The sequence below is a fragment of the Dendropsophus ebraccatus genome, chromosome 2 (genome assembly GCF_027789765.1).
Source record: "Dendropsophus ebraccatus isolate aDenEbr1 chromosome 2, aDenEbr1.pat, whole genome shotgun sequence".
In the NCBI taxonomy this organism is placed as follows: Eukaryota; Metazoa; Chordata; class Amphibia; order Anura; family Hylidae; genus Dendropsophus; species Dendropsophus ebraccatus.
This window is the reverse complement of record NC_091455.1, coordinates 118,891,993-119,010,900: the sequence shown is the minus strand read 5'-3', so window position 1 is coordinate 119,010,900 and position 118,908 is coordinate 118,891,993. Positions and strand designations below refer to the sequence as shown.

The window sequence follows — 118,908 nt, the reverse complement described above, 5'->3', positions numbered from 1 at the left end:
CAGACATGTAAAAGTTACTATGTGTCTCCTTGACCTAACAAATATCTAACAGTAAACACCTATCAAACTAGGACCAAAAAGAACTATCTAAAGGACCATATGAACTGTCCCCCCATGTCAAACTAGACCAAACTACACCGAAAACTCACATGGGGAACCCCAATTAATCAAAAATAAAATCAGACATTAATTATCAAAATACATGTTTATTAACCCCTAGACGACCCAGGGCGTATAGTTACGCCATGGAAGTCTGTCCCCAGACGACCCATGACGTAACTCTACGTCCTGGGTGTTTCTCCCGCTATGAAGCGCGCTCCGGAGCGGAGCGCTCTTCATAGGAGGTGGGGGCCGGCTGCAGTGAGCAGCCGGGACCTCACCGGTAATGACACGCTGCAGCAATCGCTCTGCCGCGTGTCATTAACCCCTTAAACGCCGCAATCGCGCGACCGCGGCGTTTAAGTGTAAGTGACAGGGGGAGTCCCCTGTCACTTACCAATCGGGACAGAAATCAAAGTACTGGATGTAAAAGTCCCCCAAAGGGACTTCAAATGTGTAAAAGAAAAAAAGGTCAAAACACTATTACACTACCCCAAAACCCCTCCCCCAATAAAAGTCTAAATCACCCCCCTTTCCCATTATATAAATAAAACATATAAAAATAAATAAATAGATAAACATATAATATACCGTAGCTTGCGTAATTGTCCAATCTATTAAAATATAACAAGCGTCATTGTGATCGGTGAACGGCGTACACGAAAAGAGGGGGAAAAGTGCGCAGATTACCGATTTTATGTTACATTATATATTTTAAAAAATCAATAAAAAGTGATCAAAACGTCCGATCTTCACAAATATGGTATTAATAAAAACTAGAGATCATGGCGGAAAAAATGACACCCCATACAGCCCCCTAGGTGAAAAAATAAAACCGTTATAAGCGTCACAATAGGCCAATTTTATTAATATTTAATTGCCAAAAAAAAAAGGATTTCATAAAAAAAATACATATATAACATTAGAGAATCTGTGTAACCTGCATATGGTTGTGTTCGGACTGACCTATAGAATAATTGTATCATGTCGCTTTTACCATATAGTGTATTACGTAGACACAGGAACCCCCCAAACGTTACCATATTGCATTCTTTTTTACGATTTCACCTATTTATATCTTCATAAATAATATATTTGGAATTCCATCATACATGTTATGGTAAAATGAATGACGCCATTACAAAGTACAACTATTCCTGTAACAAACAAGCACTTACATGGCTTGTAGATAGAAAACTGAGAGTGCTAGAGCTCTTAGAAGGGGAGGAGGGAAAACCGAAAACATTAAGATCAAAATTTGCGTGGTCCACTGGGTCATTTTGGGCCTGGTCCTCAAAGGGTTAAGTCAATTACAGAAAAAAAACAACATAGAAACATAGAAAATAGGACTATGAAAAAACATAGAAACCCGCAAAAAATAAGCCCAAAACCAGCAAACAAGAACGCTATGGATCTTGCAATGTGGCGACAGTTTTTGTTGGTTTTTGCTAGGAAGATAGTTTCTATTGCGCCAAAGTGGTAATAGTAAAAAAAAAAACCTTATACAAATTTGGTATAGTGACCCAGAGAATACATGTATTATGTGATTAGTGACTGCCGATACGGATTTTTACGGCAGTCACTAATGGGCTCTATTCTGCCATCAGCTTTTTACAGCGATGGAACAGAATAGTGCAGTGGTGGTGGTAAGGCTCGCAGCCCCCTCCTCTCAGCTACCGTGGGTAGCTAAGTGGTTGGGGCAGAGTGTGGGGTCAGTCCCGGCTGGTCCCCACACCGGTGATTTGTCGTTATTAACAGTATAACAGCAGCCACTGGTAACTGGCATTGCCGGTGCAGCTGAACGCTTTCATCTCTTCTCGATGTGAATCCATGGTGAGAGGAAATGAAAACATGTCCCCCCCCCCCCCCCCGCCCCCAGGATTAACCCTAGTGGCCCGGTCACTGACCCTCCCCGGGCGGCCATCTAATCCAAGGTGGCCGCCGCCATCACTGTGAACAGATTCTAAAAATGATCAAAGCCCCATTCTCTCCACCACCAGAGGTGGCAGAGAGCATGGGGCAATGATCGGGGACCACCAAAGTGATCAGCGGTATATACAAACTGCAAACGCACCTGGTGCTCGGAAACTTCAGCAAAATCTGAACTGGAAATGCTAATTGGCGCTCCTTCCATTTTGAGCCCTGCTGTGTGCCCATACAGTGGTTTATTCCCACATGTGGAGTACCATTCTACTCAGAAGAACCTGCAAGATGGCAGCCCCCATAATGTGCAAAAAGTGAAATAAAAAATAGAATCAGAAAATTAAATCGATTGATATAAAATAACAATATTTAGTACCTGACTCCAACCAGTAAAAAAAAATTTAGGTGACACATTCCCTTTAACCCCGTATCTAATACGTCATGGCGCTGCGGGGGGTGTTCAGAGCGGGGTCCCGCCGGGACCCCGCTCTGAACGGCGCTGATCCCGGCTGACACGTGCAGCCGGGCAGTGCCTCTGTTAGCCGGCGCGGGTCCCGTTGCCGCGCCGGCTAATTAAGCACTTCAATGCAGCTGTCAAACCTGACAGCTGCATTGAAGGGCTTCAGACATCACATCCCTGGTGTCTAGTGGGTCGGATTTCCCCCCCACGATGCGATCGCGGGGGGGAGATCCGTTCTTCTGGCCGTGCCGGGCCTCAGCGTCGGAATGACGCTGATCCCGGCTCGGCAATAGATTGCTATGGCCTGCAGCAGGCCATAGCAATCTATGACCGATCTCATGGATCTTTGCTGTGTATATACACAGCATTGATCTCTATGAGAGATCATTGCTGTGTATATACAAGCCCCCCAGAGGGGCTACTAGTCCATGTAAAAAAAAAAAGTAAAAAAGTGTTTTTATTAATAAAAAATCCCCTCCCCTAATAAAAGTCCAAATCACCCCCCTTTTCCCATTTTATAAATATAAATTAATAAATAAATAAATAAACATATTTAGTATCGCTGCGCGCGTAATCGCCCGAACTATTAATTAATCACATTCCTGATCTCGCACGGTAAACGGCGTAAGCGCAAAAAAATTCCAAAGTGCAAAATTGCGCATTTTTGGTCGCATCAAATCCAGAAAAAATGTAATAAAAAGCGATCAAAAAGTCGTATATGCGCAATCAAGGTACCGGTAGAAAGAACGCATCATGGCGCAAAAACTGACACCTCACACAGCCCCATAGACCAAAGGATAAAAGCGCTATAAGCCTGGGAATGGAGCGATTTTAAGTGACATATATTTGTTAACAATGGTTTGAATTTTTTACAGGCCATCCGATACAATATAAGTTATACATGTTATATATCATAGTAATCGTAACGACTTGAGGAACATGCATAACAAGTCAGTTTTACCATAGGGCGAACGGCGTAAATGCAAATCTCCCCGAAATCAAAACAAATTCGTTTTTTTTCAATTTGACAGCGCAAATGATTTTTTTCCGGTTTCACAACATATTTTATGGAAAAATTATGCCTGTAATTGCAAAGTACAATTGGTTTCGCAAAAAATAAGCGCTCATATACGTCTCTAGGTGAAAAAATGCAAGCGCTATGGACTTTTAAACATAAAATGGAAAAAGCAAAAGCGCAAAAACGAAAATTGGCTTGGACCTTAAGGGGTTAAAAGACCACTAACTATGAAATCCAAACAAATCTCAAAATGTAACAGATGAGCTTATTTTCTTCCTTCTGTGATGGCAATTTTGTTGGAAAGAATTTTCTAGTTACACTGGACTTCTTCCTTTCATACTGCTAGTAGCCCATTTTATAATACTAGAAAATATCCAACAAATGTGCCACTAGCAGTATAAAAGGAAGAAGTCCAGTGTAAGTAAAAAGTACTACTAAAATCTCCAATCTTTATAAGAACCATGGCCTTATGGTTTAAAGTGTACCTGACATTATAACTTTCAAAATCTAAATCAACAGTAGATGTGAAATAAGCAAGTTTGCATTTTATATTTATTTATTTTTTGTTATCATAGAAAACATAACTTTTCCTGTGTTTAGACTCTTTTAGACCCGTGTTTCCCAGGTCATCTGCGCGCTCACAGAGAAGGCAGACATTATATTTATTTATTTTGAAAAATGTATAGGGTTCCCCCTATTTCCATAACCAGCCAATTTTAAAACAAACAGCAGCAGCCTAGTACTACTAGAGTGGGAAGGGCCAATTTTTGACCCTCCGCAGCCTAATAATACTAGCCTGTTACTGCCCAGTCAAGGAGCACCAAATTTGACGCTTCGGGACTACTGTTACCCAGCTCCTCCCATTAACCCTGGTGTGGCGGATACTGGGGTAATATTGGGGGGGGGGTAGTGTTAGCAAAATTAAACTGGTTAACATTAGTCCTCGACTTAGTAATGGATGCCGTCTATCAGACAGCTTTCACTACTAAGTCTGAAAGTAAATAGAAATCTATACAAGAGAAAAGTATTTTATTTAAAGAGCACCCACACACCCCTCGTTGACCATTTTATTTAAAAATACAAAGCTAGTCATAAACGTACTCCAACCAATCCAATGTAATCCACAGAATACCAATATCTGAAAAACACTGGAGGGTAAGTTAAAGTGTCACTGTCTTCAAAACTTTTAAAATCTAAATCCACAGTAGATATGAAATAAAGCAAGTCTGCAATATATATTCATTATTATTATTTTTTTTGATTATGCTGTAAAACATAGCTGTACTCCAGGTCCAGTCTCCTGAAGGCAGATTTTGTGATTTGTGCTGGTTGCGAAAAACAGACTAAACACATGAATTACGGCCAGTACAGAGTGTCACGGCTCGATGTGTCCGTCAGTCACATGACTGCCTTCTCTGTGAGCGCTCAGATGGCCTGGGAAACATGGGACTTCCTGTTTTCTGACTTTCCTGTTTTTGGAGAAAAAGAGTCAGAAAACAGGAAGTGCTGTGTTTTCCATGATAAAAAAAAACAACTAATGAATGTATACTGAACACTTGCCTTATATCATACCTACTGCTGATTGAGATTTTGAAAGTTATAAAGACAGTGACACTTTAAGCATCACCAAAGCCCCCCCCCCCCCCCCCACGAAACAAAGCAGTCTTTTCCACACAGATTCATTTAACCCTCTGTGGACCAGACTGTGCCGTTCTGCATCCTCCACAGAAAACTGTGTGCTGTGTCAGTGACCCCTTCCTTTCTGGAGCAGGTGTATTTGGGTCGGCATTTTGACCCAAACATGGACTTTAGCTTTGAAGTTCATCTTTGGGGAAAAACGCCAACCTAAAAAACACCCAAAGTCTCAAAGACTTTCACACACACAAGCAAAAACACCAGAAAAATGCCATGCATTGTTTTTGGTGGCTTTTCTTTTATGGGGCGTTAAAAAAGCCACCAAAAACCTATGTGTGAGGGCACCCTGAGCCCTAACTGGTCACACTTTGTGTTTAGTCTCTTTTTTTTTATTTTTTTATTTCAACCAGCACAAGTCTAAAAACCTGCCTTTGGGAGACTGGACCTGGATTTCAGCCAACTATATCTTTGTTTTAAAGCATAACACACTTACACAAATGAAAATAAATTGCAAACTTGCTTTATTTTAAATCTGTATTTCAGAGAGAACCTTGCATTACTCCATAGTCTAGGTCAGCGTAATTTAGAGGGCAAGTCAACAAAGACATCTTTGACCTGTTCCTTAAAGGGGTTGTCCGGCGAAAAAAAATTATTCACAGAATAACACACATTACAAAGTTATACAACTTTGTAATGTATGTTATGTCTGTGAATGGCCCCCTTCCCCGTGTTTCCCCCCACCCACGCTAGACCCGGAAGTGTGGTGCATTATACTCACCGCATGTCGTGTCGTCCACGGTCTCCGATCGTCAGCAGTGACGTCTTCTTCGGGAGCTTGGCGGATCTTCCCGAGTGCCGGCCACCCTCTGCAGCGTCATCCGAAGCTCAGCCGCGATTGGCTGAGCATAACTGTGCTCAGCCAATCGCGGCTGAGCGGCTGATGACGCGGCCACGTCATCAGCTGCTCAGCCGCGATTGGCTGAGCACAGTTATGCTCAGCCAATCGCGGCTGAGCTTCGGATGACGCTGCAGAGGGCGGCCGGCACTCGGGAAGATCCGCCAAGCTCCCGAAGAAGACGTCACTGCTGACGATCGGAGACCGTGGTCGGCACGCGACAGGTAATGTATAGCGCACCACACTTCCGGGTACACGGGTGGGGGTGGTGGGACACGGGGAAGGGGGCCATTCACAGACATAACATACATTACAAAGTTGTATAACTTTGTAATGTGTGTTATTCTGTGAATAATTTTTTTTCGCCGGACAACCCCTTTAAACCATTCCTGAACAATTTTTGCAACATGACAGGGTTCATAATAATGCTGAAAAAGGACATTGCCCTTAGGGAATATTGTTGCTATGAAAATGGTTTTGGTAGGGTACTATGCAACAAAGTAGCATCCACATTAATGCCAGGACTCTAGGCTTCCAAGTTGAATATTTTCTTCCAAGCCTGTCCTCTTCCTATACTGTCTCCTACTGCCATTATTTCCCAAGTTAAAGGGGTACTTCGGCGGGGGGGCACTTTTTTGATGGGACCGGGGAGGGGGTGGCTGAAGAAAATGACGTCCGCTCACCTCCCCGGTTCCAGTGGAGGGTCCCGCATCGCGACACTACGTCTCAGGTCCGCTCAGCCACTCATTGAAGGAGGCGGGATCCGCGTCAAGTCCGCTCAGATCCCGCCTCCTTCACTGAATGGCTGAGCGTGACCCGCCGCTGGAACCGGGGAGGTGAGTGGACGTCTTTTTCCTCAGCCACCCCCTCCCCGGTCCCATCAAAAAAGTGCCACCCCGCCGGAGTACCCCTTTAAACCGACTCTGTACCCACAATCTGTCCCCCCCAAAACCACTTGTACCTTTTGGATAGTTGCTTTTAATCCAAGATCTGTCCTGGGTTCTGTTCGGCAGGTGATGCAGTTATTGTCCTAAAAAACAACTTTTAAACTTGCAGCCCTGTGTCAAACTGCCGTGGCCTAGAGTGTCTGTGCCCTAACCTTTCCCAACCCTCTTCATCATTAGCAATGCCACTGGCAGGATTTTTTCTATTCCTCTGCAGTGAACACTGCACAGGTGCCTTAACTATCGTGCAGTTTTCACACAGCTGATAAATAGGAGAATACCTGCCTGGGGCATTCCTAATGATGAAGAGGGTGGGGAGGAGGGACGGAGGGGTGGTGCAAAGTTAGGGCACAGATACTCCTGTTTGGCACGGGCTGCAAGTTTAAAAGTAGTTTTTTTAGGACAATAACTGCATCATCTGCCGAACGGACCCCAGGACAGATCTTGGATTAAAAGCAGCTATCTGAAGATGCAAGCAGTTTGGGGTGGGCAGATTGTGGGTACAGAGTCACTTTAAGCAATTTACGTGCATCATCTACGCCATCTTCTTCCATTGTTCCATGGTCCAGTTCTGAAGTTCACATGCCCATTGTAGGTGCTTTCAGCAATAGACCTGTAACACCATATGCAGTAAGCAGTTAGGCACGGTATTCTGACAATTTTTGTTTTCATTAAATTTTTCAGCTATTTGTGCTACTGGGCCTAGTATTTAGTAAATAATATGACTCAGTCATATCACAGTTTAGTAAAGTTGCTCTGATTGTTACATTTGCCCTTTTTCTGCATTCAATATATCAACCTCATATGCACATGCTGCCAGTTTCCAGACGCAGATCACAGGAGCATTGCTTACATATCTTTTTGGAGATGCTCTGTGATCCGGGGTGTTCAGTAAAAAGCATCTTTATTCCGGCTGACAGTGTCACAGAGGTATGTCTGTGATACTGTTAATCCCTACTCCACTCTCTGGCTGCTGCTGTATTTTTAAGCTGGCCCTCAAAGTTAATGATTCTGGAGGAGACTCGGTGGCCTGAAGATACTGCACACTGTCAGTACAGTAGTGTAAAGATTTAAACTTGTTTTAAAGCTCTGAATAATGATCCTGTGAGCTCCACGTTCTGCTCTGTAGCACATCTTCTGCACATTAACCATATTCAAAAAAACATGTGAACAGGGCCGATTCTAGCTTTTCTGCTGCCTGAGGTGAAAATAAAAATGGCGCCCCCCCCCCCCCCCGCACTCTTGATTAACACCAGAATTAATTGTGTATCAACTATTCCCTGCTATTAATAAACATATTATTTTGTTATTGTGTATTAAAAGGTTCTGCAACAACTGAGGTGTTTTATGAGGTTCTGCAGTAACTGAGGTGTATTAAGATGAGGTTCTGCAGCAGCTGAGGTGTATTAAGATGAGGTTCTGCAGCAGCTGAGATGTATTAGGAGGTTCATTATACACCTCAGCTGCTGCAGAACCTCATCTTAATACACCTCAGCTGCTGCAGAACCTCATCTTAATACACCTCAGCTGCTGCAGAACCTCCTAATATAAATCAGCTGCTGCAGAACCTCATTCTACACCTCAGCTGCTGCAGAACCTCCTAAGCCTCTTACTTTATAAAGAACTATACAGAGGGGCTGAGAGCTGCATCCAGACAAAATGAATGAGGCTGTGTGCTCTATTAGATAGATAGATAGATGACTTAGATGGATAAGGAGATAGATAAGCGAGATAGACCAACAGACAGAAGAAAGAGGACATAGATAGACACAGACAGACAGAGTAGAGGACATAGGCTTTCTTCAAGAACCAGCAGGGACACAGGTAGGCATGGAGGGAACGAGAGGATGCAGCACAGGGAGGAGGAGGGAGGACACACTCAGGCCGTGCAGGAGTCACAGGTCAGAACACTGACAGGGAAGCACGGCCAGTGTAGAGATGCAGCTGCTACCACATACAGCCGACTGATGACCCCTAAAGGCATAGTTCAGCCCTGTGTGTCAGGGCTGCTGTAGCTTATCTCCCAGGGCCGATTGTGACCACACTGCACTGTCCTGTCTGCTTCCTGTGAGAGGAGCAGACAGTCTCTAACTGCACAGTCCTGACTTAGAGAGAGGAGAGAGAAGAATCAGCAGGGTTACAGCAGGGACAAAAGATTGTGGACGCTGCACAGAATTTCTGAGAAGGAGGGAGGAGGCACCCTGTCGGGCCAGAGGTCACAGGTCACCACACTGATGGGGAAGCACGGTCTGCGGTACAGAGAACTTCGCAGCCGACTGATTTATGTCCCGATGACCTGTCCGGCACACAGCAGAAGTCGCCCCGTGCACCCCCCCCCCCCATAAATTACGATTAACCTCTTAAGGACATAGGACGTACCGGTACGTCCTATGTCCTCACTTGCACTTCAAAGCGGGGCCGCGCGGCGGCCCCGCTTTGAAGTGCCGCGATCCCGGGTGCCGCGAGTAGCCCGGGACCGCCGCTATTAGCGGGCACGGTCTGATCGCCGTGCCCGCTAATTAGCTAATCGGAGGCAGCTGTCAAAGTTGACAGCTGCCTCCGATTACCGGAGGCAACGTTTCCCTGGTGTCTAGTGGGGGAGATCGCTCCTCCGGGACCTTGTCCCGGAGGAGCGATCTCCGTTACTGATGCCGGCCGGGGACGCGTCCAAGATGGCGCCGTCCTCGGCTCGGCACTCGTTCGTTTTCGGCTGCAGCAGCCGAAAGCAAACGAGTGCCGATCTCATGGATCTCTGCAGCATATCTATGCTGCAGAGATCTCAATGAGAGATCCAAGTGTATATACTAGAAGTCCCCCATGGGGGCTTCTAGTATATGTGTAAAAAAAAAAAAAAAAGTGTTGTTAATAGTAAAAAGCCCCCTCCCCTAATAAAAGTCTGAATCACCCCCCTTTTCCCAGGTTTTAAATAAAAGTAAACAAATAAATAAATAAATAAACATGTTTGCTATCGCCGCGTGCGTAATCGCCTGAACTATTAATTAATCACATTCCTGATCTCGTACGGTAAACGGCGTCAGCGCAAAAAAAATCCCAAAGTCCAAAATTGCGCATTTTTGGTCGCATCAAATCCAGAAAAAATGTAATGAAAAGCGATCAAAAAGACGTATATGGGCAATCAAGGTACCGATAGAAAGATCAAATCATGGCGCAAAAAATGACACCTCGCACAGCCCCATAGACCAAAGGATAAAAGCGCTATAAGCCTGGGAATGGAGCGATTTTAAGGAACGTATATTGGTTAACAACGGTTTGAATTTTTTACAGGCCATCAGATACAATATAAGTTATACATGTTATATATCGTTTTAATCGTAACGACTTAAAGGAACATGCATAACAAGTCAGTTTTACCCCAGGGTGAATGGCGTAAAAACACATTTCCCCCAAATAAAAGAAATGCGTTTTTTTTTTCAATTTCACCACACTTTGAATTTTTTTCTGGTTTCGCAGTGTACTTTATGCAAAAATTCAGCCTGTAATTGCAAAGTACAATTAGTGACGCAAAAAATAAGGGGTCATGTGGGTTTCTAGGTGGAAAAATGCAAGTGCTATGACCTTTTAAACACAAGGAGGAAAAACCGAAAACGTAAAAACGAAAATGGGCCATGTCCTTAAAGGGTTAACTAGGCACAGGAGTCTGTGGTAGAGGAAGGACTACAGCGTGGTGCCGCAGTGGCTGGCCACTGCACGCTCTCAGACCCGCACTATACGAGGACTTCCGGGTGACTACACTGATCACTGGCAGAGATGCAGCCCGCTGGTACCTGTGGAGGGCGATGAGGAGCCGACCAGGTCAGGGATGGAATACTGTTAGGAGGGGCGGCCAGGCACTCAGCACTGTTAGGAGGCAGGAGCAGCTGTCATTTTAGTTAAATTAAACTTAACTAAAATGACAGTGACTGGGAAGATTCTGCCGCCCCCTGCAGGACCCCACAATCTGCCGCCTGAGGCGGAAGCCTCATTCCGCCTCATAGCAGGAGCGGGTCTGCATGTGAATGTCCCCAAAGGCCAGTTCATAAATTTCAGTCTCAGCAGTTACATCCTTCTGGTACACTTTGATACCGGTTGGTCTTAAGCAAAAGAATAATAGAAGCTGAGTAAGTGGTCACTTCTACACCTGCAGGAATTCAGCAAAACTGTTTCCTGCAGTCTTCTTGCATTCCTAACCATATGGGAGACTTTGATACTTTTTCCATTTTTGAAGTAATTGAGCCTGTTGTTGTCCAATATGTTCTTGCTGTCTTGCAGAAAGGCCAATTCAGCATAGCTGAAAAAAAAGCGCAAAGCATCTGGTATGACTTCATAACCTTTTTATAAAATAAAAATTGCAAGAAGTTTAAGTAAACACTGTAAGTAAAGACCATGATGCATAAGTTCAGGATAATGTTTTTTTTTTTTTTTTTTTTTTTAATAAGGCACTAAAAAGACTCCAGGTCACTCTTCAGAGATGGACAGAGATCAGTCACCACCCATGTATTTGCATTCTTCAATAATTGCAAATAAGAACAAACTTGTTCCAGCTGTGGAAAAGGCAAAGTCAAAAAGTGCTGATTTGAAACGTCATTCATCTCCAATTGACATGTATGATGACGGTAGTATTACATTTGGAGGGAAAAAGAAAATGCATATTTCAGAAGTGATAGCAGAGGTTGCTAAATTTGCTGATACAAAACCAGTTCTTAAAGGTAAAATAATGTTTATAACTGCAGAGATTTTCATTTTTACATTTTATATAGGTCCAATGAAAACTGAATTTACTAAAAATCGGAAATTATTATTGTAGTTCCTCCCTGTCCATTTTTTTCTCAAAGAGGGCCTGGTGCCATTCCGGATATTATTATAGCCTAAAATGCTAGAAAAATAAAATTGGGAGCGACCCTGTTGAGAACAGCAAGGCTTTGACAGCCAAGTCATTCCTGACACAAACGTTGGTGGCAGCAGAACGGTCCATGTCAGCCCTTACTGCTGCCGCTTAAAGAGGACCTGTCACCCCCCCGTGCCGGGGTGACAGGCTCCCGACCCCCCGTTACAGCCCCCTATACTCACCTGATCCCGCCAGGTCCCGCTTCCTGATCCGGTCGGGTCACGGGGATATGAGCGCCCGGCGAGCGCGCTCACAGGAGAGTCCGATGCCCATAGAGAATGACGGAGCATCGGACTCCCCATTCATTCTCTATGAGCGCCGGACTCCCCTGTGAGCGCACGCGCCGGGCTTCGGGCGCTCATATCTCCGTGACCGGATCAGGAAGCGGGACCCGGCGGGATCAGGTGTATAGGGGGCTGTAACGGGGGGTCGGGAGCCAGTCACCCCGACACGGGGGGTGACAGGTCTCCTTTAAGGGAAATTGAGTGGTAGCTAAAAAATGATACATTTATTTTAATAGTTATATTAGAAAATAATATACCTTTATTAAAGCAATGCTTTACCAAATCTTTATTTTCAAGTCTCCCAAGTACCCCTTAACAACTTATAATGGAAATGTACGCCAATATGCCATTACGAAACCATGTAGTCCAGTACCTTGGGTAAAAAAATCACATTGAATATTTTCATCAGGACGATACAGAGAAACAAACAAAAACACCTGGTTGATACATTTTAGCAACACTTGCCTTGCTCACAACCTCTATTGTTACACCGTGACATAACCCCTATTTATAGGGTGTAAACTTTTACCTGATAGTCACATGACTAATTAACTGAACACAAAACATGCTGTTAAAAATAAACTGGAAGACCCATCCATAAGTACCTGTGCATAAACAATGAACATAGTATATCCACATAGCATAGTAATATGGATACACAACTTGAGTCAGTATTCAGACACATCATTAAAACAAAAAAGGCACAATTAGTAAGCCAGAATGAGATCATGTCTGGAATTCAGGCCAGCTTGTTGTCAAGTACCTAGTCTGGAAGTCCAAAATTGTTCTCTTTTCATAAGTTTCCATTTATGGCAGCCACCTATTCTGTGTAGAAAAACCCTCTGTATACACATAACTAGTATTGTGGATAGCTCTCCTCCATGATAGTCATGAAAATGTTTGGACAACGATAAAACATTAACTGCAATATTTTTAGCATCTAAAATACCTTCCTTAAGGTAGCTTTACACACACCGTACCACAGCGGATTTTTTGCTGCGGATCCGCAGCAGACTTGATGTAAATAACTGAACACAGCATCAAATCTGCACCATCAAATCTGCTGCGGATCCTGTACGTGTAAATGCACCCTTACTGTTGAATCGGATAAAACTCTCATTGATGCTCCAATTCATTCCTGTGTAGACTACGCTGCAGTTCCTTACTAATCGGCCATCCCTCTTCTAAACTCGGCATTGGGAGATAGGCCAACTCCCGAGCCAGCGTGATGAGCTCTACAATGCGGTGCCGGTGGTTGGTGGCAGCAAGGTGCCGGTACAGAGTTGCATTAAACACCTTGGCCCAGATTTATCAAAATATACACTGGTGTAAACTGCCTATAGCAACCCATCACGGCTCCTCTTTCATTTGACCAGAGCTGAAATCTGAGCTGTGATTCGTTAATAAATCCCACTGACCCACCATATTCCTGAACAAAAATGTGTTTCTCTCTGAGCAATTTCTTTTTAAACGTAACCTCTCTGTAACCTCATTTTAAACGTAATTCTCCATAAGGGACGATGTGGTTAACTACATGTGGCGGCTAACATGTTGACATGATGTGGCTACTAAAATGCCATTACCTGCACAGGCCTTTTAAAAAGGGGAAACTTGTATTTTATTCCCTAGCCCTGTTAGGCACACATCTAGAAACATCACACTGGCTCTTCCATAATTAGCAGTAAATTGCAAACCATAACTATTACCGTTTAAATATTTGGCAAATTCCCAAAAGGGGTTTCCTGCCCAAAGATCATATAGTTCTCTTTTAAACATGACATAACTGTATTTGCAAGGGATGGAGAAAATGTGTCCCCCATACTCACTCTGCGAATGTGTAGGAAAAAATTCTATTCCCAATAACTGTGGCTAATAGCCGAGTAGAGTGTAGTCCAAATTTCCTCAAAAAATTGTTTAAACTTCCTCCACCTCCTGAGAAAGGGTATAGGCCAAAGACATTGCATGTTGCCAGACTCTCTCTGCCATTACAGAGGGGCTCGGGACTCTGTACCATGTTGTTCCTGACTGCTATTAGCGCGTGCCAGCTAATTAACCATTTTAATGCTGCTTTTAAAATGGATAGTGGCATTTAATTAGTGCTGGCATACCTTCATTGGTGGTCCACTGGCCACATTTGCTTTCCACAGCAAGATCAAGAGGAGCTGATGTGTTATTCAGACAGCCTAGTGCTTTTGTGACGTCTCCGGGGCTACCTGACCTAAAAAAAAATTCCCAACCCATAATAAAAGTTTAAATCCCCCCTCCCCCTTTTCCTATTTTATAAAAAAATATCCTTATCTTCTATGGTAAACTGCAATTTCTTTTTAAACGTAACCTCTCTGTAACCTCATTTTAAACGTAATTCTCCATAAGGGACGATGTGGTTAACTACATGTGGCGGCTAACATGTTGACATGATGTGGCTACTAAAATGCCATTACCTGCACAGGCCTTTTAAAAAGGGGAAACTTGTATTTTATTCCCTAGCCCTGTTAGGCACACATCTAGAAACATCACACTGGCTCTTCCATAATTAGCAGTAAATTGCAAACCATAACTATTACCGTTTAAATATTTGGCAAATTCCCAAAAGGGGTTTCCTGCCCAAAGATCATATAGTTCTCTTTTAAACATGACATAACTGTATTTGCAAGGGATGGAGAAAATGTGTCCCCCATACTCACTCTGCGAATGTGTAGGAAAAAATTCTATTCCCAATAACTGTGGCTCAAGAGACTGTGGCTAATAGCCGAGTAGAGTGTAGTCCAAATTTCCTCAAAAAATTGTTTAAACTTCCTCCACCTCCTGAGAAAGGGTATAGGCCAAAGACATTGCATGTTGCCAGACTCTCTCTGCCATTACAGAGGGGCTCGGGACTCTGTACCATGTTGTTCCTGACTGCTATTAGCGCGTGCCAGCTAATTAACCATTTTAATGCTGCTTTTAAAATGGATAGTGGCATTTAATTAGTGCTGGCATACCTTCATTGGTGGTCCACTGGCCACATTTGCTTTCCACAGCAAGATCAAGAGGAGCTGATGTGTTATTCAGACAGCCTAGTGCTTTTGTGACGTCTCCGGGGCTACCTGACCTAAAAAAAATTCCCAACCCATAATAAAAGTTTAAATCCCCCCTCCCCCTTTTCCTATTTTATAAAAAAATATCCTTATCTTCTATGGTAAACTGCATAAGCACAAAAAAAAAACACCCAAGTGCAAAGTTGCTAATTTTTGGTCACATCACATCCTGAAAAATATGATTAAAAAGTTGCATAAATGCAAGCAAGCTACCAATTAAAAAGTACAGATCATGGCACAAAAAGCGACGCCTCAAATATCCCCATAGATTTAAAGGGGAACTTCGGATAAGAAAAACTTGTTTTCTATTTAAAGTACATTAAAAGTTATGTAGATGTGTCTATACAATGTATTACTGTACCTGTACGGTTCTGCCACACTGGTAGCTGATAGAAATCCAGGAAGTGAAAACAATGGCCCCTGTGCCAATTCACATTGTCTCCTACTCCTTCTGCTCTCCCCCTGAGGAGACAAATCTTCCATGTCTCTGTCTCACATTGTGTGTGTTTGCTGAGGACAGGCTGATGATACAGACAGGTGGCAGGGTGTGATGTCACAGGAGGCTTGGCTGGATACCCCAATCCCCTGAGTGATTCACCATCTCAGACCAGCCAGAAGAAGGTGCAGCACTAATTTAACTGATTTGGATGGGTGGGGGACTGTGATGGCTAGCTGAGGGAAAGCATTGCATTCTGGGAAATGCCAAACCAAGAAGAACATAAACACAATACAGAGCAAAAAACCCCCAAACAAATAGATTTTTGGTAGTTTCAAAACTGGGATAGACAGGTAAGTAATGTGTTATGCTTCTGCAGAAGTTTCATTTTTTTAACCTCTACCTGGAGTTCCCCTTTAAAAAAGTGTGCGAAGAATCAAACGCTTTTGCTTTCATTTTTTAAAAGCAGTCAAATAATATAAGTTAGGGTGCCTTTACACAGAGAGATTTATCTGACAGATAATTGAAGCCGAAGCCAGGAACAGACTATAAACAGAGAATAGGTCATAAAGAAAAGACTCTCCTCTTTTCAAATCCATTCCTGTCTTTGGGTTCAAAAATCTGTCGGGTAAATCTCTCTGTGTAAAGGCACCCTTATATACATTGCCTATTTTAATTGTACTGACTTGGGGAACATATACTGCCGTTCAAAAGTTTGGGGTCACACTGAAATGTCCTTATTTTTGAAGGAAAAGCACTGTACTTTTCAATGAAGATAATTTTAAACATAGAAGATTGTCGGCAAAAAAAGACCACTGGGTCCATCTAGTCTGCCCTATTAGTATTTTCTTTCTTATTATCTTAGGATAGATATATGTCTATCCCAGGTGTGCTTAAATTCTGTTATTGTAGATTTACCAACCATTTCTGCTGGAAGTTTGTTCCAGGTATCTACTACTCTTTCAGTAAAATAATATTTTCTCACGTTGCTTCTGATCTTTCCCCCAACTAACCTCTCACTGTGTCCTCTTGTTCTTGAGCTCAGTGTTTTACTAAAAACACTTCCCTCCTGAACCTTATTTAGTCCTTTAACATACTTAAAGGTTTCAATCATGTCCCCCCTTTCCCTTCTTTCCTCCAGACTATACAGATTCAAATCTTTAAGTCTTTCCTGATATGGTTTATGCCTTACACCCTCCACCATTTTTGTAGCCAGTCTTTGGACCCGTTCAATTTTATCAATGTCCTTTTTTAGATGAGGTCTCCAGAACTGGACACAGTATTCCAGATGTGGCCTCACTAGTCCTATCTTAAAAGAAATACACTCTATACATTGCTAATGTGGTAAATGACTATTCTAGCTGCAAATGTCTGGTTTTTGGTGCAATATCTACATAGGTGTATAGAGGCCCATTTTCAGCAACTATCTATCCAGTGTTCTAATGGTACAATGTGTTTGCTCATTGGCTCAGAAGGCTAATTGATGATTAGAAAACCCTTGTGCAATCATGTTCACACATCTGAAAACAGTCTAGCTTGTTACAGAAGCTACAAAACTGACCTTTCTTTGAGCAGATTGAGTTTCTGGAGCATTTCCTACAACGGTGTGTACTACTCCCTTCAGAGGACAGCACAAACAGGCTCTAACCAGAGTAGAAAAAGAAGTGGGAGGCCGCGTTGCACAAATAAGCAAGAAGATAAGCACATTAGAGTCTCTAGTTTGAGAAACAGACGCCTCACAGGTCCCCAACTGGCATCTTCATTAAATAGTACCCACAAAACACCAGTGTCAACATCTACAGTGAAGAGGTGGCTGCGGGATTTTGGGCTTCAGGGCAGAGTGGCAAAGAAAAAGCCATATCTGAGACTGGCCAATAAAAGAAAAAGATTAAGATGGGCAAAAGAACACAAACATTGGACAGAGGAAGACTGAAAAAAATTATGAATCCAAGTTTAAGGTGTTTGGATCACAAAGAAGAACGTTTGTGAGACGCAGAACAAATGAAAAGATGCTGGAAGAATGCCTGACGCCATCTGTTAAGCATGGTGGAGGTAATGTGATGGTCTGGGGTTGCTTTGGTGCTGGTAAGGTGGGAGATTTGTACAGGGTAAAAGGGATTCTGAATAAGGAAGGCTATCACTCAATTTTGCAACGCCATGCCATACCCAGTGGACAGCGCTTGATGGGAGCCAATTTCATCCTACTACAGGACAATGAACCTAAACACCTCCAAATTGTGCAAGAACTATTTACAGCAGAAGCAGGCAGCTGGTATTCTATCGGTAATGGAGTGGCCACCACAGTCACCAGATCTGAACCCCATTGAGCTGTTGTGGGAGCAGCTTGACCGTATGGTACGCCAGAAGTGCCCATCCAACCAATCCAACTTGTGGGAGCTGCTTCTAGAAGTGTGGGGTGCAATTTCTCCAGCTTACCTCAACAGATTAATAGCTAGAATGCCAAAGGCGTGCAATGCTGTAATTGCTGCAAAAGGAGGATTCTTTGACGAAAGCAAAGTTTGATGTAAAAACAATGTTATTTCAAATACAAATCATTATTTCTAACCTTGTCAATGTCTTGACTCAATTTTCTATTCATTTCACAACGTATGGTGGTGAAGAAGTGTGACTTTTCATGGAAAACACAAAATTGTTTGGGTGACCCCAAACTTTTGAACGGTAGTGTAGATAACAACATGTCACTTTTACCACAGGGCGAACAAAGTAAAGACGGGGAAAAAAATTATTTAACAAATATATATTTTGTTTTCAATTTCAATGCACATTTTTTGCAGTTTTGCTGCATATTGTATAGGAAAATTAAATGTCATTGCAAAATACAAATGGTGTTACAAAAAATAAAATTTCATGTGGGTCTGTAGGTGAAAAAATGCAAGCGCTATGTCCTTTTAAACACAAGGGGAAAAAAAACTAAAGTAAAAAAACCTAAATTGGCTTTGTCATGAAGAGGTTAAAGGGGTATTCCCCCTCAAGAACAAAAAAAATAAAAGCTTCTAAACCTAGCTGGTCTTACCAAGTCCCCCTGAGTATTTTGAAATGTCTCCTATCTTTCTAGCTGCCACCGTTCCTACATTACAAGTTTTTCTAAAAGATGGTCTATATCCAAGATGGCGCTGGCCAGGAAACTATTTCCCATCATGAAATGCTTTTGCCTAATTGGTCCATGATGTAGCAGAGCTGATAGCCACATGATACAGCAAAGTTGAGTTATTAGAGGTGACATAGTGAGATAGCAAAGGTGAGGTAGCAGAGTTGAGTCAGCGATGTAGCAGAGGTGAGTTAGGGTGAGCCAGTGAACTGGGGGGGGTCATTCGGTGAAGTGCTGATGTCTGGTGGGGGCAGTCGGGGGTGATGAATTGCTGTGGGTGGGGGGACAGTACGGGGATGCTGCGGGGGGATGATTGCTGCGATGGCCGGTGGATTATGATGGGGGGGATGGACAGGATCGGGATGCTGCGGGCGGGCGAGGGATGATGTCTGGGCTGGCAGCAGTTGGGATGCTGCAGGTGGTGAGGGATGGTCTTGGGGGGGACACAGGACTGGGAGTCTGTGGGCGGCGGGGGATGATGTCCGGAGGGAGGAAAACAGTCGGATGGTGCCGTTGGCGGCAAGGGATGATGTCTGGGGGGAATGACAGGATGGGGATGCTGCGGTTGTGATGGATGGGGGATGATATCCGGGGTGGCAGCACATAGGGGAATGCAGCACATAGGGGGATGATGTCTTTGGGGGTGGAGAGGTTGATTCCTGCATTGGCTGGTGACTGAGGAGACTGAGAGGGACTTGAGCTACATGATTCCCCGGGTTACATTACAACCAAGTCCTGCTCTTATGTGTGCAGAGAGAGGGTGCACATTGTAACTGGAAGCAGCACACTGATTGGTCAGGCATCCTTCCTCTCCTCAGTGGGCTAACCAGGCCCATTAAAGAGACTGAGGATACGTGATTCCCGACAGGAAAAAGGAGTGGTGTCGGAGTGGACTCTGTTTAGCTCCTTTTTTGCATGCAAAGAGTGTCAGTCTGCAGAAAAATCACCAAAACCGCTCTAAACAGATAACTTGCTTTGACCAATATGTATAGCTATGGGTAGGCTATTAGCTGTTGTAAAAAAGATCTTTTTTTTTTTTGGGGGGGGGGGGGGGGGGGTTTAAATTCCCTTTGAAGTGACTGTACCACCAGGCCCAGGCAGAACCCTAGCCCCTCTATGATAGGGTTCCATTGATTCTAATGAAGTCACGTCATGGAGGGGCTGGGGTTTCTTCCCACTAAGGGTGGGTCGGCCCGCCTCCAGTGCTTCTGCCTGGGCCTGGTGGTACAGTCACTTTAAATTTTCTTTACAGGCAACAATTTTTAAAATCAGTGATAGGATATATTCATGGCATGGAGGTGATTCCTCCCAGTAGAGATGAGCAAATTTAGAATAAGTTTGATTTCATAAAAACCCTGAACGCTCTGCATTTAACTCCCAGTCGCTGGAGAAGATGGATGCCTAGTGCTGCCTCACATAGGCTGTATCAATGTTTTCCAGGCAGCCCTTCAGGTGCATGCATCTTCTCCAACCACCAGGAGTTACTGAACTTACTGTAAAATAGCACATCTCTACCTCCCAGTATGACGGAGAGTATAATTGTTGTCTTGTGAGCCTCTCTGTAAATGTCACTGTTTACCAATCACAGCTGTTTACCAATCATGGCGCCAATAATAATTTTCATAGCAGCAGAATGAATTAAAAAGTAACAATAGTTTGGTCTGCATTTTCATTTTTATCACATTTTCATGATATAGTATTGTTTTGTAACAATTTACATATTAACAATTTTTTTTTTGTTCATTTAGGAATAGATGTTAATCGGGTGGTACAGCTTCTAATTGAGAATAGAACAGAGAAAACCAGGAAAGGGAGCCACAACAGTACTCCATGAAAGTACTTTAATTAGGCTAGGTTCACACTGAGTTTTCAGCATCCGTTTAACGGATCAGTTTTTTGCAAAAAATGGATTGCAAAAAACGGATGCATTTGTGTGCATCCGTTTTTCCATTGACTTCCATTATGAAAAAAACGGATCCAAAAGGATGCGGTTTTTTTTTTGACGCACAATAAAGTACTGTTGACACTACTTTTTTGACCGTTAAAAAAAAACGGATTTGTTAAACGGATGCTGAAAACGCAGTGTGAATCCAGCCTTACCACAGATGTCAAAATAAAGACCCTGTACATTGTGCTTGTTGTAATGTTTGTTTGGTTTTTATATGTATTTGAAATATATTAAAGTTTTAAAAAAATGACTACTTTTGTGAAACAGGAATTCTTAAGCATAATTAATGCTGATAATACTACCACTGTGGTGGTGAGGTTCTGATACCTCATACAAATGGTTCTTTGACAATTCTAGTTTGATAAGTTTGTGTTTTATTATTGAAATATTAAATACTAAAACGAGGATTAAAACATACCGTGTCTCTCAGAAAATAAGTCGGGGTCTTATTTTTTTTTTTTCTGTGAATAAAGGGATAGGGCTTTTTTTCAAAGAAGGGTGGTATACCGCCTCAATACTATAAGTTCTCCTGTAGCGAGGCCTCCATACTGTCCCTCTCCCCTCTGTAGTAACATATACATCCCCCTCACTGCAGGTAGTCCCCATACTTTATACCATCCTCCCCCCTCTGTAGTTGCTCCATTTACCCCCTCCCCCCCCCCTCCCAAATATTCAATGTATTTTACTGTGCTTCTTCTTAGCACACCTGCCTCACCTACAGCCACCCAGTGTCAGGGATCTGGTTGGCTGACTTTAAGAGTTAGTTTCGCCCGAAGAATGAACCCCCTCATTCTTCGGGAGGATAGTGGAATCTGCCAAACCATAGAATGAAGCCTATGGAACTAGCGGAGATGCGCACAGGGGCGAGCTGCGGTATCCATGGCGGGTGATCCGCCAGGATTCTGTAGTGTGGACATACCTTAAAGCGTAACTGTCATTTCAGGGTCATTTTTCTGAAAACATTAAATATCAACAGTACAAGCGATTTTAAGAAACTTTGTAATAGGTTTTATGTACTAAAAGAGTTTCCTTCTGTTCTGAAAAAGCAATCTCCCAGCCTCCCCCCTCACATCAAATGAAGCAGGATTTCTGTCTCCATCATGTGGCTATAGAGAGGGGAGGGGCTGTTAGAAGTGACTGAGCACAGAGCAGTCCTGCACAGCACAACACCCTGCAATCTTCTCTCAGTAAGTTCATAGATAAGCACTGACCTTTCGGACGCCTGAATTTAGCGTTTTAGGTGCCCAGAGAGTCTACAAACAGCTGACCTTCATGTCACCTCTTCCTGCTCCCTCATCTCCCTCAGCCCCTCCCTCCTTCATAGGCTTACAATGGAGAGAGCAGAGCCCGTCTTCACTGGCTTCTCTGTAATGAAGACGTGTTTGCCTGATAATGCACAGATAAGAAGTCAGGGGGGGAGGCTGGGAGATTGCTTCTTGAGTACAGAAGGAGGCTTTTTTGGCTGATGAAACCTATTACAGAGTTTCTTAAAATCGCTTATACTACTGATTTCTGCAATAAAAAAAAAACATGACAGTTACTGTTTAAGGCTAGTCTCACAAATGGCAGTTTTTTTTTAAATCCGCCACAGCAGTTATCAAATTAAAGCCAGGAGTGGATCCAGTAGGTAGGACTGCTTCCTTTATTTTACCCATTGCTTTGAATCCTCTTTTGGTTTTTGCTCAAAAATGGGAATTTTCCAGGGCTTATTTTTGGAATAGGGGTTATAGTTTAGACGACCATGGACGTAAATGTACGTAAACGGCGTAAGCACAAAAACCCGCCAAAGTACAAAATTGCGTTGCATCAAATCTAGAAAAATTGTAATATGTGATCAAAAACTCGCATAAACGCTGTCAAGGTACCAATAGAAAGTAAAAATGTGCAAGTTGCATATCTTTTTAATCGTACCAACTTGAGGAACATATATATCATGTCAGTTTTTCTGTGGGATGAGAAGAACGGGTAAAAGCTTGCAGGCTTTTTTTTTTTCAATTTCATCACACATTTTTTTTCAGATTTTCACAGCATATTTTATGCAAAAATTAAATCTGCCATTGCAAAGTACAATTAGTGGCACAAAAAATAAGGGTTCATGTGGGGAAAAAATACAAATGCTATGGCCTTTTAAACACGAGAATAAAATTAAAACGCAAAAAATGAAAATTGGCTCCGTCATTAACGGGTTAAAGGAAAACGCCCGAATTTTGTGTTTTTTGCTTAATTAACACACATTACAAAGTTGTATATGTATGTTCATAAGCTATCTGGCTATCACAGCAGTCACTGAAAGCAGGTGCTGAGACCTGATGGAATCCCAAATACAGCTAGGGGACTAAAAAGTAAGCGGCAGTGTGTTCCAACCACCAGAAGGCTGAACATCCAATTCATTCGCTCCAGACTCTTAAGGGCCTGTGCACACTGAGCAAAAGAGGCGGAATTTACGAGCAGAATCCACACAGCGGATTCTACTTGAAATTATGCCTGTCCTATTGCTTCAAAGGGATTTCTTGTGCGCCTCGGCTCATAAAAATGAACAGTTCATTGTTTGAGTGGAGAGCAGAGGTGCACAAGAAATCCCATTGAAACAATAGGACAGGCATAATTTTAAGTAAAATCCACTGTGTGGACTCTGCTCGTAAAGTTTTTTAATAATAATACTGCTTTTATTTGTATAGCACATACAGATTCCGCAGCACTTTACATAGTTTCGCCAATTATTGCTCCCTGTCCCCAATAGGGCTCACAACCTAAATCCACCTATCTGTATGTTTTTGGGTGTGGGAGGAAACCAGAGTACCCGGAGAAAACCCATGCAAACATGCAAAGAACATACAAACTCTTAGCAGAAGTTGCCCCTTGGTGGGATATGAACCCAGGACTCCAGTGCTGCAAGGCCACAGTGCTAACCACTGACCCACCATACTGCATGTAAGTCTGCCTCTTTTGCTCAGTGTGCACAGGCCCATATAAAGTAAACGAGTGTGGTTTGATTGACAGCTGGAAAAAAAAGACTTAATTCTGCTGTGCTCTCCCCCCCGGCTGTATTTTGGGATCAGATTGAGACAATCAGTGTGATCACCACTCACCGTTGCCCTGATGTGTTATTTCATACACACTTGGGATTTACATTCAAATACATTTAGTACCCCTTGGTGCTTTGTTTTTGTCTGTATAGTGTTACAGATTATGTATGTATATATTTTACATTTCTCTCTTTATGTCGGTGAAGTGTTAATTGCTTTGCAGGTTATTTAATTTTGTATTGCCTGATTAAAACTTAATAAGTGTGTTATGGTGTATTTACACAGATTTATCTGACAGATCTTTAAGTCAGGAACAGACTATAAACAGGGAACAGGTCATAGGTCATAAAGGAAAGACTAAGATCTATCCTTTATTCAAATCCATTCCTGGCTTTGGCTTCCAAACTCTGTCTGTGTAAACGCACCATTACTTATGAGAGTCCAGCTATCTTTTGGGTGAGATGTCAGAGCTTGGAAAGAGGGCATAGTTTCATGTATCTGCTTTAAAAGGGTACCCGAGATTTTATTTTATTAATACATTGCTTTAAAAAAAAGTTATATTGCTTTTTGTAATATAACTTTATGAAAATTGTCTGGGGGGGGATTTGCATTAAAGGGAGACGAGGCCCCTCTGCTGCCACCAATGTTCATGTTGGGAATTGTAGAGATAAGGCCCTGCAGATCCCAGACTTCTAATCTGCTCAAGCACTGCCACACAGCGCTATAAAGAGCAGGACCCCACAGCTGACTATATATTACTTGGGGGAGAGGCCGTCCATCACTAAATTTAAGAGCAGCAGCCTCTCCACAGTGAGCGGTGACTGTCATTAGTGCTTGCTCTGCTGTGGAGGGGCTGCTGGCTCTCCCCTAGTGATAGGCAGCCTCTCCCTAGGTACTGTATATCCTGATAAGAATATGCAGTGCACAAGGGTCAGAGCAGGGGTCTAAGAACTATGGCCTTTTAAACACGGGGAGGAAAAATGTAAACGCAAAAATGAAAATCAGCCCGGTCCTGAAGGGGTTAATGGCAAATATCGTTCATTATTTCAAAACAATAGAAATTGTTTTAAAATAACTGCAGTTATTTGCCATTAAATGACAGCCATCCAATTTCAAAAGCCTTTCTGTGTTTCCAGTCCATTCCTTATTTTGGTTAACAAAAACCTGACCAAAAATACTGTGTGACAACATTGCCTCAGGGTGCCTGAGCGACTCGCAGTGCATATGTAATTCTGCCGGCCCCTTAATCCTTTCAGCTTCCGTCCGCATCCCGCTCCGCTCTGTATACATTACCTCTCCTCGCTGCACGGGGTCCCGGCGTACTGCTCTCCCGTCCGGCCAATTAGTGGCTGTGGCTGGGCAACACACTGACTGACCGGGCGGGAGAGCAGTACACCGAGACTCCGTGCAGCGAGGACAGGTAATGTATACAGTGGAGCGGGAGGCGGGCTGCAGCTGAAGGGGTTAAGGGGCTGGCAGAATTACATACACGCAGCGGTCGCTTAGACCGCTCCGTGTATGTAGTGAAAGTGATCTGCCAGGACCTAGATGACTCGCAGCGCAATTTACGCTGCGAGTCGCTAGGTGTGAAGGTACCTTTAAAGTGTACCTGTCATCAAAAGAAGCCTTTGACATGGCATAGAGAGATGCCAAAAGTTTTGATCAGTCCAGATCTGAGTGTTCAGACTCGTACCGGTAATGAGCAGGAGAGGACTGTGCTGCATCTCCTTGTCACATAATATAAGTTGGCCTCTATATACTCTCGTCGTGAGAGGAATGTGCTGAGCATGGTCTTCTCTCGGCATGATCAGTGGGGGTCTGGACACTGAGACACAGACCGATCAAAACTTTTGATGTCTCCATACTGACAGGTACACTTTCTCCATACTGGCAGGTACACTTTCTCCATAATGACAGGTACACTTTCTCCATAATGACAAGTACACTTTCTCCATACTGGCAGGTACACTTTCTCCATACTGGCAGGTACACTTTCTCCATACTGACAGGTACACTTTCTCCATACTGGCAGGTACACTTTCTCCATACTGGCAGGTACACTTTCTCCATACTGGCAGGTACACTTTCTCCATACTGGCAGGTACACTTTCTCCATAATGACAGGTACACTTTCTCCATAATGACAGGTACACTTTCTCCATAATGACAGGTACACTTTCTCCTTAGTGACAGGTACACTTTCTCCACACTGGCAAGTACACTTTCTCCATACTGGCAGGTACACTTTCTCCATACTGACAGGTACACTTTCTCCATACTGGCAGGTACACTTTCTCCATAATGACAGGTACACTTTCTCCATAATGACAGGTACACTTTCTCCATACTGGCAGGTACACTTTCTCCATACTGGCAGGTACACTTTCTCCATAATGACAGGTACACTTTCTCCATAATGACAGGTACACTTTCTCCATAGTGACAGGTACACTTTCTCCTTAGTGACAGGTACACTTTCTCCACACTGGCAAGTACACTTTCTCCATACTGGCAGGTACACTTTCTCCATAATGACAGGTACACTTTCTCCATACTGGCAGGTACACTTTCTCCATAATGACAGGTACACTTTCTCCATAATGACAGGTACACTTTCTCCATAATGACAGGTACACTTTCTCCATAATGACAGGTACACTTTCTCCATAATGACAGGTACACTTTCTCCATGCTGGCAGGTACACTTTCTCCATAATGACAGGTACACTTTCTCCATAATGACAGGTACACTTTCTCCTTAGTGACAGGTACACTTTCTCCATAATGACAGGTACACTTTCTCCACACTGGCAAGTACACTTTCTCCATACTGGCAGGTACACTTTCTCCATAATGACAGGTACACTTTCTCCATACTGGCAGGTACACTTTCTCCATACTGGCAGGTACACTTTCTCCATAATGACAGGTACACTTTCTCCATACTGGCAGGTACACTTTCTCCATACTGGCAGGTACACTTTCTCCATAATGACAGGTACACTTTCTCCATAATGACAGGTACACTTTCTCCTTAGTGACAGGTACACTTTCTCCACACTGGCAAGTACACTTTCTCCATACTGGCAGGTACACTTTCTCCATAATGACAGGTACACTTTCTCCATAATGACAGGTACACTTTCTCCATAATGACAGGTACACTTTCTCCATAATGACAGGTACACTTTCTCCATAATGACAGGTACACTTTCTCCATGCTGGCAGGTACACTTTCTCCATAATGACAGGTACACTTTCTCCACACTGGCAGGTACACTTTCTCCACACTGGCAAGTACACTTTCTCCATACTGGCAGGTACACTTTCTCCATACTGGCAGGTACACTTTCTCCATAATGACAGGTACACTTTCTCCATAATGACAGGCACACTTTCTCCATAATGACAGGTACACTTTCTCCATGCTGGCAGGTACACTTTCTCCATAATGACAGGTACACTTTCAAGCCCCTCAATTTACAGTCCAGTACATTACCTCACTCCCTCTCCTGCAAACAATGGCAAAAACACATAAACTAATCATCACACTGCCTCATTGTGACGCGCCTCCCGTCTCTCTTCCCAGCACAAACACACTACTTCCAGCTTCTAGCAGCACTGCACAACACTATGGGCTTGGGCGGCCACGCCTCTTCCTAAACACGCTCCGCCTCTTGGGATCAAGTCTCAGGAACCTGAGACTCTAGAGCAGCGTCGCTGCGGTCATGTGATTGGTTGCGTTTTTTGTCACCTAGTATGTCGGCCATGTTTCCGGAGACCTAATTTATTTGGACATTAGGACTCGTTTTAAAGGCTTAGCCAAAATGGCAACCAAGTCTGGGGAAGCATTTTTAATGTGACGAACGTTTTTCGCTCTAGTTCTCTAAGGTTCTGTTGGTGTAGGTAAGTCGCTTAGGTTGTGTGTGTTGTAAGAAGCATTAGTGTAACGCGAGGGAAGCGAGGTGTTCGGAGCCCCCAGTGATAGATAGCAGGTGTGTGTGAGGAGTGCTGTGACGCTTCATTATTTGCACTTGTTTCCTTAGAACAACGTGTCACCAGCTATGCCGCATATATTGTATGCTGAGAAGTGTGGGATATGGATTGGTCACACTGCAGGGGGCTGATATGTGCACGGACAGTGAGACTCTGCATGTGCAATGTCTACATTAGGTTGTTGCCATGGATTGCACAGCTGATTTGTTTCCCCCCTATAAAATGTGTCCTGCATGAATCTTTTTCAGTAGAGACTGGTTGAATGTGTTAATAAGGAAGGCCCAGGTCCCATTTAGTGAGTAGTGACAGAATGGAGCATATGCCACAGAAAATTCTTAGGGAAATCCACATATCCTGCTGATTCGCTACAGAATACAGCCAAATCCTTTAACAAACGCTTATTGTTTTTCTGCACTCCTGTGATCACACTTGGTCTCTGTACACCTGTCCTTCACATACTGTTTATAGGACTCATTTTGAGTCTGATCAAATATAGTTTTATTTTGTGTCTGTACGCAGGCGGACACAGACTGCTTAGATCCCCTGTGCAAAAATTGTGCCTGGGCTCCTTGAAAAGCAAACCACTCCACCTCACTCCTCCCCCACCCAGGAGCATGTATAACTATGCACCTCTGTATGTGCCCAAACATTTCCACCTTTATGGGGTTTTGTGCAAACATTTGAGAGTATTGTGCAAAAATGTCAGACTTTTTAAACCCTGGTTATCTGTACTGTACACAGCATGGCTTAGGTATTAGAGATGAGGGAACCGGGTTCGGGTTCAAGTCGATCCGAACCCGAACGTTCGGTATTTGATTAGCGGGGGCTGCTGAACTTGGATAAAGCTCTAAGGTTGTCTGGAAAACATGGATACAGCCAATGACTATATCCATGATTTCCACATAGCCTCAGGGCTTTATCCAACTTCAGCAGACTCTACTAATCAAATGCCGAAAGTTCAGGTTAGGATCGACTCGAGCATGCTCGAGGATCGCTCATCTCTATTAGGTATACTAGTATCACACAATAACACACTGCTGCACATACATACATAAATACACAGTGGTGCCTTGTATTACGAGCATAATCTGTTCCGAGACCGTGCTTGTAACCCAAAGCCACTCTTAAACCAAAGCAAATTTGAAATGCAGACAATTGGCTCCACACCCCAAAATAATTATTTGTTATTCTGAATAACATTTAAAACAAATGAAACAAACATTTAGAAACAGCAGAATATGTGATATTATAAGTTACTGTACAGTAGTGGAGAGGATGGGAAACACAAAGTCTGACGGAGACTGCAGGGAGCATGAAGGAATGAGCAGGACATATGTGGGCACATACATGCAGTGCTCTCTGTCCGAGGAGAGAGAGAGGTTACTGCTATGAAGAGATTCCTTCCACCGACTTGTCCTTTGATGCAAGCCCCAGCCTGAAGTGGATCTGCTATGATTTGGAAGGTGAGGGAGACTTCCTGGGTCAGAATACAATGCTGTAGACCCCCACTATGCAGACCATGCCCCTCCCCCACTCGCGCTCCCACCCAGTACAAGGAGCTCTTACACCAAAGCAATGCTCTTAAACCAAGTCACAATTTTGAGCTCTTAAACTTAGTTACTCATAAACCAAGGTACCACTGTATTACTGTGGGGAGATCAGAGTGACTACAGAGAGGAAGAGGGGGAAGACTAGGATCTGTATGTGATGTGTGTATATGTAAGCACTAGAGATGAGCGAACCTCGAGCATGTTCAAGTCGATCCGAACCCGAACTTTTGGCATTTGATTAGCGGTGGCTGCTGAAGTTGGATAAAGCCCTAAGGCTATGTGGAAATCATGGATATAGTCATTGGCTGTATCCATGTTTTCCAGACAACCTTAGAGCTTTATCCAAGTTCAGCAGCCCCCGCTAATCAAATGCCGAACGTTCAGGTTCGGATCGACCCGAACCCGGTTTGCTCATCTCTAGTATTCACATATCTGTTTGTATGGATGTATATTTCAGTGTGTGCATCAACTGTCTCTTGAGTGTGTGTTTGTCAGTAGTGTCTCAAGATATCGACAGGTTTGCTCCCAAAGATGTTCTGCAGCAGCTTCTATTAAGGCTATGTGGAAAACATGGATATAGTCATTGGCTGTACCCATGTTTTCCAGACAACCTTAGAGCTTCATCCAAGTTCAGCAGCCCCAGCTAATCAAATACCGAACGTTCGGGTTCGGATCGACTCGAACCTGAACCGGGTTCGCTCATCTCTATCTGCATCAGATACAGGTTGTTTCAGGTTCAATGATTCTTATTGTATTGTATTGTGTAGATGTCTGCACTAATGTACTCACAATCCAATGTGTGTGTGTGTATATATATATATATATATATATATATAGTATATATAATTATATAGCCCCTCTATGATAGGGTTCCATTGATTCTAATGGAGTCACGTCATTGAGGGTCTGGAGTTTCTTTCCACTAAGGGTGGGTCGGCCCACCTCCAGTGCTTCAGCCTGGGCCTGGTGGTACAGTCAAATTAAGAGCTCCCTGTACTGGGTGGGAGCGCAAGTGGGGGAGGGGCATGGTCTGCATAACGGGGTCTACAGCACTGTACTCTGACCCAGGAAGTCTCCCTCACCTTCCAAATCATAGCAGACCCACTTCAGGCTGGGGCTTACATCAGGGGACAGGACTGTGAAGGTAATCTCTTCACAGCTGTGACCCCTCTCTCCCCGGAAAGAGAGTGCTGCTATACTGTGCCCACATATGTCCTGCATTTCTTCATGCTCCCTGCAGTCTCTGTCAGTCCTGATTGGTCCATGCTGAACACACCCCTTCCCCATTGCTGTCATGTGACCACACAGTCCTCTGACAGCAGCCCTGCTTCTCTATTCTAGCCTTTTGTACTAGGCTAATGCATTATGGGGATCTGCAGCTCCATCCTGTATCTACAAACTGCTGCTGTGTTATCAGGTTTATGCCCTTACTATACATTATACTCCACATGCTGATTGTTATACTGTACAGTAACTTATAATATTACATATTCAGCTGCTTCTCATCGTTTGTTTCATTTTTTTTACATGTTCTTCAGAATAATAAATCATTATTTTTGGGGTGTGGAACCAATTGTCTGCGTTTAAATGATTTCTTATTGGAAAATGTGCTTTCGTTTAAGAATGGATTTGGATTACAAGCACAGTCCCTGAACAAATTATGCTCATAATCCAAGGCACGTAGACTTTATCCTGAGGGTAATACCCGGTTTTACCTATAGGCTAAAATATAACTTTTATTGTTCAGTTTAAAACAGAAAGAATTCACCTTAATGTGTAAATTTTAAAATATTGCTGCCTCTTATGCCACTGTACAATGGTGTCGGCCGACACTGTCCCTGTTAATGGTTGGTTTCCAGTATTTTCAGACTCGCACACTTCACCAGCCGGGGTATTTGTGTGTAAAGAGTGCAATTCCTGTATGCTCCTATGCTGTTGGAGCTATACCCTGAGCCCAGCCGGACAGGAATGCACTGTAACAGCAGAGTACTGCTGTGCCCTGAGCGATTTGATATATACGCTCTTCCCTTCTAATTCTACTGGTCTACATACATGGAGCCCAGGGGCTGGCTGGCAAATTTTAGCCCGGGGGGCAAGTACACAACACTGGCCCATGAGTAGCAGGCTGGCGGCCCATCCTTAAAGGACCACTCTGGCCTCTTACCTCTTACCTATAACATCTTCGGTCCTTCCAGTCATTTGTGACCAAATATCCTACTGTGCCCTGTGAAAGGGTCAGAACTCACTTTCCTGTATAAGTCTATGGGGCGGCTCAGTGATGACACAGAACGGTCCCATAGACAGATGCTAGGAAAGCTGGGTGACCTCTATCATACTGAGTACAAGATGCTGGAAAGCTGGGTGACCTCCATCATACTGAGTATAAGATGCTGGGAAAGCTGGGTGAACTCCATGATACTAAGTATAAGATGCTGTGAAAGCTGGGTGACCTCCATTATACTGAGTATAGGATGGTGGGAAAGCTGGGTGACCTCTATCATACTGAGTATAAGATGCTGGAAAGCTGGGTGACCTCCATCATACTGAGTACAAGATGCTGGAAAGCTGGGTGTCCTCCATCATACTGAGTATAAGATGCTGTGAAAGCTGGGTGACCTCCATTATACTGAGTATAGGATGGTGGGAAAGCTGGGTGACCTCTATCATACTGAGTATAAGATGCTGGAAAGCTGGGTGACCTCCATCATACTGATTATAAGATGCTGGGAAAGCTGGGTGACCTCCATGATACTAAGTATAAGATGCTGTGAAAGCTGGGTGACCTCCATTATACTGAGTATAGGATGGTGGGAAAGCTGGGTGACCCCCGTCATACTGAGTATAAGATGGTGGGAAAGCTGGGTAACCTCCATCATACTGACTACAAGATACTGGGAAAGCTGTGTGACCTCCATCATATTTAGTATAAGATGCTGGGAAAGCTGGGTGACCTCCATCATACTAAGTATAAGATGGTGGAAAAGCTGGTGACCCCCATAAAACTGTGTACAAGATGCTGGAAGGCTGGGTGACCTCCATTATACTGAGTATAGGATGGTGAGAAAGCTGGATGACCTCCATATACTGAGTATAGGATGGTGAGAAAGCTGGGTGACCTCCATCATACTGAGTATAAGATGGTGGGAAAGCTGGGTGACCTCCATCATACTGAGTATAAGATAGTGGGAAAGCTGGGTGACCTCCATTATACTGAGGATAAGATGGTGGGAAAGCTGGGTGACCTCCATTATACTGACTACAAATACAAGATGCTGGGAAAGCTGCCTGACCCTCATTATACTGACTACTACGCAAGATGCTGGGAAAGCTGGGGTTACTGTATTTTTACAATAGTTTATATCACTCGATGTACTTCTGTATATATGTCTCCTCTATGTACTCCTGTGTAGGTCTCCTCTTGTATATATGTATCATCTATATACTTCTGTATATACGTCTCCTCTATGTACTGCTGTATATATGTATCCTCTATGTCCTCCTGTATATATGCCTCCTCTATGTACTCCTGTATATATATGTATACTCTATGTACTCTTGTATATATATATATATATATATGTATCCTCTATGTACTACTGTATATATGCCTCCCCCTGTATATATGTATCCTCTATGTACTGCTGTATATATGCCTCCCCCTGTATATATGTATCCTCTATGTACTGCTGTATACATGTATCCTCTATTTACTGCTGTATATATGTATCCACTATGTACTCCTGTATATATGTATCCTCTATGCCCTCCTGTATATATGTATCCTCTATGTAGCAGGGACACATGCAGGCAGGGGCATTTCCGGGATAAGCGAGGGGGGGGGGGGGGTAGCGGGACACATGGTGCCTCCATCTAGGTAGAGTGTAGTAGTGGAGGTATAGTGGATAATGGGTGTAGTAGTACAGGTAAAGATGAGGGGTGAGGTAGTACAGGTATAGATATGGGGGGTATTAGTAATACTGATGAGGGGGATTAGTAGTACAGGTATAGATGTGGGCTGTAGTAGTACAGGTAAAGATGAGGGGTGTAGTAGGAATAAAGGTATAGATGAGAGGTGATAGGGGCATACTGGGGGAAACTGGGGCAGCTGGGGATGACTGGGAGAGCTGGGGGTGTACGGGGCAAACTGGGGGGTGAGTGGGGCAGCTGGGGGTGACTGAGGGGGACTGGGGCAAACTGGGGTTGACTTAAGCGGGACTGGGGCAGTTGGAGTTGACTGAATGAGGACTAGGGCAGACTGGGGGTGACTGAGAGGGACTGGGGCAGACTTGGGCGACTGAGGGGGGACTGGGCAGACTGTGGATGACTGAGAGGGACTGGGGAAGACTGGGGTGACTGAGGGGGACTGGGCAGACTGTGGATGACTGAGGGGGACTGGGGGTGACTCTAGGTGGACTGGGGCAGCTGGGGGTGACAGAGGGGGACTGAGGCAGACTGGGGGTGACTCTAGAGGGATTGGGCAGCTGGGGGTGATTGGGGCAGGAGTGCACATATCCCTCCTCCTCTCACCCCGGCACACAGGTTCCCCTCCCGGCCACACGTGCAGGTCCCCGGTCTCTGAAGCAGGCCACAGGGACTGTAGAGGTGATAGCGTCACTGCCATTACTGGAGCTGTACAGCGGGATCGGGGGATGCAGATCCCGCTGTTCAGCTCCAGGACCCGAAGCAACGTTATCACCACTACAGTCCCTGCAGCCTCCTCCAGAGACCGGGGACCTGCACGTGTGGCCGGGAGGGGAGCAGGACGTGATATGTATAGCTGGGGTAGGTCAGTCGCGGCTCTGTTAGGCGGACTGCCGACCGCCCTGCACCTCACCTCCGGCCCGACACTCCACGCACCGCCGCCCGCCATGCACCTCACCTCCGCGCCGACTGCTTGACCTGCACCTCTTGCCCGGCCGCCAACCCGTCACTCTACGCTGCTCCACCTGCAATGATTTTTTGTGAAAATTGAATTTACGGTTTTAATCGAAATTGATTCTAACCTTCTGGGCAAATTAATTTGATTAATCGCCCAGCCCTAACTCCTCTGTATGTATGTATCCTCTATGCACCCCTGTATATATGTCTCCTCCTGTATATATGTATCCTCTGTATGTCTCCTCCTGTATATAAGTCTCCTCCTGTATGTATGTATCCTCTATGTACCCCTGTATATATGTCTCCTCCTGTATATATGTATCCTCTGTATGTCTCCTCCTGTATATAAGTCTCCTCCTGTATATATGTATCCTCTATGTACCCCTGTATATATGTCTCCTCCTGTATATATGTATCCTCTGTATGTCTCCTCCTGTATATAAGTCTCCTCCTGTATATATGTATCCTCTATGTACCCCTGTATATATGTCTCCTCCTGTATATATGTATCCTCTGTATGTCTCCTCCTGTATATATGTATCCTCTATGTACCCCTGTATATATGTCTCCTCCTGTATATATGTATCCTCTGTATGTCTCCTCCTGTATATATGTCTCCTCCTGTATATATGTATCCTCTATGTACCCCTCTGTATGTCTCCTCCTGTATATACATATCCTATATGTACCCCTGTATATATGTCTCCTCCTGTATATATGTATCCTCTGTATGTCTCCTCCTGTATATATGTCTCCTCCTGTATATATGTATCCTCTATGTACCCCTGGTAAAGTCCAAGGTTGGAACAGCGGAACCTCCCAGGGATGCACAGTCTCCGTCAGGTGGGCCCACACCTGATACTCAATAGCGAAAAAGAAATGGTGTGGAGACAGCATCCATCCAGTGAAAAAATATTTTTACTTTATTTTAAGCCATTGCATATAAAAAGATTACCGACGTTTCGGCTCTAACACTCCTGAGCCTTTCTTAAGTGTTAGAGCCGAAACGTCGGTAATCTTTTTATATGCAATGGCTTAAAATAAAGTAAAAATATTTTTTCACTGGATGGATGCTGTCTCCACACCATTTCTTTTTCTCTATGTACCCCTGTATATGTCTCCTCCTGTATATATGTATCCTATATGTACCCCTGTATAGATGTATCCTCCTGTATATATGTATCCTCTATGTACCCCTGTATATATGTCTCCTCCTGTATATATGTATCCTCTATGTACCCCTCTGTATGTCTCCTCCTGTATATATGTATCCTCTATATACTCCTCAGTATGTCTCCTCTTGTATATATGTATCCTCTATGTACCCCTGTATATATGCCTCCTCCTGTATATATGTATCCTCTATGTACCCCTGTATATATGCCTCCTCCTGTATATATGTATCCTATATGTACCCCTGTATAGATGTATCCTCCTGTATATATGTATCCTCTATGTACCCCTGTATATATGTCTCCTCCTGTATATATGTATCCTCTATGTACCCCTCTGTATGTCTCCTCCTGTATATATGTATCCTCTATATACTCCTCAGTATGTCTCCTCTTGTATATATGTATCCTCTATGTACCCCTGTATATATGCCTCCTCCTGTATATATGTATCCTCTATGTACCCCTGTATATATGCCTCCTCCTGTATATATGTATCCTCTGTATGTCTCCTCCTGTATATATGTATCCTCTATGTACCCCTCTGTATGTCTCCTCCTGTATATATGTATCCTCTATATACTCCTCAGTATGTCTCCTCTTGTATATATGTATCCTCTATGTACCCCTGTATATATGCCTCCTCCTGTATATATGTATCCTCTATGTATCCCTGTATGTATGCCTCCTCCTGTATATATGTATCCTCTATGTATCCCTGTATATATGCCTCCTCCTGTATATATGTATCCTCTATGTACCCCTGTATATATGCTTCCTCCTGTATATATGTATCCTCTATGTACCCCTGTATATATGCTTCCTCCTGTATATATGTATGCTCTATGTACCCCTTTGTATGTCTCCTCCTGTATATATGTATCCTCCTGTGTAGGTCTCCTGTATATATGTATCCTCCTGTGTAGGTCTCCTGTATATATGTATCCTCCTGTGTAGGTCTCCTGTATATATGTATCCTCTATGTCAGGGAGGGGGAACCTTGGCTCTTCAGCTGTTGCAAAACTACAACTCCCATCATCCATGGACAGCCTATCACTCTCCAGCTATGATGGGAGTTGTAGTTTTGCAGCAGCTGGAGAGCCTTGGCCCCCTCCCCCTGCCCTATGGCCTGCTGTGTAGATGTCCTGCTGTGTAGGTACCTTGCTTGCTGTAGACACCATCTTCTCCGTCTTCAGGCTCTTCTAGCCCAGTTGCAGGAGAACCAGCTGGGAGGAGAGAGCGGCCTCTGGTGGCCGGAGGAAGATACTGCCTACAGCAGTTTGCTTTTTACCATAAGCCTCTTAGGCTTATAGGAAAGCATAGTGGCCATACAGGGGGCGGGGCTTACCGGCATGGGGGCGGGGCTTCGGCGGCCGCTTCCATCACAGTCCGGATCCACCACAGCCACAGGTAAATATGACTGAAGAGGGCGGGGCTGTAAGCAGGGGAGGCACTGAGGACTCCAGCCAGCTGTCAGCAGCCATGCGGCCCTGACAACTGGGGGAAGAGCGGCCCGGGGGGCATATGCCCCCCTGCCCCCCGGCCCAGCCCGCCCCTGATGGAGCCATTGCCATTATTAGAGGTGCAATAGTTAAAATACTGTCCGTGTAACTGACATGTTTCGCCGGACACTCCAGCTTTCTCAAAGTCACGGCACTGTGGGCGGGGTTAAACTGCCTTATATGCTTTCTAGTTTCCATCCACCTCACAGTGGATCGTCATGTGTGTGGATGTGATAGGTGTAGGGGCTAGGTGGGAGGGGAAAGGGGCGTAACTTGATGATGGTCATGATGTTTTGGCGCAACTTTTCGAAAACCGGTCGGGACGTTTCTAGCGCATGCGCGCGGACTTAGCCACTGGTTCGCGTAGTCAATGTGCGCATGACCAGCGACTTAGCCGCGGGTTCGCGTAGTCAAAGTGCGCATGACATAGTACTTAGTGTCCAGTGGCTCTCGTCCGTGATTGTAGTGCGCATGAATTGGCACTTACACTTCTTTCTCAAGGTATGGTACTGCGCATGGCCCGGCACTTAGTTTCTGAGTCGTTCAAGGCTGTGTTCTTCACTTGGTTCTGAAACCATGGTGTATTGTATTCTTCACTTGGTTTTGAAGAGATAGTGAGGATGTCTCTAGTTGGTACTCTGTTTTGGTTCCAGGATTCATCATTAGTATTGTTATGTCATTGGGTCACTCGTGGGCGGCCTGAGTCAGTGATAGTGAATCTTCACTTATTTCCATTCTTGTATTTAGTTCTTATATGGGAAACTCTGTCCTGAACTAATTGAAGTTCCGTTGGGGTGGGGTATTGGGATCCTTCTAGTGGTCCTTCAGGTTATCAGGTTTATGCACTTGCTATACATTATAATCCAAATGCTGATTGTTATACTGTACAGTAACTTATAATATTACATATTCAGCTGCTTCTCATCGTTTGTTTCATTTGTTTTACATGTTCAGAATAATAAATCATTATTTTTGGGGTGTGGAACCAATTGTCTGCATTTCAATGATTTCTTATTGGAAAATGTGCTTTCGTTTAAGAGTGGATTTGGATTACAAGCACAGTCCCTGAACAGATTATGCTCATAATCCAAGGCACCACTGTATTGAGAACATGCAGGTCATGTGATCCAGGTCCTTCAAGAGTCTTTTTTTTTTTTTTTCCAGCTGGGAGAGAGGCAGAACAGGGGCGGCTATTAGAACCCTGCGCCTGGGTTAAGTAGTCTGGGAAGGATGGTTCATCCTGCTGCGAGTATTTCAAAGTCAGCCCTCTTAAACCCCAACAACGTCAGCAACGTCAGGACTTTGACATTAATCCTCCCAGTCACACTGTATCTACGTGCCATATTGGGGGTCAAATGATTAAGGCGTTCAGAGGCCTATAAAGGACAGACAAACACACATTTACTCTAATATAGATAATTATGTTATATGTCTAATCCAGGGTTTGGGAACCTATGGCTCAAGAGTCAGATGTGGCTCTCTCTATGGCCGCATCTGGCTCGCAGCCCACTGACGCTGCAGTGAAAGTATGCATGCACCACGGCCGGCCCCACGCTCCTGCTCCGCATTTACAATTAGGTCATTCTGCGAGGGGAAATCTCTGTTTATAGATGCTGGGCAGTAGCGTGGCAAACGCATCCAATCAACGCATGCTTGAAGGAGCAAGCTGGGCGCTTTAGGAAGTATGCTGGGGTACCAGCACTGGTACATGAGAAAAGGCCAGGTGGGATTTTGCTGCTGTTGCTTTGCATATAATGTGTAGTAGCCCAACATGGGGTCAGGTGGGGTAGTGAGGAGGGGGGGTGTGTGTTCAGGTGGTGTTGTGTGTGTGTGGGGGGGTGTAAGGTGGGGTGGTGTGTGGGTGAGGGCCAGGTGGGGTGGTGTGTGGGTGAGGGCCAGGTGGGGTGGTGTGTGCGCGGAGGGAGGTCAGGTGGGGTATTGTGTCTGGTGAGGGGTCAGGTGGGGTAGTGTTTGTGTGTGTGTGGGGGGGGGGGTCAGATGGGGTTGTGTGTGGGGGTGAGGGGCAGGTGGGGTTGTGTGTGGGGGGAGGGTTAGGTGCGGTAGTGTGTATGCATGTGTGTGTGGGGGGTAATGTGGGGTAGTGTGTATGTGTCGGGTCAGGTGGGGTAGTGTGTATGTGTGGGGAGTCAGGTAGGGTAGTGTGTGTGTGTGTGTGTGGGGGGGGTCAGGTGGGGTAGTGTGTGTGGGGGGGTCAGGTGGGGTAGTGTGTGTGTGTGTGTGGGGGGCTACAAAGCTATCAGCAAAACCATGCAGCACCAGAACTCACATTAATGGTAAGAAGTACCTTATTCTTCATTGGATCGCAAGAGCATAACGGTATTAAAAAGAATTAGGAGACTTAGGGCCAGTTCATATGGAGTAAAATCGGCAGAACTCTCCGCTACGGAATCCCGCCTGCTTCAGTGTGACGATGTTTCTCTATGGGGCTGAGGTGCCTCCGCGGCTGTCCACTCAAAGAATTGACAGCCTTTCCATAGAGAAATAGTGTCACACTGAAGCAGGTGGGATTCTGCTGATTTTGCTCTGTGTAAACTGGCCCTTATTGGACTTAATAAGTGTTCTTATTATATAAAATACACACATTTAAATTTTGTTATAACACATTTTAATTTAGTTATAAACATATTGTATGGATCTCTCAGAATTACATTTTGAAAAATTTGGTGTTCATGTCTCTCTCAGCCAAAAAGGTTCCCTACCCCTGGTTTAATGTGTAAAGATTCTTCTACGAACATTGGTAGATCTAGAAATGGGGTTGCCTGGTCCTCACATAGATTTGTCCACTTGGCCATAGTCACTCTTTATTATAGTCTGGGGGAAATTAGGTTACAGCAAGGTGCACTGACCAAGGCTGTTTATGTATTTCCTATAGACTTCAGTAGAAAGACACCTCTATCTGAGCACCTTTGTTTTTGGCATCCGTGGTTTTCACCCACTGATCAAACATTTAAAGTATAAATCTGATATACTATTATTTGTTGAAAAACCCTAAAAAAAGAAAGAGTCACTTGCAAATGAAAAGCTTTTAAATTTATTTATTTATTTATTTTTAGATACTGCTTGCTAAAAAGACCATGTATCGACCATACAAATACATTAGAAGAGGAGGCAGGACAAACTCTAGAGGTTTTAAATTTGTAAGTATTAAAGTGATAAACAATATCAGACCCAGTCCAATAAATACTTGTGGACATAATGGAAATGTTAGTGTTAAAGGGGAACTTCACATAAGGAAAACTTGTTTTCTATTAAAAGTTATATAGATGTGTCTATATAATGTATTACCATATCTGTACGGTTCTGCCACACTGGTAGCTGATTAAAATCCAGGAAGCAATGAAAAATGACCTCTGTGCCAATCCACATTGTCTCCTGCTCCCACTGCTCTCCCAACTTAGGAGACAAATATTCCATGCCTCTGTCTCACATTGTTTGTTTGCTGAGATCAGGCTGATGATGCAGACAGAGGGCAGGGTGTGATGTCACAGGAGGCTTGGCTGGATTCCCCAATCCCCTGAGTGATTCACCATCTCTGACCGACCAGAAGCAGCTGCTGCAACTTCACTGATTGTGCAAAAGTCTGCAGTGAAATTAGGGCTGTGTTCACACATGTTGAAGTTTCATTGCAGTACTGCAGCATCCTCACAAAAAACAAGGCATAAACAGTATATCCCATGTAAGATAATATTGGATAAAGTCCTTATTGTGGGGCTCAACCTCAAAGATAAAAGATGGTTGATTATAATATATGCGTGGAGATGAAAAGAAAAAAAATGTAAAATGAAATTTAAAATGTTCTTTACTTTATTCCAATGTCGGTGTTACAGGTAGAGAATACAGCGTGCTGTGTGGTGTTACAGGTAGAGAATACAGCGTGCTGTGTGGTGTTACAGGTAGTAACTGTGTGCTGTGTGTTGTTACAGGTAGAGAATACAGTGTGCTGTGTGGTGTTACAGGTAGAGAATACAGCGTGCTGTGTGGTGTTACAGGTAGAGAATGCAGCGTGCTGTGTGGTGTTACAGGTAGAGAATGCAGCGTGCTGTGTGGTGTTACAGGTAGAGAATGCAGCGTGCTGTGTGGTGTTACAGGTAGAGAATACAGCGTGCTGTGTGGTGTTACAGGTAGAGAATACAGCGTGCTGTGTGGTGTTACAGGTAGAGAATACAGCGTGCTGTGTAGTGTTACAGGTAGAGAATACGGTGTGCTTTGTGGTATTACAGGTAGAGAATACAGTGTGCTGTGTGGTGTTACAGGTAGTAACTGTGTGCTGTGTGGTGTTACAGGTAGAGAATACAGTGTGCTGTGTGGTGTTACAGGTAGAGAATGCAGCGTGCTGTGTGGTGTTACAGGTAGAGAATGCAGCGTGCTGTGGGGTGTTACAGGTAGAGAATGCAGCGTGCTGTGTGGTGTTACAGGTAGAGAATGCAGCGTGCTGTGTGGTGTTACAGGTAGAGAATGCAGTGTGCTGTGTGGTGTTACAGGTAGAGAATGCAGCGTGCTGTGTGGTGTTACAGGTAGAGAATACAGTGTTATGCTGGGTTCACACTACGTATGTTTCAGTCAGTATTGTGGTCCTCATATTGCAACCAAAACCAGGAGTGGATTAAAAACACAGAAAGGATCTGTTCACACAATGTTGAAATTGAGTGGATGGCCGCCATATAACAGTAAATAACGGCCATTATTTCAATATAACAGCCTTTGTTTTAAAATAACAGCAAATATTTGCCATTAAATGGCGGCCAACCACTCAAATTCAACATTGTGTGAACAGATCCTTTCTGTGTTTTTAATCCACTCCTGGTTTTGGTTGCAATATGAGGACCACAATACTGACTGAAATATACGTAGTGTGAACCCAGCCTGCGGGTGCCTTCACACCTACTGGATCCACAGCGGATCTCACTTCTGCGGATTCGAAGCGAGAACCGCTGCGGATCTGATATCAATTAACCCCTATGATAGCACATATTCGAAGCGGGATTGACATCCCGCTGTGAATATGTGCTTTAACTCCCTGGTGCCCGCAGCCCCGCCGTCGCATCCCCCATCCCCGGCGGCGGCACATCCCCCCCCATCAACCCATCTCCGGCCCGCCGCCGCGAGCATACATTACCTTCTCGGCGGCGAGGCTGCAGTGAGGCTCCCGGCGGGCTGGGGGAGGGCTGATGGGGGGATGGGGGGGATGTGCCGAGGATGGGGGCTGCGGGCACCAGGGAGTTAAAGCACATATTCACAGCGGAATGTCAATCCCGCTGTGAATATGTGCTATCATAGGGGTAAATTGATACCGGATCCGCAGCAGTTCTCGCTTCGAATCCGCAGAAGTGAGATCCGCTGTGGATCCGGTAGGTGTGAAGGCACCCTTAAGCACAGAAACTCAATACAGAACAAAAAAAAACAAAACAAATGGATTATTGGTAGTTTCAAAACTAAGATAGGTGAGTAATGCTATTTGCTTCTGCAGAAGGTTCATTTTTTTACCTCTACCTGGAGTTCCCCTTTAAGTACATAAATAGTCAGAAATATAGATATTGTATTTGTTATCGCTACCATTTGAATCTTATGACTGCTCCAGTCATTTTCTATGGACGTCGGACTCATCTCTAATGATTTGCATAATGCGCACTCTGAGCTTCGGGCCGTGATTTCTCCACCCCATGACCAGGTCCAGGAGCGGGACTTCCAGGGAGGGTTAAGTATGCTGGGCTCCATGGCAACCGGGCTGACAGGTCCTCTTTAAAGCGACTCTGCACCCACAATCTAACCCCCTTAAACCACTTGTACCATCGGATAGCTGCTTTTAATCCTACATCTGTCCTGGGGTCCGTTCGGCTGGTGATGCAGTTATTGTCCAAAAAACAACTTTTAAACTTGTAGCCCCGTGCACTATGGGCGTGGCTTAGAGTATCTGTGTCCCTCCTCCCCACCCTCTTCATCATTAGGAATGCGACTGGAACATTTTCTCCTGTCTGAACATTGCCTTAATGATCCAGCCCATACGCTGTGCTGACACAGCTGACGAATAGGAGGCAATCTGCCTGGAGCATTCCTAATGATGAGGAGGGCAGGGAGGAGGGACAGAGAGGTTGTGCCAGCCTAATGCATACACAATTTAGGCCACGCCCGTAGGGCATGGGGCTGCAAGTTTAAAAGTTGTTTTTTAGGACAATAACTGCATCACCAGCTGAACGGACCCCAGGACAGATCTTGGATTAAAAGCAGCTATCTGAAGGTACAAGCAGTTTGGGGGTGGTCAGATTGTGGGTACAGAGTCGCTTTAAAGGAGAAGTCCGGTGAAAATTTTTGTTAAAGTATTGTATTTCTCTCCAAAAGTTATACGAATTACCAATAAACAGTTATTATGGGAAATGCACATAAAGTGCTTTTATCCCTGCACTTACTACTGCATCAAGGCTTCACTTCCTGGATAAAATGGGGATGACTCCCAGAGCTTTGCGGGCTGTGGCTGCTGGAGAGGATGATGGCAGGGGGATGCTCAGTGTCCCTCAGTGTCCCCCTGCCATCATCCTCTCCAGCAGCCACAGCCCGCACCGCTCTGGGAGTCTTGTCGTGACATCACCATTTTATCCAGGAAGTGAAGCCTTGATGCAGGGTAAGTAAGTGCAGGGAAAAAAAACACTTTATAAGCATTTCCCGTAATAAGTCTATATTGGTAATTTGTATAACTTTTTGGGGGGCAATACAATACTTTAATAAAAAATTTTGCCTTTAAGTATTACCTATGTATAGAACAGCAGCGGTGCAGGAAAGCTAGTACCACGGTCCTTTGATTTTGAACCGTGGCCCGGTTCCTATGTACGACACCTGTCTATTCATGGGTATCGGGCAGGGATGCTTCACCTCTGTACCTGTGAATAGAACGGTCCTGTACACAGGAACCGGGCCACGGTTCGAAAAATGGGCCACAGTACATGCTTCCCTGCATCGGCACCAATCTATACATGGGTTATACTTAAAGTGAATGTACCTGATGGTACATTCGCTTTAAGAATACTTTCTACAATATTATCCCACCTTGCATCTATGAGGGCACCCATATATTCCCCCTATTGTTGCTTAAAGTGAATGTACCATCAGGTATATCTCTTTGGGTTTTATATCTTAATGGATCGCTGGTGGCTCTCTGAAATGTGAGCCTGCTGTTGCCATGCAACAGTGCAGACACTTTCCCACAATCCCCCTTGCTTTCAGGTGAAGTTAAAACCAACTGCCAGTACTAATGGGACAGATCATGTGACTATTAAACTTCGCATGTGTGACCTAACATTGTGCATTCCTGACAGGCCTTAAAGGGTTTGTCCAGTGAAATTTTTTTTCCTTTCAAATCAACTAGTGTCAGAAAGTTATATAGATTTGTAATTTACTTCTATTTAAAAATCTCAAGTCTTCCCATACTTCTAAGCCACTAAATATCCTGCAGGAAGTGGTGTTTTATTTACATTCAGACACAGTGCTTTCTGCTGACATCTCTGGCCGAGACAGGAACTGTCCTGAGCAGGAGAGATTTTCTTTTTTTTTTTTTTTTTTTTATAAACTCGTTTATTAAAAGTATCAGGCATCGTAAATACATACAGGACATGTGTTCGCATACAGGAAGACATACATACAAGAAGGTTCCACAAAAGTATAGTCCTTGTTATGCGTCCAATTCTAGTTACGAGGCAAAAAGCATACTACAGAAACATCAACATAAGGCAAGGTCAGTACATACCCAAAACACTTAAAAAATGAGCTAAAGAACACCGCAACTCACTGTTGAAATAAGAAAAGCTCATCAGTACATAGAAGAAGAGAAAAAAGTTAAAGTAAATATCCTAAATATACATAAGGCTAAGAATTAGAGGCAGACAAGGTATCCCTAAGACGTGTAAATCCGTTCGTGGAATAATTAGTAGCCGAGTGTTTACACCACATTCCCCATACCTTTTGGTGTTTGGCAGGGCACCCTCTGTGTTTAAATACTAAATTCTCATAGGACACAACAGTATTTACCAAAGTTACCCATTCGGATAACGTGGGAGATCTAGGATCCATCCACTTGAGTGCAATAGCCTTCCTAGCCATGAACAGTTCTTCTTTTAGACAGATCAGCTGATGATGAGTCCATATTTCATCATCCAGGATACCGAGCAAGCATCCTTTGGGCTCTAACGCAATTGGGCGCTGCATAACACTACTAAGTAGCTTAATCACATCCTCCCAGAAAGACCGTATGAATGGGCAGTCCCAAACCATGTGTCTAAAGTCAGAGTGGGGGTGGTGACATCTATGGCACTCTGGTGAAGGATGTCTTCCCATCCTATATAGCCGAACCGGTGTTAAATAACACTGATGGAAAATAAAAAGTTGCGTCAATTTGTTATTGATCGCAGGCGACACATACAGATGGGAGGACAACGCTTCCTTACAGTCATCATCCGACAAGGATGGGATCCATGCTTTCCACTTATCCAGCACGGGGAGTGGGGCAGCTTTTATTACCGCATCCAACAAGTACGTATAGAGAGTAGAAATTATTCCACGAGGGCCTTGAGACTTAAAGATACCTATTAAAGGGTACTTAGACATGGGGCGTTTAGGGATATCAAACTGTGCAGTAACAGCGTGACGAAGCTGTAGGTACTTATAAAAACACTGTCTAGGAAGGTAATATTTTTCCTGTAGCTGTTGGAAAGTGCGAAACCCGCCATCTGCATAGACATCGGTTAAAAAGCCAACCCCATGCTCTATCCATAATGTCGGGTCTAGATTAGGACCCAAATGGGTCAAAGAAGGGTCATACCAAATTGGCATATTCAACATTACATCTGTGTACTGGTATATCCGTTTTACCAAGGAGCAAACTTGCGAGGCCAGACGGTGGAGGGGGAGTCAGTTGCGAGCAGATTTACCTTCCAGTACCGGCCAGAGGTGCCTAAGGCCTAAGTAATAAGCCAAATGATACTCTCTATTAGGTAGGAGGAGGGGGAGTCAGTTGCGAGCAGATTTACCTTCCAGTACCGGCCAGAGGTGCCTAAGGCCTAAATAATAAGCCAAATGATGCTCTCTATTAGGTAGGATCCCAGCTTGAACCCAAATTCTTAAGTAGGTAAGGTGGGCAGCTAGATAATACACATAAAAGTCAGGGAGAGACATTCCACCAGATGCTTTGGGCCTCTGCAGTACAGAGAGTCTCACTTTAGATCTATTATTTCCCCAAACGAACGAGGGAAGCATGGCACTCAGCTGCTTAAAGAAGGATTTAGGAACTGGAGAAGAGGCATGTTCGAGAACATATAGGCATTTGGGCAAGATCACCATCTTGATTAAGTTTATATGTCCTGGTACTGCTAGTGGGAGGGGGGCCCAAACTCTATATTTATCTCTGACATAGGACAACAGCGGATAAACATTGCGAGCCGGATCCTATGAATAATCACGGCTTATGATTATCCCTAGGTATTTGAATTGGGACACTACTTTCAATCCGGAGGCCTCTCCATCCCACCGGGTTAAGGGGCATAAACGCCGACTTTCCCCAATTAATCCATAGGCTCGAATAGTTACCAAAGGATTCTATGATACTAATAGCTAAAGGGAGTGTGACTGTGGGTTGGGACATAAATAAAATCAGGTCATCAGCATACAGGCCTACCCTATCCTCCCGAATACCATTGACAATTCCCCTGAAGCTCCGATGCTGACGAATGCATAGAGCCAAGGGTTCAATTGCCACGATGAATAATAAGGGAGAGATAGGGCAGCCCTGTCGCGTTCCCCGTGCTAAGTGAAAATAAGGGGATAAAATACCGTTAATCAGTATACAGGCCCTGGGGCTACAGTAGAGCAGGGAGATCCACTTTCTAAAGACAGGGCCAGACCCAAATCGTAGGACAGCAAACAAGAATGGCCATTCGATAGAATCGAAAGCTTTAGCCGTATCTTAGGACGCCAATGCCCAGTCCTTCTCTGCTGCTACCCCCACCTGAGTAATCACCTGAACTCTTTGTATATTATCAGAAGTCGACCTCCCAGGCATAAAGCCAGCTTGGTCAGAGTGGATAATTTCAACGATAACTTTGTTCAGGCGATTGGCCAGGATTTTAGTGAGTATTTTATAATCTATATTTAACAAAGATATCGGTCTGTAAGAACCGCACTCCAAGGGGTCTTTATCGGGTTAACAACTAAGGATAACAACTATAGTGGCATCATAAAATGTATCCGGAAGTTTACCTTTCTCCAAAGCTTCATGCAGAGTTGCCAGAAGGCAGGGCGCCAGAACATCAATGTATTTCGCGTACACTTCTAACGGAAAGCCGTCAGGGCCAGGCGCCTTGCCCTTTGCCAAGTCCCCAATAGCATCAGTTACCTCCTCCAAAGTAATTGGGCCCTCTAAAGAATCTCTACTATCCACTGATAACTTGGGGAAGTCTATCCCATCAAGGTAAACCTCGAGATCAGAAAGCAAGGAATCATTTTGGGCAGCATACAAGGACGTATAAAATTGCACAAAATGATTCGCAATGTCCTGATTCGTATTAAGGATAGTCCCGTGTTCACTGTTTATTTTAAATATAGCAGGGGAACGATTATTCTGGTGAATCAGATAGGCTAGCAATTTACTGGACTGGTTGCCCAGTTCAAACGCAGACTGTTTATTAAAGAATATTCTCCTGTTAGCCTTCTCCTGTAGTACGTGCAAATATTGTCTACCAGCCGCTAGCCATGCCTCCCTCGCAACATCAGAGGGATTCGCTATATATGACCTCTCGAGCATTGCACATTTCACCTCAAGAACCCGCTCCTCTGCATCCCCCACCTTTTTTACATAAGAGATCGAGGACTGTAAGCAACCCCTAAGGTAGGCCTTAAGGGTTTCCCATAAGACCAGCTTATCCTCATGTTCCCCATTTAATTGGATAAATATTTGTAGCTGATCAGGTATGCGATCATTATCTGTAAATAAAGTCAGCCAGAAAGGATTTAGTTTCCAGGTCCGCACACTTCGATCAGGAGGACACAAGGTGAAAGCCAGAGGAGAGTGATCCGAGACAGATCAGGTGAGATAGGCAATGTCAGTTATGTTAGAAATAAGAGATGGGTTACCCAAAACATAGTCAATGCGAGATAAAGTCATCCTCCCTGCAGTAAAGCAGGAGAACACAGAGGAGGTCGGATAAAAATGGCGGTACGCATCCAGCCATCCTAACTCAGATAGCAATTGTGCCAAAGGAGATAAGGAGGCGAGTAAAGAAGGGTCAGCTCCCTGTTTATCATAGTAAGGGTGCAGGAGCATATTAAGGTCCCCCATACACATGATTTGGGCACCGGGATATGCCGCAGCAAAAGCCGCAGCCCGATGCAGCACATCAGGGTCCCAGGAGGAGGGTTGTATATTCCCAATATAACATAAGGGCTGTTGTCAATAAGGGCATGAATAAACAAAAAACGTCCTTCAGAGTTGGATTTACAGGTTTGCACTTCCCATTTCAGGGACTTATGTACTAACATAGATACACCCCTAGAATAGGAAGTATGACAGGAATGCGCAGCCCACTGTACCCAAGGTTTGCGTAACCACCCATGGTGCTCAGGAGTGAGGTGCGTTTCCTGCAGACATACTATGTGAGGGTTGTGCTTACGAATAAGAGCATGTATCGTAGCCCTTTTCCGAGGATGTCCCATCCCTCTGACATTCCAAGAAAAGACTAATGGACATCATACCAGATTAAAACATGGAAGGTACCGATAAGTATTAAGTGTAAGGTCATAAAGAGTGAATGCGGAAAATAGAAAGACTGTAATCTGCCTTGCCAACAAAAACAATGAACAAAAAGCAACAAACAGCCCCGAAGGGTCGGATGACCGTAGTCAACAGAACAAGTGAAAGATATGTAGTAATGTGGCATTCGTTACGGGGGAGGTCCCGCGTGTCTGGAAGAACAAAGGAGGACCGCCACCCCAGCGAAAAACCACAGCCCCCCGCCCCGCCAACACCACCGGTGGCCACAGTATAATAAGCAAGGCATGTAAAAGTAAAGTAAAACATAACATGTAAGAGTATCAACATGAGAAGAGAGCTGGCTGCTCCAAACCTAAGATGTATGTAATCATGGCACCATCTAGTGGAAAACATTTTAACTGCAATATGGAACATCATATACAGTACATTCAAGAACAAAAAGAATGCAAGATGACTCAAAAGAATATATGCAGAGGAAGATCAGGAGTGTAGGGGTGAGTATAGAAGGCACAGTGCACAGGGTAGAACCATCTCACCCATGATGATCAATTGCGACAAGAAACGTCCCGAGTCCTCAGTCCTGCGGCATCGGTCTTTTACAGCGCACCCAATCATCCGCCTCCCGAGGAGACGGGAAAAAGACGGTTCTGTCACCATCCACAACTCTCAGGGTACGTCATGGAGTATGGGATTTCCAGCTCACGGAGACGTCGCTTCACAGCCGTGAAGGAGGCACGTTTCTTCTGAAGATCGGCAGAAAAATCCGGGAAAATGGATACACGGGCTCCATTATAGGTGATGTCTTGCAGCTTTCTTGCCAGTCGCAGAACCAGATCCCGATCATTACAATTAAGCATTCTAGCAAGTAGAGGTCGCGGCGGAGATCCCGGTGGTAGCGGTCTAGTCGGGACTCTATGAGCCCGCTCAATAGCAAAAGCAGCAGAAAACAGAGCATTAGGGAAGTCTTTGAGCCAGTTTTCCACAAATTTGCCAGGATCTGCTCCCTCAGAACATTCAGGCAGACCAATAAATCTCAGATTATTTCGCCTAAGGCGATTTTCTAGATCATCAGCCTTCTCCTTCCATGCCTCAGAAGATTTCTCAAGAGCTGTTATAGCAGCAGGCATAGGAGCTGTTCTATCCTCTAAATCAGAGATACGGTCCTCGGCATGAAGGACCCTCTCTCTCAAGTTCTGGAAGTCCTGTCTCAATGAACTTATATCAATCTTCACCTCCTCTAACATACCTGTTAAGGAGGCTTTGCACGGGGTTATAGCAGTCAGCAGCTCCCTCAATGTGGGCTCCGCAGGTTCTTCCTGCTCATCTCCTGCAGCGTGCTGGTGTCCAGAGGAGTGCTGCTGCTGAATAGGGACCTGTAGCTGGCGGGAGCCCTGCTGTGCAGAGGAGCCAGCGCCATCTTGGCCGAGCGCGCGGGCATAAGTTTGCAGCCGTTCCGGCCCGGCGGGTGTCTTGTTGGGGCACATGTCGGCCGTCCGGGTGGCGGAGCGGGATCTGAGGCGCTGCGGCAAGCCGGGGGAAGCCAGGATGAGGTCAGGATAGCAGGAGACACGAGACTCTGCACGGAGCTACCGCTACATGCGACCTTCCGCTCCGTCGCTCAAGCCACGCCCCAGGAGAGATTTTCTATGGGATTTGCTACTGCTCTGGACAGTTCCTGACATGGGCAGAGGTGTCAGCAGAGAGCACTGTTTCTGAATATAAATAAAGCACTTCCTGCAGGAGACTTGAGATTTTTAAATAGAAGTAAATTAGAAATCTATAAAACTTTCTGACACCAGTTGATTTGAAAGAATTTTTTTTTCCGCTGGACAACCCCTTTGACTAATGGCATCAGGTTATAGAGCAAACTGGGCCCATGGGGGAATAGTAAATCAATATCTTTCAAACAATACATTTTAGATAATGCATGTAAATTGGAAATAAATTTCATTTTATATAATGTATCAGTATACACTAGTTTCCCTTCCGACACCACCACATAACGCTTCAGCACCTGGTTTGTAAATATACTATGCGGTTTCACCAGAGATCTTATTCCGGGGCTGAATAATTCAGAGATTGCATTGTGTGTGTGTAGAGGGGGGGGGGGGAGGGACTTTTTCCACACCATTTCTCAAGCTTGCATGTTCTCCTTTATGCCAGTTTTACTTTCATTATCAAATTGTCATGTGATGAATCATAAAGGCCTTGAAATCCCCCCTGTATGCTGTGCACACAGTTAGAGCTGGACTTTATGGTATTAAATCTCCACAAGATTGGGGCTAACCTAGATTTCACATATTTATCATTTATTATATTAATTTGAATAATTTCCCAGCTTTATTTTCTGTTCACCTGTGAGAGACTGTACCGTACATAAGAACACAAAGGTTTGCCAAGGAACAAAACCTCCTTACTTTTGTCTCTGGATTTTTTCAGTCATTAATATGTTAAATCTTCTTTGTTTTTAGGCACAGCCACGCTATGCATGTAAGGTGAGTGGAATCACATTTAGACATAAAGGGGCTGTATGGTTTAGATCAGTGCTTCACAAACTGTGAGGTGAGGCCCAGCTGAGGAGCCCATTTTCACAAAGTAACTATGATCTGTACAGTCCTTTTACTGTTTGCAAAAATTTCTATTTTAGCAACATTATTAAATTATTTTGTACTTGCTTTATTAGTGTATAGAGCTTGGTAGATGGGTGAAAGGTAGCCCTAGCATTATTTTCAGCTTTTTAAATGGACTTTTACTAGAGATGGTGAGGCCCAGGCACCCTCTTGGTCAGTCTGGTGAGGCCCAGGCATTTCCTTGGTCTGTTGGGTGAGGCTCCAGTAGAAAAAGTTTGAGAACAACTGGTTTAGATAACCTATTACTGCTTAGCCAGTACATATGCTGCAGCTTGAAAGACTGTTTGCACTAAGCGATCTGCGAATTTTTAGCGAACGACGAACAATGATTTAAGAACATGTTAAAAGATCAAAATGAACGATTTTTCGCTCGTCGCTTGATCGTTTGCTGTGTTTAGACAGAACGATTATCGCTCAAATGCGATCGTTATTGCGAAAATTCGAACGATAATCAATCCATGTAAACGCAGCATTATGGGCACTCATTCAAAGCAATTACCATCCCAAATAAATATGCTCAGCTCAGTGCAGCATGCAAGTCTTATCTATAGGGAGAGGGGAATAAGCCACTCCATTTAGAACTTAAAGGGGTTATCCGGGTAACAAAAACAATATTCTAAATGATCCGCTTTCCAATACCACCCTATGGCCAATATACACATAACGTATAACCTATCTTGCACCCTTTCCCTGTCTTGCACCCTTTCCCTGTTTTTTTGTGTTTTTATTTTTTTTTATTTTTAAAGGCTTTGGGCATGTAAAATTCTCTACTCTGGGTCCATTCTTCCTCTTCCCCCTCTTTTTGTAGTCACAGAACATGGGCTCTCCACTTTAGGGCCTGGGTTTGCTGTCTATTGACTTGGTAACCCGATCACGAGGAGACATTATCTGCATCATCTCCATGCACCTGTGCTGCTTCCATAGACTTATCGTTCTGTGTAAACACTGTGAATGATCAAGCGACAAGCGAGAAATTGTTCATTTTGATCTTTGAACATGTTCTCAAATCGTCGTTGGTCGATCGCTAAAAATTTGCAGATCGTTTCGTGTGAACAGTCTTTCACCAATTTAACCTATGTGTGAGATAGGCTTAAGCGATCTTAAAAGGATCGCAAAACGATTTTTCCATACGCTATATCGTTCCATCTAAACACTGATCGTTATAAAAAACACATTGTTACTTCGAAATCATTAATCGCTTTAACGGGCGAATTATCGCTCCAAGTAAAAGGACCATTAGATCTCTATTACACCAACAAATTATCTGATAGATTTTTTTTTTTTTTTTTTTTAACCAAAGCCAGGAACAGAATATACAGAGAACAGGTAATAAAAGACTGAGATTTCTCCTCTTTTCAAATACATTCCTAGCTTTGGCTTAAAGAAATCTGTCAGATAATCTGTTGGTGTAATATACCCCTTAGGGTCCATTTACACAGAAAGATTATCTGCCAAAGATTTAAAGCCAAAGCCAGGAATGGATTTGAAAAGAGGAGAAATCTCAGGCTTTTCTTTATGACCTGATCTCTGTTTATAGTCTCTTTCTGGCTTTGGTTTCAAATCTTTCGCAGATAATCTGTCAGATAATCTTTCTGTGTGAATGGACCCTTACATGTGTCCCTGAGCTTAGGTTTCTGTAATATGTAAAGTTATAGTTCTATCTCTCCTTGTCAGTGGATGCAGACATATGTACCTGTCTTTGTGTCACAGCTCTGTATATTTTAAAGGGGTTATCCAGCACTACAAAAACATGGCCACTTTCCCCCTACTGTTGTCTCCAGTTTGGGTGGGGTTGTAAAACTCAGTTCCATTGAAGTAAATGGAGCTTAATTGCAAACCACACCTGAACTGGAGACAACAGTAGGGGGAAAAGTGGCCATGTTTTTGTAGAGCTGGATAACCCCTTTAAGTGTTATAGACGTTCTTAGAGTGTGGATGGAACTAGAATGTTTCATTTGTAGTCAGCAAACAGTTATCTAAACCTACATAACACCCCACACCCCCGGTACACAGATGCTTGTTATGCAGCACATAGCTACACCATGCGTGAGTCAGCTCTGCTACATCATCAGCTAGTATGGAATACATATTGGTGTGATGTGATGTAAAATTAGTGAAAAAAAGTCCTGTGTTTACGGTGCAATAGTGATGACAGCAGTGGGCAGGAAGAAAGCTAAGGGGGCAAGTACACAAACAGACCAATAAGGGAGATGCAAGATGGGAAATGTAGTTTCCAATCTTGGTTATAGATCGGCTTTTAGACAAACGTGTACCTCATGAGTGGCAGCAGCTAGAAAGACAGGAGATGGCTCAAAATACTTAGGGGGACTTTGTGATGCATTCTGGGTTCTTCACATGATAAGTTTGTCCATTATCACAGCTCCACACAGGTTATTACCCAGTCATCAAATCTGCCTAGGTCTCCAGTTCTCATATTATACAATAACTAGTCTAGTAATAATAATCTAGTAATAAGAAAGAACTGTGTGAGAATAACTGGAAAGCTGTAATTGATAAATCTACTATGTAATGCGAAAACTGCAAAATTCGAAATCTACTTGGTTAGGCAGATTTACCTTTAAGGGTCCCGGGAAAGCTGGGTAACAAACCGCATGGAGGTGTAATGGAGACAGGCTAAACATTAATTCTACTACCTTGTTAATTTCTATTTGCTCCAGGCAGATTAGCCTTTCAGGAATCCAGGAAGGCTAAGTAACTTGCCCACTGGCTAACACTATATAGAGAGTGTGTAAGCTCCACAAGACCTGGAGTCCGTCATATATGTCCCATTTGCCTACACCAGGGCTTCTCAAACTTTTTGTACCCGGGCCTCACTAAGAAATCCATGTTGATGCTAGAGCCATAAAAACAAACATCCACTACTGCACAGCTCCAAATACTGCCACAATGTGTGCTTAACCCCTTCGTGCTGCAGCTAGTTTTGGCCTTAATGACCAGGCTAATTTTTCAAAATCTGACCTGTCTCACTTTATGCTCTTATAGCTCAGTGATGCTTTAACGTATGCTAGCGATTCTGAGATTGTTTTTTCGTGACATATGGCACTTTATGTTAGTGGCAAAATTTGGTCACTACTTTGTGTGTTTTTTGTGAAAAACATCAAAATATCATGAAAAATTAAAAAAATTTGCATTTTATGAACTTTGAAATTCTCTGCTTCTAAAAAAAGAAAGTCGTAGCACATAAATTAGTTACTAAGTCACATTACCAATATGTCTTCTTTATTCTGGCATAATTTGGTAAACATATTTTACTTTTTTAGGGTGTTATGGGGCTTAGAAATTTATCAGCAAATTATCACATTTTCGTGAAACTGATTTTTTTAGGGACAAGTTCTTTTTTTAAATGGATTTAGAAGTCTGGTATCCTGAAAACCCCCATAAGTGACCCCATTTTGGAAACTACACACCTTAAAGAATTAATTTAGGGGTATAATGAGCATTTTAACCCTACAGGGGCTGGAGGAAAGTATTCACAATTAGGCAGTAAAAAAATTGAAAATTTAAATTTTCCAATAATATATACGTTTAGATTAAAGTTTCTCATTTTCAAAAGAAATATGAGACAAAAAGCACCACAAAATTTGTAATGCAGGTTCTCTTGAGTACAACGGTACCCCATATGTGGGCGTAAACCACTGTATGGGCACACAGCGGGGCTCAGAAGGAAGGGAGCGCCAATTAGCTTTTCCAATGCAAATTTTGCTGAAGAAGTTTCTGAGTGCCAGGTGCGTTTGCAGAGCCCCTGTAGTGTCAGCAGAGAGAAAAACCCCCATAAGTCACCCCATTTTGGAAAGTACACCCCTCAAAGAATTCATCTTGGTGTGTGGTGACCATTTTGACCCCACAGGTATTACAGGAAAGTATTCAAAAGAAGACAGTAAAAATGAAAAACTCGAATTCTTCCAATAATATGTTCGTTTAGTTTGAAATTTCTCAATTTCACGAGGAACAAGAGGAAAAAAGTACCCCAAAATTTGTAACGCAGGTTCTCCTGAGTACAATGGTACCCCATATGTGGGCATAAACCACTGTATGGGCACACAGGAGGGCTCAGAAGGGAAGGAGCGCCAATTAGCTTTTTCAATGCAGATTTTGCTGCAGAAGTTTCCGAGCGCCAGGTGCTTTTGCAGAGCCCCTGTAGTGTCCGCAGAGTAAAATCTCCCAATAAGTCACCCCATTTTGGAAAGTACACCCCTCATAGAATTTATTTTGGGGTGTGGTGAGCATTTTGACCCCACAGGTATTTGAGGAAAGTATTCAAAAGTAGACAGTAAAAATGAAAAACTCGAATTTTTCCAATAATATGTTCCTTTAGTTTGAAATTTCTCAATTTCACGAGGAACAGGAGAGAAATGTCACCCCAATATATGTAAAGCAGGTTCTCCTGAGTAGAACAGTACCCCATATGTGGGCATAAACCACTGCATGGGCACACAGCCGGGCTCAGAAGGGAAGGAGCGCCAATTAGCATTTTCAGTGCAGATTTTTCTGAAGAAGTTTCTGAGCGCCAGTTGCGTTTGCTGAGCCCCTGTAGTGTCAGCAGAATAGATTCCCCCCAAAAGTCACCACATTTTGGAAAGAGCACCCCTCAAAGAATTCATCTTGGGGTGTGGTGACCATTTTTACCCCACAGGTATTAGAGGAAAGTATTCAAAATTGGCCAGTAAAAATGAAAAACTCGAATTTTTCCAATAATATGTTGGTTTAGTTTGAAATTTCTCAATTTGACGAGGAACAGGAGAGAAAACGTACCCCAAAATCTGTAACGCAGGTTCTCCTGAGTAAAACGGTACATCATATGTGGGTATAAACCACTGTATGGGCACACAGCAGGGCTCAGAAGGGAAGGAGCGCCAATTTACAGGAGCAAAACCGCAGCTAGTAATGGTTATTAGAATAGTGCAGTTACTAAAATAAAATAAAAAAAATGAGATTACAGGTAATGTGGGGTGGTTACGGGCAACCAGGGGTGGTTATGGGCAACCTGAGGTAATTACAGGTAATCTGGGGTGGTTACGGACAACATGGGGTGGTCACGGGCAACCTGCTGTGGTTACAGGCAACGTGGGGTGGTTACAGCCAACGCGGGGTGGTTACGGGCAACGTGTGGTGGTTACGGGCAACGTGTGGTGGTTACGGGCAACGTGTGGTGGTTATGGGCAACGTGTGGTGGTCACGGGCAACCTGCTGTGGTTACGGCAACGTGGGCTGGTTACAGGCAACGTGGGCTGGTTACAGGCAACGTGGGCTGGTTACAGGCAACGTGGGCTGGTTACGGGCAACGTGGGCTGGTAACGGGCAACGTGGGCTGGTTACGGGCAACCTGCTGTGCTTACAGACAATCTGGGATGGTTACGGGAAACGTGGGGTGGTTACGGGCAACCTGCAGTGCTTACAGACAATCTGGGGTGGATACGGGCAACGTGGGGTGGTTACGGGCAACCTGCAATGCTTACAGACAATCTGGGGTGGTTACAGGCAACGTGGGCTGGTTACGGGCAACCTGCAGTGCTTACAGACAATCTGGGGTGGATACGGGCAACGTGGGGTGGTTACGGATAAACTGAAGTTCTTATAGGCAATCTGGGGTGGGTACCTGTAATCTGACATGGGCACCGCAATCTGGAGGGGGTCATTGGCAATTTGGGGTGGTCAGAGGCGACGTGTGGTGGTCAGAGGCGACGTGTGGTGGTCAGAGGCGACGTGCGGTGGTCAGAGGCATCATGGCGTGGTCAGAGGCATCGTGGCGTGGTCAGAGGCATCGTGGCGTGGTCAGAGGCATCGTGGCGTGGGCAGAGGCATCGTGGCGTGGTCAGAGGCAACGCGCGGTGGTTACGTGCAATCTGGGGGGGTTACATGTAATTTGCCGTGATTACGGGGAACCTGGGGGGGTTATGTGCAACCTGGAAGGGTTACAGACAATCTGGGATTGTTACTGATAAACTGAAGTGCTTATAGGTAATCTGGGGTGGGTACATGTAATTTGGGGTGGTTACGGGCAATTTGGAGGGGGTCACTGGCAATTTGCGGTGGTTACGGGCAACGTGCGGTGGTTACGGGCAACGTGCGGTGGTTACGGGCAACGTGCGGTGGTTACGGGTAATCTGGGGAGGGGTTAGGGGTAATTTGGGAGTAAACTGCAATTATTACTATAATAAAAAGTGTGTGTTTTATTTTTTTGTATGTTTGTCACTTTTTGTACTTTACATATTCATTTTCACTGTATTACTATGATTACTGTGATATTTTCTATCTCAGTAATCATAGTTCAGTGACAGAGACCAAATTGGTCTCTGTCACTTTAAATTTTCAGAGCTTGGCTGGTTGTGAAGCGCATGCGCACTTCATAACCAGCCAGGATGTCGAGGAGGAAGGAGCTCCGTGGGTTCCGGTGAGTATATGGGGAAGGGGGGGTGACTGGGGGACGGGGGTGACAGGGGGGGTGGGGGGCGACTTAAGGGGTGGGGGGACATCACTTTTTATCCCCTGTCACCAATCATTCATGGTGACAGGGGATAAAAAGTGCCGGGAGCACATGGTACAAGCGATCAGCGGTATATAGTATATACCGCTGATCGCTTGTACCGGGACCCCACAGGGGGGTCCCCGATGACTGCCCCATGCTCTCCGCTACCTCCGGTGGCGGAGAGCATGGGGCTTTCATTCATTTTAACTCTTTCATCGCTGTGAACCGACGTTAGTCGGTTCACAGCGATGGCGGCGGCCATCTTGGAAATGATGGCCGCCGGGGGAGGGGGGTTAGTTATCGGGGCACTAGGGGGGTCTGATCTGGGGTCTGATATACACTTATTTCATCTCCCCCCGCCGTAGATTCACGGCGGGGGGAGATGAAAGGCGGCGGCAGCATCGGTAATCCTCTTTACCGACGGCCGCCGCTATAACGTTAATAGCGGCGATCGTCGGTAAGGGGGGGGGCTGGGACGGACCCCACACACTGCCCCAACCCCTCAGCTACCTCCGGTAGCCGGGGGGATGGGGTGGGGGCCGTCCCGGCCCCGCAATCTTATTCTCTGCCATCGCCGTAAAAAGCTGATGGCAGCAGAATAAGGCCCATTAGTGACCGCCGTAGAAAGCCGTATCGGCGGTCACTAAGGGGTTAATATGCCCTAGTAATGTCAATCGAGCCCCACAGTGCAGAAGTAAAACCTGCTCCACCTGGAGCAAACCAACACTGCAGTGCAGTAATGCAAGCTGCTTCACCTGTAGTAGCCCACTGCCACAGTGAAGGAAACCAACTTGTAGGAAAAAAAAAACTGCAGTGAGGCAATAAATCGGTGCTTCCTATTTTTTTCCACCTCAAGGCACCAAATAATGTTCTGCAAAATACAAAAAACACCATTCAGGTGAAGTCATCTTTGATCTGAAGCATTGCTTTCCTTTGCCTCTCCTTCTGGTCCAGACCACCATGATGATTTCTTCCAGCTACAATTCATCTCTTCAGAATCTGCCAGACAAACATCTTAGAGTCCTATTCCACAGAGCGATAATCGCTCCGATTCGGGCGATTATGGCTCCGTGGAATAAAGACAACGATCAGCTGATGATCGTGTCGTCAGCTCACTGTTTATTTAGGTTCAAACCTAAAATCATCGGGCACTGACCGCGCATCGCTGGTGACTGGTGATTTCACAAGCTCCATGCTTTACCAAAGCTTATTGCAGGTCTCCTGAGCTCCTTCTTCCTCCTGGTCCCGCGCGCAGCAGCAGCTTTGGTGTGGCCTTTCTTGGCTGACAGACCACTCAGCCAATCACTGGCCAGGACTGCAGCGGTCAGTGATTGACTGAGCGGTCGGTCAGCTCAGACAGGCAGTACCGAAGCTGCTGCTGTGTGCGGAAGGAGGAGTGCAGGAGAATACCTGCAGCATGGTTAGGTAAAGTATCATGTTTAAACAAGGGCTGCAAGGACATAGCTAACGATGTCCCTGCAGCCCTCGCTAAACGATTATCGGGCAGTATGATAGGCCCAGTAAACGAGTGGCGCTCATTTACTTTATTGATCTGGCCCCCATCGGCCTGTGGAATAGGACCCTTAGGGTCCATTTACACAGAAAGACTATATGCCAAAAATTTGAAGCCAAAGCCAGGAATGGATTTGAAAAGAGGAGGAATTTCAGGCCTTCCTTTATGACCTGATCTCTGTTTATATAGTCTGTTCCTGGCTTTGGCTTTAAATCTTTGGCAGATAATCTGTTAGATAATCTTTCGGTATAAAGGGACCCTTAGGTTCTGCACATTTCTAGCAACTTTATTTCCCATATAGCAATAACGCCCCCTGCTGTGCTCTCCATATAGTAGTAATGCCCCAAGCTGTGCTCTCATTTAGTAATAATGCCCCCATACTGTGCTCTCCATATATTAGTAATGTCCCCTGCTGTGCCCCATATAGTAGCAAATGCCCCCTGCTGTCCTCTCCATATAGTAATAATGCCCCTTGCTGTGCCCTCCATATAGTAATAATGTCCCCGCTGTACCCCATATAGTAATAATGCTCCTTGCTGTGCCCTACATATAGTAATAATGCTCCTGTTGTGCCCCTTATAATAAAAATGCCCACTGTTGTGCCCTTCATAGTAATAATTTCGTCCGTGCTGTTCCCCTCAGTAATAATGCCCCCCTGCTGTGACCTCCATTGTAATAATGCTTACCATACTGTACCCCTCATACTACTGAGCCCCCCACCCGCTGTGCACCAATAAAAAAAAAACAAAAAAAAAAAAAACATCATACTCACCGGGCTGTGTGGATGCAGGGACCTCTTCTTCATCTTCTGGCTCCAGCCTGTGTGCCGCACGGATGGATCCACCAGCAGGCATCATGACATCACATCATCACACCTGCTAGAGGGATCACGTTTCAGCGCCCCATAGGCTGCAGGCATGAAGTGCCAGCGGCCTGTGGGGTTGAATGTAGGAGCAGGACACTGACAGTTCCTGCACCTACATTCTGTTCACTTCAAAGTTTAGCCTGCTCACCCTGCATTACAGTGAGCGGACAGAACATAAAAGTGGACAGTGCATCCCTAAAAGCTGCGCGGGTGCATCTTCTAGGGATGCTTAAAGTAACTAAGTCACAATTCTCGCCGGGATCCCACGGCACCCCAGTTGGGAACCGCTGCAATAAATACTGCTCCACCTGAAGGGAACAAACATAACAGTCCAGCAGCCTTGTTCCCTTCCTACCCCCTTTTTACAAATAGCAGAATGGATACCCCTCATCATCCAGTGTTAGCTCTTCTCTTCTCACTTTATTTCTCCTCCACACCACTATTCAGAGACCCAGGACATGTTGTCTCCCTGGTAATGTTACCCTGACAGAGGGAGTTTCTTTCATTGTTTGGCAGCTCCCCTGAGCTTTCCATGTTCCCCACATTTGGGCCTTAATGACCAGGCTCATTTTTCAAAATCTGACCTGTCTCACTTTATGTGCTTATAGCTCAGTGATTCTTTAACGTATGCTAGCGATTCTGGGATTGTTTTTTCCTAACATATGGTACTGTATGTTAGTGGCAAAATTTGGTCACTGTGTTGTGTGTTTTTTTGTGAAAAACATCAAAATATAATGAAAAATTTGCACTTTACAAACTTTGAAATTCTTTGCTTCTAAAAAAAGAAAGTCACATGACAAAAATTAGTTAGTCACATTATCAATATGTCCTCTTTTATTCTGGCTTCATTTCGTAAACATATTTTGCTTTTTAGGGTGTTATGGGGCTTAGAAATGTATCAGCAAATTATCAAATTTTCATGAAATTTCCAAAACTGATTTTTTTAGGGACCAGTTCTTTTTTTTAAGTTGATTTAGGAGGCTTGTATACTGGAAACCCCCATAACTGACCCCATTTTGGAAACTAGACACCTTAAAGAATTAATCTAGGGGTATAATGAGCATTTTAACCCTACAGGGGCTGGAGGAAAGTATTCACAATTAGGCCGGAAAAAAATGGAAAATATACATTTTCCAATAATATGTTTATTAGGATTAAAGTATCTCATTTTCTTAATAAACATGAGAGAAAATGCATCCCAAATTTTGTAACGCAGGTTCTCCTGAGTACAATGGTACCCCATATGTGGGCATAAACCACTGTATGGGCAAACAGCGGGGCTCAGAAGGGAAGGAGTGTCAATTAGCATTTCCAGTTCAGATTTTGCTGAAGAAGTTTCTGAGCGCCAGGTGCGTTTGCAGCGCCCCTGTAGTGTCAGCAGAATAGAACCCCCCCCCCAAAAGTCACCCCATTTTGGAAAGTACACCCCTCAAAGAATGCATCTTGGGGTTTGGTGACCATTTTGACCCCACAGGTATTAGAGGAAAGTATTCAAAAGAAGACAGTAAAAATGAAAAAAAATTATTTTTCCAATAACATGTTTGTTTAGTTTGAAATTTCTCAATTTCACTAGGAACAGGGGAGAAAAAGCACCCCAAAATTTGTAACGGAGGTTCTCCTGAGTACAATGGTACCCCATATGTGCGCATAAACCACTGTATGGGCACACAGCAGGGCTCAGAAGAGAAGGAGTGTCATTTTAGTGACAGGCAATATGTGGGTGTTTACTGGTTATCTGGGGTGGTAATGGACAATCTTGGGGTGTTTACTGGCTATCAGAGGTGGCAACAGGCAATCTAGTGTGGTTATGGGCAATCTAGGGGGGTTACGAGCAGTCTGTGCCAACCTGGGGTGGTTACGGTCAACCTGGGGTGGTTACGGTCAACCTGGGGTGGTTACGGTCAACCTGGGGTGGTTACGGTCAACCTGGGGTGGTTACGGTCAACCTGGGGTGGTTACGGGCAATCTGGGGGTGTTTACTGGCTGTATGGGGTGGTTATGGGCAATCCTGGGGTGTTTATGGGCAATCTGGGGGTGTTTACTGGCTGTATGGGGTGGTTATGGGCAATCCTGGGGTGTTTTCTGGCTATCTGGGGTGGTGACGAGCAATCTGGTGGTGTTCACTGACTATCTGGGGTTGCGACGCAATCTGGGGTTGCGACGCAATCTGGGGTGGTGACGGGCAATCTGGGGTGGTGACGGGCAATCTGGGGCGGTGACGGGCAATCTGGGGTGGTTACAGGCAGTCTGTGGCAATCTGGGGAGATTACAGGCAATCTGGGGTATTGACGGGCAATCTGGGGTGGTTACGGGCAGTCTGGGATGGTTACGGACTATCTGGGGTGATTACGGGCAATCTGGGGTGATTACGGGCAATCTGGGGTGATTACGGGCAATCTGGGGTGATTACGGGCAATCTGGGGTGATTACGGGCAATCTGGGAAGATTACGGGCAATCTGGGAAGATTAGGGGCAATCTGGGGAGGTTACGGGCAATCTGGGGAGGTTACAGGTAATGATGGGGGATATACTTCTGCAACCTAGATGGCCACAGGCTGCAGAAGTACAACTCCCATCATGTCCTGTCAGCAGGACATGGTGGGAGTTTGACTTCTTCGGGGGGGAGAGCAGTGATCTCACCTGTCCTGGTCCTCTGCTGGGCGAGCGGGCGCCCGGGGGGGTTGAGTTGCTGCTGGTTGGGGGCCGTACACCTGAGGTCCGTCGGGTGCCGCTGAGCGAGGGGGCCGCCAACCTGAGGCCAGGGCAGGTGCAGCAGGACCTGGTGCACACCAGGATGCACGGCACCAGGGAGCAGGAGGACGGGGGAGCCGGGTGCAGGGTGAGTTGTGGGGGGTGCGTAGGCAGTCCGGAATCCTGGCCACTTTCCTGATGTACATAAGGAAAGTGCCCGTGATTCCGGCACTCCCATAGACTTCTATGGGGGCGCCCGGGCCAGAATTCCGGACAAAAGTAGGACATGTCCTATTTTTTCCGGATCATTTTTCCCGAACTGACACCGGAAGGGTGTCCGTGCCTAATTAAAGTGTATGGGTCTGGGGGGCGTGGCTAGCAGCGCATGGTGGCGGACGCTTAGACAAGGAGCTCCGCTCTCACAAATGGCCAACAGCGGCTCACAGCGATAATCAGCCCTAATAAAATCCCGCAGGAGGTCCCTCTCATACCCGAGCGGTATCGCCCGACATTAATGAGGACCAGGAGGAAGCAGAAGAAGAGCCCCATGAAGCTCACACACTTCTTCCCGGCCTCGGCTGGATCCCAAGATGGCGCGGCGGGACTCTCCTCATCCCAGATGAGTACAAATAAGACTGCTGCCTACTCCTCACCAGCCTCCGCCTGCTCCTCTTCGGCATCTGCCTTGTCACCGGCGGATAGCAGAGCATCTCCTCGACTGCATACAACCGAGACTGACACCCGCCATACCCCTCCATCACAGGGTAAGCACAGGCATGCTGCCTCTCCAGAGTTGGCGCCATATCATGTAACAGCAGCAGACATGCTGTCCCCACACCATGCTCAAGCACTCCCTGTGACAGAACCAGCAATGAGAGCCATGATTGCAGAGTTGAAAGCTGCCCTGCACACAGAAATACACTCTATCACTGCCTTGCAGAAGGAAATCACTTCCCTGGGGGGCCGTACTGCTCATATAGAGGAGAAAATGACAGAATTCACCACATCGCATAATATGGTGGTGGATACTACGAATGTAATGGAGGATGAGATAGCCGCGCTGAAGCTCAAAATTGCTGACATAGAAGACCGGTCGTGGCGCAATAACCTGCGATTTCGCAGTATCCCCGAATCGGTAAAGCCGGAAGACCTGCAAGAATTTCTCACCCACTACTTTGTTGCACTTCTCCCCCAGGCCGAAACCATTCATTTGCTCATAGACCGGGCGCATAGGCTCCCCAAGCCCAGGAGCTTAGCTGTGAGTACACCACGGGACACTATAGCAAGGATCCATTTCTTCCGCACAAACGAGATGCTAATTGAGGCGGCTAGACGCAACCCTGAGCTGCCTGACCGCTTTAAAGATATCCTAATATCCACGGATCTCTCTGCAGCGACACTGGCTAGGTGTCGGGAGTTTGCCATAGGAACAAAGATCCTTAGGGATAACGCCATTGCTTACAAATGGGGCTTTCCTGTGAAACTCATCATTACCCACAAAGGGACCAAACATGTCGCACAAACACCGGCTGCACTTTGTCGCCTATGCACTGACTGGGATCTGATTGCAGCAGAAGATGCTGATGTTCCGCGTCCCACCCGACGGTCCCCTAAAATTCAGGAAAAGTGGGGCGTGTCTAGCCATGGAGGAGTAGAGACGCAGGGAACCAGAGCTCCGGACCAAACCTGCCCTAAACCAGTGTTTCCAGCCAGCTGTCATGGGGAAAACCTCCAAGAGGAACAAGGGGAAGCCCTCTACCAGACCCTCCACGCCACAGATGGACCTGGAGAGCTACTTTACCCGCTCCCAGCCGCCCCGAACCCAGCCCGCTCCGGTGAGTTCCGACGCCATGACAGCCGCGGCCGCACCACCTCCCCTCATGAGCGCCGGATCTCCTGTCTGCTCCTCGGTGACCGGACATGCCGCACACACGGCGGGTGGCAAAGACCGGTCTCCCCCGCAGCAGCAATCCTCCGCCGATGAGGCGGATGCCAGAGTCGGATCCTGTGCGCTCCAAGATGGCGCCGCGCACGTGGGCTTCTCTCCTCCGCAGATCTCCATGCCGGCGGTGAGTGAGGCGCCCCTCCCCCACCTCACACTGAGGGCGGCTGACAGCGCTGCTACCCAGTCCACCGAGGCCCCGAACCCTCAACCAGCACCCCTGCTGGTGGATTTCTGGTCAGATGACCCTGCCCAGGTAACAGCAGCATCTTCCCCAGCCCGCCCAGACCCACGACAACAGCTCCCCAATAAGGCACATGCCCCTGAGTGTGGGACGCATGGCTCTCCTCACCATATGACTGTCCTTGAGCTGCCACCATCCCCAGCCATTGGGCCTGATCCTGCCCGGCACTCCTCTCCCTCCTGGTCCACGGGCTCCTCCTGGGGGATCTCCCCAACACGTAGCCTGGGTCCCCCTCCTGCCGAACCCCATATACTTGGCACATCCCTGCAACCGGCCCAGGGGAGCTCCCCTTTCATACAGCCTGCTTCACAGTCCAGAATGGCGTCCCCAGGCAACCTGGATGTTACCCATAGCTTAGAGGGGACCCCGCCAATATTGCGCACACAGCCCGCTACTGGCTACTCAGGCACTCCCATTCGTACTGCGCCATCAACACCGATCCATCTGTCACACGTCTCAGCCTCTGTAATGGACAGACCTGTCACGCTTGCAGACCTACACTCCATTATGCATTCGCTGCCCACAAAGGAGGACATTTCCTCACTGGCCAAACAGATGGTAGAAGAATGCAAGCAAGAATTTGCCAAATTCAATGCTGAACTTTCATCACTCACTACCAGAGTATCAGCTCTGGAAACAACACAGGATTCCGCCTCGTCTACAATGCAAGCTCTACAGTCGTTGGTCCACCAACACACCAATCAACTTTTCACTCTCCAACAACACCTGGATGATGTGGAAAACAGGACCCGGAGGAACAATATCCGCATAAGAGGACTCCCTGAGTCAGTACAGCCCAACGAACTTTGGCCCGCTGTAACTTCTATCTTTAATGACCTTCTGGGCAGACCCTCCACGGCGCCAATCGAGCTGGATAGAGTACATAGAGCACTCCGCCCTCCGAGCCAAGACGAGCAACACCCACGGGACGTCATTTGCAGAGTCCATTTTTATGCCATTAAAGAGGATATTCTTCAAAGCGCAAGGAAACGCCAAAGTTTCATTTATAAAGGGGCATCAATCCTTTTCTTTCCTGATTTGTCCAGGCACACTCTGGCACAAAGGGCAGCTCTCAAACCGATCCTAGGCGAGCTCAGAGATAAGAATATCCCCTACCGTTGGGGATTCCCGTTTTCCCTGTCTGTACGCAGGAATGGACATACCCACACACTCCGCACTCCAGATGACCTGCCAAGCTTCCTACAGGATCTGGACTTGCAAAATATCTCTTTACCGGATTGGCCGACGATGACTACCTTCACCTCCAAGAGGCCCCCGCAACGCTCGCCCCACAGGCCTGCTGGGTTTCCGGGACTGCGCTGGAGAAGCCCGCGTCGACGCGGCCCCCGTACCCTAAGCGGGTCCTCTGCTGCTCGCGAGGCGGCACCATCCGCCTCTGGAGAGGCCCCTTGATTCTTTCACGCTGGTAATCAGTACAACGAGCCCCAGTGATCTCTCCCCTTGTTCTGATAGTACCTTTGCCAGTAATGGCAATTGATATACCAGCGACCTGACCAGGACTGCAACATTCATGTGTTACATATGCTGGACTGAAAGTATCCTTTACATTATATGTTTTCTCTTTTTGGTTCCGGTAGCGATTTGATGCCATTAACACCGTATTTTCTTCCCCCCAATAGGTGAAGGGCCTGTTGTTGGTCCCTTGTTATAGTCTTTCTATAAAATAGTCTACGCTGCAGTTTACATTACTGCTTGTGCTCTTTTTCTCTCTGTCCTTCTTCTCTTTTCCTCTCTCTTCCTTCTCTCTTTCACGCCTTCTTCCGATACGTAACGTGGACATTCCTATTCTATTTCTCTTCTTCTCTCCCTTTCTCCTTCTTCCTCCCACCGCAGGGACTCCCTTCCCCCCTTCCCCTGACTACACTATCCCTCACTCCCCCCCTCGGACGCCATGGCAGACCTTAAAATTGCTTCCTTTAATGCCAAAGGCCTCAACACCCCTGAATAACGAGCACAAATTCTTCGCCATTTCCACAAACAAAAGGTTCACATAATATGTTTCCAAGAGACGCATTTTAAAGAGGGTCATGCACCTAACATTAAAAACCGCCATTACTCCACATGGTTTTATGCCAACAATCCGCAATCTAGGTCTCGCGGTGTAGCTATAGCTGTTCATAACTCCCTACCCCACCAATTCCTGAACTGCACCATAGACCCTGCTGCCCGCTACATTGTACTCTCCCTGTCCATAGGGGGCCATGTCTTCACAGTGTTAAATGTATACGCTCCAAACTCTAACCAAATCTCCTATCTCCTTGGTTTTGTAGATGTGGTATTACCGCTGCTTAGGGGCACCACAGTGCTGTGTGGAGACCTCAATCTCACCTTAGACCCCACCCTTGATAACTCCACTGGTCGCTCTTCCCATTCGTATTCCGCTATCAAAAAGCTCAAACGATCGTTTGCTCTCCTCCAAGTGTATGATGTCTGGCGTTTATTACACCCGACGGACAGGAATTATAGCTTCTACTCCCCCCCGCATAACTCGTACAGTCGGCTGGACTACATATTGGTTCAACATAATGCCCTTCCCTGGCTTATCTCCTCAACCATTGGCAACATCCTGTGGTCCGACCACGCCCCAGTAGTATGTTCACTGCGCCTGCCTTTTCTCACTAGGGGGGAATGGACCTGGAGACTAAACGAGTCTCTTCTGCTGGATGAAATCTGTGTTGCAGATGTACGCCAGACAATCGCCAACTTCATGGCTGACCATTCTCGGGACCCCACATCCCCTATGATGAAATGGGAGGCGGCCAAATGTGTGCTCAGGGGGATCTTCATAAAACATGGGACCCGTCTCAAAAAAGACCGTGCGCAATCACTGAAACTAGCACTACAGAAAGTGGCGGACCTTGAACTGGCCCACAAACGCGCCCTCTCCACTCCCGTTCTCAGAGATCTTCAAAACGCTCGACAGGAAGCCAAGCGTTTGCTGGACTCCTCTCATAAGCGTATCCTGCAACTATGTCGTAGTAGGTTCTACGAATTTGGGAATAAGAGTGGGCGCATGTTGGCCAGGGCACTTAGAGATTGCATAGATCAGACACACATTCCTAGCATTAAATCCCCAGAGGGACGAGTGGCACATACCACTCCGGAGATAGCTGAGATATTAGGGCCTACTACACAGACCTCTACCACCTGCCCACCCCCGCCGCCGTCACCGACTAGATGCCTTCCCTGACCCTGGATCCCCCACACTAGACCCCTCTGTTGCGGAAGAGATGGACTCCCCATTCTCTCAAACTGAGCTGTTGGGGGTCATATCCTCCCTTCCCGGCGGGAAGAGCCCTGGGCCTGACTGCCTAACGGCCAAATTCTATAAATTACTAGGTAGTGATCTAGCCCCATTACTGTTGTCGGCCTTCAATACTGTCTCTCCATCCTCCCCCTTCCCCTCCCACTCTACTTTGGCACATGTCGCGGTCCTCCCTAAACCGGGCAAGGACCCCCAGGTTTGTCCTAGCTACAGGCCCATATCTTTTTTAAACGTGGACCTCAAGGTCTTTGCCAAACTAGTAGCTAACAGATTGGGTCCTCACCTTCCAAACCAATCCATCCGGACCAGGTGGGCTTTGTCCCGGGGCGGGAGGCCCGCGACAATACACTGAAAACCTTAGATATCATGCACTACGCCCAAACGAACAATATCCAACTTATGATTTTATCGCTAGACGCGGAAAAAGCGTTCGATAGAATATCCTGGCCCTCTCTCATGAGCACGCTCCAACACATAGGCCTAGGCCCCACACTTACTTCCAAAATCCTTTCTCTGTACCATAATCCTACTGCTCGTCTAAAAATTAATGGCTCCCTGTCGGCCCCATTCTCTATATACAATGGGACGAGACAGGGATGCCCGTTATCCCCCCTTCTCTATGTGCTCATTATGGAGCACCTTTTGGCATCTATTCGATGCAACCCTGACATTTCAGGCATCAAGATTGGAGACGTTGAATATAAATGCTCTGCCTTTGCAGACGACCTTTTGGTCTATATCACTAATCCCCACACGTCTCTACCACCTTTGATGCGGGAACTGTCAACCTTTGGCACGTGGTCAAATTTCAAAATTAATGCAACTAAATCTGAGGCCCTTAATGTCTCCTTGCCGACGCATACTGTAGCCTCCTTTAAAACATAGTTTCCCCTTTAAATGGCCCTCAGCGGGCATTAAATACCTAGGGGTACACATCCCACCGGACCTATTGTCACTATTCCGTTGCAACTTTCAAACCTTGCTCTCTCATTTTAAAGCCCAATTAACTCTGTGGAACCGTAGGGAGTTCTCATGGTTCGGTAGAGTTAATATTCTCAAGATGACCCTGCTACCAAAATTATTATACCTCCTACAAACAATACCCATTCACATTCCCACGTCCTACTGGCGCTCACTACAACATCAGTTTGGGCTGTTTGTGTGGCCAACGGGGAGACCACGAATCAATCGAAAAACCCTTTTTCGTTCCAAAGACACAGGCGGAGTGGGTTTACCTAACTGCCATCTCTATTATTTGGCCACCATGCATGCCCGTCTCTTGGACTTACTGCATAGCCGGGAGTCTAAATTATGGGTGCGCATAGCACAGAGTGTCTATTTTCATTCACTCGCTGCCCTTCCTTGGTCCGGACTCCCATCCCCCTCTGCACTCTCCTCCCTCTCGTTCACTACGGCCCATCTGCTCTCGGCCCTCCACCCTTCCTCCACTAAAATTCCTTGGTGGACCCTAAGGGCCCACTATTGTCCGTGACTGATCATCCCGCCTTCCTACCTGGCCACTCCCCCAACCCTTTCCTGGGAGCTACCAAACTCCTACCTCTCCGGTTCTCCGTAATCCTTTCACCGAGTGGCCTTTTACCCCTCTCTTCTATTGTCCCAGACCCGATCCTCCAAGGCCGCAATTTCCTTGCATACTCCCAGCTCCTCCACTTTTACACTTCCATTAAAAACCACCACAATCTGCACAGGCCTCTCTCAGACTTTGAGAGCCTGTGCCTGTCCCCTCCTTGCCCCCCACATGCCATTTCCCTCCTTTACCGGCTGTTGCTGTCTGCTTGGTCCTCTTCGCTGCCTCCATACTGCTCAGCCTGGGAACGGGAGTTGAACAAGCAATTCACTGAACCCCAGTGGTCTAAATGCTTTACTCTGTCACATAAAGCGGTGGTTGCGAACAGGGCTCAGGAGACTAGCTACAAAATCGTCTCCCGTTGGTATAGGGTCCCAGAACAGCTCCATAAATGGTACCCAACGGTACCCGATGTTTGCTGGCGCTGTGGCGCGGACGTGGGCACTATGACTCACATATGGTGGGCTTGCCCTTCCATCAGATACTTTTGGTCTACGGTTCTCACTGTCATTACCTCAATAACTGGGGTCACTATTCCAGACTCACCCGAGGCCATCCTACTCTACATGTTTGACATGTCTGTCACTAAGTATAAGAAATCCCTAACCCGCCACCTGCTACAGGCGGCTAAAACAGTCATCCCACGTAGATGGAAATCCCCCGATCCACCTACTATGTCGGAGTGGCTGGCCGAAGTCTCCCTCACTCAGCGCATGGAAGACTTAATTGCCCTAACTCCCAAAGACACCAAGCGCTACAACAAAACCTGGTTCTATTGGTCGGAGTTACTACACCCCGACACTTACCGCAACCTTACCGATGAACCCCCCCCTGCGGTGGGATGAGGGCTTACCCCCTTACTCCCCCCCTCCCTGCTATATTCCACTCTCCCCCGTTTCCTTTTCTCTCTCTTTTCTTCCTTTCTATCTACATGCTTTAATTATGGTTCACTTCCTACACTCACTTGCTATGCAGGGCCTATTGAGGCCCCTTTGTTTAGAACACTATTGCGCCAGATTGTCGTTAATGCTTTCTGACTTTATTTTGAATGATCTGGTTATGGTTATTGTCTATGTCTTATTGTTATATGGATATTGGTCACTGTCATGATGACCCTCGTGTATCTGCCCCAACATTACCTCATATGATACCGAAGTTACTATATCACAGTTTCTGATGTTTTTTCAGCATATTTGCGGCGCTGACCGCGCCCTGTTCTCACATACTGCCTTAACGTCATTCTATTGTAATACTTTGCTTTTGAAAGTAATAAAAACTTTAAATCTTAAAAATTCAGGAAAAGTGGACCACTGTACATAGGAAGAAGCGCACAGCCTGATGGTTTCCCGACATGGGTACACTATAGTGCCTTCTCCACTGGTATTTTAGCCCGTTTCAGGACCCTGACGCACGTTACTTGGTTGCCTATTTTGTTTTTTCTCGCCTCAGGCTGCCAGGGCTGACTACTGAACATTATTGGCTGTCTCACATGGTTTGTTGATGGTTTGTGAGTTGCCTTTTTCTACCCCCCTGTACGTTTACGTACACTGCTTCATACACTACTTACTGTTGGACGTTCTGGGTACATACCTAAACATTTTGTTTGTATTTTTGTTCTGTTTGTTCATGTCCTATCTGTCCTTCGCTTATGTCCGTCCCTTGCTACGTGTTTTTCTTTATGCCTCCGTATCTGAGCCATGTCTAAGATTAATATACTGTATAGACCGGCCTCCAGCGTCCAAATTTCAACTTTGCAATGGGGATTAAAATTCTCTCTATTAACGCCAAGGGATTGAATTCCCCCTTTAAAAGGTCAATGCTTTGGAATGAAGCGCATATCTCTAAAGCTGACATTGTCTGTGTTCAGGAAACACATCTGTTAGAGACAGATATACATAGACTTAAGAACAAACGCTTTCCTAATGTATTTACTGCCCCTGCTCCTAATAAAAAAGGAGGGGTGGCGATCGCGATACTGTTGCCTTTGCCCTAAAGCGGGTTGAGTTGGATGCTGGAGGTAGGTTTCTTGTCCTAGTGTGCTCCCTAAACAATGTGAATTATACATTATCCTTTTTATATGCCCCGAAAAGGAAGCAATGTGCTTTCTTACGTTCTACACTTCGGAAAGCGGCTGATTGGGTACAAGGTGCACATATTGTCATAGGAGACCTTAACAGTGCGCTATGGCCCTCCATGGACTCAACCTCTAAGACACCGGTGTCTGAACTGTCACCAGTGTATTCTGTTCTCAATAAGGCTGGGTTGTATGATGCGTGGAGGGTGTGTCATCCGACAGAGAGGGATTTTACGTACTATTCAGCCCCGCATAAAATCTATACGCGTATTGATTACATTTTAGTGGAAAAAAATACCCTGCCCCTGGTTGACCATACGGAGATCAGAACCATTACATGGTCGGACCACGCCCCGATTTCCCTAACGCTGAGGGCGTCCTATCCCCATCCCAACTCTGTATGGAGGTTAAATAATTATGTTCTCCAGCATCCCGATTATCAGAAAATTACAGCATCCCGGGTGCGGGATTTCTTTCTGTCGAATGACACAGGAGACACGTCCAACAGCACGCTCTGGTGCGCTTTTAAAGCCACTATTAGGGGGCACTTCATTAGTCAGACTACTTACGACAGAAAACATAGAACACAGCAACAACTGACCCTGCAGAGTGAGCTCGCTGATCTACACAGGCTTAACAAACTGTCCTTTTCCATGGAAAGGGCAGCGAATATCTCCAAAATTCAAGATCAATTGCATACCCTAAACTTGTACAAACATGACTTAGCGCTGAGACGTCTGAAGATGTCCCATTACTGGCAGGGTAATAAGGCGGGGGCACTACTCGCCAAACAACTTAAACACAGAGCTGCGAAAATGCGTATCCCCTATATGAAAAAGCATGATGGGACCACTGTGTTTGACCCTCAGGGCATGGCGAACTGTTTTGCTGCTTATTATACATCACTTTATAACCTTAAGTCTGATAGACAGACCCCGCAACCTACTGCGGAAGCTATAAATTCCTTTTTAAAGGATGCTTGTCTTCCATCCCTGCCTCAGGCCACACTTGAGGACATGTCATCCGACTTCACCGCTGAAGAAATATGTAAACTTTTCAAAACTTTAAAAAACAACAAGTCGCCAGGTCCTGACGGGATGACTAATGAATTTTATAAGATACATGGACCAGCACTAGCTCTCTACCTTGCCCATACCTTCAATGATTTTGCCTCGGGCCACTGCCCTCCTGGGGAGATGTTGGAAGCTATAATTGTTACATTGCCCAAACCTGGCAAGGCAGCGGACACTTCTGCCAACTTCAGGCCCATCTCGTTATTAAATAGGGACCTGAAGCTATATGCTAAATTGCTTGCCTCAAGATTAGTCGAGGCCCTTCCTTCTGTCATCAGTGGTGACCAGGTGGGGTTTGTGGCGGGTCGTCAGACAATAGACGGCACTTGTCACTTTATCAATATTATTTCTAGGGCATGCTCCGGTCAAACGCCTTCTCTGCTCCTTTCTTTGGACGCGGAGAAGGCGTTTGATCGAGTGCATTGGGGTTACCTACGGGCTGTCTTGGAACACTTTGGCCTGCCCCCTAGACTGATTATGGCCATTATGGCCCTATACTCCTCTCCTACGGCACGAGTCCTTAATGCTGGATCCCTATCTAACCCCTTTCACATTACCAACGGCACCCGTCAGGGGTGCCCACTGTCGCCCCTGATTTTTGCCCTGGTGATGGAGCCATTTGTTCAACACATACGCAAATCTACAGCTTTAGCGGGTGTATCATTGGATGGACAGGACCATCGCATCGACTTATTTGCCGATGATGTGATCATCTCCATCACTGATCCCCATAACTCCCTCCCCTCGGTTATGGCCATTATAAATAGATTTAGTTCAGTGAGCTATTATAAACTAAACATTACTAAAACTGTCATCCTAGATATAAACATCCCTCCCGCATCTAAACAGAGTCTAAAGAGTCAATTCCCATTTCAATGGTCCGAAGGTGAAATTACCTACTTAGGGATCCTGCTAACCAAATCCCCTAATAAACTAATCTCTCTCAACTGCACTGCCCTTATGTCAGAACTTAATGCCGATATTGCTTCTTATTCTTCCATACCAATCTCATGGATAGGGCGCATCACTGTGGCTAAAATGATGCTCTTGCCAAAAATTTTATACCTGTTTCGCAATATGCCAGTAGTGATCCCCCCTGCCAATCATCCGTAAACTACAGAACATACTGATGAAGTTTATTTGGCTGAATACTAGACCTAGAGTTGCAGCTAAGGTGCTTTATGCACCTACCCGATTGGGAGGATTGGGATGTCCCTGCCTCCTCTCATACTACAGGGCAGCAATGCTCGACCAGGTCAAGACCTGGTGGAACAATAATCCCTCGTCAGCTAAATGGGTGGACATGGAGGCACGCTCCCTTGGGGTGTCCTCCATGTCGGATTGGCTGTGGGCAGCTCGTATACCTGCCTCCCCCACTCTGTCACCCACACCTACTATTAAAGCAGGGATAAAAATGTGGACCATGGAGTTGCCTACGAGGAGTTTATGCCTGGCTAGAATTAAGGACCTCCCTCTTGCGGCCATCCAGCTCTTTCTGGGGAGTATTGACCTCAGGCCCTGGATTGTTGCAGGAATTAAGACTGTAAATGATATGGCAAAAGGGAAGGAGCTGATGCTATTTAAGGATATTGTAGATAAGTTTCACCTCAGCAACAGGGACTTTTACAAGTATCTCCAAGTACGGCACCTCATCTCCTCCCTCAATTGGCCATGGGATGCACCCCTAACACCTTATGAAAAATTCTTCCTTAACCCCTCCAGGGTGACTAAAGGTATCTCTACTGCTTATACGAATATTGTGTCTAAGACTTGCCCCACTACCTTTTCATTTCAAGTCAAATGGGAGCTGGACCTTGGCCATTCCTTCACTGCTGAGCAATGGGCCTTTGTGTTTCAATTACCCCATAGAGTGTCTAAATGTGTAAATCATTTGGAGGCGTGTAGAAAACTCCTTTATCGCTGGTACTATACACCTTACAGACTTTCTAGAATTTACCCCTCAGTGTCTCCGATGTGCTGGAGATGCGGGGCTCTAATTGGTACCTTAATTCATATCTGGTGGCAGTGCAAGGCCGTGAAGGAACTATGGTCACGGGTTCATGCAAAGGTGGAGGCTATTGTGCACCTCAGCCTTCCATGGGGTCCCGAAGTAGCACTTTTGTCCCTGGGACTAGAAGACCTCTCCGTTCACCACCTAACTATAATTTTCCACTTTCTCATGGCCACACGTACGGCCATAGCTAAGAATTGGAAATCTACAACCCTCCCCTCCATTGAAAGTATTGCTGCTGTGGTGAACCATAACTGTCATGGAAGGTTTAGTGGCCAGACGTCAACATAGTTACTCCTCTTTCCGTGCTAGATGGGAATTGTGAAGCGACCATTATCTAGAAACTTAGTTGTAAAACGTGTGCATTCAGATTGTTATTCTTTATTTTCCCCTCGAAATTTGAAGGACTAGATAGGACTGTTTGAAGTTTGTTATTATATTCTTGTTGCACCACTGCGGTCGGTGATGCCTCCTTCTGTTTCCCTCCCATCTGTATGTGCCCCCCAATCCCCATTCCCCTCCCCCCTTCCCTGCTCCTCACCAGGGCAGGTTACTACGGCCTCTGCTTCCTGACTGTAACCTTCCTCCCCCTTCCCTCCCCTACCCTAATTGCACAATACTTGTACTTCATCTTTGCGTGTACTGAATAACTGAGCCATTCCTCTGTATTGTGTACCTTTTATGTTTTGAAAAAATAAAACAAAGTGTTATAAAAAAAAAAAAGTGTATGGGTCCGGAAAACTGTCCGGATTTCCTGATAGGAAATCCGGGTGGTTTTTCCGGACGTGTGAAGGGGGCCTCACTGAGGAGTACAGGCAGTCTCTTACAGATAAGTGAAAATGAAAGTACCTAGAGACTGCAGGAGGAGGTAAAGATGATGTTTTGGAGCCTAACTCTGGTGATTTCATACCATAAACCTATCTGTGTGTACCTAATGCATACATAGAGCTGTCCCCATGACTGAATGCAGAGGTTGTTGGGGAAGGGAAGGAGCTTACAGGCTTGTTTGCTTGAGGGGGAGGGGAAATCAGAGGGGGCTGGACCAGGGAGCAAAGCTGAGCAAGCCTAGCTAAATAGGAAGTGCAGAGGAGCACCATAGTTGTAAAAACAGTCTCTGAGGGTGATAATAAATGGCCATTTCAGGCTATATAGCTACACAGGGGTGTAATAAGTGGTGTCCCTGAAGAACAAGCAAATTTTTATTTTTTTTTGTCATACAAAACTTTGTATTGTATGTTATGTTAGTGAATGGCCCCCTTCCCCGTGTTCCCCCCACCCATGCTAGACCCGGAAGTGTAGTGTTCTATACTCACATGATCCGTGTCGACCCCCGTCCGCCATCTTCCGACCGTCCCTCGTGCCGGCTGCCCTCTGCTGCATCATCAGCCGCTCAGCCGCGATTGGGACGTTTAGAGCTGTTTGGCCAGCCGCTCGCTCAAAGATTACATCATTGTCACAAGATGGCGGACGGGGGTCGACACGGATCAGGTGAGTATAGAGAACTACACTTCTGGGTTTAGCGTGGGCGAGGGGAAACGGGGAAGGGGGCCATTCACTAACATAACATACATTACAAAGTTGTATAACTTTGTAATGTATGTTATTTAGTGAATAATTGTTTAGCGCCGCACTACCCCTTTAAGGACTGTGTTCTCTCCTAGTTTTCTTCCTACCTCTCTGACTGCTCCTTCAGTGTATCCTTATCGGGCTCTAATTCTTCTCCCTTACCTCTCTCTGTTGGGGTTCCCAATGGATCAGTCCTGGGTCCCCTCTTCTTCTCCCTCTATACAGCCCCCATTTGACATACCATCAGCAGGTTTGGCCTTCAATACCATCTCTACGCCGATGACACCCAGCTATATACCTCTTCCCGTGACATCACCCCTGCATTTCTACAAAATACCAGTGACTTTCTGTCCGCTGTCTCTAACACTATGACCTCTCTCTTTCTCAAACTTAATCTCTCTAAAACTGAACTTCTTGTATTCCCTCCCTCTAACCAACCCAAACCCGACATCTCAATCAGTCTGTGGTACTAGCATCACATGGAAAGAGATCAGTTGAGGGAAAACGACTGATTCTGAGTTAATCACATCTTTCGGGGAGGTTTTAAAATTTATAGTTGTTAGCCGCACATCTTCCTTTGTAAACAGGGGATGTGTGGCCAATAGCAAAGAGAAACTGACTATTTTAATTTCAGTTTCCAGATCACGCAAGCAGTGCATACATAACTTGTGTGATCTGGCATCCTGGCCATTTTCTCTAATTCTGCTCTCTGGCAGCCACTGTATGTTCAGGCCACTGTCTCCTCCTACTACACCCAGGGCAAAATACCCATACGCATGTGGCAGAAATTCTTAGTTGAATCATATCAATTATCCTTAATGCTATCATTAGGAGAAATGTTACAGGTACAATAACTTTTTTGTGAGGCTTTCTGAATCATCATCATAATTTTATACATTTAGGATGTTTGTTATAAACCAGTATCTAGGAATCCTTATTGACAGTATTCTTTAGAATTAAAGTGTCACTGTTGTTTTATATATTTTTTTTTCCCCAGAAATCAATAGTCCAGGCGATTTTAAGAAACTTTGTAATTGGGTTTATTAGGCAAATATGCCATTATCTGCATTTAAAAAGACTTTTTCCAGGTCCCCCCCTTCTCTCCTTTCTGTCATCCACTGCTCAGAATCAGGAAATCTCGACTATTTTACATCAGTCGGATCCTGTCTGTTCTATGGAGAGGGGAGGAGGAAGGAAGGAGATTAGTTGGCAGCAGAGAACAAAGGATGACCTAGCAGGGAGCCCTGAAATCTCCTATCCAGAGGTCAGTGACATCAGAGGAGATGGCCTGGTGATGTAGCTGTATTTAACTCTTTGTTGTCCTGTTTTGGTGCCTCATCTCCTTCTACCCCTCCCCTCTCCATAGAGAACAATGAAGACAGGGGGTGTGTGTGTGGGGGGGGGGGGGGGCTTCAAACTGCTTTTTCATGATAAAAATGCATTTTTCGGCTAATAAACCCACAAACTTTCTCCTGTACTATTGATTTCTGCAAAAAAAAAAATTAACGACCGTGACACTTTAAGGTTGCCTATAAATTGGAAAACTTGCACTCAGTATAGCCAGTGTTCAGTTTGACAGTAAATCAATGTATTTGACAGTAAATCAATGTATTTGCAGACCACTACGCAACATAACTTTACAAGTGCATGATGGTGATCATCACATTTTCAAATGTGTTTTTTCTCCTCTCTGAATGTCTGTCAATCTTGCGTATGTTACATTCTTTTCATTTCTCTGGCTGCTTAGTTTTAACCCCTAAGCGACCCATGACGTATCTGGTACGTCATGTTGCCGCGAGGGGGAATTCAGAGGGGGGTCCCACCGGGACCGCGCTCTGAACGGCACCGCTCCGGCTGCTATCTGCAGCCGGGCAGTGCCTCTATTAGCCGGCGCGGGTCCTGTTGCCGCAGCGGCTAATTAAGCACTTCAATGCAGCTGTCAAACCTGACAGCTGCATTGAAGTGCTTTATACACAACATCCCTGGTGTCTAGTGGGTCGGATCTCCCCCCCGCGATGCGATCGCAGGGGGGAGATCCGGTCTTTAGCCTGTGCCGGGCCTCAGCGTCGCAATGACGCTGATCCCGGCTCGGCAATAGATTGCTGTGGTCTGCAGCAGGCCATAGCAATCTATCACTGATTTAATGGATCTTTGCTGTGTATATACACAGCATTGATCTCTATGAGAGATCAGTGCTGTGTATATACAAGTCCCCCAGGGGGACTTCTAGTTGATGTAAAAATAAAAGTAAAAAAGTGTTTTTATTAAAAAATCCCCTAATAAAAAAACCCCTAATAAAAGTCTAAATCACCCCAGATAATATAAAAGTTATACATGTTACATATCGTTGTAATCGTAACAACTTGAGGAACATGCATAACAAGTCAGTTTTACCATAGGGCGAACAGCGTAAATGCAAAACTCCCTGAATTCAAAACAAATTCCTTTTTTTTTTTTAAATTTGACAGCGCAAATTATTTTTTTTCCGGTTTCGCAGCATATTTTATGGAAAAATAATGCCTGTCATTGCAAAGTGAAAAAAGCAAAATTGCTAAAACGTAAATTTGCTTTGACCTTAAGGGGTTAAAAGGGAACTACATACCTATATGATAAACTGCGACATGGAAAAAAAGGAGCGGCTACACATAACACCTATGGCTGATACTAATGCTGCTAGGCTATGTTTAAAAACCAATGCCAGGATGTTGGTAATTATGATAAACTAAGTCATGAAAGGAGTCCAGAAGGTGGTCTCCACAGCTTTTTTTTTTTTTTAAACTGTAATTTTTATTGGTTTTTCAATTTGTTTGTTTTTTCCACAACAAAAGACAGACAATACATATTTGCATATATAGCATACATGAAATGAAAATCCACCAAATGAACAAAGCCACTTTAAGAAAGAAGTCGTACTATATAATGTCCTTTAAAGTCCAAGACATCGCCCATATATGGACAAAAAGAGAATATCAGTTATACCAGTGGCATATAAACAGTATTAACCAGAGTAGTCAGAATGGCAAACTTTCATGTAAACCAGCCAAACAGAACCAGGAAAAACAAAAAAGAAAAAATAAACTAAAATAAAGACACACAGGACCAGACCAGACGAAGACAATGGACCCAATAGGGAAAGACAGGAAGGGGAGGGGGATCCTAGGTTTAGGTATGCGTAGATACATCATGAGTGTCATACGAGTCCCATGGGGCCCAGGTAGACTCAAAACTCTCCATAGTGTTATTAAGCGACGCAGTCATTTTTTCTAGCCCACGTAACTCTCTTATCTTCAGCCTGAGACAGTTAAGGGTCGGGGGAGAGGTTTTCTTCCACGCTCTGGCAATCAGGGATTTGGCTGCTGTAAACACCACCAGTAAGAATTTAGCTTGTTTTTTCCTAAGAGTTTTGGGAAACAGGTTAAGGAGGCATATAGCCGGATCTCTGGAGATGGTAACCTGTAAGACAGCTGATGCCAAACCACATACATCTACCCAAAACTGACGGATGAGAGAGCACTCCCAGAAGATGTGATACAATGATCCCACTGTTGCCATACACCTCCAGCACAGCACGGAGATAGAGTTATTAAGCTTGTCTCCACAGCTTTTACCCTACCTACTTGGTACCTACCCTACCTACCTGATAATCTCCCTTCGGGCCCTATTCCACTGGAAGATTATCGTTGATGATCGTTAACAATAAACAATCTGAACTGGCCACTATTGCGAACGACCTGAAATCGTTCACCCATTTACAGTGAATGATGATCGTTACTTATGATCGTTCTTGCGGTCGTCTTGTCGTCGCTATTGCGAATGACCGAACGATGTCTTATTCCATGCGAACGATTTGTGAACGAGCAACGATAAAAATAGGTCCAGGTCTCATTAAGCAATCAGCTATTTTTCGTTCGTCCTTTAATCATTAACTGCTATTCAAACGAACGATTATCGCTTCTTTCCGAAAGATTCAACGATTATCCGAACGATATTCTTCCCGTGGAAAAGGGCCCTTACTTTAAGTAAAGGGAGAGCCCTAGCATTCAAGCTGAGCCTGGCAGGGGAGGCTACAGGAAGACCACCGTCTGGGCACTTCCCCCTGTGCTGTGGCTTGGTTTACACTTTTTTTTTTTTACTATGACACAGCAGTGTTTTAGAATAAAACATTACGGTCAGAGATAAAAGGAGCCGGTTTATTGAAGTATGTGTTGATCCTGCAGTTATTTCTTATATCTATGCCATACTATTTGCTAACGTACATTTAGTATGTTATCACATTGTAGTGTACAGATGAAAAGAAATAGAACAGCAGGATTAGACTGCACAGGTTTTTGTTTAAATGTATTGTCGTTTTTCTGTATAGAGCTCTAGTGAGACTAAACTACACCAATATGGATTCCAGTTCTGGAGACCTCACCTACAAAAAAAAAAAAAGATATTGATAAAATAGATAAAGATTGGCTACAAAAACGGTGGACTGTCAGAAGCATAAAACCTGTCAGGAAAGACTTAAAAAAGGGATTGTCACCCCAAAAAGACACTCAGACCCAGACCGACAAAAACTTATGACATGTCAAAGGTGTTTTTTTTTTTTTTTTCCTGATGGGTACACTTTAAAGTGTCACTGTCATTATAACTTTCAAAATCTAAATCAACCGTAGATGTGATATAAAGCAAGTTTGCAATTTACATTAACTTTTTATTTTTTAGTTATCATGGAAAACACGGCACTTCCTGTTTTCTGACTCTTTTGTTTCTCAAAGAGTCAGAAAACAGGAAGTCCAATATTTCCCAGGCCACCTGAGCGCTTACTGTGAGTCTCTGTACTTGCTGGAATTCCTGTGATTAGTCTGTTTTGTTTTTGTTTTTTTCAACCAGCACAAGACTAAAAATTTCAGGAGACTGGACCTGGATTTCTGGAAAGTTCAGCTTTGTTTTACAGCATCATAACAACAACAACATTGCAAACTTGCTTTATTTCACATCTACTGTTGATTTTGATTTTGAACGTTATAACCATAGGTACACTTCAAGAAACTAATTCTCGATTTGTCTGGAAGAACGAAAGGGAGGATATAATTGAAACCTTTTAATATGTTAAAGGTCTAAGGTTTATGAGGGAATTCTTTTACTGCAATACAAAATTGAGCAGGGGTAACCAAGGGGTTACAATGAGGTTAATTGGGGGCAAACTTAGGAACCCTTTTTAAAATCCGCCACACCATACGCCAAGCGCCTCTAGTGCACTGCTTTCACTTTCCACCGAAGACGCGCCTACCAATTACCGTTTTTTGTTTTTTTTTGTTACATTATATATTACAAAAATTTATTAAAAGTGATCAAAACTTTGGGTCTTCACAAATATGGTATTAATAAAAACTAGAGATCATGGCAGAAAAAATTTGACCCCATACAGCCCCATAGGTGAAAAAATAAAACAGTTATAAGCGTCACGATAGGCCCATTTTATTATTTAATTGCAAAAGAAAAAGGATTTCATAAAAAAAAAATATATGACATTGGAAAATAGAATAATGGTATCATGTCGCTTTTACCATATAGTGCATTGCATAGACACAGATCCCCCAAAAAATTCCATATTGCATTTTTTTTTAATGATTACACCAATTTATATTTTTATAAATAATATTTTGGGGGTTCTGTCATACATTTTATGGTAGAATGAAAGACGCCATTACAAAGCACAACTATTCCTGTAAAAACATGCCGCCACATGGCCCTATAGATAGAAAAATGAAAGTGCTAGAGCTCTTAGAAGGGGAGGAGGGAAAAACGAAAACACAAAAATGCGCAGTCCACTGGGTCATTTTGTTCTTTATTATTCCATACTGTTCTTTTTTTATGAATCCTATGAAATCCAAACCAAAATTCTGCCGCATATCTGCATTGTCTAAAATGTTTGTTGCCTAAAAGTCCTATTAGAAATTATCTGCGCAATCCGGATCCAGGTTTTCCCAGCTCCTGGGCACTGGGCTCAAAATGGATGTTTTAACACTACTTTTGTGTCCCTTAAAGGACAACTCCCATGAAAAACTTTTTCCCAGTAATTGAAGCACATTACAAAGTTATATAACACTGTAATATACTTCAATCACCTGTCGTCCTCCTTCCCTGTCTTTTCCCCCCTCCACCCCCACCAGGAAGTGTAAGAAACTCCTTCATACCTAATTACTGTCGTCACCAGGCTCCTCTATCAGCTCCTTCTAGTGACGATGTGTCATCAGCAGGAGGGCTGCTCTAGCTCCTGTCACACCAGCCTCCCCCTCCCCTGCCTGGTCAGGTGACTAGGCTTGCTCAGCTCCCATTGGCTGAGCAACTGTAAGCCATCTGACATTCTGAAACTCAATAATGACTCGTGACTTACTCCCGGCACATAACCAGCTACAGGACCCCCTCCCCCATACTCCCTCCTGCTGCCGAGTGGACTCAGTGAGTGAGTGATGTCACTTGCTTATCTTTCTCCTCACTCCCGGCATGTCAGCTACACAGACGTCTTATCTCTCCCCTGCTGCCCTGACCTAATTAGGGACGGCCATCCTGCAGAATGTACACTACAGTGAGGTGAAAGTACGTGTGTGCAGCTTCAGTGTGTGTATATAGCAGCCTGACTGAAGAGAGCCAGAGAGGGGGTCATGTGTAGTGTATGATGGGAGTTGTAGTGAATGGAGGGGCAGGCACTTGCAGTGTCACAGCAGGGGGCTGGCTTGTCACAGCAGCCAAAGTGCATCATGGGAAGCTGAAACCAGGAAGCAAGGAAGAAATGAAGAACAAGACTAGAAATCAGAAGGTACACAGACGGAGGGAAATTCAAACAGTGACAGCTCAGGAGGGATGATAAGTATAAAAGCTAGGTTTCTGATTGGTTTTTGGTTTTTTTCCTTAGCGCGGGAGTTGTCCTTTAAAAAAATCCTTTTTTTTTTTTAATGGAAAAACGGATAAAAACGGATCAAAACGGATGCACACAAATGCTTCTATTTTTTCCATCAGTTTTTCATCCGTTTTTTGCAAAAAAAGGATGAAAATAACAAGATTGCAAAAACGCAGTGTGAACCCAGCCTTAAATGGAAGCAGGCTTATGAGCAGATTGCAGAGATAAGTGTTATTGCTTTCGCATTATTACTGTAAATTCACTCATCTCTAATTACTGAGCTGTGTAATAGGCTTTTAGATCGAGCACTGATCTAGCAGATCTACTTCACTATATTTATATGTGTGTAGCCACCTTTAAGGCCCTATTCCACCAACAGATCTGACGACAGATTATCTGCCAAAGATTTGAAGCCAAACCCAGGAGTGGATTTGAAAAGAGGAGAAATCCAGTCTTTCCTTTATGACCTGTTCTCTCATTATAGTCTGTTCCTGGGTTTGGCTTCAAATCTTTGGCAGATAATCTGTCGTCAGATCTGTTGGTGGAATAGGGCCTTTAGGCAACCAATACTACAATGTTTGCAGACTGTCTTGTGAGGCACATATTCAATCTTCATGGATAGTGATGTCCTTTTCCTTCTTTGTAGGATTGCAGAATTGCATGTTCTTCCTCTAAACAGCTAGAACAACATCTAAATGGCACAAAACATGTAAGTTTCTTTCAAGTTCTACTAATAACAAGGATAGTAGTATTAATAATTGGAATAATAAGGCTAATTTAAACTAGTTCCTGTTACTTATAAGCAGAACATGTTCTGTTAATGTTTGGGTATGTGCTTATGGTACATGTGCAGCATATGTAGGTAGTGACAGAGATCAATATCACGAGAGGACGCACCTTCATATCTGGCGGACATGTAAACTAATAGTCCCTTTTTCGTCCACCCTGAATGACCTTAAAACCCAAGTAAGCAGGTATACAACTTGATGGACTCCACAAATTACTCTCCTCTCCATCCTCCCAGGAATTTTTTTTTTCCACGGGAAAAAAAATGTGTACTGCAGTTTTTCCTGCAGGTGGCTAGACCCTTGTCATTGGAAGTTGACTGATCCCCCTTCCCTCATGGGATGGCTGTCCAAATTTACCTTCATTTAGAGTACGGAAGAAATACTCTCCACAGACATGCTTAGGGAACAGAAATACAAAAAAATTTGGCGTCCTTGGTTATTATTTTAAGATTCGGCGGCCTTTCCAGCTTGGTTGTCCGCACTCCCCCTTTCTCTAATTTGCGAGAGCTTTCAATAGAACTCCTCTGCCCCCCCCCCCCTCAAAAAAATACCCCATTCTATTATATGTCCATGCTATCTTTATATTTTCACTGTTTTGTATTCGTGCAACTAACAGGTATTTCAATGCTACTTGGTTTATACCTTGGTTTTGTATAAATCACTTTGGTGAACCTGCTCATTTATGCTTGCTTAGGCCCCGTTCCCACTGAGGAAAGTTCATTCTTCAGCGCGGACAGGGCAGGAGCGCGCGCCTCCCATAGACTCCCATTATGAGCGGGAGGCTAACGGCATTCCGCGGCGGACAATTCCGTCGCGGAATTCCGCTACCTTTCCTCAGTGGGAACGGGGCCTAACCTAGATGCATATGTTTTTACAGATTTATGTTTCACAATATGCTTTATATAACTTAGCTTATGTTATATTTTCAATAAAAACTGATTGAACCATAGATAGATCTTACAGGGCCTCATAGCAGAAGTCTTTTTTTTTTCTTGTGCTTTTTTTTTTTTTTTTTGTTTCAAAGGAATGAATTCAAACTATGCGATACATTACATTGTATCATCCTGGATGTCATCGCTCATTGTATGCTCACTGTTTATCTGGCACTTCTCACTCCTGCTTATTGCTTTTCCTTGTTACATTTTGTATTTACTGTTACACATTTACAAATTGATCATATATACAGCCATTTTACATAAAAATACCCACAGCAGACCAACTACTATACCTTACAATTGTAGTTAACAAATCTTGACCATTTATGATACCAAGTAGGACATCTTGCCTATGTTAATAGGTAATAATGCTGAAATTGCTGAGGTCACTGGGACGTATGAGCTGAATGTTAGTAATAACGAAAATGTGGGGAGTGTAACACTGTTGAAAACATGACTATAATGAGACAGCACATCCAGTTATGTATGTAGCCTTTCTTAAAGCGTAACTGTCATTTCAGGGTCATTTTTCTGAAAACATTAAATATCAACAGTACAAGCGATTTTAAGAAACTCTGTAATAGGTTTTATGTACTAAAAGAGTTTCCTTCTGTACTGAAAAAGCAATCTCCCAGCCTCCCCCCTCACATCAGATGAAGCAGGTATTTTTATCTCCATTATGTGGCTATGGAGAGGGGAGGGGCTGTTAGGAGTGACTGAGCACGGAGCACTGCACAGCACAACACCCTGCAATCTTCTCTCAGTAAGTTCATAGATAAGCACTGACCTTTCTGACCCAAGAATCCTGCGGTTTAGGTGCCCAGAGAGTCTACAAACAGCTGACCTTCATGTTACCTCTTCCTGCTCCCTCATATCCCTCGGCCCCTCCCCCCTCCATAAGGATAGAATGGAGAGAGCAGAGCCCGTCTTCACTGGCTTCTCTGTAATGAAGACGTGTTTGCCTGATAATGCACAGATAAGAAGTCAGGGGGGGAGACTGGGAGATTGCTTCTTGAGTACAGAAGGAGGCTTTTTTGGCTGATAAAACCTATTACAGAGTTTCTTAAAATTGCTTATACTACTGATTTCTGCTATAAAAAAAAAACATGACAGTTACGCTTTAAGCCCTGTTCGAGAAAGACCGAAACTTTGCACTGGTGTGATTAAAGTGAAGTTTCCTTTGGATGTGCTTTCTCCATATCGTCTCTTTTTGGATTTGTATACGTACCTGGTTCCGGTTCAGTGAGACTAGCACCTGTTTATCACTTGTTTTTCTGGTGCTGCTAAGACCATGTGGACTGTTACAACACAGAACAGCTGCAATTAAAGGGGTAGTGCGGAGGTAAGCAATTATTCACTAAATAACACACATTACAAAGTTATACAACTTTGTAATGTATGTTATGTTATTGAATGGCCCCCTTCCCCGTGTTCCACCTCCCCACCCCGGAAGTGTAGTGCTCTATACTCACCTAATTCGTGTCGACCCCCGTCCGCCATCTTGTAACAATGATGTCATCTTCGGGTGGCAGGCCGAACCGCTCCGACCGTCCCTCGTGCCAGCCGCCCTCTGCCGCATCATCAGCTGCTCAGCCGCGAGTGGCTGAGCATAACTGTGCTTAGCCAATCGCGGCTGAGCAGCTGATGGCGCGGCAGAGGGTGGCCGGCACTAGGGACGGTCGGAGCGGTTCGGCCGGCCGCCCGAAGAAGACATCATTGTCACAAGATGGCGACGGGGGTCGACACAAATCAGGTGAGTATAGAGCACTACACTTCTGGGTCTAGCGTGGGTGGGGGGAAACACAGGGAAGGGGGCCATTCACTAACATATAACATACATTACAAAGTTGTATAACTTTATAATGTGTGTTATTTAGTGAATAATTGCTTACCGCCGCACTACCCCTTTAAAGGGAACCAATAACCTAAAAAAAGTTATAACAATATTAATCCACTACGTTACATAACACACTTTGCAAACATATCTGTGTCTCCTGGCTACCTGCCCAGGATACAGAGAAAACATACTTATATTAATTTCCATGCTGTATGCTAATTATTTTCATGTAGTCGTTTCTTTTTGGTCCAATTGCTCACGGTCCTGGGGTTGGGTTTTGTGCTAATCATGCCTCTATGGATGTGATTCCCAGTTCCTTGTCATGCGATTGTCATCCTAAGGTGGGCCCAGCAGTGCATAGCCACGCCCGGTGGACATGTACAGTACAGCTTTGTCCTGTCCCCGCTGTACTGTGCATCTCTGAAATAGAGACTCATTCTGCCGAGTCTGAGTCTATTTCAGACATGTGCAGTACAGCTAAGATAGGATGAAGTCCGGCCCTAGGACATGACTAGTTGGACCAAAAGAAACGCCCAGATGACTACATGGAAGCAATTTGCCTACAGTGCGGGAATAGATATAACTATGTTTCGTCTGTTTACCTGGCAGCCGGCCAGGCTATACAGATATGTTTATAAAGTGTGTTAGTGTGAACCCACCCTAATACATCACATGAGAAGTTCCTGCGGATTCCGTTGCTCATGCCCGTGCGCATTTCTGCCCATCCCATAGACTCTGTTCTATGGTCAGGCGAAGTCCGCCAAAAGAATTGACTTGTCAATTCTTACGGCGGAATCTGCCTGTGCATAGAATGAAGTCTATGGCACAGGCGGTGATGCGTGCAACCACGAGCGGGAACGAGCGACGGAATCCGCGGGAACTTCTCTGCGCGGATTCCTCAGTGTGAACCCACCCTTACAGTGGAATCATAGTGTTATAACACGAATCGTTAAAGGGAACCAATGACCTAAAAAAGACACAATGACACGAACTGACGCTGTGAGAAGGCTAGGGCTTGTGGATGTAATTTGGATGCAAGAATGCAGCCACATTCCTCCTGTGTGAAGCTGGCCTGTTAAGGGGGATTATATTAAAGGGATATTCTGGCAAAAATTTTTTTCCCAGTAATTGAAATATATTACAAAGTTCCATAACTTTGTTATATGCTTCAATCCCCTATCTGCCCCCCCCCTTCCCCATCTTTTCCCCCTTCCCCATCTTTTCCCCCTTCCCCATCTTTTCCCCCTTCCCCATCTTTTCCCCCTTCCCCATCTTTTCCCCCTTCCCCATCTTTTCCCCCTTCCCCCTCAACCCCCCACCAGGAAGTGACGTAAACTCATTCTTACCTAATGACTGTTGACCCCAGGCTGCTCTGTGGCAGCCATTTTGTGACAATGACCTCATCAAGAGGGAAACTGGTCTAAGCCCTGTTAGGCCAGCCTCTCTATGTCAGATTACTCACATTACTCAGCTCTGATTGGGTGAGCAAGCTATAAGCCATCCAACTGTTCTACAGAGTCAGTTTGACATTACAGGAGACAAAGTGCATCATGGGGAAAGCCCAAACCAGGAAGTAAGGAAAAATGAAGACACCAACTGGAGCGTCAGTTCCAATTTTTTTTTTTTATCAGCGCCGGAGTTGTCCTTTAACGTTTGCGCTATTTCTGCTTTTAGGGGTATATTATGTTTTCACTAACAGTATCAAGCTGTAGACTAGATAATTTATGGTCAGAAAAAGTGCAATGATTGCAAATACCACTAACAAAATACCATTTTATTTTATTTATTTTTCCATTTAATTATTTTTATTTTATTTTTTACAGAAAATGGCACTGTATGAGTCTTCTAATGAAGGTAATGAAGTGGTAATATTTAGCTGTTTTATTCTAAACATAAGAGAAATGTCATTGTATTGCCGAACAACTTTCCCCATCTTCCGAACCAGGGAACTCATAGCATTTATTGTTTTGTCAAGTGACATCTATATACCTGGAGTTGGAGTTCTTGGAGTTTCAACAATGAACTAGCCATTCAAGGGTTTAATTGGCATTTTAATATATAAAGACTTATTGCTAGGAATTTCCATTACTAATTGAGGCTTAGTCTGCTAGAAAGTTAACCAACCCCTTGAGCAGAGGAACCCTACAGTGATGGGAAATAGCTATATGGGGCATGGCCACTGCTTTATAGTGATTGGTAAGCTAGTACCCAATAATTACTGCGTTAGGTTGCATCCGTCACACACACTGTCCCATAGTAAAAAAACTAAACAAATGGCACTGTATAATTTTTAATTCATATGGGTTCAAGCTCTGTAGAATAGTGCAGCCGTCCATGCTATTCCGTCCCTCAGATCCATGCTGAATACATCTTAAACAGAGGCCAAAATGACACACATTTTAACTCAGATATGTATATGGGGGTCTTTTGTTCTGTTTAATTCGCTAGGACCTGTCCTAGTGCTTGCATTAAAGGACAAGTGCCATGAAAAACTTTTTCCCAGTAATTGAAGCACATTACAAAGTTATATAACTCTGTAATATGCTTCAATCACCTATCTGCCTCCCTTCCCTGTCTTTTCCCCCTCCACCCCCCACCAGGAAGTGTCCTAACTTACACAGACCTAATGACTGTCGTCACCGTCACCAGGCAGCTCCTTCTTGTGAGGATGAGTTATCACCAGGAGTGCTGCTCTAGGTCCTGTTACACCAGCCCCCCCTCCCCAGTCCATGTGATGGCTTGCAGTTGTTCAGCCAATGGGAGCTGAGCAAGCTGAGTCACCTGACAATGCAGGGGAGGGGGGAGGCTAGTGTAACAGGAGAAGGAGCTGAGAGAAGAGCTTGGTGACAACATTAATTAGGTCTGTGTGAGTTAGGACACTTCCTGGTGGGGGGTGGAGGGGGGAAAAGACAGGGAAGGGAGGCAGATAGGTGATTGAAGCATATTACAGAGTTATATAACTTTGTAATGTGCTTCAATTACTGGGAAAAAGTTTTTCATGGCACTTGTCCTTTAAACAAAATTAGCTGGACAATGCTTAAAGACTTGTCAATTCTTTGAGTGGAGAGCAGAGGCGCCCTATACAGTACATAACATTGAGACGGTGAGGCAGACGAGGCTCTACCTGTTTTGCTCTGTGTGAAAATACCCTTACTGTTAAGCAAATTTATATTGGATTTATTTTCAGTTTGGAACTGTTGAGGTTAAACTGTTTTTTTTTTTGTTTTGTTTTTTTTTTAAATCTTTCAAGTTGAAGAGAACACGTTTCCTCTGGATAATATGGTTGTATTAGATCAGACTGAAGACGATATATCAAATGATAATGCTGCTTCACCTGCTTCTTGTGACTCTTCAGACTCCGCAACTGCTGCATGTCCGTTAGGTAATTATCTGATTCTAGGGTTAGAAAGGTTCAACACCATTACTGCTGTTAAGTGCATGAGATTCTATATTGATGTCATTTTGTTGTCCTGCAGACAAAAAGATGATTTATGGTATGATGTTATGGTTAGTGTATGCTATGGTGGTTGAAGGTACAGAGGTACGTAATGCTGCAGCAAAATACTGTGCTACAAAAAGTGAATCTAGCTGCAGGTTACATGGTTCTAACCTGCTAATAGATTTAATAGGATTGGGGATGGGGAGTATGGCAATGCCATTATTTAGAAGGTCCAGTGCACTATTAAAGGAGAAGTCCAGCAAAAATTTTTATTGAAGTATTGTATTGCCCCGCAAAAGTTATACAAATTACCAATATACACTTATTATAGGAAATGCTTATAAAGTGCTTTTTTCCCTGCACTTACTACTGCATCAAGGCTTCACTTCCTGGATAAAATGGTGATGTCACGACCCGACTCCCAGAGCTGTGTCGGCTGTGGCTGCTGGAGAGGATTATGGCAGAGGGATGCTTAGTGTCCCCCTGCCATCATCCTCTCCAGCAGCCACAGCCCACACAGCTCTGGGAGTCAGGTCGTGACATCACCATTTTATCCAGGAAGTGAAGCCTTGATGCAGTTGTAAGTGCAGGGGAAAAAAGCACTTTATAAGCATTTCCCGTAATAAGTGCATATATATACTTTAATAAAAAATTTGGCCAGATTTCTCTTTTAATGATAAGTTACTTTTTTCCAAATTTGTAAATGGAGCAGTCTGTGCACTGGGTGCATTCCTGTAGTCCTCAGTGCATGCTCCACCTCGGTGCGTTGAATCACCATTATTTGCATAATCGGAAAAAGTAACAAATAATTAATGGCGCAGCAGACCTTCTAAATAAAGGTATTTTCACACTTACTGTCCCCTGTCCTATTAAAAACTAGCAGTAATTTGCAAAAAAAAAATTCAACAATTTTTAAATGTTCCTTCAAATTTAGGGTACGTTCACACTTACCGAATCCTCAGCGTATTTTCTGCTGCGGATCCTGTAGGTGTGAACGCACCCTAAAGCAGGAATTAATTTCCCTTTATAAAACCAGTATTCCCCTCAGGGCTCATTAAAATGTCACTGTCATCTGGAAAAACTTTTGAAATGTCATAAAGACATTCGGAAATGAAGCTATCCGCCAGCATCCAATAGTGAAGATAAGCTTAAATTTATCTAAGCATCATACACAGTGGCAACATTTTGACCTCTCTTGGTCTTTCTCAAGCAATGCCTTGACAGGCAAAACGTTGCCATTGTGTATGATGCTTGAATAAATTTTATTTTATCTTCACTATTGGATGCTGTTGGATAATTTCTTTTCTGGATGTCATACAGTCTCCGTTTGGGATTGGAGACCCTCTGGCTACTCTGCATACTTTGTGACTGGTGCTGTTGGATCGTCTGTTTGATGGTATGTCAGAGACATGTCAAAAGTTTTGATTGGTCTAGGTCTGAGTGTTCACACCCGTATCAATCCACTCCCTGTTCTGTGTTAGTGATATCAGTCAGGCTTCATAGACTTACAAAGACAATCACCTGGGATAAGATGGCGCTCCGTGCAGTCTTCACCTGGCTTACTCTCATGATTGGTACAGGTCTGAATGTCTCTATGACATGTCAAAAGTTTTTCCAGATTACAGTGACACTTTCAGTTCAATATTTTGCAAATACATTCATTTAGGCTATGTTGACACATAGCATTTAATTAGCGCTATTTTGCCACAATTCCGTCATAATCGCAGCAAAAATAGCGCTAGTTAGCGCTAATTTAACACGTTGCATGGACTTAACAAACTTGCCCCTTTCTCCTGATATGCTGCTTCTTCTATCCCATTGTTGCCAGCTCATTAACCAGGTCACAGACCACCGTTCTGCTCTAAAAGCAGTTTTCAGGGCAGTATATGTAGCTATAGTGTGTGTGTATATACATGTGAAATGGAGAGAAGAGTGCAGCTGCACCTCACACCTATGGCTGATACTAAAGCCGCTAAGCTACTTTAAAAACAAACACCAGGAATTTGGTATACAATTTGATCAAACCAATACGCCCCGTGTACCACGTGCAGGTATCCTGGTTCACACTGGTCCCTACGCTAACTCTGTACCGTGTCAGTCAGTGACTGCCTCCCCCGCAAGGCGTGCACATGCTGGGAAATGAGGCCATGGAATGGCCCTGCAACCCCACTGTCACAGGACCAAACCCAAAATGCCCCACACAAGCCCTGCCGACACCGCTGGCGGAGAACGCTGCCCCCAAATGGCACAAGTATGAATATATTACACTCACCACACTGCTGCAGACAGAATGGGAAAACATGGAGGTACTGACGTGTGAGCACAGGTGTGTTCTGCTAATTTGGGTCACGTGGGTCTTATGAAGGGGAGTGCCAACTGCTAAAAGAGGGAGAGTTACAAAATGTGAAATGGAGAGAAGAGTGTGTATATACATACTGTATGTATATACCAAGAACTTTGCAGCACTTTCAAAGTAGTGAAAGTATCCTAAGGGTCCTATTCGACAGGCCCGATCATTAATGTAAACGAGCGCCAATCTGCTAGATCGGCGCTCATTTACTGAGCCTATTACACGGCCCGATAATCATTTATTGAGGGCTGCAAGGACATCTTTACCGATGTCCTTGCAGCCCTTGTTTAAACACCATACTTTACCTAAACATGTCCTGGCCAGTGATTGGCTGAGCGGTCTGTCAGCTAAGACAGGCTGCACTGAAGCTGCTGCTGCGCACGGGACCGGGAGGAAGGAGGAGTGCAGGAGAAGACCTGCAACATGCTTGGTTAAAGCATGGTGCTTGCGAAATTGTCTGCCCCCCCCCCCCCCCCCCCGCTGCACATCGCTGTTCCATGTAGTGGTGCGCGGTCGGTGCCCGATTTTAGGTTTGAACTTAAATAAACGATCAGCCGATAACACGATCAGCCGATTCGCCCGATTTTCGCTCTGTGGAATAGGCCCCTAAGTGTTTATTTCATATCAAAAAGCCAGTTTGCATTCAACGTTTATGCTTCCTCTCAAAACCTTTCTCAAGCACAGCAAACGTGAGTTTCACAATAGTATTTATAGCACTCCTGAATAGTATAACAATAAATTGTTCATTAGTGAAAATATTACTGTATTCCATAAGGTTCCTTTAAGAACAGTAGTGTTATGTCATATCAAAGTGCAAGTGTATCCAGATACATATATACAGTAATATACAAAATAGTACAGTGTAAAAACCTAAAATCCATTGAATGGGTGTTGCAGTAAAAGGTTGTGTGGGGTCCAACTTCTGTTTCCATTCAATTGTCATAATGATAAACATTGTGACATCATGCTACTCGTGGATTGCGGCAATCGCATACCCGGGTTCTAGCAGTAATTGGCACATAGTGAAAGTGGGTTGTTGTAGGAAACAGTTGCTGTTACAGATCTCTATCCGGTGTAGGGGGTTATCCGGCTAACCTCTAAGGACATCACATAAATATGCCAGTCTTTTAAACTAGGGGGAGACTGCACCACCAGGCAGGGGTGCTGCCCAAGACCTACCAAATAAGCAATCACAATTCCAAAGAACAAAGAGATAGATCTAAAGCAAAACAGGCACACACCCTCATAATGAAAATTAAATATACCTTTATTAAACAGACATCAATGATATAACACAACAACAATGAGACTAGAATCCCTATACATAATTAAAAGCAATTAAAAACCAACAAACAACAAGGGAGTACCAGACAATATAAGGTAACCCCCCCCCCCAGGTCTACAACCCAATTATAGATATAAACCAAACCTTCCCAAATAAATCAATACCCAAATGTACAACAGCAATTAACAACTATAAATATAAAGTGCTATGGCTGAAAAGTGCAAACACAGAGAAATGTCATCATCCTAATTAAAAAAAAAAAGTGCAACACTAAAATATATATGTATATATGAAAGCAGATAAATTCATATCACCATGTGCATGGGAAGGGATGGGGAATTGGGGTGACCCATGATGCCCTACGCGTTACGTCCACCAGGAACTTCCTCTTCCTATATTTTAGTGTTGCACTTTTTTTGAATTAGGATGATGACATTTCTCTGTGTTTGCACTTTTCAGCCATAGCACTTTATATTTATAGTTTTTAATTGTTGTTGTTCATTTGGGAAGGTTTGGTTTAAATCTATAATTGGGTTGTAGGGGGGGGTGGATGGGTTACCTTATATTGTCTGGTACTCCCATGTTGTTTGTTGGTTTTTAATTGCTTTTAATCATGTATAGGGATTCTAGTCTCGTTGTTGTGTTATATCATTGATGTCTGTTTAATAAAGGTATATTTAATTTTCATTATGAGGGTGTGCGCCTGTTTTGCTTTAGATCTATCCCTTTGTTCTTTGGAATTGTGATCACATAAATATGCGAGGTCCCAGTGGACTATAGAATGGACGTCTCTGCCCAGCACATCTCTACCCCCCCCCAATCTACCGATAATGTGCTGGTGAACCCTCGAACTAGTATATACCCCTAGTGTTCTCAATATCTTGTAGATACATTTTTTCAAGCAGTGGTTCGTGGGGGATTCCTTCCGCCGATATCTTATTCCATGGGATGTAGTTACTCATATATAATATACTCAATGCCCTAAGCAGGGCCGTTTCTATGACCGCACAGGGTGCCAAAGGCTAGGGGGCGCCCAGACCCACAGCATCATCACCACACCGCTTCCCCCTTCCCTGAGGGCGGTACAATGCCCCTTCCCCCGGATGTCAACCTTAACCTCCCACATCTGCCTGTTTTTTCAGCAAAGGGATCCTCCGGCAGACACAGTGATGACGTCATTGCGCCTGCCCGGAGATCCCTCCGGTGGCTGCCAGGATTAGGTAAGTATAATGTTGTTGTTTTTTTTTATGTGTTGGAGCAATGCAGGGGGACATATGGGGGGAAAGAAGGGGGACATATGGGGGAGTGAAGGAGGACATAATTACTATATGGGAAATACAGGGGGGCATATGGGGGGAGTGCAGGGGGGCATTATTACTATGAGGGAAATGCAGGGTGAAATATGGGAGAGTTTAGGAGGACATTATTACTATATAGGGCAATGCAGAGGGACATTATTACTATATGGGGGCAATGCAGGGGGGTAGTATTACTATAGGGGAAATGCAGGGAGACATTATTACTATATGGGGGGAGTGCAGGAGGTCATCATTACTATATGGCGGCAATGCAGGGGATTATTATTACTATGGGGCAATGCAGGGGGACTTCACTATATGGAGGGTAAAGCAGAGGGCATTATTATTATCATGGCCACAGCAGTGACATTAGTACTATATTAAGGGCACAGGGTACATTATTACTATATGGAGGGCACAGCAGGGGATCCTACATACAAGGGGTAACTCACATACCTACTGACTTTAGTGCACCAAACAGTGCAATTATTACAGTTTGGGAGCTTATAAGGAGGGGAAGAGGGAGGCAAGTTGCTGAAAAAGTACGGAGCCTGAGATATTTGTCTGGCAGGTTCTGAAGAGATGAATTGTAGCTGCAAGAAGTCATGGAGGTCTGGGCCAGGTGAAGAGGAAAAGGAAAGTAACGCCTCAGATAAAAGATGGCGTCACCTGTGAGTCACTGAATGAGGTTTTTGTATTCAGTAGAACATTATCTGGTAGGGGTGCTGTACCGCTCTATTCTTTAATACACACACTGCTTCTTCCTAGTAACCTAAATCTTGATACTAGCCCCCCTACCTTCCCCAGGGCTGAAAGGGGGGGGGGGCGCTTTTATCAAAAATGGCCCTGTTGCCAAAAAGACCTAGAAACTATCCTGGCCCAAAGTTTAGTACATTCTGTTTGAACTTGAGGACAAACCACCCACCTTTTTATCTATATATCTTGTGTATGTGTGTATATATACATTTAGGCCCAGATTAAAATATACACTGGTGTAGACTGCCCACAGCAACCAATCACAGCTCAGCTCATCATTTTACCAGAGCTGAAAGCTGAGCTGTGATTGGTTCCTGTGGGCAGTTTACACCAGTGTATATTTACACCCTTAGATAATCTCCCCCTTAATCTCTATTTGTTTACATTATGGCTTTATATAGACTAGACAGACCACTGCTTTTAGAGCAGAGCGTTGGTCTGTAACCTAGACAGCGAGCTGTCAACAATAGCACTCATATCAGATAAAGCAGGCAAGTTTGCTAAATGAATGTATTTGCAAGAATGTTTACCTTGATCATATGTGTGACTATAACCTTAGGCTATGTTCACACATAGCATTTAATTCTCATTTAATTTGCATTAATTAGTGCTATTTTGATGTTAACTACACAATTTGTGATAAAATGTCAATGTTTTTGCCACTATTCTGTCCAAATAACGACAAAAATATTGCTATTTTACCGCAAAATCGCGATTTTGTGGCAAAATAGCACTAATTAAATGCGCATTAAATGTAATGTGTGAACATAGCTTATGGTACCAGGATAGTCATCTGTTAAGGAGTTGGCTGAAAAAGTATCACTATAGAAAACTGTGTTGCAGTACTGCAATGGGTAACCATAAGTAAATATGTGTTTACATTTACAGGCTATCAATCAAAATGGGAGAAAAGTGGGAGAAAAACATGACAGACTTCTTCAATAACCTGTGCCACTTGTCATCATTTTTGTGTGTGATATTACAGCTCTGTTCCATTGATGTGAATAGAGCCAAGATGTAATACCACACACAACCTGAAGACAGATGTGGTGCCGTTTTTGGAAGAAAGCAGCTGTGTTTTTCGAATTTTAAATAACACCTTACAACCCACCCAGTGTGAATAGGATTTCATGAGGTCCCTTTCACTCTGGCCACAGCAAAGGCAAAGCAGCTATATGTTACTACTTTTTAACGGTTCATTTACTTTTCACTAAATCTTTCCTACCTGAAATGTAAATGTGTGTCAGACAACCTGTTCTTCTAAGGTTTCAGTGAATAACTTATCACACTTCCTTTTCTCTCTAGTGTAATTTTGGGTAAGGGTACTATTACACGGAACGATAATCAGCTGAATTGGCCCTATCCGGCCAATTATTGTTCCGTGTAATAAACACAACGATCAGCCGATGATTGTTGATATAGGTTTGGACCTATAATTGTCGGCCACTGACTGCGCACTGTTACGTGTAATAGTGGTGCGCAGCCGGCAGTTGACGATTTGCAAAGTAAGTACATTACCTATCCATGGTCCAGGGCTCCTCTTGCGCTCTGCTTTTCCCCGGGTCCCGTGCTCTGCAGCTTCAGAGCGGCCTGTCTTAGCTGACAGGCCGCTCAGCCAATCACAGGCCGGGACCACTCTGACAGGCCACTCTGAAGCTGCAGCACGCGGGACCCGGGGAGAAGCGGACCGCAAGAGGAGCCCTGGACCATGGATAGATAATGTATGCCAGTTTAGCAAGGGCTGTAAGAACATTGGTAACTATGTCCATGCAGCCCTTGTTAAACGATTATTGGGCCGTATAATAGGCCCAGTAAACGAGCACAGATCCGGCCCGTGTAATAGTACCCTAAGTTCAATTAGTGGCTCATAGTGCATTTTACCAGAACTCCAGTACAACTTTCATAAGGACATACCCTCATCTTTGTAATCCTTACAGCAAATGTTGTTTTATGTTTGATAATTTCTTGTTCTTTACTTTCTTGTTGGTTAAGATTTCCAAACAATAGATTGCATTCCCACAAGCCATATGGTTATCTTAGATGAGACAAATGACGACAATGATCATCCTGCTTCCCCGGCTTCTTGTGAATCTGCTTCAGAGTTTGCCCCATCAAGTCCAGGTATCATTTCCCACCACACCACCATTTTCTGTTGTACTCATTTATTTTGCTATTTTGTTTTGCTATCTTTTCCCTCTGTTGCTTATTTCCCACAATAATGTTGATTACAATGCCTGTTGTCATAGGTGCAATTGATGCAGATTTTGTACCCAAAAATTCAGTGTGACGTGTTGAAAGCTATTTTGGCTTTTCTTTAACCATCACTGGTAAACTACTGCCTTTACAAATATATTTAAAGGGGGTTTCCAGCCAAATCTGATACTTTATCTGCCTCTCTATGCATTAAAAAACATTAAAAACTGCATACCTACCTTACCGGCAGAAGGCTGCAGGAGGGGAGGGTATAGGTAAGTATAAACTTTTATTATTTTTTATGTAAAAAGCAAGGGCTGCACACTAATCAAGTGCAGATCGTCGCTCGCTTACTGTGAGGTTTTTGGGACGTGTAGTACAGCTTTAATATTGCTACTATCTGTGATCTGCAAGAGAGGAGTGCTGGGTAACATTGATTATGTTATCACACATGAATACTAGAGATGAGTGAACCTCGAGCATGCTCCAGTCCATCCGAACCAGAACTTTCGGCATTTGATTAGCGGTGGCTGCTGAACTTGGATAAAGCCCTAAGGCTATGTGGAAAACATGGATATAGTCATTGGCTGTATCCATGTTTTCCAGACAACCTTAGAGCTTTATCCAAGTTCAGCAGCCGCCGCTAATCAAATACCGAGCATTCGGGTTCGGATCGACTCAAACCCGAACCTGGTTTTCTCATCTCTAATGAATACATATAATATTGTACCCATATCACATAATATAATATCTCATTCTCACCAATGATTGTTTTATCCCTCCCTACCAATGCCTCTGCTATCTCTTGTACGTCTATACCTCCTATTATGACTTGAATTAAAAACGCCTTAATGTGCATAGGTAGATTATCAACACGGCTAAGTGTGAAGCTGTCATACACATAACATTTACTACACATAAAGATTAAAACCAGTATACACAAACTGCCAATCATCGGGTGCGAGAGCTCCAGTCACTGAGGATCCTTAAAGTGACACTGTCACCCCCTTTTTGCATTCTGACTTCTCTACACAGGTGTAAAAGGTAAATTTAGCAGTTTTCATAACTTATTTTATATCATACGTCATGGTGCTTATTCAAGTAAAAAGGGATCTTTTATCAACTGCAGATTGTGCTAAGTGGGCGGGGCTTCATGGCAACAGCGCCACTTAGCCCTGCCCACAGCACCACGGTTGGCCCCGCCCCTCAATTACATCACAGGCACATAGGACCCTTCCCCTCAGCGACCATTGGAACAGGCTGGCCTAAAGGTCTAGGCCCCACCCCCTCTAGGTCGGCCCATACCAGTGGGCTTCGAGGGGGTGGCAGATGAATCTGCAGTTGATAAAAGATCCCTTTTTACTGGAACAAGCACCATGAGGTATGATATAAAATAAGGTATGAAAATGGCAAAATTAACCAATTACATCTGTGTAGAGATGTCAGAATGCAAAAAGTGGGTAACAGTGTCACTATAAATATCTTCCTATTATACAGTTTGTCAGGCTGCGTTCACACTACGTATATTTCAGTCAGTATATGTATATTTCAGTCAGTATATTTCAGTCAGTATTGCAACCAAAACCAGGAGTGGATTAAAAACACAGAAAGGATCTGTTCACACAATGTTAAAATTGAGTGGATGGCCGCCATTTAATGGCAAATATTTGCTGTTATTTTAAAACAACAGCTGTTATATTGAAATAATGGCCGTTATTTACTGTTATATGGCGGCCATCCACTCAATTTCACCATTGTGTGAACAGATCCTTAATGTGTTTTTAATCCACTCCTGGTTTTGGTTGCAATACTGACTGAAATATACTGACTGAAATATACGTAGTGTGAACGCAGCCTTAGGATGTATACACGTAATATACACTGTAAATGATTTTGATAGTAGAATTTATAAAATGTCTAGAATTTGTGCAAGCTTAAACAGCTTGTTTCTTTGTCTTAAATGTGGTGGTACTATTGGAAACACTTATAAAATGGCTTTTCTTTCAGGTACTGTAAAAATGTCAGATGTGTCTCCAGAGGAAAAAACTAGAATTGAAATACCTGAGGATGATCAGTGTGCACCAGAGTCCCCGCATTGTGCTCTGTCCAGCTGCCCATCTACCAGCTCTGTGCCAGGTAGATCCTATAGTAGAGTGGGTTTTTTTTATTCCATCCAATAGGAAAAAAAGATTAGGGGGCACTCATTGTTGTGATGCGCAGACTTTATTTCGTGCAAGTTAAAAGTTACAGCAAATTCATCTGTAGCGGGCTAGGAGGCCATCCACTAATTCACACAAGCTTCTTTTCTTCCTATTGGATGTATTCATGAACTTGTCTGAAGTCTTGGGGAGTACCCCGGATGCCCGAGGTTGTCACGTACGATGTCGGTCCAGTTAGCTGTGTGAACTGTGGCAGAGGAGTAGTGCCAGCGCTGTGTTTTTTCTAAATACTTGTGTTTTTTTTTATTAGCCTTTTGTTAGGCTTTGTTTGAGACTTTGTTCTGTGCATTATTATTCATTTATTTGTAGTCAGAGGACAAATCCAAGTAAGGGGAGCAAGGAACAAAAAAAACACAATTTTTTTCTCTTCAGAATGTGCTTCCTTTTCCATTGAAACTTACTACTTTGAGAAATCCAGTATTGCTAATGGCATGATTTTTCTATTATGTGTTTTTTTCTAAAAATTCATATTAAAATACAAATTTAGCTCTAGTCTAGAGCACAGTGCACTCACCTGTACTACTGCTGTTACATAATAAAAACTAAAAACCTAAAAAAGGTTTTTTTTTTTATAGCCCAGGGCATAAGGGCCCTATTGCACCAAACAAATATCGTCCGTACTTGGCTGATTACTGGCCATTCCGTCTGATAATCATTTGGTGTAATAGGTCATGTTAAGAGGCAACGTTCAGCCAAAATGCACAAGGTCAGCTGATCTTTCAACATGTTCAACCAAAAATTTTAATTAAGGGTTAACTGCAGCTAAATAAAAAAAAACAAAAAAAAACATTTAACTCACCTAGGGCCCGTTACCGGCGCAGGCATTGTGACGTACACTACCTGCATCGGATACTGAGATAGTTGAACCTCTCCCTGGCAGCCGAGCGTCTCATCAAGACGCTCAGCCGCCGGGAGAGCTTTGGAAGAATGAGAGAGGCTTCGGGAACTTCCGGTGTTATACATATATACAGCCAGGACAGGGGGGGTAGTATATACAGCCAGGACAGGGGGGGGTAGTATATACAGCCAGGACAGGGGGGGTAGTATATACAGCCAGGACAGGGGGGGTAGTATATACAGCCAGGACAGGGGGGGGGGGGTAGTATATACAGCCAGGACGGGGGGGGGGGGGTAGTATATACAGCCAGGACAGGGGGGGGGGGTAGTATATACAGCCAGGACAGGGGGGGGGGTAGTATATACAGCCAGGACAGGGGGGGGGGGTAGTATATACAGCCAGGACAGGGGGGGGGGGGGGGTAGTATATACAGCCAGGACAGGGGGGGGGGGGGTAGTATATACAGCCAGGACAGGGGGGGGGGGTAGTATATACAGCCAGGACAGGGGGGGGGGGGTAGTATATACAGCCAGGACAGGGGGAGGGGGGCTATATACAGCCAGAACAGGGGGAAGGGGGAGGGGGGCTATATACAGCCAGAACAGGGGGAAGGGGGAGGGGGGCTATATACAGCCAGAACAGGGGGAAGGGGGGGGTATATACAGCCAGGACAGGGGGGGTATATACAGCCAGGACAGGGGGGGGGGTAGTATATACAGCCAGGACAGGGGGGGGGGGGGGTAGTATATACAGCCAGGACAGGGGGGGGGGGGGTAGTATATACAGCCAGGACAGGGGGGGGGGGGGTAGTATATACAGCCAGGACAGGGGGGGGGGGGTAGTATATACAGCCAGGACAGGGGGAGGGGGGGCTATATACAGCCAGAACAGGGGGAAGGGGGAGGGGGGCTATATACAGCCAGAACAGGGGGAAGGGGGGGGTATATACAGCCAGGACAGGGGGGGTATATACAGCCAGGACAGGGGGGGTATATACAGCCAGGACAGGGGGGGGGGTAGTATATACAGCCAGGACAGGGGGGGGGGGGTAGTATATACAGCCAGGACAGGGGGGGGGGGGGGGTAGTATATACAGCCAGGACAGGGGGGGGGGGGGGTAGTATATACAGCCAGGACAGGGGGGGGGGGTAGTATATACAGCCAGGACAGGGGGAGGGGGGCTATATACAGCCAGGACAGGGGGGGGTAGTATATACAGCCAGGACAGGGGGGGTAGTATATACAGCCAGGACAGGGGGGGTAGTATATACAGCCAGGACAGGGGGGGGGGGGTAGTATATACAGCCAGGACAGGGGGGGGGGGGTAGTATATACAGCCAGGACAGGGGGGGGGGGTAGTATATACAGCCAGGACAGGGGGGGGGGGTAGTATATACAGCCAGGACAGGGGGGGGGGGTAGTATATACAGCCAGGACAGGGGGGGGGGGGGGGGTAGTATATACAGCCAGGACAGGGGGGGGGGGGTAGTATATACAGCCAGGACAGGGGGGGGGGGTAGTATATACAGCCAGGACAGGGGGGGGGGGGTAGTATATACAGCCAGGACAGGGGGAGGGGGGCTATATACAGCCAGAACAGGGGGAAGGGGGAGGGGGGCTATATACAGCCAGAACAGGGGGAAGGGGGGGGTATATACAGCCAGGACAGGGGGGGTATATACAGCCAGGACAGGGGGGGGGGTAGTATATACAGCCAGGACAGGGGGGGGGGGGGTAGTATATACAGCCAGGACAGGGGGGGGGGGGGTAGTATATACAGCCAGGACAGGGGGGGGGGGGTAGTATATACAGCCAGGACAGGGGGGGGGGGTAGTATATACAGCCAGGACAGGGGGAGGGGGGCTATATACAGCCAGAACAGGGGGAAGGGGGAGGGGGGCTATATACAGCCAGAACAGGGGGAAGGGGGGGGTATATACAGCCAGGACAGGGGGGGTATATACAGCCAGGACAGGGGGGGTATATACAGCCAGGACAGGGGGGGGGGGTAGTATATACAGCCAGGACAGGGGGGGGGGGGTAGTATATACAGCCAGGACAGGGGGGGGGGGGGGGGTAGTATATACAGCCAGGACAGGGGGGGGGGGGGGGTAGTATAAACAGCCAGGACAGGGGGGGGGGGTAGTATATACAGCCAGGACAGGGGGAGGGGGGCTATATACAGCCAGAACAGGGGGAAGGGGGAGGGGGGCTATATACAGCCAGAACAGGGGGAAGGGGGGGTATATACAGCCAGGACAGGGGGGGTATATACAGCCAGGACAGGGGGTGGGGGTATATACAGCCAGGACAGGTGGTGGGGGTATATACAGCCAGGACAGGGGGTGGGGGTATATACAGCCAGGACAGGGAGGGTTGTAAACAGCCAGACAGGGTGTGTGTGTGTGGGGGGGGTATATACAGTCAGCACAGGGGGTGGGGGTATATACAGCCAGAACAGGGGGGCGGAGGTATATACAGCCGGAACGGGGTTATATACAGCCGGGGGGGGGGATGTACAACCAGGCCGGGGGAGAGGGGTTGTTATATACAGCCAGGACAGGGAGGGGGTTACATACAGCCAGTATAGGGGGGGGGATATATACAGCCAGGACAGGGGGGGGGATATACAGCCAGAATAGGGGGGTGGGGTGGTATATACAGCCAGAACAGGGGGCGGAGGTATATACAGCCGGAACGGGGTTATATACAGCCAGGACAGGGAGAGGGGGTTACATACAGCCAGGACAGGGGGGTATGTACAGCCAGGCCGGGGGGGAGGGGGTTGTTATGTACAGCCAGCACAGGGAGGGGGTTACATACAGCCAGTATAGGGGGGGGGGGGGGTATATACAGCCAGTATAGGGGGGGGGGGGGTATATACAGCCAGGACAGGGGGGGGGGGGGGGAATATACAGCCAGAATAGGGGGGTGGGGTGGTATATACAGCCAGAATAGGGGGGTGGGGTGGTATATACAGCCAGAACAGGGGGGCGGAGGAATATACAGCCGGAACGGGGTTATATACAGCCAGGACAGGTGTGGGGGTATATACAGCCAGGACGGGGGGGGGTATATACAGCCAGGACAGGGGGAGGGGGGGGTATATACAGCCAGGACAGGGGGAGGGGGGGTATATACAGCCAGGACAGGGGGAGGGGGGGTATATACAGCCAGGACAGGGGGAGGGGGGGTATATACAGCCAGGACAGGGGGAGGGGGGTATATACAGCCAGGACAGGAGAGTGGGGGTATATACAGCCAGGACAGGAGAGGGGGGGTATATACAGCCAGGACAGGAGAGGGGGGTATATACAGCCAGCACAGGAGAGGGAGAGAGAAAAAAGCCAGGCAGCAGCGCCTCGTGTGATACCGTACAAACAAGTCAGTTAAAAATGCAAGGTGCTGATGGGGTGCTCACCTTCAAGCCCCTTGGGCTTTATGCATATCACCCAAATGGGTACCAGGTCTTCAGAAGATGCCAGGATATGGTGCTTCGGTGGAGAGTGCAGGGCTGCAGGCCAACTAGGATAGCCCAAACGGGATGCTCCCAAGTGGGGGCCCGTGGGAGTAAGGCTAGTCTAGGTATAAAAATGGTGCGTGGCTAATCCATAAATGTTAGCGCTGCCCAAAAGACTCCAAATAGAGGCTGAATAAAGTAAAAATATTTATTAAAAGTGCACAATATTTACGCGTTTCGAGGAACAGAGGTCCTCTTCATCAGAATAGCAGTGCATCTGCTATTCTGATGAAGAGGACCTCTGTTCCTCGAAACGCGTAAATATTGTACACTTTTAATAAATATTTTTACTTTATTCAGCCTCTATTTGGAGTCTTTTGGGCAGCGCTAACATTTATGGATTAGCCACGCACCATTTTTATACCTAGACTAGCACAGGAGAGGGGGGGGGGTATATACAGCCAGGACAGGAGAGGGGGGGTATATACAGCCAGGACAGGAGAGGGGGGGGGGTATATACAGCCAGGACAGGGGGGGTAGTATATACAGCCAGGACAGGGGGGGGGGGTAATATATACAGCCAGGACGTACGTGTGTGTGTGTGTGTGTGTGTGTGTGTTCGTTCACAGATCTCAGGCAGGAGCTTTTGCTTACCAGGCTGCACAGAGCTCCGTAGTAACACTCCTGTCCCTGCTGGTCTCTCCCATCCCCCGAGCTGATCCATGTGAGAAGAGGAGGCCGGCTCCAGAGAGGAAGGAGACTCCTCACTGCTGCCCGGCTACTGACACACAGTAAGTGGAGATCCCTGTGTGTCAGCTATTAGGTTAGGTAAACGGCAGAGCAGCAGGGACCCGGAGCAGAGGGCACCTATGATAAGAGGCTCCAGCACTCCTTACACTGTGAGGGGGAGCCCGTCCATCACTCTCCCCTTCTGCCTGCTGCCCCCGCTGTCTGGCTGCATATAACGATCACCGGCACTGATGTCCTCCTCCCCTGCACTTCCAGACGGCCGGCTGCACACAGGACTTTCTAAAGCTGTGGACTTCTGTAAGATGGCCTTTGGACATGTGCAACACACAGCTTCTGAAACACAATGTAAGTCAGGCATGTCCAAAGTCCAGCCGGAGGGCCATTTGCGGCCCGCGTTCCGAACTTTTACGGCCCCCCAAGTATCCAGCTTGCTATTATCTGCCTGTGTTATAAAGCATATAGCATGTAGCATGTAAAATGGTCGGCCCTCGCACATGTTCACTTCATCAAATTTGGCACTCTTCGAAAAAAGTTTGGACATGCCTGATGTAAGTGAACGGGACGGACTCCCGTTGTATGTGCCGTACAGCATCTGTGTAGGTGTCATGAAATGACATCATACACAGATGCTGTTCAATATGGCAGCCCCCTGTGCAAGCATTGCAGTGTTTTAAAACACTGATGACAGATGTAAATAAAAAAACAAAAATAACTAAACCACTTATCTTTTATAATTACATTTTGTTAATAAATAAAAAAAAAAAGTGACACTATCCCTTTAAGGTCTGATGCTCGTTACTCCGCGTAACAGGAGCAGCTAGAGCAGACCAATATTCTCTTTGATTGGCCACCCAGACAATCTAAGAATCGTCCGGGAAGCCCCCCCCCCCCCTCGCATTTACCCGCTTTCTATCAGCGCGTGTAATAGTGCCGGCAGTGAGTGGGGAACGAGGAGCAAGCAAGTGCTGACCTGACAGGGCCTTAAGTTTTCTATCTATTACAACTATCTATATACAGTAATGCAGAAGTCACATTCCCTTCTTTTAAATGTTTAGGCTGTTGTTGGATCTTTACTAGCACCATCTGAAGTATTGCCTGGACCTTTTTGTGAAGGTGCACTCCTCGAGAGTTTGTACATATATTTACAGGTTACAGTAAAAATAGTAAATTTCCCTTTTAATTTTTAAAATTGTACATTTCTTTTTTGACAGAGGAAGCTGGGACATCAGATAAATACTATAGGCAAGTTGTAAAATCACTCTTATTTTTTTTTACCATATTCTCTCTCTACCATGAATCACTCTATTTTTACCATATTAACGTAGATAGTTGTTTGAAGCTGTGCTACCAAGAATAATTTCCACTTTTGGGGTGGAGGGGGCACTAGAGTTATGTTTACATCTGAAACCATCTTTACTTGCATATGCATGGGAAAATCCTCAAAAGGTATCCAGGTATACCGTGAAATGCCCTTTGGGAACAATAGTTGTGACTGTGTTGATGGCGTTACACTGGTTTCATTTGTGGCGAAAAAAAGAAAAAATGGTGTAGCCCTATATAGAGCATTTTTTGCTGGGGTCTCATATGCAAAATGTAGCTCTTTTTAGAAGTCCCAGAAAGTAGGAATAAGTATAAACTTTTTTTGCTTCACTGCAGGATGCAAACATGCCTTGACAAAGCATCCATGTAATGGGAAATTTCTGTAGGCCTCAGTTGCTGTGTTACTTCCCGTGCTTGTACTCTGGTGCGAAGCAATAAATGAAGTTTTTATCGGACGAGTGCTGTGGATATTTTTATTTTCTGGGGCTTTTACAAATGGCCTTTACTTGCACAAAGCACCACCTGTAAGCAGTACAGTTAGTGTTCTAAAATATGTTATTGGCTGCTATAGGACATACTCACATATTAATTGTATGCAAATGATTGTATATTTAAAGCGACCCTGTACCCACAACCCGAACCCCCCCCCCCCCCCCCCCAAAACCACTCGTATCCTCAGATAGCTTCTTTTAATCCAAGCTCTGTCCTGGGGTCTGTTCGGCAGGTGATGCAGTTATTGTCCTAAAAAAACAACTTTTAAACTTGCAGCCCTGTCTAAAATTGGCATGGCCTAGAGTACTCATGCCCTTGGATTGTGACGCCACTCCGTTCCTCCTCCCCCCCGCCCTCTTCATCATTAGGAATGCCCCTAGAACAATTTCTCCTATTCATTACCTGTGTTAAGGCACATGTGCATTGTTCAGACATGTAATGAATAGGAAAAATCCTGACTGGGGCATTCCTAGTGATGAGGAGGGCGGGGAGGAGGGACAGAGGGGCGTTTCAATCCTAGGGCATGGGTACTCTAGGCCACACCAATTTGACACAGGGCTATAAGTTTAAAAGTAGTTTTTTAGGACAATAACTACATTACCAGCCGAATGGACCCCAGGACAGATCTTGGAGTAAAAGCAGATATCTAATTGTTTGAGCGGTTTTGGGGGTCACATTGTGGGTACAGAGTCACTTTAAAATCCTTGTTAAGGTATGAACCTGTTAGCAAATACTTGCCACCCAGTACAATTCAGTTTTATTGTGTATAGTCAATATGTAATTCCTGAATAGTCATGGACATTGTCTACCATTTGTCAAACAACTTACTAAGTATTGGTTATTTTAAAATCTGTACTACAGTGAGGAACATCATTCAAAAAGCAGCAAGACAGTGCACAAACAATTTAAAAAGGTATGAATTTTTGACAAATGATATTGTTGTCTAGCTTAAAACTGTAAAGTAAGTTGTCCTACACTTATTAGCAGATAATATGCATGCCTATTAGAGATGAGCGAACCTCGAGCATGCAATCGATCTGAACCCGAACTTTTGGCATTTGATTAGCGGTGGCTGCTGAACTTGGATAAAGCCCTAAGGCTATGTGGAAAACATAGATATAGTTATTGGCTGTATCCATGTTTTCCAGACAACCTTAGAGCTTTATCCAAGTTCAGCAGCCACAGCTATTCAAATACCGAACGATCGGGTTTGGATGGACTCGAACCCGAACCCGGTTCGCTCATCTCTAATGCCTATGTAATATATTTGGTTTACTGAGGGAATTGAAAGCATCCTTTATTTACCTGTCCTATTGGTTTCTACCCCCTCACAATTCTGACACCATATGGTTAATAAAAAGATCTACAGCTGTAAGAAAAAGTACAGTATTTTCCTTCTTATAAGACAACTTTTTAACCCAGGATAATCTTCTCAAAAGTCAGAGGTTGTCTTTTGGGTGTCATCTTTATAGGGCAGGTGCTAGAAAACTTCAGAACCGAACTGGAGAATCTGCGGTTGCCACATACGGTGGGGGGAGCTCAAAAACGACCGCATCCCTCTGTATGCGGCGACCATATGAAGGGCAGAGCAGGCGGCAGGTGTCCGGGGTATGGAAAAAAAAGTTACAGTAGAGTGGCACTGTGCCCACACCTATTTCACCTGTCTGGCTAACCTTTGTATCCTAAAGGTATTGCTGTACCTTCTCTGCCTCTCAGATCTCGCTGCTGTTTGATGGTTTTTTATTAATTTTTATTTGGTGTGTGTTGAAAGAGGGGTAGTCTCATACAGCAAGTATAGCCCAAACTCCTTTCCTTTAACTGGAAAAGTTTCGTCTTATACGCCAGAAAATACAGTAGATAAATCCTTTTGAAGTACCTAGATTTCTGCAATAAAGAAGAAAATGACAGTGCAGGCAGGGGGAACATAATAAAGAATATATACTTACCTGTCACTATGCCCCCACAGTGTTGCATTACCACTCCCAGACTTATAGTCTCCTCCAGCTCTCCCTCCTACAATGTCTCAACCCAGCTGATGGATTGCCCGCTCAGCAAGTCAGTGACTGGGGTAGGCCACTGCTGCAGTCACTGACTGGCTGAGCGGGAAATCCATCAGCCACTCCCCCCATATATAACACAGACAAATGTAGGGGGAGTAGCAGCCTCCATTTGTAGTTCGAACTCTACCTATCCCAATCCATGGCTGACTTAAGCAGAGATTAGCTGGATCCTGCATCCTCAGAGTGTAGGATTAATTTCAGATGAAGAGAGGCCAGTGTACAGTGTAGGGTCTGTCCCTCTGAGGTCACCTTAATGTGGTGGGATGGTACACAACATTTGATAAAAAAAAGGCACTAGTTTACAGCTCTCCCCTGCACCGCATGCCAGATTAAACAATGTTTTACCGGGATATAAAGCTACCAAGCAAGCAACCCTTGACATGGTAGGAGACTTGCTTACAACATCTCTGTAACATCGCTGGGAGCTTAATTGGCACAGATATGCTGATTAGTTCTCTTTAAAAGGGAACCAATCAGCCCAATAAAGCTCGTTTCCAGGCCGCGGCTGCAACAGCAGCTTTATTCCGGAGAAAATGTAATTTAAAGCGTAACTGTCATATTTTTTTTTATTGCAGAAATCAGTAGTATAAGCGATTTTAAGAAACTCTGTAAGGGTATAAACCCACACACCGTATACGCAGCGTATTTACTGCTGCGATACGCATCAAATACGCATCAAATACGCAACAAATACGCAACAAATACGCAGCAGATTAAATCTAAATAACTGAACACAGCATCAAATCTAAACCATCAAATCTGTGCGTATTTGTTGCGTATCTGCTGCGTATACGGTGTGTGGGTTTGTACCCTAATAATAGGTTTTATCAGCCAAAAAAGCCTCCTTCTGTACTCAAGAAGCAATCTCCCAGCCTCCCCCCTGACTTCTTATCTGTGCATTATCAGGCAAACACGTCTTCATTACAGAGAAGCCAGTGAAGACGGGCTCTGCTCTCTCCATTCTATCCTTATGGAGGGGGGAGTGAGATGAGGGAGTAGGAAGAGGTGACATGAAGGTCAGCTGTTTGTAGACTGTCTGGGCACCTAAACCGCAGGATTCAGGGGTCAGAAAGGTCAGTGCTCATCTATGAACTTACTGAGAGAAGATTGCAGGGTGTTGTGCTTTGCAAGACTGCTCCGTGCTCAGTCACTCCTAACAGCCCCTCCCCTCTCCATAGCTACATAATGGACACAGAAATCCTGCTTCATTTGATGTGAGGGGGAGGCTGGGAGATTGCTTTTTTAGTACAGAAGGAAACTCTTTTGGTTTATAAAACCTATTACAGAGTTTCTTAAAATCGCTTGTACTATTGATATTTAATGTTTTTAAAAAAATTACCCTGAAATGACAGTTACGCTTTAATCCCCCAACGTGTGGCAGGGAAAGGGGCGACAGGTAGTCATCTGGGCTCCCCACCGCTTTCTCCCTGGGCTTGCTCTAGTTAGCCATAGCAGATAATGTACTTTGTCTGCACAGTCTATTTCGTGCGGCTGCACAAAATAGACATGGCAGTTTTCTGTGCAGCCGCATGGAGTCATGGCCGGAGTGTGTACAGTGTGTATACACTCCGGACCGGATTCCATAGTAGTTAATGTGATCAGCCGCTGTGATTAAACAGCGGCCATTGTTGCAAACCTGCAACAAGGGACGTTGTTTAATTAAAAAAAAAAAATACATTGTGTGAACAAGGCTTTAACCTGCAAACAATAACTCCTGTATTTGTGTGGATTTTTACAGACATTTCATATACAGCCAATAAAAAGTAACCAAGATGTGATTCAGTTTCTGGTATGTACTTTCTCATACACTATTTCCAAATGACCAATGTAAACTTTGTATCTCATACATTCATAATGTTTACTCATTTTGTAACTTTAGTCTCATGAATTTGTGAATTTATTTATTGTTGCATTTATTCACCCTTAAAAACTTCCCATAGAGCAACTATACTGGATGTTTCTATTGACAGAGCAATGTTATAGAATATTAGGCTACTTATGCACATAACATTAGTGCTAGTGGTAGTCCTTGTAAATTTCCATACTGCATCTGGATTTGCCATTTAAAGTAATGTCAAGGTGCAGCAACAAATCAAGTGATAAATGATGAGTATTATCTGCAGCTGCTAACACTACATGCATGTGGAGCCCCATTGTCTCCATGTATTGATGGCGTACAGTCCCCTCATCTACACTAGGGAGTGACAGGGGAGATTGCCCTTCCATGGCAAACCTGGTGTAGTGTCCCATGACCCATTCGCATTCAGAACACACCACTTAATAATCTCATGATGCGTCTGTCTATTGCAATGTCACTGTACCCCAGCTTTTCAAATATCCACCATATAGTAAAGACACAAGATGCTGTTTGCAGCAAATACTTTTACTTTCTATATCCTTTTAAGTATGCAAAACAAGAGTCCGTGGAGCCTCAGTTACGAGTCTTAAAACACAGGATAGCCAGATATCTCTAGCCTGTTGCCAACGGGGTGCCTCCATGATGGGGAGAGCACCACACCACCCTGATAAATAACCCCTTAAGTCCCACTCTGTTGCGAGTATTGGAACATAGACAGGGAAACAACAGGGTGGCCCCTTTTAAGTAAACATTGCATACAAAATCAAACCTTACCATATTCATTAATGTGTAAAACCCACGAGTGCCATTGTTCACAGTGCTCTTGTTGGTGTTATACATTAATACACAAGGTTTGATTTTGTATGCAATATTTATGTAACCGAATAAAGAAAGAAAAAGTATTTGCTGCAAACAGCGTTTTCTGTCTTTACTATATGGTGGTAGTTTCCAGTGAAACATGTCAAAAGTTGTAGTCCTAATGACACTACAAAAGTTATTTTTCATGACATATTCTCTTTAAGGCACTACAAAGTTGTTGACAGGTGAGACAGGTCAGATTTGAAAAATGGGCCCTGGTCGTTTAAATAGTAAAGGCCCAAAATATCTGGTCATTAAGGAGTTAAAAACTAAAATGCGGGTTAAAAACTAAAATGTTTGTTTTTGTTTGTTTTTTATAGATAGGGGTATAACTTACACGTATAATAAAACCTGACTTCATACAATATTTTTTCTCATGCATTAGTCTTAATAGAGCTTTATCACATTCATCAACCCTTTATAACGACTCTGTACCCACAATCTGACCCCCACCCCCAAACCACTTGTACCTTCAGATAGCTACTTGTAATCCAAGATCTGTCCTGGGGTCCGTTTGTCAGGTGATGCAGTTATTGTCCTAAAAAACAACTTTTAAACTTGCAGCCCCGTGCCCAATGGTCAGGGTTTAGATTGTATATGCATTAGGCTGGCACACCCTTTCTGTCCCTCCTCCCCATCCTCCACATCATTAGGAATGCTCCAGACAGATTGCCTCCTATTCCCTATTCCTATTCCTGTGTGAATACTAAACATGGGCTGGATCGTTAAGGCACCTGTGAAGTGTTCAGACAGGAGAAAATGTTCCAGTGGCATTCCTAATGATGAAGAGGGTGGGGAGGAGGGACGGAGGGGTGGTGCAAAGTTAGGGCACAGATACTCCCCTTGGGCACGGGGCTGCAAGTTTAAAAGTTGTTTCTTAGGACAATAAGTGTATCACCTGCTGAATGGACCCCAGGATAGATCTTATATTAAAAGCAGCTATCTGACGGTACAAGTGGTTTTGGGAGGGGGGGGGGTCAGATTGTGGTTACAGAGTCGCTTTAAATACTGTGCCATAGAGTTTCTAATTCTTTAAAAATTATTTGTTATATAATGTATCAATGTATGCTGTTCTAAAGCCTATGTTTTCAACATTTTCCCTGTGGCAGAAAACTTTTGCAGTTGCAAATGACTCTGATGTAGCATTTGCGAAGAAGGTTACTAAATTGTTCTCCAATGCACTAAGGAAATACAATGAGATACAATTGGAAGAAATTGTAAGTCTCTCATTTATTTTTCTCATATTTAATTTCTAGAAAATGCCTCAGTTTGTGTTTTTATTGTTGGCTTAAATATATGAACATGTATCAAAACTATATAAAAAAAAAAAAAAATCCCCAAAACTTGAAAAATGAAGGCTGTGCTGTGATTTGCTATATACAACAAACACTTTGTTGGCCTTACTCAAATTAATTTTGATTCCTTTGACTGTATCACAGAAGTGTTAGATGAAGTTTGGTGCCATCATCGAAAAAGCTTATTGTCACATTTTTGAAAACTGGACCTTATCTCCGGATAGTTTAGTAGTTTACAGGCTGAAGAATAGATGTCAGAAGGGTGGTTGTTAAAGGGTTGTCCCACAAAGCAAATTGGTAAAAACAAATTGGTACCATATCAGCTCTCTATCTTTGTGTCACCTGCTGGGGTCACAGATAGCTTCAGAGACAACCCTCAAGCCCTGGAGCTTTCAGTGAGACACAGCTTGCTAAGCATGCTCACAAGCCATAGCACACTCCCCTAGGTCCCAGCCACAGAAGATGTCACAGACCGGCCACCCCTCACAGAGCAGATAACTCTGGTCAGTAACCTAGGCAATGAGCTGTATACAATAGGGCACCACGTATGTAATTAGCAAAAGTAAGCGATTTTGCTAATTAAAAGCAATTGCAAAATTGCTTATTTTTGCATTACCTAATAGTAGCAGATAAGATTTACTCCTCAATGCCAGAAATGCAAATTTTGGAGTACATCATATTCTATAAAATAACTTCTCTGTCAAAACTGTACAGATAAAACCTACAAAACACACTGCAAAAAAAAAAAACAAGCCCCCCTCCCCCCGACAAAAAAAAAAAGATAGGGATTACATGGCAATTCAAAGCTTTATTAAGTGTAAAAAAACATAAGCTATATAAATCACTGATCTGCACAATACAGGTTTTGTCAGTGTAATGTGAAAATTCTAAACCCCTACATTTTTGTGTTTTGAGGGTTTTTTTATGTATTTTTTTTTTTTTTTTTTGCTTTTGCAGCACACTGTATGGTACCACGAATGGTATCATTACAAAGGACAACTGGTCCTGCAAAAAGATGGAAAAGGAAAAGTCATGGCTCCTAGAATACGATGAGGAATAAACAAAACACTAAACCTAAAAATTTTCTTGGTCGTTAAAAGTTACGCATTTTAGGGTTTTTCAGAAAAAAAGCCACTAAAACTACCAAATTTGCAGCTGTATGTTGTCTGTGATTGGTAAAAATTAAAGGCAATACCTGCTCTTTTTCAGGGCAGTTTGGCGTTTTTCACGGTGTTCGCATTTTTTTTTTAAATCACAGCAGGGCCTTAGTTACACATTTCTCCAAAAAGCTGATCCCCCTCCCCCCCCACACACACACCCCAATACACTTCTATACAGTGTAAATACACTAAAAAAGAGTCACGTCTGTATGCATATTGGCATTTGTTTTCTATTGTGGTTTTAATAAAATGCTTATAGTAATTTACAATAAAATGAGAGAATGCCAGAAAAAATGCCAAAAAGCAGGCAAAACTAGTGGCAGTTTTTTTGGGGCTTTTATGTGCCATTTTGTAAGAGCGAACATTGGAAAAGTTCCAGGGTTGGAAACAAAGTTTGGCAGGCAGGGAAGTTTTTCTAGCCATTTGAGAATTTATTCTGCACTTAGGCCTGTTTCACATGAGTGTATAACCTGCACATTTTTGTGTATGTACCCAAGTCCTGGCATGACTGGGTTTCCGATCACTAAAATGAATGTGTGTCTGTTCGTCACTGCTCTGCATGGAACTGTATGCAGATTTAAAGAAAGTCTATGGATGTTAGACACCAAACTAAGACCATTTTCCTTTTTAAATATTATTTGGTGAACAGTTAGGGCCGTACTACACAGAATTAGGAGAAGGAAGAGAGTGCCGACCTGTCAGATAAGGTTCTTTCTTCATGTTCCCCACTCACCATCTGTGCTATTACACGCAGACAGCCAGTGGGTTGAGTGTGGGGGGAGGGGCGTTGGTGGGGGAACCGCCGCTCCTATTACACAAAGTGACACGCAGCAGAACGTCGCTGTCATTGTGATGTTTCAACCTGTTGAAAGACCACGATCAGCCAACATCGCAGGCTGATTGTGGACTTTTAACAGGTGCTTTTAGACTAAACGATTATCGGCCAATAATCAATATAATCCTATTATAATTTCTTCTGTTTTTCCATACTTCTAATATAGTATATGATGATATGTCAGAATATTGTGCTTTCTTTTAGATCTGCACAGAAGAAGCAGAGCATGGTTCACCTGAGGAACTTGGTTCCAGTAACCTTGGTAAATTTGACACACTGAATGTTCTATGTTCATTCTTACGTACACACATTGAAAGTGAAATGAAATGTCTAGGTCTTTCCTGCAATGTGGTGGTGCAATGTAGCAGCATTACAATTTTAGTTGTCTTTTACTTATATTAGGGCTCTAACACTTTGCTGATACGTTGCCAGTACGGCCTATTCACACATCCTGTTCCTGTCCGCAATTGCGGATCCGCAGAAAAATAGGACCAATGTATTTCAATGGACCCATACACACATCCGTGTTTTGTACTGGGCTGCAATCCGTTCTGCAAAAAAAAAAAAAGGATAGGCCCTGATACGGACAGTAACTGACACACCAATACAACTCTATGGAGTCCGTATTTTTTTACGGATGCAATACGGACTGAATTTGCGGATTGTTACTGACTGAAATTTGCGGATTGGAAAAATATACTGACGTGTGAATAAGGCATTAAAAATGGTATACTAGCAAAAATGTATGCCGATTTATATTGCCGCATATACCTAGCGGGGCCCATTAAGTTTAGTAGACCAATTTGTATCTTTCTTTTTTTCAGGAGACCACACTTTCGAGTCCTTCAACCCCTAGTAGACTAGCTTTAATCTATTAAACTATATTTTTTTGCTGAAATGCTTACAAATTCCGGCATCATATTGGCAAAACATGATGTAAATTGGCTGTTAAAATGACTCTTTTTGGATCATCGAAAGCATGACCAGTTTCACCAGTTTTGCCTTTAACGATGACCAGATATTAATATTTCTATGGAAGGAAAATGTACAACTCTAAATCATGATTCTATCATTTATGTGTGAATACCCCATCAAGTAATTTGTGAGGGGGCCTTTCTTTTAGGCCATGTAGGAAACAGGGCTGTCCTCTTAAAAGCAGCCAGATTGAATCAAGGGCAAGTTTTTATCTTTTTTTTTTTTAATGTAAGAATACCAGAATTGTCTCAGACATCAACTGCTGCAATCTCTTGTGGTTCAAATTTATCAATAGAGAAAGTTGTTTTGTACTCAGCACCATGGACAACACATTATGTGCATTACTGGGAATGTGCCCAATTGTTGTTGCAAATTTCTGTGTTGATAATTTTTGAAACGTGTGAGATATTGCAAATCTGGTTGCCGCAATCGATTTTCTAAAACAATTCTAAGATGGCAGCCATGTTCTGGAATTGCTGGGTTATTGATATATAATTATGTAATTTTCCCTTCTGAAATAAAGGGTATTCTAAAACTTTTGGCTTGCCCTGTACTTATAGGGGTTATTTTATGAAGAGGGTCTTGTAAAGAAGCCAGCCTCCTTAACATCAAAGTGCATTATTGCTGCAGAGTGGTTTCTCTTCTGGCTTTTACTGGCTTACACACAACACTGGGCCTCTAATGGTTAAACTAAACTAAGATCAGCGTTGGACCTCCACTTTGATAATTATAGTTTTGGAGGTCCAGGTATTGTGCTTTTAACACATGCTAAAACATGCCCTTATTGCTGAAGCTAAATTTAGCCTGATGGTTGTTTAAAACTTTCCTTTACTCTTGGTTTGGGTAAAAGATCTAACTATGACATGTAAAATGTCTCTATTTCAGAACAGACAAACTCTGTACCATGCACAACAGTTAGGAGTGAATCTGAAAGTGTAAATTCAGCCCCAAGTTCTCCAACTGATTCATCACTAGCACAATGTATCTCAATTCCCATGAGTTCTGCAGACTGTAAGCCAGACTCGCCTATCATAAATCAGTCGGACAATTCGTCCATTGCTTCACAATCACCAACTAACAGGTGTGAAGACATTGATACCTCAGACAAGCCATCTACAACAAACTCCACAAATGACAGTAAGTGGCATAATAAAGCAACTTTAAAGGAATCTTGTAGAAATGTTTGTGTAATGTGACTATATGTATCTTAAATGAATGGTTTTCATGATCTTTTTTCTTTTGTTTTTTAAAGTGACTGTACCACCAGGCCCAGGCTGAAGCACTGGAGGCGGGCCGACCCACCCTTAGTGGGAAGAAACTCCAGCCCCTCCATGACGTGACTCCATTAGAATCAATGGAACCCTATCATAGAGGGGCAGAGGTTTCCTCTAAGGGTGGGTCGGCCCGCCTCCAGTGCTTCAGCCTGGGCCTGGTGGTACAGTCACTTTAAATCTCCTTCTGCCTGTGTACACTGTTAGCACACCAGAAAGGATTTGCTTATAGGGGTTATGCCACAAAATGGGAAAACCTTTATTGATGTCAGTGGCCATGCCCCCTGTATTTCCTTGTTCGGCTTATTTCTGTATCCACCTTCTACAGTGTGCAATGGTGGACACACAAGTTCCAGGGCTGGCCTTCTCACCTAGCACATTCATACCTGTTTAGACATTTATGCCTCATACATTCTTTATGCACTTTCATGAGCCTGTATATTTAGAGAGAGAAAACAGTACTATGCATACAGTCATAGATGTAGATTATCTTAGTTGTAATGATTCCTCTAAGAGCACTGTGTCTTTCCAAGGGGCTCCCAACTTGTATTATAATGCAGTGAATTAGTGCTGATGGCTAGGACAGCCAATGTTATCAGGAGTTTTTCTTTACAACTTTTTTTTTTTCCCCACAGACTCATGTTCAGCTATTGAAGGAGACCTGTTGATGGAGAGTGAACATTGTCTTACTGCTGAAGCAGCCTGCAGTGATGATGAAGATGTATGACATATGCCTGTGTTCATTAAAACAGTAACTAGATGTTAAACCATCTTCTCTTGGCCCCCAAACATATTTTTAGAAAGAATTTATCTACCAAAAGTTTTTGCTTTCTAAGAAGCACCCCTGGTTAAGAATAAATGTTTCTTGCGAATTAAAGTTCCCTGGTGGTCTGAGTCAGTGAAGGGGTTTAACCCCTTAACGACATCGGGCGTAAATTTACGCCCTGATGCCGGTAAGGACGTTCAGAGCGGGGCCGCGCGGCGACCCCGCTGTAAACCACGGCGGTCCCGGGTGCCGCTTGTAGCCCGGGACTGTAGGTATTAGCGGGCACGGTCCGATCGCCGTGCCCGCTAATACAGTAATCAGATGCAGCTGTCAAACATGACAGCTGCATCCGATTACCGGATTCAGCCTTTCCCTGGTGTCTAGTGGCGGAGATCGCTCCCCCCCGG

The 118,908-nt window shown here is 44.7% G+C and overlaps 1 protein-coding gene across 4 annotated transcripts; it reads left to right on the top strand.

The window, feature by feature from the left end:
- The first annotated feature begins 27,481 nt into the window (after positions 1–27,481).
- On the top strand, positions 27,482–118,612 carry LOC138783459 (dentin sialophosphoprotein-like). 4 transcript variants are annotated; one of them, XM_069958170.1, is made up of 15 exons: positions 27,484–27,645; positions 39,912–39,995; positions 51,079–51,102; positions 84,110–84,172; positions 88,847–88,877; positions 90,274–90,405; positions 98,144–98,272; positions 100,352–100,480; positions 106,823–106,853; positions 108,285–108,336; positions 111,222–111,272; positions 113,309–113,416; positions 115,694–115,751; positions 117,350–117,601; positions 118,371–118,612. In XM_069958170.1, the coding sequence occupies exons 2-15, from the start codon at positions 39,933–39,935 to the stop codon at positions 118,460–118,462; spliced, it is 1,215 nt and encodes a 404-aa protein (XP_069814271.1). In that variant the 5' UTR covers positions 27,484–27,645; positions 39,912–39,932; the 3' UTR covers positions 118,463–118,612. The 4 variants fall into 4 exon arrangements, with proteins under 4 accessions (XP_069814273.1, XP_069814271.1, XP_069814275.1 ...); XM_069958171.1 differs by lacking the exon at positions 27,484–27,645 and adding an exon at positions 27,671–27,734; XM_069958172.1 differs by lacking the exon at positions 51,079–51,102 and having other exon boundaries at positions 27,482–27,645.
- The last annotated feature ends 296 nt before the right edge of the window (positions 118,613–118,908 follow it).

Bases quoted from the DNA above. Each gene is read 5' to 3' on its own strand.
- LOC138783459 (XM_069958170.1), top strand. From the start codon at position 39,933: ATGTATCGACCATACAAATACATTAGAAGAGGAGGCAGGACAAACTCT. The intron at 98,273-100,351 runs GTATCATTTCCC...CTTTTCTTTCAG, and splicing joins GTTTGCCCCATCAAGTCCAG to GTACTGTAAAAATGTCAGAT. The intron at 108,337-111,221 runs GTATGAATTTTT...GGATTTTTACAG, and splicing joins TGCACAAACAATTTAAAAAG to ACATTTCATATACAGCCAAT.